The sequence below is a fragment of the Lepidochelys olivacea genome (assembly GCF_965140295.1).
Source record: "Lepidochelys olivacea isolate rLepOli2 genome assembly, chromosome: 21".
NCBI classification, from domain to species: Eukaryota; Metazoa; Chordata; order Testudines; family Cheloniidae; genus Lepidochelys; species Lepidochelys olivacea.
The window spans coordinates 460,894-584,858 of record NC_140431.1 but is presented as its reverse complement, the minus strand read 5'-3'; the positions used below and the strand labels follow the sequence as shown (position 1 = coordinate 584,858).

The 123,965-nt window shown below is 41.9% G+C and overlaps 2 protein-coding genes and 2 long non-coding RNA genes across 5 annotated transcripts; 2 read left to right on the top strand and 2 right to left on the bottom strand.

Annotated features, from left to right (window-relative positions):
- Window positions 1-21,237: 21,237 nt before the first annotated feature.
- On the top strand, window positions 21,238-42,336 carry LOC311510990 (bile acid receptor-like). Of its 2 annotated transcripts, XM_084611176.1 has the most exons (11): window positions 21,238-21,516; window positions 28,526-28,652; window positions 33,224-33,589; window positions 37,022-37,162; window positions 37,860-37,999; window positions 38,109-38,213; window positions 38,338-38,437; window positions 40,107-40,235; window positions 40,692-40,811; window positions 40,994-41,107; window positions 41,468-42,336. In XM_084611176.1, the coding sequence occupies exons 2-11, from the start codon at window positions 28,562-28,564 to the stop codon at window positions 41,704-41,706; spliced, it is 1,545 nt and encodes a 514-aa protein (XP_084467302.1). In that variant the 5' UTR covers window positions 21,238-21,516; window positions 28,526-28,561; the 3' UTR covers window positions 41,707-42,336. The 2 variants fall into 2 exon arrangements, with proteins under 2 accessions (XP_084467302.1, XP_084467303.1); XM_084611177.1 differs by lacking the exon at window positions 28,526-28,652.
- Window positions 42,337-42,462: 126 nt separating this feature from the next.
- On the bottom strand, window positions 42,463-45,619 carry LOC311510994. The gene is made up of 3 exons (XR_014709175.1): window positions 45,539-45,619; window positions 44,868-44,962; window positions 42,463-42,950 (listed from the first exon to the last, which is right to left on the bottom strand). It is a non-coding gene; the product is annotated as an uncharacterized lncRNA (long non-coding RNA).
- Window positions 45,620-45,924: 305 nt separating this feature from the next.
- On the top strand, window positions 45,925-120,299 carry SYCP1 (synaptonemal complex protein 1; the record flags this gene model as incomplete). The annotated part of the gene is made up of 30 exons (XM_084611183.1): window positions 45,925-46,032; window positions 48,095-48,179; window positions 48,374-48,420; window positions 49,683-49,847; window positions 50,417-50,484; window positions 50,715-50,788; window positions 52,922-52,980; window positions 55,383-55,452; window positions 63,054-63,127; window positions 64,129-64,237; window positions 66,146-66,240; window positions 67,493-67,677; window positions 68,658-68,725; window positions 69,913-69,974; window positions 75,338-75,442; window positions 80,331-80,434; window positions 84,077-84,194; window positions 84,471-84,541; window positions 86,476-86,557; window positions 88,568-88,630; window positions 89,335-89,397; window positions 91,032-91,094; window positions 93,182-93,298; window positions 100,147-100,257; window positions 101,164-101,256; window positions 102,297-102,371; window positions 103,942-104,001; window positions 116,710-116,853; window positions 119,654-119,740; window positions 119,829-120,299. The coding sequence occupies 30 exons, from the start codon at window positions 45,925-45,927 to the stop codon at window positions 119,970-119,972; spliced, it is 2,769 nt and encodes a 922-aa protein (XP_084467309.1). The 3' UTR covers window positions 119,973-120,299.
- LOC311510995 lies at window positions 111,466-112,704 on the bottom strand. Its single transcript, XR_014709176.1, has 3 exons — window positions 112,625-112,704; window positions 111,895-112,035; window positions 111,466-111,634 (listed from the first exon to the last, which is right to left on the bottom strand). It is a non-coding gene; the product is annotated as an uncharacterized lncRNA (long non-coding RNA).
- Window positions 120,300-123,965: the final 3,666 nt, after the last annotated feature.

Genomic DNA, 123,965 nt, shown 5'->3' with positions numbered 1-123,965 from the left:
CAGCCGGCATCCATCGGCAGCGCGCGGCGCCCTCCGGCTCCGCCCGGCGGGCTGTCTCCATGGCCCAGCGACACCGGAGACCGTGCCTGGCCTGCAACCTGTTCGCCAGGGACCCCTGGCGACGGGGCAGGTCCAAACCCGGCGGGCAGACTGTGGGGCTGGCGATGAGGGAATGGTTGGGGATGAAACGGGAGACCCGTTCCTCTCCCCAGACTCCCTGGGGGTTCTACCGGAGACCCGTTCCCCCCCCCCCCAGCGCGCCTGGGGATTCTACCGGAGACCCGTTCCTCCCCCCCCCCCCAGCGCGCCTGGGGATTCTACCGGAGACCCGTTCCTCCCCCCCCCCCCAGCGCGCCTGGGGATTCTACCGGAGACCCGTTCCTCCCCCCCCCCCCCAGCGCGCCTGGGGATTCTACCGGAGACCCGTTCCTCCTCCCCCCCCCCCCCAGCGCGCCTGGGGATTCTACCGGAGACCCGTTCCTCCTCCCCCCCCCCCCCAGCGCGCCTGGGGATTCTACCGGAGACCCGTTCCTCCCCCCCCCCCCCCAGCGCGCCTGGGGATTCTACCGGAGACCCGTTCCTCCCCCCCCCCCCCAGCGCGCCTGGGGATTCTACCGGAGACCCGTTCCTCCTCCCCCCCCCCCCCCCAGCGCGCCTGGGGATTCTACCGGAGACCCGTTCCTCCCCCCCCCCCCCAGCGCGCCTGGGGATTCTACCGGAGACCCGTTCCTCCCCCCCCCCCCCAGCGCGCCTGGGGATTCTACCGGAGACCCGTTCCTCCCCCCCCCCCCCAGCGCGCCTGGGGATTCTACCGGAGACCCGTTCCTCCCCCCCCCCCCAGCGCGCCTGGGGATTCTACCGGAGACCCGTTCCTCCCCCCCCCCCCCCCCAGCGCGCCTGGGGATTCTACCGGAGACCCGTTCCCCCCCCCCCCCCCCCAGCGCGCCTGGGGATTCTACCGGAGACCCGTTCCTCCCCCCCCCCCCCCAGCGCGCCTGGGGATTATACTGGAGATCCGTTCCTCTCCCCAGAGTGGGAGATTTATGCAGGAAATAGCCCAGCTTGATTGTCATGCACATTGTGTAAAGAGTTGTCACTTTGGATGGGCTATCACCAGCAGGAGAGTGAATTTGTGTGGGGGGGTGGAGGGTGAGAAAACCTGGATTTGTGCTGGAAATCACTTTAGATAAGCTATTACCAGCAGGACAGTGGGGTGGGAATAGGTATTGTTTCATATTCTCTGTGTATATATAAAGCCTGCTGCAGTTTCCACGATATGCATCTGAGGAAGTGAGCTGTAGCTCACGAAAGCTTATGCTCTAATAAATTGGTTAGTCTCTAAGGTGTCACAAGTACTCCTTTTCTTTTTGCGAATACAGACTAACACGGCTGTTACTCTGAAATCTCCCCAGAGTGCGTCTGCCCTAACGTCCTGACGTGGCAGATGAGACCATAATGGGCGATATGACCCCAAACATGCACTAGTGGCTTAAAGTGGTTATTGTGCAGTGGCAGGCTTGAGTTGGCATGTACTTTCTCCAGTAACTCGAACCTCTTGTCTGATATAAGGAGGAGCAATATTGCTCAGAACTGGAACCCACTGGAGTGGGGTCAGACGCAGGGTGCTGGAGATGATGTGCATGGCAGCATGTAACTGCGTATCCACCAGTTTGGTGTGTGACGATCAGCTCCGCGCTGGTGCGCAGGACTCCGCCACCAAATACGAGGTGGCAAGTGCTGATGTTTGCAAAGGTAGAGCACGAGCACCCCATGACGAACCTGCCAGTTTGCTAAGAAGATTGTTGTGCATCTTAGCTTTAGTTACTGTGTTCTTCAGGTGGGCATGGTAACTCAGTGTGCGGTCTAAGGTCACACCTAGCTAGACCGGTTCTACTTCATGCTTCACCTTCTGACCAGGTACTGAGCCTGGGCAGCTGGGAGCCGGCAGCTGCTGCTGCAGCAACCCATCGCAGGTGGCTCATTGTTACAGGCCAAAGTGAGCAACATGAACGAATTGTCATAGAACTGCTGAGCATGCTAGTGATCGCCAAGGCCAGGTGTCTGGCAGGACGCATCCAGGAGGCAGCCCTGCAATCTCCGTCTTTGCGGGGGTCGCTAGCCGGGTCAGCATGCAGACAGACTAAATGTTTTCCTGTGGTTTTGTTTTATTTCCTTCATTCAGCTTCCTTGCATGTAGCATTTCCCAAGTGTGATAAGGCTGTTAACCAGGTGCTGTGCCTTGATAGCCCATGAGATTTTGATAGTCCTTCTGGATGGGTGAGGGACCATTCCTGTGCCTGGGTTCACAAGTTCAGAAGAAACATTTTCAAAGTTATAAAGCCAAATGTATGTATTTTCTTAAAGCATGGAATACTGACATTACCAGTGAGATTAATGCATGCAGCAGCTTACAAGCATTTCACAGAGTCTAAACACTAGATACATTCTTATCAGACTAACAGCTGTTTTGAGGAAAACTTAACATACAGATGATCGGGTCTGGACTCCAGCTATGAGTTTCAGTTGTTAACGAACGCCTGTAGCCTGGGCAAGAGCTGGCATCTGGCCTGCCAGCATCACAATGTCATCATGCCTTTGTGTGATGCCATTCCATCTCTGGGTGTAGCTCAATCACTCCAGATGTGCCCTAATCAGATGAGTTGCTAACGACTATATGTGGTGCGCTCCTGACACCCCCTTTGGCACTGCGGCCAGCTAGAAGATGTAGGCCACATACTTGCAAACTGGGCCCATCAGCAAGGGCTGCCTGGTTCACTTGTGGACTGGCACAGTGCCCTTCCCTCAGCTGTTGACTTGTTAAGACACTGAGACTGAAACCTTGACTTGACCATCTATGTATAGTAGAACCTCAGAGTTATGAATACCTCGGGAATGGAGGTTGTTCATAACTCCAAAATGTTCGTAACCGAACAAAATGTTATGATTGATCTTTCAAAAGTTTACAACTGAACATTGACTTAATACAGCTTTGAAACTACTATGCAGAAATAAAATATTGCTTTTAACCATTTTAATTTAAATGAAACAAGCACAGAAACAGTTTCCTTACCTTGTCAAATCTTTTTTTAAACTTTCCCTTTACTTTTTTAGTAGTTCACGTGTAACACAGTACTGTACTGTATTTGCTTTTTTTTTTTTTGTCCCTGCTGCTGCCTGATTGTGTACTTCTGATTCCACATGAGGTGTGTGGTTGACCTGTCAGTTTGTAACTCTGGTCGTAACTCTGAGGTACTATTGTAAATACAATTGCAAAACATGAGTGACAATGTTGTATCACAATGATGTGCAGTAAATGTCATAACATGAAGAGTAGACAGCTCAAGTCCAGGAGCCTGGGTGGATCTGGTGTGCATCCTCTGAGACATACATCTCAATGTGAGGCAGCTGTACCCCCAGTTATATCCATGATGGTGCAGGCTTTCTGGAAATTTCATCATAATGAGTTTGGGAGAGTTTGTTACTCACAAGTGACCTGGTCACACATTTAGTTATGCAGCACACCCCAAACCAGTGCTGATAAACTCTATGTAAGATGCATATATTTTTATTGTATCAATATATAATTATATATGTGACCAATGTTTATCACAGTGCAGCTCTGAATCCTGATTGTGGCCTCTAGGTGCTTGTATATGAGCATGTTTGAAACGTAGGATCTTTTGCATGCTATGAAATTACACCCCATTAGAATTTGTACAGAACTGGTATCCTGCTCAGTGCTGTTCAAAACGGGGACACAGTCTCTTTCCCCAGGAGTTTACCATTTTGAGGCCCAGTTTTTAAAGTCTTTCATGATTTCAGTGGGAATTGCACATGCAGATGGCTTGGATGATCAGGCCTGCCATGTACTTCTGTACTGGATATGGGCCGGTCACAGCAGCTTTCTTATACATACCAGATGCATTCATCATAAGATCCTTTAATGCTCTTCCAGGCATGGTTGAGGTTAAATAAGGTATTTCACACACTTCCACCTAGTGGCTGAACAATATAATACCCCCCTTTAAGTTTCACATTCCTACCATTTATAATATTTACACTATCACATGGTACATATCAGTCTGTTAAGTCTGAATCATACTGGTTTTCTAATTACATGACATGAACATGTAGCATCTTGGTCATCTGGCTGTCAGTTAGTTGCAATGACGGGCTGTGGTCAATCTGGAATCCTTGAGTCGTCTTGTTCTCCCTCTACCATCCACAGAGTTTACTTTGCTGACTGTTCTTTTTGAGGAACAAACTGTAGATGTTGATGGTTTCTGTTGAACTCCATTGTTGGTCTCGATTACATATGATTTGGGGGCTGACTTTTTCATCACGACAGCTAGAGTTGTCCATCCTTTTTCTCCATCCAGTTTGACATGAATATGGCCACCAGGCTCTAGACCTCATAGTTCTCTGAGTGACATCAGTTGTAAAAGTGTTCATAAACTCTTTTAGCCTTTTTATCTGATTTGGCCACTCTCTTCATGTCTGGCCATGTTGGAGATAGATTCTTTTCCAAAGTTGGAACAGCGGTTCTGATTTGTCTTCCCATCAGGAACTGTGCTTGGCTATATCCAGTAGCTGCTATTGGGATTGATCTGTAACTCAGAAGAGCACAGAATGGATATTCCTGCTGTAGGGTTTTCTTAGCTATCTATACAGCTCTCTCAGCCTCTCCATTCACTTGGTGGTAAAGTGCTTCGCTGATAATATGATCAAAATCATTTTAGTTTGGAATGACTTAAATTCTGCTGCAGTGAATTGTGGTCCATTATCCATCACTAGTTGTTCTGGAAGACCAAAGTGAGAAAAAGTCCAGTTCAGTTTCTCAGTAACACTCCAACATCTTATGTCTTTAATGACATTATTTCTATATACCTGGGGAAATAGTCCAATACAACCCTATAATGATGTCCTCTGATTTTGCATAAATCTGCAGCTAGTCTCTCCCAAGGTGTGTTTGGTAGGGGTATTCGTATGGTTCAACATTGTCTCTTAAGTTGATTTATACTGGATCTCCTTTCAAAAGTCCAATGTCCTCAAATCCTCCAAGTTCTTCCACCTGTTTCAATAGGCCCATCAGGGCTCCACACTGCATCTGAGAAGGTTGGTGGTCTTTGATCCTTTAATCACATGCACTCTGAATGCAAAGCTTTTGTACTTGTATATTATTTCTGTGGTGAACTGAACCCTGCAGTTCAGAATACCTCCAGGACTAGTCAGAGCTCTTTCAGGTGACTTAAACTATGGGAGGGTTGAAAGGGATTGTAAATTCCTTCTGAGATAAGAACATAAGAACAGCCATACTGGGTCAGACCAAAGTCCATCTAGCCCAGTATCCTGTCTTCTGACAGTGGCCAATGCCAGGTGCCCCAGAGGGAATGAACAGAACAGATAACCATCAAGTGATCCATTCCCTGTCACCCATTCCCAGCTTCTGGCAAACAGAGGCTAGGGATACCATCCTGACGAATAGCCATTGATGGGCCTATCGTCCATGAATTTATCTAGTTCTTTTTTTTTTTAACCCTGTTTGAACCACTGATGACTCTGAAGTCAGCTCCGGAGTAAATTTTAAAGTCAATAGTCTTGCCCTGAATATTCAGTTTCCTTCTCCAGGCAGGCTGTATGCCATCACACATCATAGATCCCAGAAACAATGGCTGTTGATTGTCTGTAATATAAGTCAACTTCCTAACTGCTTTGGTGTGGCAAACTGATGCAAAATGTTCATATTTCATGCATATGTCATACTGTGTGCCTCTGGCTAGACATGCATCATCTCTTGCATGTAGGCTGGGATTTGTCCCTCTTACCCTGGGAGTTCTCTCTCTTTGCTTCAGACTGTTTATGATCCTGACTTTTAACACTCAAATGTCTGTATACAGTCTAAGATAGTTTCAGGTTTTTCAAATTTGTCAGGTTGCTCTAAGTTTTGCTGTCTCATCAGCTCAGAATATATTGCTCTCAATATAGCTGTGGATAGATTTAAATCCCTCTTGAACTGTAGCTACTGTGAAAGATTTTTATCTGGTAATCTAATAATCAACCTGTCTCTGATATTTTCATGTTTTGCATTCCCAAAATCAGTTTTCAGCCAATGTATGCATAGCTCTTATAAAACATTCAACGTTTTCCCCCTCATTCTTGAATTTATTGGGGAAAACATGCTCTTTCATAAACCACATTTCTCTGGGGTATAAAGTATGCAACAAACATAGCCAGAAACCTTTCATAGTCACCTTTCAAAAAGAAAAGGAGTACTTGTGGCACCTTAGAGACTAATAAATTTATTTGAGCATAAGCTTTCGTGAGCTACAGCTCACTTCATCGGATACATCGATGTATCCAGACTAACACGGCTGCTACTCTGAAACCTGTATATCTCCAGTTTCTTTGTGGAGTTTGTTTGCAATTCAAAATCTTGCAAAATACTGCTTCCAGTCTGTCCATTGTGAAGGTTTGTCAAAGCTAAAGTTCCCAGGGGCATTGATGAGTGGCATGTTGATGAGATCCTGCAACCTTTGTTGCTGTTCTGTTCTTCGTTTACTCCTGACGCCATGCCATGTTTTTCTGTGCCAGATATGGACTGGTCACAGAGCTTCCACCAGGTGTTTTCATCGTAAGGTCCTTTAATGCTCTGCCAGGTATCGCTGAGGTTCATTTAAATAAGGTAAAAAGAAAAGGAGTACTTGTGGCACCTTAGAGACTAACCAATTTATTAGAGCATAAGCTTTTGTGAGCTACAGCTCACTTCCTCAGATGCATATCGTGGAAACTGCATCAGATATGCATCTGAGGAAGTGAGCTGTAGCTCACGAAAGCTTATGCTCTAATAAATTGGTTAGTCTCTAAGGTGCCACAAGTACTCCTTTTCTTTTTGCGAATACAGACTAACACGGCTGTTACTCTGAAACCTGTTAAATAAGGTATTTTACACACAGCACCATCTAGTGGCTGAACAATATAATACAGTTTAGCATTCCATTACAATAGGGGTGGGCAAACTACGGCCTGCCGGCGCTTGTAATCCAGCCCTCGAGCTCCCGCTGTGGAGCAGGATCTGGGGCTTGCCCCGCTGTGGAGCAGGGTCTGGGGCTTGCCCCGTTCTGGCGCTCCAGCTGGGGAGCAGGGTCTGGGGCTTGCCCCGCGTGGCTCCTAGAAGCAGCGGCATGTCCCCCCCCTGGCTCCTATGTGTAGGGACAGCCTGTGGGCTCCACTCTGCCCTCACTGCCCCTTCCCGCACCCTGAACTCCTCATTTCTGTCCCCACCCTGAAGCCTGCACCTCCAGTCAGAGCCCTCACCCCCTCCCACACCCCAACCCCAATTTCATGAGCACTCGGCCCACCATACAATTTCTATACCCAGAGGTGGCCCTCGGGCCAAAAATTTTGCCCACCCCTGCATTACAAGGTCCAGGAAGCCATTATTGACAGAACAGAACTGAGAGCCCACGAAGTCAGCGCCACACAGGGCTGTAAAAACTCCACAAGGCTCAGTTGGGAAAGTTCAGTGATTGTATACGAAGTCCTGTAGTCCTGCCCTACCTCACCCCCAATTTGTGCTTTGTTCAGCATTTGGTCTGTTTTAAATTATAACAAAAGTCCTTGCAATAAACTGGAGGGTGGTGAAGCACTGGAATGTATCATGGTTCGGGCCAGGGATTGGGAATCTGAACTCCTGGATTCCATTCCTAGCTATGGGAGAGGAGTGTGATCTAGTGGTTTGGAGCCAGGAATCACAAATACTGTGTTCTGTTGAAGATATGCCAGTCACTTGCTATGTGATGTTTGGCAAGTCACTTCACCTCCTTCCGTCTATGATTATGCATCTGTGAAATGGAGATGATTAAACCTTATTTCACATCGTGTAGTGTGGGCTAATTAGTGAATTTTTGTCATGCTTTGAGCTCCTTGGTCAAGAAGAGGTAAGTAAGTGCAAAGTATTATTAAATGTATTTAATATGTTCACATAATGACAATGTTTTCATCTCTGTGATCTGCCCATGGAAAGAAAGAGCTCTCTGTGGTAGGGGATGATGCCTTTGAACCATTATCAAGACAGAAGTCTAGAATTTTGGTAAGTAAAAGCGATTGCTATACACACAGATTTACAAACTTATCCCACTCTCCAGGGTTGCATAGGTGTAACTCCCAGTAGCATTGTGAAAATTATGTGGTGACGTCCTTGCATAAAGATAACCCTAAAATTTCTCTGGTTTAGTTCACTTAATAGGTTGTGTATAAATACATATATGTTTGTGATTGAACTAGAAAATGTATTTTCTAAACAAACTCAGATTTCTCAGAAAACAGTTCCTTAGGGTTGTTTCCTTCCCCCGCCCCATCCCCACATAGGCACGCACTGCAGACATAGCCTTGTAAAGCAGAATAAAAACAAATTAGACCATTAAGTCTTTTTAACAAGTTTTTGTCTAGAAAAAATAAAGCTTAGTGAAAATGACCACAATACACATTTTCCCTAATTAAGAACCTTAGACTATAAGCATTTTTAAAAGACTGTGGGGTTTTTTAAACATAATAAATCAAATTAATTCCTAATGTAACACTCAATTAATGGAATTCTACTGGGATGATTTTGACTCAGTATTTACTACTTGTGTTGGTATATAATGAATGTCAGTGCTATGCAGCATTGTATATTTGCAGCAGGGCACACATCCTTGACCCAAAGGGGTTCTGGTTACCTGTTTAAATACACCCTTAAACACTGTTTGATAAATTCTGGTCTGAGTTCTGTTGATCTATCATCTTATCTAATATTCCTGTTTGTTCCTTTTCACAGTAAACATCCTCCACTCAAGTTAAAATAACAGAATTTCTGTTATGCTGATTTGGTTCTTTGTTACTTATTTGCTAAGTGAAGTGACTGTCAGTGACATTTATTGTCCTTAATGCTTAATGTACCTTTTACTATGGGGCTTTCAGCTTTCTATTATTATTACCAAAAATATTAAATTTTTCAAAGCATAAGGCAGGGTTTTAGCCACAAGATTCCCATTGACTGTAGTGAGCTAAATCCACAATACTTAAATCATTTACCCCTTAATGTTTCAAAACCTGTCAATAGAGACACAGAATAATAATTTCAGAGGCTTTTTACTGGATAAAAGCTTCTTTATTATCACAGAGACAAATATTCCAAAGGGCCTAGTCAAGAATTGCTGAATGAGACAATTTCAGATCAACAAGTGAATTTTAAGATTTTATTATGAGTCAATTAGGTATAGTTCAAGCAGCCATATTTGGAACACTTACACATCATTTAAATAATTAGTAACATATTAGAGTGACTCATTTGGCAATCCTGGAAAATGTAATGTTACTTTGACTATGGTAGGTCTTTTATGGAAGTAGAAACTGGCCTGAGTTTTGTAGCGTAGTTTTCTGTTACTTTCTGGGCACTTTTCTTAGTTGTCTTCTCATTGCTGAATGTTAAGCTTGGAATATTTTTAGTATCTGTTTTCCTTTTTCATATTGGGTGAATTAAGTACATTCATGAATGCTCACACATGTTACAGTGATACTATAGGTGCTTTATAATTACAGAAAGAGGGAAGGTAAAAGACTGATGGCACTGGTCTGAGATGGGCATAGTGCCCCTCAGTCCTACTTAAAACACACCCCTACTGTTCCAGGCCTACAGCTCTATCAGTGCATCTTAATCCTGACCTACTGTACACAGGGCTAGGCCAGTGCTAGGCTTCCAACTAATTCTCTCAATTAATTTCTGTCTTGCCCCACAGCACCTCCTGCTGTTCCAGTCCTAAAGCAATCTCAACTCTGCTGCTGCTGAGGCATCTCAGATCTGACCTGTAGCAGGCTCTGCTATATCAGTGGGTGTCCTACAGCTCTGTCAATGCATCTAATTACAAATTGGCAGAGCTCCTGAACTGTTATACAGAGAACATCTGATACGGTTCTGTGGGGGCAATGGTACATATGTACAAAAAACAGTACTCTGCCTATTTGCCCAGCATAAGGAAGAGTTCATCCTTGAACTCAAAGAATGTAGAATATATGGGGTTCATAGGAGTTCAGTCCCACCGTCAGGAGACAGTCTGCAATGAGCCATATCCTACTTATAGTGCATATAACTTTAAGAACCATTCGGAACTTCAGTGCCAAGAATTCTAGTTTAACTCTAGTCTGACTGAGTCTGCTAAAGGAACAGCTTCACTAGAGCAGCTAGCAGACCATCAGCAAGTTCATTATATTGCAGCAAAGGGCATAGCACCTCTGCTGCAATATAATTATATAGTTCTATGTAATAGTCTTTGTCTCTGGCCTGTCCCATCCCAGGCATCAACAATACCTGGCTTCAAGCCATTTGTCTTTCTGTTGGGCTTTAATGATTATTTATTATTAATTTTTCTGACTTTAAAGAAGATTCAAGGCCTGTCACTCCTGGAGAAGGAGAAAACCAAGAAGAGGGGTAAAATGGAGCGTATCACGGTTTTAGGGTTCCATTTCAGGAAGTAAGGTATCCCTGCTTAAGATTCTCACTGGCTGGGATAAAAGAGCCAAGTGAAGAGGAGGCAGAAGCAGCAAGTGCCTTACAGAGGCCAATCTGCATTCTCTCAGGCCCAACGATTGGGCCCTCCACTCCCGCAATGGAATAGTTTGACAAAAATAATTTGTTAAATTAAAAAAGAACAATTGAGTGATCTAGTGCAGCATAGGAGCAGGGATCCATGTCCTAGAAACACAGAACTCACTTGAACACTGGAAATTCTCATCAGTTGAGGTTTTAGTCTAACACCACAAATGGAGCAGTCCTCTTAAAACTGCAGCAGCAAAGCTTATACTACAAATCAAGAGATGAGCACTGTCTGTACTGTGGAGTCTTCTTTCTAATTCCTTTGGCTTCTTATCACATTGACTCTGTATAAACTGAAGAGAATGTATAAAGTTGGCCTCTCAAACTTTTCAGTGTTTAACTTCAGTTCGATTAAACACTTATGTATGTGTACAAAGTGAAAAATGAGGTTACAAGAGGTTAATGCTTTAATGCTTTTAATAACTCTTAGCCACATGGCTGTATTTTGTCAAATAGAACATGGGTTCTACCATGAAAAGTATGTGCTAGATAGGAAATGATGCTTCCAAAAGGAACAAAAGTGCTACAATGCAAAATGCTTCTAGGCCATCTTGAAAAGTCACACAGTAGTATTACTGCACTGGAAATTAATGTAAAGTGCTTTACAAGGGTTTAGCTCACAGCCTAAACCAGGAAGGAATGGATTTTTTTTTTTTTTTTGTTCAGACTTGCAGTTGAGCGAAAGAATTCCCAAAACAGCCTGCAGTGCAGACGAAGACAGAATTACTCAGCACTGGGCAGAACTGAGGGGTTTTATAGAGTTCTGAGTGCAAAACAATGTCTGTAAAACCAGGGGCAACTTCAAGAACTGGTCCTAGGGGCCTTAAAACAGTGCCACTATCTGTGCTACTCCTCATCCATGGTGCCCCACTGGCAGCCAAAATGCTGGAACTGGGAGAATAAATAATAAAGCAAATGTTCCTTCTTTGTATAGTGAGTGTCAGGAGAATGGCAACAAGAAGAAAGCCAAGGAAAGTGTGGGCCCCTTACTGAATGAGGGAGGCAACCTAGTGACAGAGGATGTGGAAAAAGCCAATGTACTCAATGCTTTTTTTGCCTCTGTCTTCACGAACAAGGTCAGCTCCCAGACTGCTGCGCTGGGCATCACAACATGGGGAATAGATGGCCAGCCCTCTGTGGAGAAAGAGGTGTTTAGGGACTGTTTAGAAAAGCTGGACGAGCACAAGTCCATGGGGCCGGACAAGTTGCATCCGAGAGTGCTAAAGGAATTGGCGGCTGTGATTGCAGAGCCATTGGCCATTATCTCTGAAAACTCGTGGCGAACGGGAGAAGTCCCGGAAGACTGGAAAAAGGCTAATGTAGTGCCAATCTTTAAAAAAGGGAAGAAGGAGGATCCTGGGAACTACAGGCCAGTCAGCCTCACCTCAGTCCCCGGAAAAATCATGGAGCAGGTCCTCAAAGAATCAATCCTGAAGCACTTACATGAGAGGAAAGTGATCAGGAACAGTCAGCATGGATTCACCAAGGGAAGGTCATGCCTGACTAATCTAATCGCCTTCTATGATGAGATTACTGGTTCTGTGGATGAAGGGAAAGCAGTGGATGTATTGTTTCTTGACTTTAGCAAAGCTTTTGACACGGTCTCCCACAGTATTCTTGTCAGCAAGTTAAAGAAGTACGGGCTGGATGAATGCACTATAAGGTGGGTAGAAAGTTGGCTAGATTGTCAGGCTCAATGGGTAGTGATCAATGGCTCCATGTCTAGTTGGCAGCCGGTGTCAAGTGGAGTGCCTCAGGGGTCGGTCCTGGGGCCGGTTTTGTTCAATATCTTCATAAATGATCTGGAGGATGGTGTGGATTGCACTCTCAGCAAATTTGCGGATGATACTAAACTAGTAATGGTCTCAAGTTGCAGTGGGGGAGGTTTAGGTTGGATATTAGGAAAAACTTTTTCACTAAGAGGGTGGTGAAACACTGGAATGCGTTATCTAGGGAGGTGGTAGAATCTCCTTCCTTAGAAGTTTTTAAGGTCAGGCTTGACAAAGTCCTGGCTGGGATGATTCAATTGGGGATTGGTCCTGCTTTGAGCAGGGGGTTGGACTAGATGACCTCCTGAGGTCCCTTCCATCCCTGATATTCTATGATTCTAAGGAAGAGACAATATCAGTGATGTGGATGGTAGCTGAGAATGACTGAAGAAACTGGCCTCCTCACCACAGGAGATTCTTGCATTTAGTCAAAAACAGCGTTAGACTGGCACCAATAATCACTATTAGTGGTGGGACCAGCATGGTACAAGAGACTATGGGCCAAATTCCCTGCTGGTTTAGCTCCCATAGAGTACTGCCAGCAGAAATGGGCTCTGTCCCTGGCTGGAAGTGTTTCTCCTCACTTCCGCGCTAGCTGAAAAATCCATTAGATTCAGTGGAGTTACTCTGCATTCACATCAATGGAAGTGAGAAAAGAATTAGGCCTGAAGAGACAATTCTTGCCTTGAGGTGCTTACAGGCTGGATATCTCTGCTTACAATTTAGACATTGTACTTAAAATATAATTATTATATAAATGCAATTTGCAATTTTTGGATAGCTCACTTAAAAAAGCTGTTTGATTATGGTATTAATGTGAAGGGCAGGTAATGTTGTGATTTAATTGCTACTCGCCTTGACAAAAACTGGAGCAATTAGCAGGATCCACAGAATCCCCACAACTCCCCACTTTATTGACTAAATCCTGTCTACCCATTTCTTATTCTTATATTCCAATGTGTAGCATTTCGGTGCAAAACAGAAATTTGGTGACAAAGGAGTGCATATTGCAGGAAATGGATTTAAACATTACTAAGAAATGCAGCCCCATTGTTAATCTTAATTACCCAGTTTTGACAAATCTGGAAGAATCACTAGTAACACTATGTAGTTTTAAGTTGATGAGTCTAATATTCTTTATACAATTAAAACAAACTTCCATAAGATGGAATCCAGGCTGGAAGAAAAGAAAAACATTATCATTGATAAATGGATGAAATATACATCCAGCTATTTTAGTCTCCCGGCAGCTACACTACATTCCTGACAAAATGCTGATGGATGCATTCCACAATAATTATTTTACAGTGCTTAATACAGGGTGTCAAGATACTCTGCCTTACGGAAAGCAAGTCTGAAGTCTGGGATCTCATTGATGTACTTACAAAAACATAGTTTGGTATTGTAAGGAGCTGAATATTTCAAATCTTACCCTATAAGTTCATTTAAATTTACCAGCATCACAAGAATTTGTGATCTAGCATCGATTAGCTATAAATTGGCCACTTGCTTTAATATGTAGGTGCTTTAATATTTCATATGTAAATCCCCAAATATCTGTGCACTGTACTATTACAGGAACAAACCTGGGTTTCTGTGCTAAGATCAAGTATATAAGTGTGGCACAGGGTGTTCCATGGCAGAATCATAGAATATCAGGGTTGGAAGGGACCTCAGGAGGTCATCTAGTCCAACCCCCTGCTCAAAAGCAGGACCAATCCCCAATTAAATCATCCCATCCAGGGCTTTGTCAAGCCTGACCTTAAAAACTTCTAAGGAAGGAGATTCCACCACTTCCCTAGGCAACGCATTCCAGTGTTTCACCACCCTCCTAGTGAAAAAGTTTTTCCTAATATCCAATCTAAACCTCCCCCACTGCAACTTGAGACCATTACTCCTTGTCCTGTCCTCTTCTACCATTGAGAATAGTCTAGAACCATCCTCTCTGGAACCACCTCTCAGGTAGTTGAAAGCAGCTATCAAATCCCCCCTCATTCTTCTCTTCTGCAGACTAAACAATCCCAGTTCCCTCAGCCTCTCCTCATAAGTCATGTGTTCCAGACCTCTAATCATTTTTGTTGCCCTTCGCTGGACTCTCTCCAATTTATCCACATCCTTCTTGTAGTGTGGGGCCCAAAACTGGACACAGTACTCCAGATGAGGCCTCACCAATGTCAAATAGAGGGGAACAATCACGTCCCTCGATCTGCTCGCTGTGCCCCTACTTATACATCCCAAAATGCCATTGGCCTTCTTGCCAACAAGGGCACACTGCTGACTCATATCCAGTTTTTCGTCCACTGTCACCCCTAGGTCCTTTTCCGCAGAACTGCTGCCTAGCCATTCGGTCCCTAGTCTGTAGCTGTGCATTGGGTTCTTCCGTCCTAAGTGCAGGACCCTGCACTTATCCTTATTGAACCTCATCAGATTCCTTTTGGCCCAATCCTCCAATTTGTCTAGGTCCCTCTGTATCCTATCCCTGCCCTCCAGCGTATCTACCACTCCTCCCAGTTTAGTATCATCCGCAAATTTGCTGAGAGTGCAATCCACACCATCCTCCAGATCATTTATGAAGATATTGAATAAAACCGGCCCCAGGACCGACCCCTGGGGCACTCCACTTGACACCGGCTGCCAACTAGACATGGAGCCATTGATCACTACCTGTTGAGCCCGACAATCTAGCCAACTTTCTACCCACCTTATAGTGCATTCATCCAGCCCGTACTACTTTAACTTGCTGACAAGAATACTGTGGGAGACCATGTCAAAAGCTTTGCTAAAGTCAAGAAACAATACATCCACTGCTTTCCCTTCATCCACAGAACCAGTAATCTCATCATAGAAGGCGATTAGATTAGTCAGGCATGACCTTCCCTTGGTGAATCCATGCTGGCTGTTCCTGATCACTTTCCTCTCATGTAAGTGCTTCAGGATTGATTCTTTGAGGACCTGCTCCATGATTTTTCCGGGGACTGAGGTGAGGCTGACTGGCCTGTAGTTCCCAGGATCTTCCTTCTTCCCTTTTTTAAAGATTGGCACTACACTAGCCTTTTTCCAGTCGTCCGGGACCTCCCCCGTTCGCCACGAGTTTTCAAAGAAGGGGAAGCAAGCCTGCCATTTTGTTAGCATTACCATCCACAGCTACTATTGGAGCCTCAATGCTGAAGTAGGCTCTGGGGCTGTTGTCCCACCAGCCAAGTGGGATAGTGGGGAGGTTTGGCCAAAGGATCTGTATTATCATGGAAGCCAGCTTCCCTATCCGATCCTATCATGGTGCTTTAAAATGACCCCCACAGAACAGCAACGTTCAGCATAGCTGAAGGCGTGCAGACACCCTATGCAACCTCCCTGTTTCCTACACTATCCATGCACATTGGGACTGCGCCAGTTCTGCTTCCTACCCAGTTTCTGAACACCCCCATCTTTGTAGATGGAATAATGCCATTTCCAAAGCTGATTGAGACCTAGGATAGGATTTTCAAAGGAGCCTAAAGCAGTTAGGCACTCAAATCACATCAAAATGTAGCAGGAGTTGGGTGCCTAACTATCTTGGGTATCTATGAAACACCCAGTCCTAATTCCTGACAGTATAATGAATTAATGAATAGTGAGAATAAGAACAAAACTTTGCTTTTCATGATTGCAAGAGAACATAATGCAGTGTTTTAAGAATAAATAATTCAAGCCCATCTTTCTCCCTGGACTGAGGTATTTTCCCACCACTTTATTCTAGGAAAGCATTCGAGAACTTAATGAGAATTTATATCTTCCATTGACATTATTTCTCTATTAATTTTACTAGGAAGATTTTTCTAATGTCTTTGACATTAAACAGAAGAGTCTTCATATTATCTAACACCAAGCCAACTGGAATAAGCTCCAGAGAAGAATGAACACCCTCTAATGCTAAACAGGAGCTGTTCACTGTATCTCAGAGCTTTTTCTCCCTAGGTCATAGCTGAGTAATGGAATTTATGAAATCTGTGTAAATCCTAGTTGAAAGGATTTACCTGTCGAAATTTCCATGGCTGAAGCTCAATCTTTGGTTTTCACCCCCTTGCTATAACATAGAATTCTGCCTTCTGAAGACTATTCTTCTTTTTGATTTAACTGCATTGTACAAAAAACTACATAAAGGGAAGGTTAAGACTGCACAAGTAAGTGCTCAAAAGTCAGGAAATGCCAAACAAATCTTGTTGCCAGAGCTACAGAAGTGAGCACAAGCCTGAAAGTTGCCAAAGAAGGAAACCACAGGATGAACTTGTATTGCAAACAAAACCATTCCCTCATCCCAGATCTCAGGGCTTTAGATTATTATTTTTTTTAAATGTATAAGAACAAGGTCTAGAAACACCAATCAGGTTAGGGCCCCATATTGCTAGGTGGCGTATTGTAGACATATAATAAAGATAGACCCTGGCCTACTGAGCAGGCATTGTTAGATTAAGACAAGATGCAACAGGTTAGTGAAATAAAAACAGGGTGATCAGGTGGCAGGGAGAAGGGATGGGGTAACAGTAACATTTCTCACAGATTTCAGAGTAATAGCCGTGTTAGTCTGTATTCGCAAAAAGAAAAGGAGTACTTGTGGCACCTTTTGGTTAGTCTCTAAGGTGCCACAAGTACTGCATTTCTCACAGACTGGCTGTATGCACCTAACCTTCCTAGATCCTTTAACAAGGAACAGGAACAAATGTGATAGACACAGGGCAGTTGGGTACAACAGTGTAGTCGAAGGCAGATATACTGGCCACTGGATTAGCAGTTTGCTGTTTCCTGACTGACCAGAGCAGGGGCTGCTCCAGGCTAATGAGAACACCTCACTCCAATTAACCTGCAAAGAGCCAAGTGGGGCCATTAAGTTAATGTAAACACCTGACTCTAATTAAGGCCCTTCTGATACTATAAAAGGGCTCACTCCAGTCAGGCTGAGGGGAGCCAGAGGAGAGGAAGTGTGGCTGAAGGGCTGAGTAATGAAGACACCCTCAAGCCATTAGGGAGCCCTAAGGTAAGGGTGAAGAAGAGAGAGCAGGAGAGCTGTGGGGAAGTGGCTCAAGGAAATGTAGCAACTCTGGCAGTGAAAGGTTGGCTGCCAGCAGCTGCTGCCATTAGGGTCCCTGGGCCAGAACCCAGAGTAGAGGATGAGCCTGGGTTCCCCGCAACCCGCCACTACAGAAACACTTCCTGGGAGGGGAAGATAGGCCCCTGTCCTCACAGGGGCCTAAACTATTATAGAATAAGCCTGTAGGAACAACAGAGACTGTAGGAGTTCTTTCACCAACCTCCTTGCTGGCTTATGATAAAAAGGGCTCAGTAGACTGTAACCTTGGCCGTAGAGAGAGAGGCTATGTGGAGGACTGCAGTGAGCCTCTGAGACTAGCATAAACTGCCTGGAAGCGTGGGACCCATGGGGGCAAGGTCAGAGCTCTGCCACACAAAGAATTAAGATCCCTTTGACTATTTCTCTCTCTTTTTCATAACAATAAAGCATGTGGTTAGAACCCTTTTTCTGGTTCTTTCCTCCCTAGCCTCTTCATAATCATTATCTTTATATGAGTAAGTGACATCACTACAAAAGCCACCCTCATCTATTCAACAATTCCTAGTGCATGAGCCTGCACCCGCTGACATCAGTGATGAAGGATTGGGCCTCTAGTCACCATCAATGATCGTACTGCATCATGAAAGGTGCCATAAAGTGAAGAGCAAGCAGTTGAGAGCTTGTATTTCTTCAGAGATCCTACTGTTCTGTTATCTCCCCATGTAGGCCATGAAACCCCTAATGTGTGGGGCAGGCAATTATTTTCCATTCATATGCACTGCCATTTACATTAGCAGCTGTAGAGAATTCCAGAACTTGCTGAAGGACAATTTCCATTTTGGCAGATATTGGCTCTGATATTTTTATCTTGGTACATGTGAACCAATCATTACAACCGCAATGCCAGTAAAAATGGATCCAATGAGGATGAAATTGACTGTCGTGCAGAGAGCCAGCAGAAGTGCTTGGCACCATTTGCAGCCAGAGATCTTAAGTGGAATGTAAATAGGGGATAGGCTTTTGGGCTGATCTGCACAGGGTGAATTTCACCCCTAGTTATTAGAATTTTGTACACTAGCTTCTGCATGACTGGAAAAATATACCCATACCAGAAACGCTACAAAGACATCTGTACCTTTATCACCTTAATATATTAATGGGGACAATTATTCATCTAAGAAACAGGTGAGCAGAAAACTTGCAGATTTCACAGTTTCCCCAAGAAATGGTGCATTTACATAATTCTCAGAACACAGTATATTTGGCATTTATTATTTTTTCATTATACCTTTATGCCTGTCTTTATTCCTGTAAAATTGAAAATGCATAAGCCGAAATTAGACTATTTTTGATGAACAAGTATTACATCCATTTTTAACTGCTCTCTTTCCCAGTTTTGAACATCTTGCTGCCATCAGTTAGGCTTCTTTTGCATGGCATATACGAAAAAAGCTTTAATAGTATAATCAATCATCTTAACATATTCTCTGTCCCACATACAACAACAGTTATTGTGGTGCAATTAACAATGAGTTTTCCAAGAATTCCTGATTGTTTTGGGTTTGACTATTCTTTTATCATGTAGTGATTTACAGTAAAGAGCTGAAACATCAGTATTTTACACTGAAATGGCCAACATTACTATCCAGGCACTGTTGCCCCTATATGACAGATCTCAGATGGACTCTCAGAGAGTTAGCCAAAAGCAATAGATGACTCCATAATTTCTATCTTATTTTTAATGAAAAACAACAAAAAGCAACCACAGTGATTTGCAATCAGTCTCAGTAGCTTTTAAAGGACTATTACTCCTCTGAGATTCTGCCCTTTGTTTAAATTTTGTTTGACAAGTGCTTTATAAATGAGCAGAAGAGGTGGTTTATGTTTCATTAATGAGGTTGATAGTGGTTAATTACTGACATGGCATAAACAATCCAATGCCAGATCAAGCAGGAAGGGTCAGTTATGCAGAAAAGATCCAGCTGGACCAGATATGATTTCCTTTAACTATCTGAATACCAAACCATTTATAGACAAGATCTCCTGAGAACTCAAACCCATAAGAGTTCTGAATTCTATGGTTCAGATTGATGCTGGGCTTGGAACATAAAACACGATTCAGGAACAGCAACTTTCTGTATAAGCTGTCTGCTGAGCTCAGACTCCAGAAGACGCTCATCACATTTTTTAGGCCATTGAATAGATGGAGACATCCTCACCCCATAGGATGGCCTGTAGAGGGGCCCACAATGATGCTAATGAATAAAATGAGGCCTCCAAAGTAGTGTGACATGACAAATATAAGAGGGTCTTTCAGGTCAGACCCACAGCATTATCACAGCTGATTATTCTTGAATATGAATTTATATGTGCCTTCCATACACTGTACCGTGGTATTTCCAGCCTCCAGTTCCTGACATAACACAACCTGTTCTATCAATCTCTGGAGCCTGAATGTATGAGTCAAATAAAGTAAACCTTCCCAGTCAAGCAAAGCATGCTCACTTAATTGGGTGATTTCCTTTGCCATCATGCTGTTGACCAGATAGGGTAAGTAGTGTTTTCAAACCTGAGCTATGCCTTATTGCTAAACAATTTGTAAATCAGTTTATACTGATTATTTGCCTCATGATTATTTTGACTTGTTTGTTTGAAGTAATTTGCTGTGTTGGGAATTAAGATATGCTATCAAGGTTGACTGGTTCTTGTGAACAATCTATAGCAAAAAATGAGAAGTCATGCCTTTTGTCATAGCAAAAAAAAGTATAATAATGAGCAGCTATTCCTGCAGTAACTGCAAAAACTGCTGTTGTAAATATGAAATGTCAGTAAAACCAGGGGCAAATATGAAATGTGACCTGAGTCCAAATTTAAACCATCTGATGCTTACTCAACATCATATCAGGCAGGGAGTAGGAGAATCATGGTGCTTAATGAGAGAAGGCCCTGACTCCAAAAATCTTAAATCGTACCCTAGGAAGTCCTGAAAGCCCATTGCTGGAATAGCTAAATCAATAAAAATCTTTCAAAATGGAGGAGCTTTGAGTTCTTTCACAAAAGTGAAATTGGTATAAAGAAATATAGCTGTTCTCTAAGACAGCTCAACTACAATGCAATATGCTAGAATACAATACAGAACAGCACCATACTACAAAAGTGTGCATAATACAATGTAGCACAAATTATTCTGGTTAACTTAGATGAAAAAGTAGCACTAACTACTTCATGGGCAGTTAAGAATGCCAATGGCCAGATTATGCAACCTTTTATAAATGAAAAGAAGCAACAGAAAATCACTCCAAAAGACCTACATACAGAGATTTCCTAAACTTCTCTAGAGTCCATTCTGGAGGTGTGCACATCAGAATTATGTGCAGTTGGGATCCTGAGTAATCCTGAGCTGTAGAATTCTAGATATGTTCAAATTATAAAATACACAGCTGTTTGTCAGCACTTAGGCAACTGTTACAAATGGCAAAACTATAGTCAATGTGTAATGGAGACATGGATTAATCTTCCTGTACAATACAGCAGCACGTATGTTAAAATTAAAACATGTAGAAAAAGTTCAATGTTTACATAGTTTAGAGATAGTGGCTTCACAAAGTTTCCAAATTCAATTTATTATGGCACATATACATGTTAAAATAATACTATTGCAATGTATGTTATCTATTAATGTGCAGAGATGCCAGTGTTAAGCAATCAAATTAGGAGAATGTCAAATTCTATCAAGAAAGCAAAATATTTAGTAAGCTGCCTAGACAGAACTCTGGGAAAGTATGACGTGAGAGTCCCAATGGCCTCTGTCCCTGATGATACAGTTATTATTTGATTTATGTGGACTTGCAGCTGCCCTTGCTTTGACCCTAGGAAGGGCTGTGTGGGAAGTTTGTGTCTCAGATAGGCTGAAGCGTTGGTCTGCAGAGTGTCTGGAGCCGAAGTGTATGCAAAGAAACTGATAAATAGGGAAAAGGCCCAGTTTGCTCCAGCTGGAAATCAGAAAGTTGAAGTAACTGCTGCATCCTCACAGACCCACTCTAGGAAGAGAGGGCATTCTCTCCAGAACTACTGTACGTAAGTATTTTATTTAGTTCTCTAAAAGCTTGGGGATTTTACAATATCAGTCTACACACAAATTAACTGTGCGCTATTAAGATATTTGCAGTTTAGAACACTTTCGTCATCTGATTTTTGAAATGCTGATCAAGGAACAATAGAAAAATGTATACCTTTAAAATAAGGTGTTCTTTACTGCCAATCGTTTTGTTTCAGGAGTATTATACATATGTAAACTGCTTTGGTGACCTACAATATACTGGCCATTCACGAGATGCATTTTCCCCTCCCAAGGAAGTGCAAAATTCAGTGCAATATAAATAGTAGTATTTTAGTCATGTAATTATGCAATGGCAGCTTCTGAGCCCCAAGGATTCTGTGCAACATTCAGGATTAGATTTGGTGGTAAATCTGGTGTCTGAGGCACAAATGTGTCTGTGAACTGTGTAAAAATAAATTAAATGTAATTCTTGATGTCCTTTTAAACTAACTTTTTTTTTTTTTAGTGGTGGATCCATTTCAATGTTACCCATTCTCCACAAACCAGACACGCAGACATCAAAGCTGTACGGTGATAAAGGACCTGCCTCCCTTTATTTTTCCAATTTATTTAAATTATTCCTTTTAAATAATTAGACACATAGCCATTATTTAAAAGATAATTAGCAGAGATTACAAAATTGTCACATACAAAACTATCCATCAATGGATAAAGCAATCCCAGTTACAGAAAGTCCCCAAAAATGCACCGTACAGACCGATAAACAGAGCAAATACTATTTATGGGGTGGGGGGGGGTGAAGCTTTCCTCAGAGAGCAGTTTAATTTGGGATTCTTCACATATTAAAAAAACAAAAATCCCCACAAGAGCTCATATTATTAAAAGGCATGATTTATGCAGCACTATGTTATCTGATTCTATTAGCTTTCTTTGCAAATGAATCCACTCTTAGTTTAATCACAGAGGTGGTTAGAGGATTGCCTTTTGAATGCAGCCAAATATACTACCTGGGATATCAGAATATAGTAGCCAGTGAGAGTGGCTGGTAACTTCCTGTCAATTCTTGGTTTAATTTTCATAACTGCAGAAAGTACAACTCCCTCTCTGGAGACCAAACAAAGCTGGGATTAAAACTGAGATTGAAATCCACTGCCTAATTCATGTGGTTGTTCATTCATGCTTTCTTTCCCAGGATATGGGGTGCACTAAATAAATCTAAAAGACCTTCAGCCCAAGTTCCTGAAATTCCTTTGGAACAAGAAATTTCCGTTTTGACACAACTGTCAAAATATTTACGATAGATGTTAATGTACTGTCAATTCAGACATTTTGAAGAGCTCCCTGGAGGGTCTCCTTAAAGAAATATGTTCCACATGGTAATAAAATTATGAAAAACAACATAGCATCTTCTGCCATTAATAACATGAAAACAGATGCACAGTATGTCTTTAGTTTGTATACGTGACTTCTGGTAAGTGACTCAGATGGTTTTGTGTCATGAGTTCATACTTTACTTTTTATACATTAAAACATCACTTTCCCTTAACTTTTGATAAACTGAAGATGAGTGATGAATCCTTTGATTTGGATTAATAGCTGAATATTCTTGAACCTTTGTACGACATGCAAGATTTACAGTGGATGGCTAACCTACTGTTTCAGTAGACGTTCCAGTTTACATTTTGTCACCTGCTGGAGATTTAATACTATCAAAAATAAGGTTAGAAAAGCAAAACAGTATGATTTTTCAGACGTGCCTACGTTACTTAGGCTCCTAAGTGCCATTGACTTTAATGTTTGTCAATCAATTAGGCACTTCTGAAAAATTTACCCTAAGTCATTGTGAAAAGGACATTTTATTTCTTTTATATGCTTCCTAAAAACTAGGAAAAAAGACTTTCCATACAAAAGGCTTAGCAGGAATAAGATCAGAAACAGTAAAAAATGAGCAGGGCGTAACGTGTATCCTTATCCAGGAAAAACTCATCTTAAGGCAGCCTAACTAAGGGCTAAAGTGTTGGGACCTAAGTGTGGCACTAATTGAGATCCTAGATAACTGATATGATAGTAATTGCTCTAATTAAGGGGTGCATCACAGTTCCCAGTCTATCACCCTGTTTTCAGTTGCAACTTTCAGAAACTTACTTTTTAGGTTAAGATTCCCCATCTTCATCTCTGTTCAAAGATTTTTTTTTTTGTCTTTTCTTTTTAAAGTGTAAGTAATGGTCAAATAAGAGAAGTGTGTGTGTGATCTTTTTCCATTATAAAAAAAAAGGTTCTAACTCTTCTGTTTGGGATAAAACATTAAAATTTGTCAGAGAAACAGCTGTCATTGGGGAGAAGAGGTTTTGAGTGTTCTGGTGAAATCTGGTTATGATTTGATCAATTTATGATACTTTGAAAATTGCATTTTTTTTTGCTAAGTTCAGCATAGGCAACGAAGGAAGGCTGTGTTCTGTATATATGGATGCCTAACTGAGAGTATGTGAAAGGAATACTGCATGTAAACATGTGGGCTGAGGAAATACTTCCAAAGAGTTCTTGGTTCAGTCCCTGAAGACCTCGTAAAGTCTAAGAGATTAGAGACAGCTACCTTGCAAGGAGCTAGGCGCCTATCTCTGCTGGGATTCTCTGCTGTGAATCTTCTTCTGGAGTTAGGCACCTAAGTTGTTGGTTTTTACATGAAATGTTGGGGGCAGGAGTCGGTAGCAGCAGTAGTCCTCTTATAATCTTTAGCCCAGTAGTTAGGACCCACAACGAGCTGGTGAGAAATCCAGGTTCAATTCCCCCATCTACCTGCTATGGAGAATTAATATGAACTTGGGTCTTTTCAGGAGAGTGCCTGAACCACTAGCTGAGTGTCCCTCTCTTGGTTTCCCCTGTTAAAGTTATACCACTTTGTATACATAATTAAATATGTACTGGGTCAGACAGCATGTCAGACTGACTCTATAGTCCAGTGATTGGGGCACTCAGCTAACTGGAGGAACACCCCAAGTTTAAATCCCTTCTCCACATCAGGCAGAGGAGGGAAATGAGTCTGGGTCTCCCACAGCCTGGGTGAGTTCCTTAATCACTTGGTTAAAGATTATAAGGGAGGCTACCATCTCCTCCCCCAGTCTGGCTGTTTTATGTGGGGTTAGGCATGCTGTGATTACGCATATTGCGTTGCATCCCGCAGGATAGATAGACAGGAAATGCCTAATTTGAGTATCCCACTGGGGCTTAAGTGTGAGATAGGCATGGTATGCTTAGACTGAAGCAACTGTAGGTATGCTCACTGGCAGAAAATTCAGTGACTAGGGAATTTAACAGTGGGAATATAGATATGTAGGCACTTAAGGTGCCTCCAGGGTTAGATGGTAGCAGCAGAGCAAGAATTTTGAGGATCTCCATGGTGCCTAAATGTTGGCACCTATCTCCTCTTGTGGAACTAGCCCCATACTGAAATGCACACAATGAAACACAAGATGATAGAAATAAAGTTGAATGTTCAATCATAACTTTGGCATTTCCTAATTTTGGAGAGCTTTGCTATGCAACCTTAATATTATGTTATTTTTTGAACGAAATATAGAGCATAATTTAACTTTTGTTTCTCCATGACCTTGAAAGACCATCACAAAGAGCCCAATCCTGAAATCATTTCTCAAACAACACTCATTTAAATCAGTGGAAGCTTCGCCTGAATAAAGACTGGTTCATTACATCAGGATCAATTTAGACACATTACAGATGTGAATGTGGGTTTTGTAAACTCAATTTACTTTTTTTATAGACTCAATCAGTGTAACTTTATTTTACTTTGGAATACTTTCACATAGAACCACCATCAAAAGGATGTTGGAAACACATACTTCCATCAGTTTAAAAAAAAGCATATTTACCAAAGGAAAAAATTTAGACTTTGTCCATGCCAAATTGATCTGATTGATAAGGGGCCCCACCATGATTCACTGAGTCACTTCTCTTTCAAACAAATATTTACTAGCAGAGATAACAAAATGGCAGCATTCCAGCCTCACTGCACCTTTTCTCCTTGTGCTGGTGACATGAGGGGAAAGTTTTCTATTCCATGGATATGTCTATGTTGGGGGAGGGTATTAATATGTATTTTGGGAGGGGAGGTGTATATACCTTAAGAATTGGCTTCAGTTCAGTTTCCCTGATGTCATAAAATCATCTTCTCAGGTACAGTAAACTATTCCATGTAGCCTGCTGTGACCATCTTTCAGGTGAGCCCTTAAGATCTAAGCTCTTATCTGCTCTGCAGGAGTCATTACAGATCCCATGACGCCATCATTTTCTTTGAGTATGGATATGTCTACACCGCAGAAGAAAGCGTGCCTACAAGTTTGGGTAGGCACATGCTAGCTTCACTCAAGCTAGAGCATTAAAAATAGCAGCATGGATGTTGCAGCATAGGCTACCCACCCGAGTACAAGTCTGCCCAATCCCGTGGATCCAAGCTTAGGTGGCTAGGCCATGCTGCTGCCCAGGCTGCAATGTCTACACTGATGGTTTTAATGTGCTAGTTACAGCAAAGTTAGTGTCTGTCTCCCTAGGCTGGGAGGAGTGCTCTAAGCTGCAATGTAGACATACCGTAAGAGTTTAACCTAGTATCCTCCCCAAACCACTGTGGAGCATACTATGTGCTTGGTGGCTGCATTTTGTGTATCAACTGTGAATTTCTTTGGGATAAAAGTTCTAGTGGAAATGTAAAATATTGGGTGCATCTCCCTTAGGGTTCATCTACATTTCAGCTTGGGGATGTGACTGAGGTAAAGCTAGTTTGAGTACCTCTATGCGAGCTGGGAATCACATCTCCCAGCTCAAATACAGATGTATCCACAGTGTGAGTATATACTATATTCTTTTTCTGTAGCACATTTCAGCATTTCATACAAGATTTCAATTACAGCATATGTTTTGTACACACTACATATTTTACATAGTCTATTTTAGAAATGTTTTAGACAATTTTAATTTTTTTTTTTTAACCAGGCATTCCTTTTATCCCTCCTCCTGTGAAGTAAGGTGCCTTACTTATCATAAGAACGGCTATCCTGGGTCAGACCAAAAGGTCCATCAAGCCCCGTATCCTGTCCTCTGCCAGTGGCCAATGGCAGGTGCCCCAAAGAGAATAAACAGACAGGTTATCATCAAGTGATCCATGCCCTGTCACCCAATCCCAGCTTCTGGCAAAGAGAGGCTAGGGACACCATTCCAGCCTATCTTGGCTAATACCTATTGATGGACCTATCTTCCATGACTCTACCTAACTCCCTTTTGAACCCCGTTATAGTATTGGCCTTCACAACACCCTCTGGCAAGGAGTTCCAGAGGTTAACAGTGCATTATGTGAAAAAACTTTCTTGTGTTTGTTTTAAACCTGCTACCTATTAATTTCATTTAGTGGCCTCTTGTTCTTGTATTATGAGAAGGAGTAAATAACACTTCCTCATTTACTTTCTCTATACCACTCATGATTTTATAGACCTCTATCATATCCCCCCTTAGTCGCCTCTTTTCCATAAGTCCAACTGTTCAGTACTTAGAGAGAAAATTATGATTATTAATCAACTTTAAAAACTTCTAAATATTACCTAAAATAGCTTTACTGTGATGATTTCAATAGTCAGAAATGCGGTATAATTACAGTATTTTCAGCCCAGTTCAGTAGGTGTTAATCTGAAGGTTCTCTAGCATACAACATTTTCATAGGCATTACAGCAACTTCACAGTTAACAGAATGAGCTTTCATTTGTGATATTCTGTGTTGTATAAAATGGCAAAATCAACATCACAATTAGTACTAATTTGACACCCTTGTCTGCCTCACCCCTCTACTGGTCACAAAGCTCAACAGAGGGGCCAAGAATCGAGTGAGCCATGGAGAGTTAATGTCCCTTCTCATCTCTACAGATGGTTCCTCCAGAGCTGAGTTGAAGCATATTGGTTGGGGATAGTGCTGGCCAGAAATTTGCTCTGTCACTGCCCATCCTGTACTTGCTCTGGGGATATGTACAGAACTTCTGAGTCCAAGGCTATCAGACTGGTACTTTTCATCTCTTTGACCCTCTGAACTCACTCCTATCATGCACTTTTTATTTTTCCCATATGCTTATTTGCCTCCTTCATCTTTGTCATCCCTCCTCTTTGCTAAAGGAGAGACCATTAATATTTTAGTGGTGAGGCCCCCTTTGGAGCCTGATCTCTTCTGGAGAAGTCAAATCGACTGGTACCTTTAATCAATGCAGTTCCCCTAATCCTTCACCACTGTGGAGGGAAGAGAAGGACACTAAGGATAGGTCTACACTATGAAATTAGGTCGAATTTATAGAAGTTGTTTTTTTAGAAATCGTTTTTATAGTCGATAGTGCGTGTCCCTACACAAAATGCTCTAAGTGCATTAACTCGGCGGAGTGCTTCCACAGTACCGAGGCTAGCATCGACTTCCGGAGCATTGCACTGTGGGTAGCTATCCCACAGTTCCCGCAGTCTCTGCCACCCATTGGAATTCTGGGTTGAGATCCCAATGCCTAATGGGGCAAAAACATTGTCGCGGGTGGTTCTGGGTATATGTAGCCAGGCCCTCCCTCCCTCCGTGAAAGCAACGTCAGACAATCATTTCGCGCCAGACTTTAGGCTGCAGTAGTGGCTTCAGAGCAATTCCACAGCTAACTATGAGATTAGTGTTGGGGAATATTAATCCTCGTCTAATTATTTGGGATGGAAACATAGTTTAGAGTAAAATCAACAACATGAGAAGACTTATAAATGAATCCTCAACCCTGTTCATTAGCACCAACACAGTCTGAAATGTAGACTCACAGTGACTTTCTACCTATCTGAATTTCTCTCATAATTCGCAAATGGCCTCATTTTCTGGAGAGGTTTCTTTTTGTTCAGGGCTGTTTAACCTGCCTCCCACAATTCTTTCTGAAGTAATGTTTGTCTTCTTTCTAATGAAAGGCTGAGTCTTGCCTTTTGAAGTAACAGGCAATGTTCTACTTCCTCAGATTTTCTTCTTAAAAGCCCATCATACACCAAAGTGAATGAAACAGTTGGAGCTGGAGCAGAGTATGGCAAATACCTTTGTAACTGTATCTGATGGGTACTGTCTTGCTGAACCCATTCAATATTATGGTGAGTAAAGCAAAATGAAAGTATTATGAAAACTCGGAAAGATTGTCTGCATCAGTTACTCTTTTCTTTTGGTTTATTATTACAAAAGGTGCCTACCTTGAAGATCTTGGCACTTATACATTCAAATGGGGAATGATCATCAAGCAAGTATGTTTCTAGTAAGCTCCCACAGGGATCAGTTCTTGGCCCTATGCTATTTAACGTTTTTATTAATGACTTCAAAGAAAAGGTAAAGTCATCACTGATACAGTATGAGATGATACAAAAATTGGTGGGAGTGGTAAATAACTAAGAGGACATGTCACAATCTAGGTTGCTTGGTAAACTGGGTGCAAGAAAACAATGTGGTGTAATACTGCTAAATGTAACATCTAGGAGCAAAGAATGTAGGCCATACTTACCGGATGTCATGTGAGACTCTATCCAGGGAATCAGTGACTGAAAAAGATTTGGGGGTCGTAGTGGATAATCGCTGAATATGAGCACCCAAAGTGATGCTCTGGCCAAAAGAGCTAATGTGATCTTTGAGTGCATAAAGAGGGGAATCTCAAATAGGAATAGAGAGCTTATTTTACTTTTGTGTTTGGCACTGGTGTGACCGCCTACTGGAATAGCGTGTCCAGTTCTGGTGCCCACAATTCAAGGAGGATGTTGATAAACTGGAGGGGGTTCAGAGAAGAGCCATGAGAATGATTAAAGGATTAGAAAACATGCCTTATAGTGATAGACTCAAGGAGCTTAATCTGCTGATCTTAACAAAGAGAAGGTTAAGGGATGTCTTGATTACAGTCTATAAGTACTTACCTTGGGAACAAATATTTGATAATGGACGAGTCAACCTAGCAGAGACAGGTATAACATGTTCCAATGGCTGGAAGTTGAACTTAGACAAATTCAGACTGGAAATAAGGTATAATTTTTAATAGTGAGGGTAATTAACCACTGGAACAATTTACCAAGGGTCACTGTGGATTTTCCATCACTGTACATTTTAAAAACAAGATTCAATGTTTTTCTAAAAGATATGGAATTTAGGAATTATTTTGGGGAAGCTCCAGGGCCTTTGTTGTACAGGTCAGACTAGATGACCACAGTGGTCCCTCCTGGCCTTGGAATCTGAAATATCCAGTGAGAGAGATTCAAAATTCATTAAAATAATTCAGATACAAAAATCTGTGCATTCAGTGTGATATGCTGGCCATCAGTTTTATCCCAGGGTTGCATGGAGCAGTTTTTGTCATCCTCTGGTACACAAAGGTTAAAAGTCTAGGTGTCATTAAACTATTCCAGACATACTGTAAAGGCCCTATGACTATTGCTCCCGCTCCAGTGTGACTATATAATTGAAGTTAGTATCTGGCTAAGGATGACTGAACACTAAAGTCCTGATCAAAAGCCTACTGAAGGCAAAAAGTCTTTCAAGATACTTCAGTGCTCTTTGGATCAGGCCTGAAAAGTAGACTGAAACATGATACATAATGTACTGAAATATGCACACATTCTTAACAAAAGGAAAGAACAGGTTAAAGAATATTTAGATAAACTAGATGCATTCAAGTCAGCAGGGCCTGATGGAATTCATCCTAGGGTAGTTAAGGAACCAGCTGAAGCAATCTCAGAACCATTAACAGGTTTCAGAGTAGCAGCCCTGTTAGTCTGTATTCACAAAAAGAAAAGGAGTACTTCTGGCACCTTAGAGACTAACCAATTTATTTGAGCATAAGCTTTCGTGAGCTACAGCTCACTTCATCGGATGCATTCAGTGGAAAATACAGTGGGGAGATTTATATACATAGAGAACATGAAAAAATGGTGTTGCCATACACACTGTAAGGAGAGTGATCACTTAAGGTGAGCTCTTACCAGCAGGAGAGCGGGGGGGGGGGGGAACCTTTTGTAGTGATAATCAAGGTGGGCCATTTCCAGCAGTTGACAAGAAGGTCTGAGGAACAGTGGGGGGTGGGGGTGGGGAATAAACAAGGGGAAATAGTTTTACTTTGTGTAATGACCCATCCACTCCCAGTCTCCATTCAAGCCTAAGTTAATTGTATCCAGTTTGCAAATTAATTCTAATTCAGCAGTCTCTCGTTGGAGTCTGTTTTTGAAGTTTTTTTGTTGAAGAATTGCAACTTTTAGGTCTGTAATCGAGTGACCAAAGAGATTGAAGTGTTCTCCGACTGGTTTTTGAATGTTATAATTCTTGATGTCTGATTTGTGTCCACTTATTCTTTTACGTAGAGACTGTCCAGTTTGACCAATGTACATGGCATCATAGGGCCTAATCACATCAGCCACACTATCAGAGGCTCGTTCACCTGCACATCTACCAATGTGATATATGCCATCATGTGCCAGCAATGCCCCTCTGCCATGTACATTGGGCAAACTGGACAGTCTCTACATAAAAGAATAAATGGACACAAATCAGACGTCAAGAATTAGAACATTCAAAAAACAGTGGGAGAACACTTCAATCTCTTTGGTCACTCGATTACAGACCTAAAAGTGGCAATTCTTCAACAAAAAAAACTTCAAAAACAGACTCCAATGAGAGACTGCTGAATTGGAATTAATTTGCAAACTGGATACAATTAACTTAGGCTTGAATAGAGACGGGGAGTGGATGGGTCATTACACAAAATAAAACTATTTCCCCTTGTTAATCCCCCCCCCCCCGCCAACTGTTCCTCAGACGTTCTTGTTAACTGCTGGAAATGGCCCACCTTGATTATCACTACAAAAGGTCCATTCTGTGTCGTCCCCCCCCTCCCCCCCGCTTCCCTGCTGGTAATAGCTCACCTTAAGTGATCACTCTCCTTACAGTGTGTATGGTAACACCCATTGTTTCATGTTCTCTATGTATATAAATCTCCCCACTGTATTTTCCACTGAATACATCCGATGAAGTGAGCTGTAGCTCACGAAAGCTTATGCTCAAATAGATTTGTTAGTCTCTAAGGTGCCACAAGTACTCCTTTTCTTTTTGAGAACCATTAACAATTATCTTTGAGAACTCCTGGAGGGCAGGTGAAGTCCCAGAAGACTGGAGAAAGGCAAATATAGTATCTCTCTTTAAAATGGGGAACAAGGAGGACGTGAGGAATTATAAACTAATCAGCCTAACTTTCATACCTGGAAAATATTGGAACAAATTATTAAACAATCAATTTGTAAGCATCTGGAAGATAATAGGATAAGGAATAGTCAGCATGGAGTTGTCGAGAACAAATCATGCCAAACCTTCTTTGATGGGGTTCCTAACCCAGTGGATAAGGGGGAAGCAATAGATGTGATATATCTTGATTTTAGTAAGACTTTTGACATGGTCCCATGTGACCATCATGAACAAATTAGGGAAATGTGGTCTACATGAAATTATTATAAGATGGGTGCAGAAATGTACACCAGGAGTAGTTATCAATGGTTCGCTGTCAGACTTGGGGGGGGCGTATCTAGTGGGGTCCTGCAGGGGCAGTAATAGCTTCAGTACTATTCAATATTTTTGTTAATGACTTGGATATTGGAGTGGAGGGTATGCTTATAAAATTTGCAGGGGACCATGCTGGGAAGGGTTAAAAAACTGGGAATGTTTAGTCTGGAGAAAAGAAGACAGAGTGGGCACCTGATAAGCCTTCATATATGTTAAGGGCTTTCTAATTATACAGGTAGTTAAACACTGGAATGAGCTTCCAAGGGAGGCTGTAGAATCCCCATCATTGGAGGTTTTAAAAACATGTTGGACAAACACGTGTCAGGGATGGTCCAGGTTTACTTTGACCTGCCACAGCACAGAGGGCTGGACTTCATAGCTTCTCAAGGTTCCTTCCAGCCTTACATTTCTGTGATTCTTGTACATTTTGTTTCATATTTAGATCAACTGCAAGCATGATAAATAACTAAAAACAACTCCTATCACAACACTGTACGAACATATTACTGAAAATGCAAGTATGACTATATGAAATCTGGGTTACACAGAGAAATATTAAATAAAACATGTTCTGGCATTTGTGGTCTATTGAATATCAGCTTTGAGATGTGTATGTGATGGTAAAATATGTCACCCTTTGGAATTTCTGAAATGTCCTTCTCTGCTTGTTAATCCTTTTTTCATTTTCATATAGTGTACCTGGAATGTGTTTTTAATACAAAACAAAAATGTTTCCCTACTTAAAATGTTTGTTTATTTAGGGGTAAATTTTCTGCTGGACTGACACCCGGTCTCTTTTCTGGAGCTCAACCTTAGTCATCATTAATGAACTGCAGGCATAAGTCTGAGTACACCAAACTCTCACTACCTGAATTGCCTGCAATTTAACTATCTATGGAAAATTAAATTACTAATCTACAGGATTCCAGTAGCCCACAATATGACACTGACCAAACACATGAAAAGAATTTACTAAGAAAAATTGCAGGCACCAATTTTTAGGTGCAAAAGTGAAGCTACCCTTCTGAAAATTTATCTTAATATTGACACATTATAAAAATAATTTAATATTTTCAGGTAAATGAAGTCACAAATTCTTCCACAACCTTTTTGTTTCATTCTCATTTTTTTCGTTATCTAGATGTTTTGCCAGAGCACATCAATTATCAGCTACAAGACTCAGACTTTCAGGCTACTCCTTACTGCCAGTATTCAACTGTTCAGTTTCCTCCAGTGTTACAGTCACAACCTTCCCAGTCACAATACAACACATACAGCCTGGATTCTCAGTACAGTGATGGGCAGTACATAATCAGTAATTGTGAATTAAACCAGCCTTCCTGCATGGTTGCCCATAATAATGATAATGATGGATATCATGGACTAAAAAGGCCAAGACTAAGTCATTCCTCCTTGCGAATGAAGGGTCAGGAAGAGCTCTGTGTTGTATGTGGGGACAAAGCCTCGGGATACCACTACAATGCGCTCACTTGTGAAGGCTGTAAAGGTAAGGGAGAAATACTTTTATTTTGTGACTTGAAAGAAAACTGCCCCATATTAATCAGTGCAGCATGCTGAAATTCCACATGTGCAATTTTAAATTAACATATTTATGTTAATTTTCAATTGACATTTTGGAGGACAGCTGAAGTCTAGTTGAAGAGTGGAATAACTTATGGGATCTTCCCCTTTGAATCCCACTACTGACTGCTCCTTCTCTGCTCATCAGACTCCTCTTCTTGTCCTTGCTTTCAAGTATCTACATAACTCAACTCCTCTGTACTTATCTACCCTTGTCTCTTTACATGTTGCCCCATCTCCTCTGTTCCACCAATGATGCCAGACTCATCCACTCATTTGTCAGGTATGTCAAAAAAAAAATCTCCACCCTTCTCCCTCCCTGCTGCTCCCACTGCATACAGAAGTCTTCGACCACTACCCTCACTACATTAAAATCTCTCCTTGAGATCTATTGCTGCTGTGAGAACTATAGGTTGGGAAAATTCTGGAACTCTATCATACAACACACACACAAAGCTAATATTATTCAAGCAATATGTTGCAATGGATAACTACCCCCTTGACCATTTCATCCATATTACTCCTCTTCCTCTATCTTTTATCTGCCTGCTTATCTTTTAGCTTCTAAGTTGTTCAGGGCAAGGACCGTGCACTCTTTTGCATTTGAAAAGTGCTTAGCACATTGTGGAAGCTATCAGAAACAGATAATACATTATAATACTGGTCCCAGTTTCACATTTTTGTGGAATTTAATTAATATCTATTTTCATAGTAAACATTATGTGAGGTGAAAACTGATTTCACACAGTGCTACACATCACTCTCGGGCCTAGCTGACTTCAGTAAAGTTGTGTCTGCTTATGCGGGTGGTGACTTTGGCTCATAATGCCTATGTATTACTGTGTTTTTTCTCTCTCTGCTGGGCTTGGATCCCTGAGGATCACTGCGATTTTGCATTTATCAAAGTTTGTTTTTCATGGAAACCAACTCATTTCTCAGGAACCAGATAATACAGCTCTGACAATGGCCAAAGCGATCCCTACAAAGTGGTGTGTGGCACTCATAAGAACATAAGAATGGTGATATTGGGTCAGACCAATGATCTGTCTAGCCTGGTATACTGTCCTTCGACAGTGGCCAGTGCCAGATGCTTCAGAGGGAATGGACAGAACAAGGCATCTATCGAGGGATCCCTCCCCCATCATCCAGTTGCAGCTTCTGGCAGTCAGAGATTTTGGGACACCCAGAGCATGGGGCTGCATCCCTGACCATCTTGGCTAATAGCCAGTGATGGACCTATCCTCCATGAACGTAGCTAATTCTTTTCTTAACCCAGTTATGCTTTTGGCTTTCGCAAAATTCCCTGGCAACAAGCTCTATAGGTTGACTGTGAATTGTGTTAAGAAATACTTCCTTATTTTTGTTTTAAACTTGCTACCTATTAATTTCATTGGGTGACCTCTTGTTCATGTGTTATGTGAAGGGATAAAAAACACGTCCTTATTCATTTTTCTCCACACCATTCATGATTTTATAGACCCCTATCATATCTCACCTTAGTCACCTCTTTTCTAAACTAAACAGTCCCCAGTCATTTTAATCTCTTCTCAGATGGCAGTTGTTCCATACCCCTAATCACTGCTGTTGCCCTTCTCTGTACTTTCTCCGATTCTAATGTATCTTTTTTGAGAGGGGGAAGTGTCACAGGGTGGTCTACTCATCACTGGGTGGCATCCCCTACTGGCAATTTTGGGAATCACCCCCTTTCTTCTTTTTCACTGTTGTGGCTCTTCTCCTGTTCACTGAGTCACAGTATGGCTGCTTTGTGACTAGGATACACTGTGATTTCCCCTTCTGGGAGTCTGTCAATGTCCCCCTTCACAAGCAGTGTCAGGCAGTCCTTATGCCCGCTTCCCTGACTATATCATTGCTGCAGTGACTCAGACAGTTTTCCATTCACTGCCCCCTAGCAATACCACTCTGCAGTAAATGGTAGGGGAACCCAGGCTTGCCTTCTAATCTGGGTTCCAGTTCAGTGCCCTATAGTGAGCAGTTAAGGTCTGGACTTCCCTGGACTACTTCCTACCATGCTTCTTTCAGTTTCTCTTTCATCAGCCTTCTCCTCTCTGTTAAACCTACTAGATAGAAACCCCTGAGAAAAGGTTTATCTCCCCTTCCTTCTCCTTTCTTCAGGGAGAGAGACTGCAGGCTTCCTCCCTGCTGCCTCCCACACTGTTGCTGGACTCCTGCCGGTTCCCTCACAGCTTCCTTCTCATTGGCAGCCTCCACACAGTTGCATCTTAACTGATTGGGCCTACCTGGCCTAATTCAACTCTTTCAAGGCTGGAGTGGGGAGTACACCCCATCACAGGCAATCAGAACTGCACATAGCATTCAAGATGTCGTGTACCATGGATTTATACAGTGCCATTATGATATTTTCTGTCTTATTATCTATACCTTTCCTAGTGGTTCCGACTACCATTCTATTAGCTTATTTGACTGCTGCTGCACACAGAGTGGATGTTTTCAGAGAATTATCCACAATGATTCCAAGATGTCTTTCTTGAGTGATAACAGCTAATTTAGACCCTATTTTGTATGTGTAGTTGGGATTATGATTTCCAATGTGCATTACTCTACACTTTTTAACACTGAACTTCATCTGCCATTTTGTTCCTCAATCATCCAGTTTTGTGAGATCCCTTTTTTAACTCTTTGAAGTCTGCTTTGGTGGTAAAGCACTGGAATGGGTTACCTAGGGAGGTGGCGGAATCTCCTTCCTTAGAGGTTTTTAAGGTCAGGCTTGACAAAGCCCTGGCTGGGATGATTTAGTTGGGGATTGGTCCTGCTTCGAGCAGGAGGTTGGACTAGATGACTACCTGAGGTCCCTTCCAATCCTGATATTCTATGATTCTAACAATCTTGAGTAATTTTGTATCATCTGCAAACTTTGCCACCTCAGTGTTCACCCCTTTTCCAAGTCGCTAAAAATGTCGCCTTTGCTGTGTTCTCAGCCTCTAACAGGCCTATATTATTTTGCTCATTTCAGTTTTCTTGGAACTACAGTGTCAAGTGTTAGTTATAGACCTCCTACTTGGAATATGGTTTGAGCCATTACTTAAAAATGGGGGGTTGGGGAGGTATGCTGATTTCCTGCCTCTCTTAATAGATCCTCTTTTTATTGGTAAGGTGCCTGTCACTAGAAAGGGAGTTACCTTGGTCAAGCACTGGTTAATATTAGGCATAAAACAGCAATGAACGTAATCAATGAGAATTAAAATGTCATCAGTCTAATATCTAACCATCTGATCCTTTCATTGTAGAAACATCATACAGTAACTCTTTAAATAATTGAGAGTGGAATTACAAAGATTTCTTAGATTCCTTCCCATCATCCAAAATATCTTGTTTCTAGGATTCTTTCGACGTAGTATTACCAAAAATGCAATATACAGATGCAAGAATGGTGGCCACTGTGAAATGGACATGTACATGCGGAGGAAGTGTCAGGAGTGTCGCCTGAAGAAGTGTAAGGCTGTGGGAATGTTGGCAGAATGTAAGTGCTCCACTGCTCCTTACAACTGCAACAAATTCTCTGGCATACTATTTTTCAAAGCCAGTTTCTTTATTTTGCTTTAGGAAGTTTTAACTTTGGAGGGTCCTCTCCTAGGTTCAGAGAATATGTGGTATTCCTCTTTCCACCCATACTGGCCATCAGTATTTGGGAAATATCCTCTCTAAAGTGATGCAGACTTACTTATGATCTAGAATTGCTGTGTCAGGCACCTTAACTGAATCACAGAAGGGTCTATGAAATTGCCAACAAGAGATAGCTAAAGGTGGTGAACTGTGACTGATCTCCAAAAGCGTGTTTAATATTCTTTCATGTTACAAAAAAGAGAAAAAAGAAATTTTGCCCATGCTCATTCTTCATGAGAAACCCTTATGTTCATATGGCACAGAGTCTAGGTTAAGCGAATGTGACATCAGACTGTTTGACCCCTGCCCACATCTAGGCTATTGATAGGAATTGACTGACAAAACTCATTATGTTGCCACCATCATAGGCAGAACCTGGAACTACCTGTTAGCTGAGAACATTCATAGGTAGGAAGCTGCTTTCCATATAGGTGATAAGCTACCGAGGTGCCAGACTTTTATAAAGTCTGCATAATAACACAAGGGCTTGTTTTGAACAGTACAGGTATTTGAACTTTAACAAGTACTTTGATCTAGAATTATATATCTTACAGGTTTGCTGACTGAAGTCCAGTGTAAATCAAAACGACTCCGAAAGAATTTCAAGCAGAAGAGCAGTTTCCTTTGTAGCATCAAGGTGGAAGATGAGGGAGTAAACAGCAAGCATGTTTCATCCACAACTAGATCTGGAAAAGTGGGAGATTTTACCTATTTAAAATGTATCTTTTCATTGTTACACATTATTTTTACTTTAACACACATGTATTGTCATTTATCTGATTTTTTTTTTTTTTTTTTAAAAGATCCAAGGGAGGATGGAACTTACTCCAGTGGAACATCAACTTATTGATCACATTGTTGCTGCCCATCAAAAATATACAATTCCCCTAGAGGAAGCAAAGAAGTTTGTACGTGTTCAGAATGCACAGGCCTCAATACAAAGATATTAATTGCTAGAATATTAAAAATTAATATAATATTAGTGTATTTTGGCAATACCAAATGTTTATAATCTTTCTTTCTTTTATTCAGCTGCAGGAAACTGCAAACCCTGAAGAGAGTTTTCTGAGGCTCTCAGAGACAGCAGTTGTTCATGTGCAAGTACTAGTGGATTTCACAAAGAGACTCCCAGGTAACTTTATAAAATAATTTAACAAACTCTTCACCACAAGCAGTATAATTTAGCCTTACTCTAGAAGAAGGACATTTATCTATGTGGCATGCATACTCTGAGAAAAGATATACAGTTCAGAAACTAGTCAACTGATTAATTTTACTTGCAAATGTTAATAATTAGGGACACTCTGGTTATCTTCCCTAGAACTGAGGAAGACCTCTGTGAAGCTCAAAAGTTTGTTCATTCCACCAACAGAAGTTAGTCCACTAAAAATTATTACCTCACCCATGTTGTGTCTCTCATATCCTGGGACCAACAAAGCTACAACAACCCTGCAAATGACAATTAGGAAGGCCATTAGTTCACTAGCATTTGAAAAACAAAGAAACAGTTCCCTGTTCTTTCTTTCAAGAAGCCAACTCAACATGTATGACACACATTTAGCTTCAATAACAGAACAATTCACAACCTTTTTTCCAAATCAAAAAATCCGATCATATACAATATGTGAGAATAGAGCCATATTTTCTCAAAAATGTACAATTAGAAATGCTATCTCAAGTGAACTGTTGTTCATCTTATTGTCTGAACTCTGTTTCACTTTGTCACAGCAAAAAGTGAAGTTACTTTGTGTCAAAAATAAGAGGTACACTATAGAGATAAAATAATGAATGGTGTGAGAAGACAAATCGGGCACTCCCATTCATCCTCTCGTATAATACAAAAACAAGGGAACATTTGATTTAGTTGAAAGGTGATGCATTTAAAACCGATAAAAGGAAATACTTTTTTTACACAGTGTACAATTAATTTGTAGAACTCATTGTCAAAAGATATTGGGTTTGTCTACAGCAGGAATTTTCACACTAATTATCTAGCACTGGTACAGCTTCACTGGTGGTAGCACTCGTGGAAAAACAGGAATGTTTACCACCACGTTAAGTAAACCTGTGCTGATCAGGATTAAGAAATCCTTGCAATTTAACTGAATGTCCCCTTGTTCTTGTAGGAGACCAAGAGGGGAGTACGTGTCTGTGGCTAAACAAACCATCCACAGTTACACCAGACAAGATAACAAATGTATAGGAACATAAGCTCTCAGGCTGCAGGGCAGGTTATTCCAAAATTCTCTACTGGTTTCTTGCACCTTCCTCTGAAATTTCTAGTATTGGCCACTGTCAGAGACAGAATGGTGGAGTAGATGGATCACTGGTCTGATCCATGATGTCAATTCCTATGTAAATGTAAAATATCTAGAAAGACCACAAGACACTGCTAGCTGTGATTGCTCCTTTACTGCTTGGTGTAAGTATCTTGCCTTTGATGCAACTACGGGTCCTACTGTCTCTTAAAGCCAGAGACGAATAATTTTTGCAAAAAGAAAAGGAGTACTTGTGGCACCTTAGAGACTAACCAATTTATTTGAGCATAAGCTTTAGCGAGCTACAGCTCACTTCATCGGATGCATACTGTGGAAAATACAGAAGATGTTTTTATACACACAGACCATGAAAAAATGGGTGTTTATCACTACAAAAGGTTTTTTCTCCCCCCACCCCGCTCTCCTGCTGGTAATAGCTTATCTAAAGTGATCATTCTCCCAATTTTTGGTAACTTATATTGGTAGCCTGAGGCCAAACAGTAACCCCTAATTTTGAGTCTTACTGAATATTCTTCCCTACAGGATTTGAAAGTTTAGCGAGTGATGACCAGATTGCATTGTTAAAAGGTTCAACAGTGGAAGCAATGTTTTTGCGTTCAGCCCAGATATATAATCAAAGAGTTAATGAATGCCAATCATCAGTGAGTGAAAGTAAGTAAGTTTTAATGCTAACAGTTGTGTGAATTCAAACAACAGTTTTGTATTTGTTGACTTATTTTTTTCAGCAAGCCTGGCTCCTCTGGACACTGCACCTAAATGGGTTGGTCATTCAAGCATAGAAGGGTGTTTTTTATAATAGCTTTGATGATGATGTCCACCTATCCTTCACTTTTTTAGAAGACCCCAACAAATAACAATAAAATGGATCCTTTCTTGCCTCTCATTAGCCCCAAAGAGGTAGCAGAGCTTCTGGAATGTTTATACAACAGAGTATTGGGTGGGTGGGGAGGTATGTGAACTTAACTGTACTGTGTATCCCCTGTATTGGATTTACAAATAGTGCACCCTTGTCTAGGACCCATTTGCAAAACATCTGCAACCCAATGTTTAAATAGGGTAAAGTTAAAAGCAGAAAGTGGACTTTTAATATTGTTTCCCTTGCTCTAGGTCATGTAAGATTTTCTGATCATGCTGTGTATTGTCATGTTCAAGACCTTGATAAAAGTACTATTTATTCCATGGAAATATCTCACAGTGAAGAGAGTCCAACTTCCACAACTACCACAGGTAGATGAGCTCTCAATACCTCAAGAATGATCATTCTTTTACTAAATTTGCGAATAATTTTGAGATTAAATAGTTTGAGTATTTTAAAATTACTCAGGTTTTTTTTGAGAAAATGAATTGACAATGGTAACACAAGTTTGCTCCTGGATTGATTTTTCAATAGCTTGATTTCATTTCTGAAGGTATCACCGAGGAGTTTATCACTGCGCTATTTTACTTCTACAGAAGCATGGGAGAACTTAACGTGACTGAGACAGAATATGCCCTACTTGTAGCAACTACTATATTTTTTTCAGGTAAACTTTCAGATTAATGAAGATTGATTATGTTACATGTGCAATTTTTTAAAAAACTTAAAAAAAAAAAAGTAACTGATCACTTTTAAATCAAACATGCTCAAGCCACTGTCCTAAGAAGCGAAAAGTGTGTAACTAATTGTGGTTGTTTTTTTGGTATAATTTTTCCTCAATGTGTAATATTTCTTGAGTTCAATTTTCCTAATCATTGTATTTCATTTTATGCCTTTCATTTATGTCAAATCCTGTTCTCATCATTCAAATGAGTAGTTTCACCAAAATTAATGGGAGTACTCATAGAAAATAAAGTGAGCAAGTTTGGTTCCCAAATTATATTAATATACTATTGTTGTTTTGCAGATCGCCCACTCCTAAAAAACAAACAACATGTGGAAAAACTCCAAGAACCCCTTTTAGGTATTTTGTACAAATATTCAAAAATTTATCATCCAGAAGATCCACAGCATTTTGCACGCCTCATAGGGAGGCTTACCGAACTCAGGACCCTCAATCATAACCATTCAGAAGTGCTAGTAATGTGGAGGACAAAAGACCCCAAACTGACCTCTTTACTCTGTGAAATTTGGGATTTGCACTGAACACCTTACCTATATTACTGTTATTACACACATGGCTGATTTTCTTTAAAGTTGCAGAAATGCACACTGTTCAGAAACATATTACTTTTATAAAAATATACTAAAATTTTCACTTACTTTATATGGCTGCAGCGTCTTCAACAAATATTGTATTTATCTATAGTAATCTATATTTTAAACAAAAATTGGATGCAGTAGTCGTGCTCTGTTGAAGTGATCCAATATAAAACATATAAAATTTATCTTAAACTTTATTACTACAAATGGGGGCGGGGGGAAGTAGGATTTAAATCAGTTTCACAGTTTGAACTGAGTCCCCAGAAAAAATACAGTAGCAGATCCTTCATTTAAAAACAAACAAAAAATCTAATCATCCATGCAAAGTTGTATTCTGCTCTTACTTAGGTACTATGATTCTAATATTGTCGTGCCATTAGACTAAAAAGTTAATTTCCTGGGATCTGTTCAACTTGTGCAACATCTTCCTTGCAAGAATTATGTAACCATGTTGGGAAATTTGACAGATGTATAATCCAGTGGGTCCAAAAGGCCCCAGAAAAAGTAGGAAAAAGGATACAGTGGCTCAAGTGGACACTGCAAGTATGTTATTAAAACTTTTAAAATCTTGAAGGCTGAGTGCATAAATTATTTGTCACCTGAATGTGACCCTGGCAGGATTATTTTTACACATGAATTACTCTGGAATGGTTTCTCCAAAGCAGATAAGCACAATATACTTTTTCAATTTCAGCAATATAGGTCTCCCCCCCCTCCCGCCTTCTTTCTTACCTACTATGCGTGAAATCCTGTCCACACTGAAGTCAATACCAAAATGCCAACTGACTCCAGTGGGACCAGGATTTAACTCTGTATTTTTGCCTACCAACCATATTGGAAGTTTTATGGAGAATGTCATAAGGACTCCCCATTAATGCTTGAATTCTCAGTTACATTTATCATGACTATAATGGGGTAGAAGATTCCTACATGCATTTGAGGATTCTTTTTCAAGACACCAGTCCCAACTACAGGCACTCAAATTCATTTGTTGTACATCATAAAATAAAATGGAAATACAGTAGAAATTAATGTTACTTTTCTCCAACAATGGTCACATTCTGGACGGGTTGAGATCAATGTTCTACTGCTGGCATATGCTGTTCCAGAGTATGCTCCATCTTCCAGCATAGGCTATATAATCTCATTTCCTTAATGGGTGCAAGGACTCCAGCAGCATGCTTTTCCTGCATCAGACATAGCATCATGATAGATTATGTTGGAGGCAGAATACTATGAAGAGTAAAATCATCCTTCTCTTACTCAGAATCAATAGAATTACTTATGTGAGGCTGTCATGGGGTGGATGTACCCCAAGCTAGGCTAGCAACCAAAGGGTTATTACAAGCATTGCTAGCCACTGCTGACTGGCAGTCTCACAGCAGCTGGGAGGATAAAAGTGCTGGGAAGCAGAAAGGTGAGGTGGCTGCCAGAGGAGTGAGCAGGCCAGAGAAAGGAGCTTCTGCCAGCAAGCTACTAAAGAGCTCTCCAAAGACAACAGCTCAGGAGGGGATGAACTGACCAACAGGTGAGAGCCTGCAGAGATCCAGGGAAAGATAGGAAGGAGCTCAGAGCACTGTCTGTTGAAGAATCCTGATCCTGCTTATCTAGCTTTAGGGATCAGAGCTGGAACCCTGTGGAGTGGGTTCCCATACTGAAAAACTTGCGAGTGAGGAAAGGTTTGAGGGGGAGGGATAGCTCAGTTGTTTGAGCATTGGCCTGCTAAACCCAGGGTTGTGAGCTCAATCTTTGAGGGGGCCATTTAGGGCTGTGGGGTGAAAATTGGGGATTGGTCCTGCTTTGAGCAGGGGGTTGGATTAGGTGATCTCATGAAGTCCCTTCCAACCCTGATATTCTCTGATTCTATGTTTTCAGACTCCTGGGCATCAGGACTGCTAGACTGTAAGCCCCAGTGCTGTGTCATGCTTGACCTGAGGGGGTGCTGTTGCACTGATGTACCACCTCACAGGTGAACAGAATCTAGCCTATAAGGGGGAATAACTTTTTGAGGTGGTTTTTTTTAATAGTTTTAGAAAATTACATGCACCCATTGGAAATGTACATCCAGTCACACAGTGGGCACTGCCCACAACTGTGTGGGTAGAATCCCATTCAGTCTGTTAGTGCTCCCTATCTTTCTAAAAAGATAGGAATAAAGATATGATGGGTATATAAAGAAGACTATAATAAAATCTTATTTATTTTAAACATTCTACACAGCCATTAAACATTTCTCACCATAGAATGAACTTTCAAATAGTTTTATCTCAGGATTATTATTTAAAAAAAAACACACCACTAAGAGGTAGGGTGGTTTTGTTTTGTTTTTTTAAACAATCAAAACATCATAAATGTGAAAGAGGATCCGGCAGCTGGTGTGCATCTCCTCCCACAATGAGTTTGTTATTGCACCTAATCATTTTCTTTACTCCAGACACTTGTCTAGCTTCATTTTGGAATGTCTTTTTCAGTAAAGTTTCATGATATTTAAGGGGCAGCTTACTCGCTTTGCTAATGTTTTCAAGATTATGCTAATACTTTGGCAATGTTAATGAGCACCTATTATATTTTGTCATTAAAATATTTTCATATGGCAGATTAAAAACCATGTATGAATACTTTCATATATTAGATATGGTTTGATTCAATCAGATCCACAGGTGTGAGACATTCATCACTTTTGAATTATAATGCAAATAGTGAACACAGACCAAAAGTATCTTATCTTTAATACAAAAGATAAGTTTAAGATATCCTGTTTTCTCAGAAATTATATGCTATTAGTGTTTTTTACTATAGAGTTTGAGACTTACATTTTGTATGGATTTAGGAAGAGTCAAATGAGTGCTTTAACCACATACAGTTGTAAGCTATGTGCATCAAGTATGACTGTACTGTGGCCTACACTCTGTTATACTTACTAAAAGGAGAGGAGAATATGTAAAGCTTTACAAGGCACCACAGCCTTAAACTAAAGGAATGAAGGGAACAGGTGAAACAGAACAGACCAAGTGGAGATTATTAGGACAAAAAAGGAAATGGAGATAAAAGAAAATGAGTGAAGGGAGCTGTTCCTTCTAATTTAATCTTCTTTTCCTCCTTACCCCAGTTTCCATTTCTTCTTCTCCCTCTCTTGTCTGATAAAGTGAGTACAAGATTTCCATGTTTATCACCTTCAGTGCTGTCCCACTCAAGTTTGCTGTTTAGATAAAAGTAAACAGGGGAGGTGTACATGTTAGATTTTTTTTGGTCATATCTCACCTTAAAAATCCACTGGGCTCTTTCCTCCTTATGCACTATCACAGTAATAGCACACTGATGAAATTACTCTCTCCATAGCACCTGTGCAAAGCCAGTAGTCTTTAAGACAGGTGCAACTCAGATAGTTAAGAAAATACAGACCAAGACACTATTTGGCATAGCATGGAAGGCATTAGGTTTACACAAGTACTACCAAGAGCAGAAGTTTGCCTGAAGAATTATTACTGATAATGACAAATGATATCTGAGCTGCACCAAGTAAGCCTGAGATCCCAGGGAGAAGGTTTGAGGCTGGCAGGTATTCAAAGCACCCTTTTCCCTGAGGGGAGCTGCTGTGAGACAGTGCATATTGGAGCAGAGGAGGCCGCTATATCTCAACACCTTTTGTCACAGGAGACTACACCCTTCTCGGGCCGGCCCCGGGGAAGCACCCTGATGCCCCCAGCCTCGGGGTCAGTCTGTTTCCAAACAAGGCTGAGCTGTGAAGGGGGCGTCCCTGTTTCTCCTACCCCACCTGTGTGTCCACCTGAGCCGTCCCCCGCCGGCTGACAGCCTGATGAGCCGGGGGCCAGACTCGCGTCACCCAGCACCTGGGCCAGGGCTCCCCACGCAGCTACCGCGGCCCGTCCCGGCCCTCTCCGCTGTCCCCGCGTAAACAGCAGGCGGCCTGATTTTTCTCCTTCCCCCTCCCGCAAGGCGGCTTTGGCCAGCTGCCCCTCGGCCTGGCCCTTCGAAGCGCCTCGCGGGCAGCGCGCGGCCCACAGGTTTCAGGGCTGGCTCGCGCTTCCCGCCTTTTTCGCCTCCCTCTGGCTCGCGCGGCCGTTGACCGCGGTGGGGTGGGGTGGGGCGCGGTCCCTGTGCCGTGGAGAGCCTGGTTCTCGTGCTGCTGGGCCTGGGGAAATGGAAAAAGAAAAGCCCTTTACACTGTTCGTGCCTCCCAGGCTGAGCAGCAGCCAAGTGTCTGCTGTTAAACCTCAGGCGAGCGCCAGGGGCGCTGGAGCCTGTCAGGTAAACATGGCACGAATGAAACGGCGGCTTTTCGGCGCAGCGATTGCGGCTGTGTGTCGGTGCGGAGAACATTCAGACGCGAACGAAAGGCGAGACCTTTGCACGCCCGCGTCCCTCTTCCTGCTGCGGACAGGGATTGCGGTTGTGGGGACCCCGGGGCGGCCGGGCGGGCGGCCGCGACTCGTGGGGCCGTCTCTCGCCAGCTGTATTCCGCACGCCGGGGCTGTGGGTTAACGTTAGTGCAGTACGGTAAAGGCGCTTCCAACCCGGCTCTGCCTTTTCGTAGCTCGATGTCAGAAGGGCCGCGCAGACCCGCCTGCTGTTCCGCGAAGTCCTGTTCTTGGAGACCAGTTCAAGGACCTTGTCGAGAAATATTGTCGCCTTATAGTGTAGTGTAACTTCTAAATTGAAGCTCTAGGCCTTCCTAATTGAAGTACTTTTATTACAGTGGTTCTCATCTAGGGTTGCCAATTCTGGTTGGACATGTTCCTGGAGGTTTCATCGCATGACATAAAATTTAATTGAATATTATCTTTAATTCCTGGAGACACCAGGACAATCCTGGAGGGTTGGCAACCCTGTCTTGACTAGGAGTCCAGGGCCTCCAATGGGGCCGTGAGCAGGTTTCAGGGTCTCTGCCAAAATAAACTAGAGAGCAGGGCCAGTGGAATTGAGGGCAGAAAGCTGAATCCTGAGCCCCGATGCTCCTGGCTGAAGCTGAAGCCAGAGCAACTTAGCTTCGCGGGGCCCCCTGTGGTGTGAGGTCCTGGGCAATTGCTCTGCTAGCTACCCCCCTAACACTGGCCCTGGCTTTTAATCTACTGAAAAACTGTTGCAGTGTCACAAGTGGGCCGTGGAACTTGTATAGCATGGGAGTGGGGAGAGGAGAGCCTCAGAAAGAAAAAGGTTGAAAACCCATGCATTATTTGGTGTATGTGTATCTGGAAGGTTACATCTGTTGCACTCTGAAAGCTGCAGGGAGAATTATGGTTGTAGCTAGCCCCGACAGAATTTGGTGTTTTGTTTTTTAATAATTTTGATGGATAATAATTAGTTTTAAGCATTTTTTTTGAATTTTTATAGATTTAAATTTTCAGTTGTGAGAAACTGAAGGGTTAGTAAATATTTAGTCACAGTAGATGTTGAAATTCAAGAAATTAAAGATTTATAGCCATTAAAACATTATTATCATGTAGAAATATACAAAATCCTTAAATCAAACAAACAAGGGGCATTTTTCTTACTTTGCCTATTTGTAAATGTTGATTATTATAGGTGGAAATATTTTTAGTTGGTTTGTGTATGTATGCTGAAATTGATGCTTACTGATAATATCCTTCCAAGCCTAACTATAGCTCCAAAACAACTAAAAATAATGTTACCAGAATTTCCAAAAATGGTAATATTTGGCCTAAGAACAAGAATGAAAAATTTCATCCCCCCCCCCAATATTCTGTTTTACAGAAAGCTACAATAATTTGAGAACAATGACCGAAAAAAAATATAGATATTCAGCCAGCGAGAAATTAAAATTGCAAAGCCTATTGTGGATAATTTAGAATACAGAAAATTATCCAGGGATTATAAAATTTTAGGATATATTCAGATAACCTTATTCACCCCGAATAGTACCTTACTTGACAAATAGTCCCACTGAAAACAATTGGATTATGAACTATTTCATGTTCTGTCAGTCAGTAGTACTAGTTGAGGCCTGCACACACTTAATTGTCTGTTGCATAAATATGCATAAATTCAACATATTCTTTTTTCTCATTGGGGTCTCTTATTCAAGTACTGATCAGTTCCAGATATGCTCAGTTTTTAAAAGCATATAAGATCAGGTATACTCATATCAGATTTCTATGGTATTTTCTAAAAATGAAAAATTGATTTCTAAGGTAAGATTTAGGTTGTGAAATTTCATCACGAATGTTTTCTGAGAATGTTACAGGGAATGGAAAATAAATTTTGAACAGAGCCTTAACTATAGTATTGTTCTGGGATTGGCACTCCCAGCCTTCAGATATACCTTAACAAACTAATTTTTAAAATTTTCTAGGTTTTTAACAAGTGCACAGAAGATTATTTTAGTTTGCCTTTTGTAATGACAAGTACACCAAGCCATGGTGAAGTCACAGATCCAGGTAAGGCCAAAAAGGGTATTACATCATCTTGTACAATGGTCTCTTTAAATTTAAGTTTCTAGTTATATGCACTTTTTAATGTCTTCTAAGAAGACACTTCTAAATATTGTAACATTTTGCCTAGTTTTAAGCTATTATACTATATGTTATACAAATTTATTTAGAAAAAATATTCATCAAAATATCTTTTTCAGATCCTGTTTCACAGAAAATAAATTTTTTGCCTGAGGTAGAAGAAGAGGTCAGTTAAGTGTACAGTCTGTGAATCTAGTATCTCAGCACCTCACAATCTTTAATGTATTTATCCTCTCAATGCTCCTATGAGGTAGGCAAGTAGTATTTTAACACATGAGGAAACAAAGGCACAGACACTGAATGACAGAGAAGGTCTGTGGCAGAGGAAGGAATTGAACTCTGGTCTCCAAAGTCCTTGGCTAGTACCCTAACCATTAGACAGCCTTCCACTTATACATAGTACAATCTATGGCAACACCAAATAATTTACTAGCGTGAACTACTGAAAAGCTGAATTACAGTACTGTACTTTCAGCCCATTTTCCTCAGTGCTGTTTTGCTGCGCTCTATTCCAACACTCAGCAAAGTTTACAGCAGTTAGCATTCCTGACATGAGAAGCACCCGGACAACAGCCACACCCTTCCAGATCGAACGGGCTTCCTCTTGTGGGTCTCATGGTTTCCATCTCCACTTGGACTGCACTTCTTTAACCTTAGCAGCTAATAAAGCACAATCATGCTGTAATGATCCCTGGTGAAGCCATAGAAGGAGGATAAAATTTGGTGACCCCTGAGGTTTTTTTAAAGAGTAGAAAAAATATGACCTTGTGTTTGAACCGATTCCCCTTTTCTATGAGCTGTTTAAGACCATTAATCTACAGTTTCTTGTGTGGTGCTCTACAGTTCTTTTTAGAACTCTTAATTGACTGATATCATTAACAGCACATAAAGTCCCTCTATTGCAGAAAAAACGTAGGAATTCTTGGATATGCTCTCTGGAGTCCTACTGGTTTCACTCCCAATGTCTGGACTTTTGGGCATTGGAACTTGGTATGGGAAACCTAGTGGGTGAAATCCTGGCCCTAATAAAATTAGTAACAAAACTCCCATTTACTTTAGTGGGACCTGGATTTGACCTGGAGTAGTCATCCATGACTGCCAGGATTTGCCTTCAGCTATGTTAGAAGATCTGAAGATGTTAGGAGAATTTTCCCTTATTTGTATTGTGTTGTAATTATGCATTTTTTGTTGTTTCTTATTCCATGAAACAAATTGGTACACAGTGGTTTTTAGTGGCTGCTGTAAGCATTCAGAATAGTGCATCAGTGGTGCTACCATATTTAATCAGTTTAAACTTTGATCCCTAGAGCAGCTTACTTTGCAATTTATTAAAGAAATACAAATTCTTATGATATTTCTAAGAGACGTGTGTAGAATATTTTTAATTAAACAGCATTTCAGATTAAGTTGTGAAACCTGTTTCAATAGAATATAGAGACAATGCATGAGCTTTATTCAAAACTGTACAAAGAGGCTGAAAAGATCAAGAGGTGGAAAGTGACGGTAGAATCTGAACTGAAGCAGAAGGAGAGAAAATTGCAGGAAAATAAAAAGATTATTGAAGCACAACGTAAAGCTATTCAAGAGTTACAGGCAAGTTTCTGTCTAGGATACTTCAAAATATATTTTTAAGAATAAAAACTTTCTGAGTAAACAAATATAATTTGGCTTTCTAATATAATTTAATCAATAATGATTCACAGCTCACAAAAATAATTTAAGCAATTCATCTTGTGAAAAATATTTGACCGTCTAATTGATCCAACAGCTTCACCTTTTTACAAGCAAAACTTCATTTTTTAATTTTAAAATGTAAAAACTTATCCTCTCAATAATGAATGTTTGTTTTGAAAGAAAAAAGCAACTTAATATACAAAAAAAATAAGAATGTAATTAACACGTGGAAATGAAGCTTCTCTGTAACTTGTAAAAAGAGTACAGTGAAACTTGATATGTTTATTCTCCCTTCATACAAATTATATCACAAAACATGGTTCAGAGTTAAATATTGCAGTCACAGTGAAATAACAGCACAGAGAGAAATTAAGAGGTATAATTAACAGCACATAAAATATATTATCAGGTGAGGTTTGAAAAGAAATGAAGCAAGATAATTGTATTTTGAATAACTAATTTTTTATGTGCATCTCTTATAAAATTAGTTTGAAAATGAAAAACTAAGTTTGAAATTGGAAGATGAGATATGTGAAAATAAAGATCTTCTACAAGAGTGAGTAATATGAACAAAATATTATAGAAATTTTTTTCATACTGAACACTTCACATTTTTATTTATAATTTTGAATAATTAACTGCACTCAAGAAAGACGGTAGATTGCAGAGCTTCTCAAGGCAAGGAGCTTCTCAAGGCAAGGACCTTGTCATTTTTATATCTGCAAAATACTATACACCCCTGTAATATTATGTAAATAATAATAAAATAGGTTTTTCTTCTTTCAGAAACAGTGCAACAAGACGTTTGTGTAATCTGCTCAAGGAAACCTGTGCTCGATCCACAGAGAAGTCCAACAAATGTAAATAGTATTTAGATATTGTTTTACATTTGTAAATGCACACTGCTGCATGGGAGAACAAGCTTTCTTTCTGCAGGCATGGATTCTAGTGTAGTTTGAATAAGTTGTGCGTGGCTCATCTCACCAAAATGAAGTTTTCTGGAGAAAATAAGCCATAGACCTAATAGCTATTCATTTTGTGTTCTTAATTTCAGAGTTTTTTTCCCCCAAAGGCAACAAGGTTGTTAAAGGGTTATACATTTGTCTCCCAACCTTTTCTTTGGCATATTCATCAGAAGCAACATTGATCTGTTTGGGGTAGCTTGATACCTAAACAATGCAGAACAAAATAAGTGCATCGCACTAGTATTTTTTACATTACATTGGCTACCCATTTAGACACTGATCCAGGAAGGTATTTAAGCATACGTGTAATAGTCCCATTAAATTCAATTTAAGTACTTAAAATTATGCATGTGCTTAAGTACTTTCCTGAATTGGGACTTTAGAACTATAATCTTGCTTTTATCTGAGTTAATCTTCAAAACCTTCAGAGTTGCTGGATCCATGCTGCTGAAGAGTTGCTCAGTTTCTCTGGCCTCAATCCTGTACATATTTACACATTTAGCTTTACTACTGTGAGTAGCCCCATTGTTGACCATTATCTTTCATGACCGCTGTGTTCCTGAGGAGCAATGGCATTGTCAGCTACAAGGATGAAAGTCTTAAGTGCAAGATGCAGATGTTTAACAGTTGTCTCATGGCTTTTCACAAGAGAAGAGAATGACCTGCATCTTGCCTTGTGTAGGACAAAATGCAAGACTAAACCTTGCATCATACCGTTCCCAGAATGGTAAAAATATTTTCTTCCTTCTACAGTAATGGAAGACAGGGCAGAACCAAAAATCAGTATTGATTACACTATATGGGGAACCCATGACATTTTTGTAAGGTGCTTAGCTATCACAGCAGTGTGGTTGGTCACACTGGCACATTAACTTAGACTCTCTTATCTCCCTTGTGCTCACATCTAGGTCACGTACAAATCCTCCTGTATTTTTCTTCATAACATTTCTAAAATAAGATATTTTCTTTCTGTTCACATAGCTGAAACATTGACATCATCCCTCTTTAGTCTGTACAAAACGAAGATGCTAAGATAATCTTCTTTGCCTGTTGCACTACCTATATCACACAAATCTCTTTGGATCTCTTTGCTGACCAAGTTTTCTGTTGCATCAAATTCAAATGTTTTGTTCTCACCTTCGAGGCCTTTCACAACTTTGCCTCATCTTAGTTATCTGTTCTCGTCATTTATCACATCAGCCTCATGGTTCCTTGTCTTTACCAATGATGTCAGACTTGATGGTCCATTTGACTGCTTTTCTCACAAGTGTCTTCACACTTTCTTCTATGCCATCTCTTACATATGGAACACCTTTCCTGAATTTATCTTTAAAATAACTACCCTCTCAAATCTCTCGAGTCATTTCTGCCATGATAGTTATTGGAAATTGGCCAACTAACAATGGTTAGGTTGAGGGGGCAATCCAGGAAGTAAATAAATATATATAAATGTTCGATTCCAAAACATCTAGTTGTTTGCGGCACTAATAGTATGTTTAATTATGTGACCATATCACTTGACCACCTTATTCCTCAAGTAGTCTCAATGAAACAGAGTGGATTTCAGTGGGGCTACTTAAGGAATTATCAACTCATCTTTGATACTCCTGCTGTCGCTGTGTTTTGATGTGTCCAAATCTGTTATAATAATAAAAACATGATAATATGCTTATACTTTTTGATCCTGGATTTACATCTAGCCTGCCATTCTGTCTGGAAGAAGTGGAATTCAGAATGAAACCATGTAAACTGATCTGGAATGCTACTTAGATGGAGAATACACTTTTTCTGCATTGCATAACATTTGCCAACAATATTTTTGCAGACATTTTGGAAAATGACGAGAAAAAGCAGGCTCACCATATCCGTGTTTTAATTCTTGATGCATGGTGTATTGAAATGCTTGGGCAAAACTTTTTTTAAAATCATATGTACAATCTAATATGCCCTTGTATATTACATTTATTGCTGTATTGTTATGCATATCTTAAAAGTAAAATTTTATTCAAAATATTTCTATATTGACAGATGAACATGAAAGAGAAGAAACCAGACATCTATATATGGCACTTAATAATAATATTGAGGTAAGTGATTGATTATAAGAGGTTTCAAAATACTATAAATTTAAACAGCTGAATTGAGTTGATGTAAATGCTGAGATTTTCTTAAATGCAAAACACATTTGTCATTGATCTACAGGAGGGTCAGTGCCTCTGCTAGGAGCTGGGATGTAGGTGGTCCGACCTAATAGGAGAGGCTAGGATACGTAATTGCACTCTGACCTGACCCCCAGAGCCGGAAAACAAGCTGGGGATCAGAGACAGGATTGATAGGGCTGTTAGTCAGAACAAGGTATTGGGGAAGGAACCAGAGATGAAGCAAGGATCAGGAACAAGGCAGGAACTGAGGAGCGAGGGAAGGAGCAAGATAGGGATCAGGAACAGGACAAGAGTGGAGTGGAACTAGGAACAAGGTTGGATGCAGATTGCAGAAGCCAGATAAGAGTGGAGTCTGTTGCGGCAACATCAAGGAGTCTGCGCAGCTGCTTGGACAGCCCTGCCTGGGACACTTCCTGGTGTAAGTAGTGGGTGTGAGACAATCAGATACTGCTTTGTCTGTCTTCACTGGTGGTGACAAGGGATTGTGACACACCCCTACCCCCAAAACCTGAGTTGTAGACCTGCCAAAACTGAGGACCGAAACCCCTGGATCCTCATAGCCCCAGTCTTTATACAGTCTCTTTGGAGTATTCCTATTTTTTGCCAAGCCCTTTGCTTTTTACAAGGGTGAGACCCACAGTTGTATAACTCCAAGGCTAGGCCTTTAGGCGCCAGCACTCTTGATTTTTCTCTGTGGCTCTACAGCAAGTCTGAACAAGTTCAGACTCCTTTTAGAAACTTCCACTATTAGGGAGCAATATAACCAGTATTTGCAGTGACAGAGTGTAGCCTTTTCAAAACAAGCCAGCATTTCTTAGTCAGTTGGAATACAGCATTTGAGGGTCCTTAGATCATCATGGAAAACTTAAGAGTCTATATTGGCAGAAAACAACTGCGCACTGTTCCATGTTATCCTTGAATCTATCCTAGTCTCACTCTCTCTGACCCTGTGTCTCTGCTCTGGGCAGCAGCTAGTCTTAAAAACCATTCCAGTTGCACCTTATAGACGCAGCATTCCTTATCTCCCAGACAGTTAAATGTTTATTTTCAGTCATTGGGTCTCCCATTGTCTCTCAAGGGTGACATCCACTTATGTCTTGCTTCTCTGTGCCCTGGGGAGAAGTTAACCTCTTTGTACCTAGTGGGTAACAATACAGAGTAAAACTGAGTCACATGGATTGTTCATAAAAATAAAACAAGAATTCCCACAGCATTCCCTGCCATTGTCACATGGGCAGCTGCTGGTGCTGAGTGCCCAAGTCTTTATGATAAGAATATAATGATAAGAGTTTGTTCTATTCAGTTGGTGGTGGTTTTTTTTAACATAAAGAACTTTATTTGAAAAATATATACATGTATTAATACAAAACATGCTTACAAACATAAGGTGCAATACAATTGTATCATGACATAAGAATTGAAAATATACACCAGTTTTAAGTATAGTACAGCATAGTAAGTAGAGTGAAAATTTAGTCTTAAGGCTGGTCTACACTACCGCACTATGCACTCCCCTGTCGTCATAATTACTCCACCTCAGCGAGAGGTAGAAGCTATGTTGGCAGAAGAGTGTCTCCCACCGACATAGTGCGGTGTAGATGCCACGTTAAGTCGATGTAATTTACGTCGCTCGGGGGGTTGCTTTTTCACATCCCTGAACAACTAAGTTACATCAACTTAAGTGGTATTGTAGACAAACCCTTAATATATTTTGTGGAGGAACAGATGAGTAAGTAGGGATAAGAGGGAGGTATTAAGTTCTTTTACACCATTTTTTGTCTGGACTTTTGGTATTTTAAACAAAATGTAAAACCATCAGTAGAGTCTTGCAAAGTACATTTGACCTTCAGTTTTTTTCTGAACTTCAGTGGGAATATAGTGAGAATTTTGAATATTTGTCAATGAGAAGGGAGAGGAATTTTTATCTGGGGTAGAGAATTTGATATTAAAATAGTTAAGTTAAATGTTTCTTTTTAACCTTTGACTTCTATTTATTATTTGTACTGTGATAGCACCTAGGCACCCCATGTTGTGCACCAGGGCTCCATTAAGTTAAGCACTGTACAAATAGCTAGCGAAAAGATGGTCCCTGCTCTAAAGAGCTTACCATCTAAGTATGGGATTACTTCAATTTCTAATTTTTTAAATAATTGTTCTAGTAACATTGATTTAAAATAATAGCTGTCTGTTTTAACAAAGTACTTTTTAATCTGGAAACGTTACCACTGGCTTATAATACTGCATATTTTTAAATGGTATGTACATTCCTTTTTCATTATAGGAAATCATTTGTTTTTGAACATTTATTGCTATGTTTTATTTTTTAGAGAATGATATTGGCTTTTGAGGAACTTCATGTGCAAGCAGAGAACTCCAGATTGGAAATGTGTTTTAAATGTAAGAATTCCACCTAATGTTTACAATACTCATAATATACAGAGTACATGTAACAATCTCTTTGATCTTTGGAGATCATAACATGCACTTTTGGCAGGAGTGATGGGATTTATTAGAACCAATGAATTATAGGCACACTGTTAAGAATGTCTATAGGACATGCTTATGTGGTAATAAGGGGAGCAGATGCTCTTATTACAGCATAACTTGGTTCTACAATATGGCAACAATTCCTGAGGAAGGTCAACTAGGTTCTAAAAAGGGGCATAAAAGAGATTCTCATCCATTCTTTGTACTCATTTGGCCTAATCTTACTCCCCTTAAAGTCCATGGCAAAACTGTTAATTTAGCCCTGGTCTACAGTAGGACTTTAGGTCGAATTTAGCAGCGTTAAATCGATGTAAACCTGCACCCGTCCACACAATGAAGCCCTTTATTTCGACTTAAAGGGCTCTTAAAATCGATTTCCTTACTCCACCCTTGACAAGTGGATTAGCGCTTAAATCGACCTTGCCGGCTCGAATTTGGGGTACTGTGGACACAATTCGACGGTATTGGCCTCCGGGAGCTATCCCAGAGTGCTCCATTGTGACCGCTCTGGACAGCACTCTCAACTCAGATGCACTGGCCAGGTAGACAGGAAAAGAACCGCGAACTTTTAAATCTCATTTCCTGTTTGGCCAGCGTGGCAAGCTGCAGGTGACCATGCAGAGCTCATCAGCAGAGGAGACCATGATGGAGTCCCAGAATCGCAAAAGAGCTCCAGCATGGACTGAACGGGAGGTACGGGATCTGATCGCTGTATGGGGAGAGGAATCCATGCTATCAGAACTCCGTTCCAGTTTTCGAAATGCCAAAACCTTTGTCAAAATCTCCCAGGGCAGGAAGGACAGAGGCCATAACAGGGACCCGAAGCAGTGCCGCGTGAAACTGAAGGAGCTGAGGCAAGCCTACCAGAAAACCAGAGAGGTGAACGGCTGCTCCGGGTCAGAGCCCCAAACATGCCGCTTCTATGATGAGCTGCATGCCATTTTAGGGGGTTCAGCCACCACTACCCCAGCCATGTTGTTTGACTCCTTCAATGGAGAGGGAGGCAATACGGAAGCAGGTTTTGGGGATGAAGAAGATAGCTCACAGCAAGCAAGTGGAGAAACCGGTTTTTCCGACAGCCAGGAACTGTTTCTCACCCTGGACAGGGAGCCAGTACCCCCCTGAACCCACCCAAGGCTGCCTCCTAAACCCAGCAGGCGGAGAAGGGACCTCTGGTGAGTGTACCTTTTAAAATACTATACATGGTTTAAAAGCAAGCATGTGAAAGGATTACTTTGCCCTGGCATTCGCGGTTCTCCTAGATGTACTCCTAAAGCCTTTGCAAAAGGTTTCTGGGGAGGGCAGCCTTATTGCGTCCTTCATGGTAGGACATTTTACCACTCCAGGCCAGTAACACGTACTCGGGAATCATTGTAGAACAAAGCATTGCAGTGTATGTTTGCTGGCATTCAAACAACATCTGTTCTTTATCTCTCTGTGTTATCCTCAGGAGAGTGAGATATCATTCATGGTCACCTGGTTGAAACAGGGTGCTTTTCTTCAGGGGACACTCAGAGGAGCCCGTTCCTGCTGGGCTGTTTGCCTGTGGCTAAACAGAAATGTTCCCCGCTGTTAGCTACAGGGAGGGGGGAAGGTTGAGGGGGTAGCCACGCGGTGGGGGGAGGCAAAATGCGACCTTGTAACGAAAGCACATGTGCTATGTATGTAATGTTAACAGCAAGGTTTACCCTGAAAGACTGTAGCCACTGTTTTATAAAGTGTCTTTTTAAATACCGCTGTCCCTTTTTTTTTTTTTTTTCTCCACCAGCTGCATGTGTTTCAATGATCACAGGATCTTCTCCTTCCCAGAGGCTAGTGAAGCTTAGAAAGAAAAAAAAAAAAACGCACTCGCGATGAAATGTTCTCCGAGCTCATGCTGTCCTCCCATGCTGACAGAGCACAGACGAATGCGTGGAGGCAAATAATGTCAGAGTGCAGGAAAGCACAAAATGACCGGGAGGAGAGGTGGCGGGCTGAAGAGAGGGCTGAAACTCAAATGTGGCGGCAGCGTGATGAGAGGAGGCAGGATTCAATGCTGAGGCTGCTGGAGGACCAAACCAGTATGCTCCAGTGTATGGTTGAGCTGCAGCAAAGGCAGCTGGAGCACAGACTGCCACTGCATCCCCTCTGTAATCAACCGCCCTCCTCCCCAAGTTCCATAGCCTCCACACCCAGACGCCCAAGAACGCGGTGGGGGGGCCTCCGGCCAACCAGCCACCCCACCACAGAGGATTGCCCAAAAAAAAGAACGCTGTCATTCAATAAATTTTCAAGTTGTAAACTTTTAAAGTGCTGTGCTTAAAGTGCTGTGTGGCATTTTCCTTCCCTCCTCCACCACCCCTCCTGGGCTACCTTGGTAGTCATCCCCCTATTTGTGTGATGAATGAATAAAGAATGCATGAATGTGAAGCAACAATGACTTTATTGCCTCTGGAAGTGGTGATTGAAGGGAGGAGGGGCGGGTGGTTAGCTTACAGGGAAGTAGAGTGAACCAAGGGGCGGGGGGTTTCATCAAGGAGAAACAAACAGAACTTTCACACTGTAGCCTGGCCAGTCATGAAACTGGTCTTCAAAGCTTCTCTGATGCGTACCGTGCCCTCCTGTGCTCTTCTAACCGCCCTGGTGTCTGGCTGCGCGTAACCAGCAGCCAGGCGATTTGCCTCAACCTCCCACCCTGCCATAAACGTCTCCCCCTTACTCTCACAGATATTGTGGAGCACACACCAAGTAGTAATAACAGTGGGAATATTGGTTTCGCTGCGGTCTAAGCGAGTCAGTAAACTGCGCCAGCGCGCCTTTAAACATCCAAATGCACATTCTACCACCATTCTGCACTTGCTCAGCCTGTAGTTGAACAGCTCCTGACTACTGTCCAGGCTGCCTGTGTACGGCTTCATGAGCCATGGCATTAAGGGGTAGGCTGGGTCCCCAAGGATACATATAGGCATTTCAACATCCCCAACAGTTATTTTCTGGTCTGGGAATAAAGTCCCTTCCTGCAGCTTTTGAAACAGACCAGAGTTCCTGAAGATTCGAGCATCATGTACCTTTCCCGGCCATCCCACGTTGATGTTGGTGAAACGTCCCTTGTGATCCACCAGAGCTTGCAGCACTATCGAAAAGTACCCCTTGCGGTTTATGTACTCGGCGGCTTGGTGCTCCGGTGCCAAGATAGGGATATGGGTTCCGTCTATGGCCCCACCACAGTTAGGGAATCCCATTGCAGCAAAGCCATCCACTATGACCTGCACATTTCCCAGGGTCACTACCCTTGATATCAGCAGATCTTTGATTGCGTGGGCTACTTGCATCACAGCAGCCCCCACAGTAGATTTGCCCACTCCAAATTGATTCCCGACTGACTGGTAGCTGTCTGGCGTTACAAGCTTCCACAGGGCTATCGCCACTCGCTTCTCAACTGTGAGGGCTGCTCTCATCTTGGTATTCATGCGCTTTAGGGCAGGGGAAAGCAAGTCATAAAGTTCCATGAAAGTGCCTTTACGCATGCGAAAGTTTTGCAGCCACTGGGAATCGTCCCAGACCCGCAACACTATGCGGCCCCACCAGTCTGTGCTTGTTTCCCGAGCCCAGAATCGGCGTTCCACAGCATGAACCTGCCCCATTAGCACCATGATGCATGCATTGGCAGGGCCCATGCTTTCAGAGAAATCTGTGTCCACGTCCTGATCACTCACGTGACCGCGCTGACGTCGCCTCCTCGCCCGGTATCGCTTTGCCAGGTTCCGGTGCTGCATATACTGCTGGATAATGCGTGTGGTGTTTAATGTGCTCCTAATTGCCAAAGTGAGCTGAGCGGCCTCCATGCTTGCCTTGGTATGGCGTCCGCACAGAAAAAAGGCACGGAACGATTGTCTGCCATTGCTCTGACGGAAGGAGGGGCGACTGACGACACGGCTTACAGGGTTGGCTTCAGGGAGCTAAAATCAACAAAGGGGGTGGCTTTACATCAAGGAGTATTTCAGGGAGGACTTCACGGAGGGTTCCAATAAGAAATGGTGCACCTAAGTTATTGTTCTTATTGGAACAAGGAGGTTAGCCTGGCCTCTGATTGATACATGGCTAGATTTACCTTGCTGCACCTTCTCTATGAGTGACTGCAGTGTGACCTAGAGGAATGAGTCCCCTAGACAGGGGAGGAGGCAAATGAGTACAAAACAAATCTGGTCTATTTCTTGTTTTGATCCACTCCACCTATCTTTTACATCTTTGGCTGGCAGCAGACGGTGCAGAAGGACTGCATGCCATCCACATCTCATGGCTGCTCGGCAGAAGATGGTACAGTATGACTGCTAGCCATCCTCATCTCTTGCCTGCCTGGCAGAAGATGGTACAGTACGACTGCTAGCAATCCATATCGCCTGCCTGCTCACCATAAGACGGTTCAATAGGTCTGACTGCAGGACTAAAGAGAATGACCTGGTCAAGTCACTCCAAATTTAGTCCCTTCGCCCATGTCTGCCCAGGCGCTCCCGGCCGACGTGGCCAGGAGCACCTCGGACACGACGAGGATGACTACCAGTCATACTGCACCGTCTGCTGCCAGAAGGCAATGGGTTGCTGCTAGTGTGTAGCAAAGCCGTACCACGTCTGCCAGCACCCAGGAGACATAGGGTGACGGTTACCTGAGCGGGCTCCATGCTTGCCGTGGTATGGCGTCTGCACAGGTAACTCAGGAAAAAAGGCGCGAAACGATTGTCTGCCCTTGCTTTCACGGAGGGAGGGAGGGAACGGGGGCCTGACGATATGTACCCAGAACCACCCGCAACAATGTTTTAGCCCCATCAGAGTGCTCCATTGTGACTGCTCTGGACAGCACTCTCAGATGCCCAATTGTTTGCCATTGCTCTGACGCAAGGAGAGGCGACTAAGGACACGGCTTACAGGGTTGGCTTCAGGGAGCTAAAATTAACAAAGGGGGTGTCTTTACATCAAGGAGTATTTCAGGCAGGACTTCACGGAGGGTTCCAATAAGAAATGGTGCACCTAAGTTATCGTTCTTATTGGAACAAGAAGGTTAGCCTGGCCTCTGATTGATACATGGCTAGATTTACCTCGTTGCACCTTCTCTGTGAGTGACTGCAGTGTGACCTAGAAGAATGAGTCCCCTAGACGGGGGAGGAGGCAAATGAGTACAAAACAAATCTGGTCTATTTCTTGTTTTGATCCACTCCACCTATCTTTTACATCTTTGGCTGGCAGCAGACGGTGCAGAAGGACTGCATGCCATCCACATCTCATGGCTGCTCGGCAGAAGATGGTACAGTATGACTGCTAGCAATCCGTATCGCCTGCCTGCTCACCATAAGACGGTTCAATAGGACTGACTGCAGGACTAAAGAGAATGACCTGGTCAAGTCACTCTAAATTAAGTCCCTGCGCCCATGTCTGTCCACGCGCTCCCAGCCGATGTGGCCAGGAGCACCTCGGACATGATGATGACGGCTACCAGTCGTACCGTACCATCTGCTGCCACAAGGCAACGGGTGGCTGCTACTGTGTAGCAAAGCCGTACCGCATCTGCCAGCACCCAGGAGACATAGGGTGACGGTTACCTGAGCGGGCTCCATGCTTGCCGTGGTATGGCGTCTGCATAGGTAACTCAGGAAAAAAGGCGCGAAACGATTGTCTGCTCTTGCTTTCACGGAGGGAGGGAGGGAACGGGGGCCTGACGATATGCACCCAGAACCACCCGTGACAATGTTTTAGCCCCATCAGGCATTGGGATCTCAACCCAGAATTCCAATGGTCAGCAGAGACTGCGGGAACTGTGGGATAGCTATCCACAGTGCAACGCTCCGGAAGTCGACTCTAGCCTCGGTACTGTGGAAGCACTCCGCCGAGTTAATGCACTTAATGCATTTAATGCTCAAATAAATTGGTTAGTCTCTAAGGTGCCACAAGTACTCCTTTTCTTAATGCACTTAGAGCATTTTCTGTGGGGACACACACACTCGAATATATAAAACCGATTTCTAAAAAACCAACTTCTATAAATTCAACCTTATTCCGTAGTGTAGACATACCCTTAGTGGGAGTAGGTTTGGAACCTGTATATCTGTAATACTCTAAAACAGTGGTTCTCAACCTATTTACCATTGTGGGCCGCATCCAGTAGTACCTCTGTGGCTCTGAGGATGTCGCGTGGACCATAGCTCTGTGCTGATTGGGCTGCAAGCAGGCCGCAGGTTGAGAAACACTGCTCTAAAAGCTTGAAAATAACATTTATTCACCTGAGAGATAGGGTACGTGAGGTAATAGCTTTTATTCTGTTGGTGAGAGAGACAAGCTTTCAAGCTGCACAGAGCTCCTCTTCATGTCTGAGTAGAGTACTCAGAGTCACAGGTTCATCTAATTACAAGCTGTGACAGATTGTTTAGCATAAGAAGTTAACATACATCTCAAGGGACCATTGAAGTTGAAGTGCCTGTTAACACCAACCCAGTTATTGGGTGGGTAAGTACTTTATAGATTGTTGTGATAAGCCATAAATCCAGTGTCTCTGTTCAGTCCATGATTTTTAGAATCTAGCAAAATTCTGAATTTAAGCTCTTAGGTTCGTTCTTTGAAGGTGTTAGGCATGTTTCCAATGAGGCTAAGGACTTAAAGGCCAGATATAAAGTAATCGCTTTGTGAAAAGTGTTCACACACAAGTGATAGGCAAACACCTGTCTGGGATGGTCTAGATAATACTTAGTCCTGCTATGAGTGCAGGGTACTGGACTAGATGACCTCTTGAGGTCCCTTCCAGTCCTATGATTCTATGATACTGTGTTTTTTGTCTTTTATCATTTTTCTGTGAGAGTTCATTTGAGAGTATAGTGATTGTCTTGTTTCACCCACTTAGTTGTTATTGGGGTATATAGTGCATTGTCCAAACCTGAAGAGTTCTGTGTAGCTCTAAAAATCTTCTCTCTCTCTCACCAACAGAAGTTGCTCCAATAAAAGATATTGCCTCACCCACCTTGTCTCTCTAATATCCTGGGACCAACATGGATACAACAACACTGCATACATTTATTTTCCAGTCAGCTTTGTTCTTGTTTTGCCTCTGTTTTAGGGTTTTGTATTAGTACCTATCACCATAGGAATTTTGCAGACACTGTTTTTCTTCTTATGGAGCCCAGCCCACAGTGGCACTGCTTGTTTTCTGTAGTTGCCTTCTTGATATATGATGAAGCTGCACTGGTTTATACCAGCAAAAACATTGGGCTCATTATTTGCTTATTTACACTCAAGTGATCAGCCTGGCATCATTTCTATACATGAAATTCTCATTGACTTCCCATTTTACATAATATTGGAATAAATATGTGAAGAGACATTGCAAAAAATATTTTCTCTGAATAGTTCATAGCTTCAAACATACCTCAGCAGTAAATCTATAATGACAAAGCTATATAAATATACATATATTCTAAAATGACAGTTATATTTGATTTCTTGAAGTATGTTTAGTTTAAGTACTAAGTATTTACATTTTATTTCTGAAGTAAAAGAAGCAGCAGAAAAAGTAGAACAGCTTGAAAAAGAATACAAAATGGAAACAGATGTCAAGGAAAAGCAGGTTTGTTTAATGTAAAGTCCATTTTGTACATTTTTATTTGGAAATATAATTTGCATTATATGGAGCAAAAATATCAACTGATTTTATTGTTGTTGACTAATTTAGTTGGAGTGCAGAAAAAAACAGAATAGTTCTTAAAAAGGTGCTTTGTTGTCTGTAAAAGATTTTGTACTTTTGAAGGATGAAAATTATTATTATAAGTGATATTTAAATTGAGTGCTTCTTGCTTTATGTTGTTTGAATTAAAATGTTAATGGGAGTTATATGCCATTATTTTTTTCCCCACAAAGCACCATAAAAGAAATACAGAGTTCTGACAGTCTTTGTATTTGAGCAAGGTTCATTCCACATCTGCTGGTGAAGAAGAGATGGGGGAAAGAGAATGATGTAGAAGCTGGGAGGAAGGATCAGGAAACAGATCAGACCAGCGACTGACTGGAGGAATACTGAGACTAGGAGAGGGAATAGGGTATTGTCATGGTATTAAGGGAGCCAAGAAAGGTGGGCAAGTTGTGGAACCGTGTGGTGGTGGTATTAGGAGTATAATCAATAGTGTGGAAAGAAGGTTTTATTTCTTTAATTTTTTTAATTTGAGAAGGGTCAGAAGATGGACCTGTTGGTTCATGGGGAGAATGAATCTGAGGAGGTGGCAATCAGTCTGACCAGGCACTGGTGTAAGTGTAGGAAATGACATCAAGAGACTACTTGAGTCTGAATGGATACTCCATTCTCCCTAAATATAAGTTTCTACACCTCCATCCTGTTGGAACTTACAGTCTAGTTTTGATGGCAGATCTGCTGTCTCCAGACTGCAGTGCCTTTTTTTATGGACATTTGGTTAATGCCGCCGTACTTTTTTCTTGAGCTGTATTCATTTTTCTGCAGTTATTCAATGAAATCCTAATCCTGCATATAATGTACAAATGTGAAAACAATATGAAGTTAGTAGTCTTTTCTAGACCTTGTTATTTATATATTGTAATTGCTCTTCACTTCATTAGCTATCGGTTCTGACTGTACAAAGTGGTGAAAAAGACAATAAAATGAGAGACCTCACAATTCAGTTGCAGGAGTCAAGGGATAAGATTATTGATTTAGAAGAAGCAACAAGTAAGAATTTTAATTGCTATAATCCAAATAGCATTATTTGTAATAGTGCAAGAGACAGAAAAGCTAGAGATTGATCATGGTGGTGTTATTCTTTTGCTGAGCACTGGTGGAATTTGGGGACTTGCAGATCACTTTCCTGTTTTGAAGCAGAAATTGGGTGAAATGGAATTGGGTATTTTGTTAGTGTGATTTGTTTATAAAATATACACAAGTGCAGTTAGGGGTTGAATGGAGTTGGTAACAAACTTCGGATAAGCAGATACCTTTTGTAGAAACCTCAGGTAAGGTGCCCCTGTCGCAGTCCTAAGAAGCAGTTGTCTTGCTCTCCAGGGAGGGTCTCAAATTGCTAACAAACCCAGCTTCTTTTAAACAATTCCTGTGTCCTTTTTTTCCACACCTGTGAAACCCTTAGTCCAAGGCTACTCACTGAGACCACATGGCCTGGAAAAGTGAGCCTTGGCATTGTTCACCTGCTTCTCAGTACAAAGGAGTCTCAAAGCTGTAACTGCCAGACAGACCAGTGCTTTAATCCACACAATCTCTTTAACCAGTATCTGGGTGCTTATAGATCAGTGACACCCTAATGGACAAACCGTTAGCACCTTATGCCATAACAGTATGTTCAAACTTTTATTTCTAGGGTCTGGTCTACAATTATTTATTATTATTATTATTGTATTGCCTAAGAGCCCCAGTCATGGACCAGGACCCTATTGTGCTAAGTGCTGTACAAACAAAAGAAAAGATAGTCTCTGCTCCCAAAAGTTCATAATCTAAGTATAAAATGAGACAACAGATGGATACAGACAGATTGATGAGAGAGAGAGAGAGAAAACAAGAACATTCAGACACAATGTTGGTCAGCATGGTAGACTGTTTTTGTCTCGATACGCCAGCAGTTTTTGTAGCGGTATAATGGACACGCAATTTTTGTACCAATGTAAGCATTTGTTTTGGGGGTGTGATTTTTTTTTTTAATGCTGCTGTGGACACTGTTATACCAATATAGCTTATTCCCTTGTAGGAATAAGTTATACTGGTATAACTATGTCCACACTGTGGGAGGAGTTCCATTTTAACTATCTCAATATAGCTAAAAGCGTACAATTTTTGTGTGTAGACCACCCTAGGTTACTGGTTATTGAAAGTTGTTAGTTTCCAGCAGTTGTTCAGCAGCCAATGAAATAAATGGTGTTTTCACTCTTTTCTCTATTGGACATGTTTCCACATCTCCAAAAAATACCTTTACAGATGGCATTAGAGTTGACATCCTTGTAGGCAGGCAAAAGGCAGAGGATTGAATGGAGTTGGACATTGAACTGCTTTTAGAAGGGGCCTTCCATTTCATGGTTGAGACATGTCAATGAGTGTTTTGAGTGAAACTTGCAAAGGGCAAAGAAAGGACTTAGTCTTCTTAACTGTTAATCAGCCACTTTTAATTAAATTAAATACTTCTTAAAAATAGTGGTATGTTTTCAGTGATTTTGACACATAAAATTATATCATTTTATCAGTAATTAAGTTATTTCTGTTTCCTTTGCTTTGTAAAATTGTGGAGAGAGTCCTAATTCATTGAGTAGATGAGGAATAATTATTTATTTTGGAAGGCTGTAAGTTTTTTATATTTTTTTTATATATACCATGTTGTGCCTAGGATGGGTACATTTAATTAAACTTTATAAATAATATCTATTTATTAAGTACTCCGTGTATTTTCTATTTACATAATGAAAAGTGATATGTATGCAGTGCTCTCTCATGTCTCTCTCTTAAACTATTGAGAGAGATAAATTATTTAAGTGGCATATATTGTACAAATTATTGTAGAGTACCGTCAAATTTGTTTGGTACATGACATAATGTTTAGAAACATTAGTGTATATCTTATCTGTAACAATTGTCATTTAGAACAACAAAAAGAAATGTTAAAAGAATCACAGAGCAAACAGGAACATTTGATGGGAGAACTGGAAGAAGCTAAAGTTTTGCTGCAAAAAACAGAGGTATGACTTGCTCTAACTTTTTTTTCAAATCAAAATGTAATATAAATAAGGTAGATGTGTAATTTGTAGAAACAACTGTCAGTACTTTTCATCTGAACCATGAATTGTAATTGCTTGCTACTATACATCGTGACGAGTTGGATCCCCCTTCTGGGATGTCGCCTAACGTACGGGGATTTCACTGAGCCTCTCCTTCTTCGCCAGCCTGGCTTCCCACTCCCTGTTTTGCTGAATTAGCTCCCCGGCCTCTTGCAGCACACACATACAGGTCGCGCCACACCCAGCTACAGCCAAACTGAAGTCAGCTCTGTGTGAGAGGACTCCCCCAGCACTCACGTCCACACCCCTTTTGGGAGATAAACCCAAAATAATACTGTCTTGCACTGTTTAGAAAAATCTGCACAGCGCAAGCTCATAAAAATCCGCCCTCTTCCTCAATGTGAAGAGAGATGTGCACAACTTCTTCCCCCCTGCTTAGAAATTACATAAACTGGGTTTAATAATAAACAAAATAAGTTTATTAAGTACAAAAGGTAGATTTTTAAGTAGTTAAAGGAATAGCAAATGGAACAAAGCAGATTACCTTAGCAAACTGAGCTTAACACACTAGATAGGTAGGATACAAATTAGCAAATTCTCACCCTGAGTGAAAAACAGGCTGGCAGATTCTTAAGGCACAAGTTGCCTTGGTTTTCGCAGGTTTTCTTACACAAGCTAAAAATCCTTACAGCCTGGGACCAGCACTTTCCACAGTTCAGTCTTTGTTCCTCAGGTGTTTTCAGGTGTGTTGTTGTAGGGAGAGTGAGGTCACTCATGTTGTCATTGTCCCTCTTTTATCTCCCCCCCCCCACTTGCTGGAAAGCTTTTTTGTTGTGACCTGGGTCAAACAGTTCCCATTGTGTAGAGCTATCTCTGAGAGGTTTCTGCTGCACACAGTTCCTGAGGTAACCTTTATGATTGTGTGCATTGTCTTCAGTAAGCCACTAACATTATTTGGCCTCATCCAATGTAGCACATTTGAAATACAGAGACATGGTCAATATTCCCAGCTTCAGATACAAAAATAATACATGCATACAAATTGGATAAACACATTCAATAAATCATAACCTTCCCGGTGACACCTTACATGAGCCATCTTGTATAAAGTACATTTCAGATATGTCATATCCATATTTCCATGAAGAATATGGCGGGTAATGTCTTACACATATTTACAACAAATTTTATTTTTTTACACTTTTCTATTTAGACTGCTCAGAAGAGTTTAGAAAACGAATTACGGACTGCAATGAAAACCTTAATTGAAGTCACTGTAGAAAAAGAAGCACAAATGGAAGAACTTAAAGAAACTAGGGCTTTGCATGCATCAGTGGCTGAAGAATTTGAAATTGCTGTTTCTAATTTGAAAGAGTTGCTGAAAAGAGAACAAAATAGGTTAAAAAAGTTTTTATATTTAGAGTGAAAGGATGATCTTGCGATTTAAGGCACTAAACAGTGTTCAGTTCCCAGATCTTTCTGTGTGACCTTGAGTAAACTACCTAATCTCTGTGCCTCAGTTTTCTACCTGTAAAGTATCATCCTTACTTTCCCACATCCTTTGGGTTTTTTTTTCTGAACTGTGAGCTTTTTAGGACCGTTTTTTTCCCCCTCTTACTGTGTGTGTGTTGTGTTTAGCACAGTGTGGCCCTAATCTCAGTTGGGACCTGTAGGCAGTACTGTAATAGAAGTGTTCAATAATAATAAATGTAGTGATATGGACATTCAGTGGGTATATAATAGTATTACTGTTTAGTGCTACTTAATGTTCTTTCATTTCATTTGTCATTAAAATGTTTGGGGTTTTTTGCAAGAAGTAATTGATGGTAATCAAAATTAATCTCAGCAAAACTAGAAATTGATCTATAAAGTGGGTATTTTATTCAGTTCTTGTAATGGAGTTTTTCAGGAGATAGACTGCATTGCACTGTAATGTCATGTCACTAGTAGAAGTTATGAGAAATTCAGGGGATATGAAGCTAAAACTGGCTCTCACATAAATTGGTGTAAATCTGGAGTAACTGCACTGACTTTTCTATGATTACTCCAGATTCATAGTGGTCTAAGGGTAAAATCTGGACATGATGTTTTTGAAAAAATGTAACATTTACTTTAAAAAAAATCTACATTTTGGGAATGTATCTTTTTATCAATTTATTTTTAACTAATTTTATTATGCCTGCTATTCAAGCAACATGTTGATAGAATGTTTGGTACTTAAATTTCTCATAGCTTACTTTCCTATATGTGTAATATATTTACCTACCTGCTTGTTAGCAGGCAGATAGACATATTGTATTTCCAACAGAAATATGACTTACTTTTCTAGTTTAAATCCTACACGGAAAAATATTGTTTTTTATTATGCTTTTAAATAGGTTGAAGAAACTTGAAGAAGAGTCAGAAATACTTGCCTCAAAGCTCCAAAATAAATCTGTTGAACTGGGTAAGATTTGCTGAAAAAGGAATGAATTTTTTTGCAAGAGCTGGTTACAGGTAAAAATATCAGTATTAGTTCTTTGAGAAGGTTGGTATTATCTGTATAATACCCACTCCAGTGTCTTGTATTTTGATTCATAGTGTAGTGTGTATATGATCAATGTGGAGAGATCCTCTGGACGTGTAATGTTGATGAGTGCCTGTCTTTTTTTAGACTGCTCTAAATTATACTGAGGATCAGTTCCAGGATTGAGGAAGTAGAAAGATGACAACATAAACTGCCTTTTCTCCCTTTTCCCAGATCCCTTGTGAAGCAGAGTTTGAACTGATCCGGAATGCTGGCCCTAAGATGTTCACTACTTTCATAGTCTTATAAATAATATATATAATTTTTTTTCATAATTGCCTTATGCAAAAATATTTCAGCCAAAAGGTATTTTGTGAACTGTTTGTCTTGAATATTAGCAATCATTATTTGTGGTATGTGATTGGTGTCTAAAAAACAGTACTATGGAATTTACTTCCTGATTGAATAGCTGCAACTTTTATTAAACAGGAGGAGGGAAATCAGTGAGATTTCAGGATAGCCATGTAAATACTTGCGGTCCAAATGTTTGTGCAAGCAGACATTTGCATATGTATTCTAAAACTAGCTTTCTCTGTACATTCTTGCAAACAACAATTCACTTATAGATGTGTTTGTGGAAAACCTAAGAAGGGTTGTGAATACCATTGAAGTGAATGATTTAATTTTTATTGCAATATATGTTCACGAATCCTTCTTTGAAATATTTGTCCAGCTCAGCTTTCAATTAGGTCATGTTACCAATATATAATTTAGAGCAGAATATAGCTTTGAGTCAAGATTTCTGGATTTGGGCCAATGTCTTTTTTAACTCCATAGAAAAATATGTTCAGTGGTAAAATATAAATTAATTTTCATTCATGACTTGAAACTAAAAATAAAAAGGCAATATGTTTGGCCCTGATTCAGCAAGATACTTCAGTATATTTTGTAATTTTGAGCACATGCAGTGCCAATGAAGTCAATAAAGCTACTAATTAGTACAAAATTAAGTACTTTATTGAATTAGGGCCTAAAAGGCTTTTGAGGGAGCAAACAATGTTGATAATATATTAATATAGAGAATTGTATCCATTTTGTATTATATCTTTACATTGTATTTGCTGTAGAAGAGATGTCCAAACTAAAAAGTGACAAAGAAATACAACTTGAAGATCTGACAGAAGCCTTGGTAAATATAAATTGTCCTAGATGTTAATAGTCTAAAGACATTTATTTTTCATTTGGGGTCCAGCGTCCCTTCTAGAGGCTTCCTGGGGACCCATATCAACCATCTCCAATCTATTCAAAAGCTGCCACTAAACTTAACTTTCTAACCGATCATTTAGTCCAGTGGTTCTTAAACTAGGGGTGCCGCTTGTTCAGGGAAAGCCCCTGGCGAGCCGGGCCAGTTTGTTTACCTGCCGCGTCCGCAAGTTTGGCCGATCACGGCTCCCACTGGCCGCGGTTCGCCGCTCCAGGCCAATGGGGGCTGCAGGAAGGGCGGCCAGCACATCCCTTGGCCCGCGCCATTTCCCGCAGCCCCCATTGGCCTGGAGCGGCGAACCGCAGCCAGTGGGAGCCGTGATCGGCCAAACCTGCGGACGCGGCAGGTAAACAAACCGGCCCGGCCCGCCAGGGGCTTTCCCTGAACAAGCGGCACCCCTAGTTTGAGAACCACTGATTTAGACTATTTCACTCATCTCTTTTGAAGTCTCTGAATACTACTTCTGGTTCTCCTTTGCCTGGGCCTTCCTCGACTCCACCACAGCCTACGTCTTGGACTTCATCTCTTATGTTTGTTTCCTGTGTATGGCTATGAAATGAGCCTTGATGCCTTATTCATTTTCTTCTGCACTTCCATCCTTTCGCATGCCATCTCCTATGGATGGGATGACCTTGCCTTGGTATGCCAAGCATTCACCCTGTCTTCATTCAGATACCTTTCTAAATACTAATTTCTTCCATGATGTCTGCAAACTCCTACCCCTGTTGAACTCCTCTGACATTACATTTGAGGCTGAAGTGTGAAATGAGTTCCAATAATAATTAAAAAAATATTTTTAATGCCACCTTCTGGGATTCCCAGTGTGGTCTGTTTTTTCTGTAACTTTTAGTTTGTAAAACTAGAATGTAAGCTCTTTTAGAGCGACTGTCTATTTTGGTGTTCAGTATGGATTGTTAAACTTCTAACTTCACACAAAGTGCTATAGATTTTTGAGAATGTTATGTTTAACAAAGAGCATGTCTACATTTTGAGCTGGAAAGTATAAATTTCAACTCGAGGTATACTCATGCTTTTTCTAATCAAGCTAATGTGATACAAATAGAGTGTAGCTGCAGTGGCATGAGCAGCAGGTGGCGCTAGCCACTCCAACTACTTACCTTTCCAAGAGGCCAGCTATATATTCAAGGCAACTAGCTGCTTGCACTGTCATGGCTGCCTTCTATTTTTAGCATGTTAGCATGATCATAGCTAAAGTGTATATGTCTCCTCAAGCTGGAATTTACACCTTCCAGCTTGAAGCATAGACAGTCTTTCATCAAAGTGCTCACACTAGGGTATCCTGTATACTTTTCCCATTTTTACAGACATGTTGTGGGGTTGCGGGAAGTGGCGTGAGCCTTTTGTGGGTGTTTACAGACACTTTTGAATTTCCCATTGGAAATACTTCAATGGAATTGCATTTTCTCCCTACGAGGCATTATTTTTTCCTGTATGTCAGGCATAACAAGGAATTGCAGTTCTATCAATCTTTTCCCCAGTGAATCATCATGGACGGGAATGACACATACCTTCAGGAATTAGTGCTGACCCTCTAACAGAGTGTGTCTGTTCGGCAGCACCCCTTGCCTGCCCGGGGTAGCTCTGTAGTACTTTGCCTCCGTTTCCCTCTTCTTCAGAGCCTCTTTAAACTCTACATACGCAAGTTGGTGCTGGAGATGTGGCTTGGCCCTCTGATCAAGTCACAAACAACACCTTCTGGGGTAGCACAAGTCCTACTAAAAGTCCATACAAACAAAAATGTTGTTTTCTGCCCTTCATGGGTTTCTCTTCAGCGTATTTTCTGAACACTCTTCTCTGCTGCTTTCTGGGCTACTTTTGCGTCTCTCTGGTACAGAGCACTGTTCCCCAGGTTGGTTCCCCTGGAGTACCTGGCCTCTTGCCTTGCCAGCCAGCCCTCAGCTCTTTTCTAAGGCCCATGTGTCCATTAAGTGTCAGCCAATTCTCTTATTATCATCCCCTCAGGCTGGGAAGGAGCTAATTAATTAGGGCATTGGTGGAGCTGGCCCCATCCCTTCTTACAAGGGGCCAGTCACCCTGTGACACTGCCAATATGAATTCCTTAAATCCAGTAGAGTCTTATACTGGTGCCTATGACTGTATTATCTGAGTACTCTTCACTTTTATTAGATTGGCATAGTATGGTTCATAGTGGATTTCATGGTCCCCTTTGCGTTCCGTCATCTGTGGGGTTTACCCAGGCATGGGATAGGAGGCACTTCTAGCATTGACATTGAGTGGGGCAGGATGGGGGAGAGGGAGTAGTATGTATTCTTTGTTGTATAAAAATATGACTGAAAATAACCCATATTTAATAAATCTTCTCAGCTTACTGTAAGATACATGTTAAAACATTTTCCTTTACTGTTTAGGAGAGGTCAGTAAAACTTCAAAAAGATTTGGAGCAGCAGTTAGTGTGTGAACAATCAGAAAAAACGATATTAATAAAAGAGAGAGAAATTAGGGACTCTGACCACTTAGAGTTTAAGGTTAGACCATGTGGTTTTTCTTGTTAATTGTACTTAAAATTTCATTTTATTTGTTACCTCTTGAACTAGCTATTTCAAAAGTTATAGATTTTTTTGTTTATAGATTTCCCCCACCACCACCCAAGGGAAGATGCTTTTCTTTGAGAATCGCCAGTACATAAGATTCCCATTTATAGTGATGCACACGCCCAGCTTGCAGAGGTTGGCAAACTATAGATAGCAGTGCCTGTTGGGGCAGTGCAAGTGCCCCTTTATAGACAAAACCTTCAAGGGTCTGAAGCTATACAAAGGATTCAGGGCCCTAGTTGCCACAGTTCCCTCACTGGAGTTGTATCCCACATCATTCGATCAGGTGGGGAGCGTTCTTCCCCTTAGAACAGGCCGAGGGGCCAACTAGGGTGACGAGGCTTCCCAATACTATCAGGACCGTCCCAATATTAGGAGTTTTGTCTTTTATATGCACACACACACACCAAGCCCTCCCAAAGTGCCCTGACTTGTCACACTTGCTACCTGGTCACCCTAGGGCCAACTCCAGGCCCTGTGAATCCTAGATTCGGGCAGCACTGACTCCCTGTTACAGATCTGGTTAAGCTTCCCGTGCTAGGCACTTGACACACTGCAGTGAGGGGATGTAAATGCTGAACCCCACGTGCCCTTAGCTTGCTGGGGCTGGGTGGTGGTTAGCATTGTCCCTGGCTTTGGGCCTTTAGGCATACACTCCAAGTGCAGATCTTGTGTCTGACAACTCTTGGCAGTGGGGATGCTATGGTCCAAATGCATATCTCCTGAAACTAGGATAGTTTCAACGGGTAGTGATCAATGGCTCCATGTCTAGTTGGCAGCCGGTATCAAGTGGAGTGCCCCAAGGGTCGGTCCTGGGGCCGGTTTTGTTCAATATCTTCATAAATGATCTGGAGGATGGTGTGGATTGCACTCTCAGCAAATTTGCGGATGATACTAAACTGGGAGGAGTGGTAGATACGCTGGAAAGGAGGGATAGGATACAGAAGGACCTAGACAAATTGGAGGATTGGGCCAAAAGAAATCTGATGAGGTTCAATAAGGATAAGTGTAGGGTCCTGCACTTAGGACGGAAGAACCCAATGCACCGCTACAGACTAGGGACCGAATGGCTAGGCAGCAGTTCTGCGGAAAAGGACCTAGGGGTGACAGTGGACGAGAAGCTGGATATGAGTCAGCAGTGTGCCCTTGTTGGCAAGAAGGCCAATGGCATTTTGGGATGTATAAGTAGGGGCATAGCGAGCAGATCGAGGGACGTGATCGTTCCCCTTTATTCAACATTGGTGAGGCCTCATCTGGAGTACTGTGTCCAGTTTTGGGCCCCACACTACAAGAAGGATGTGGATAAATTGGAGAGAGTCCAGCGAAGAGCAACAAAAATGATTAGGGGTCTAGAACACATGACTTATGAGGAGAGGCTGAGGGAGCTGGGATTGTTTAGCCTGCAGCAGAGAAGAATGAGGGGGGATTTGATAGCTGCTTTCAACTACCTGAAAGGGGGTTCCAAAGAGGATGGCTCTAGACTGTTCTCAATGGTAGCAGATGACAGAAGGAGGAGTAATGGTCTCAAGTTGCAGTGGGGGAGGTTTAGATTGGATATTAGGAAAAACTTTTTCACTAAGAGGGTGGTGAAACACTGGAATGCGTTACCTAGGGAGGTGGTAGAATCTCCTTCCTTAGAGGTTTTTAAGGTCAGGCTTGACAAAGCCCTGGCTGGGATGATTTAACTGGGAATTGGTCCTGCTTTGAGCAGGGGGTTGGACTAGATGACCTTCAGGGGTCCCTTCCAACCCTGATATTCTATGATTCTAGTGCCATCTCCTGCAAGCCTCCCGAGCAGCTCTTGTTTGTTTCCTAGAATCCTATTGAATGTGTTAGCCTTCTGTGTTTAACCCTTCAGGGACATGTGATAGTGAAAGCCATCAAACAGATTTTTTACAGGATTCTACAACATTTACTCTTTACGTAACAGCATATGAGAGAGAGGCAGATTTAGATGAAATAATAAACACACGAATTTGTGTTTTCCTTGCCTCAATTTTGTTACCACTTTGAAGATTTTTTTGGGCTTGGGCAGATTCCTCTGGGGTGTCTGGGATCCTTCTGTCACTACAGAGCCTTTCTAGGTCAGCTAACTTGCTCTGATCTTGGCTGGTTCCACAGTTAAACTGGACCCTCCCAGCTCCTCCCTCCCCTCCCCCGGTGAAGGCAAGTCGATTTCTTCCTCATTGCTGTCAAAGTTTCCTGTTTGTCTCAGTGAGCCTGTCACTCATGTTATACGGGCCACCAACAATCCTTTGCTACTGGGGATTTTCCACTCCCCCTCTCTTGAGAGGAGATGTAGGGACTAGCTTTTCCCAGCCTCTGCCAACGTGTTGGCCCAAGGTGTTTCCACCTTAATAGGCAACAGTTTTAGGTTTAATGAATGACTATTGCTCCTGGTCTGGCAGAAAATGGTGGATGCCACATCCACAATCCGTGATACAACAGTTTCATAAGAACAACTTTATAATATCAACTAGAATTAATAAATCTACATCGACAAATTCCCCAAATCATTAATGCAGTCTAACTTGGTTGCAATGTATATGTATTTATTATACAATGTTACTTATGGTCCTACACTTGGTTGTGTAATTAGAAATTATATTTAAAAATATGCCCATGTATGCCAGGGCTGAATTTAGCCAATTAAGCTTATTCTTTATATGTGCAAGCCCTATTTTTGTAAATTTTGAGCTCAATGTTCTTAAACAGGAACAAGTTCAAGGACTTTTATCTGAAAAGAAACATCTTGAGATCACTATTGTGAAACTACAAGAGAGAGAAAAAGAGATGAAGGATAGTCTTCAAATCAGAGAGGTCTGTAGAAAGGGTGACTTTTTTCTCAGAAATATCTTATTGATATAATGCGCTCGAATATCCTTATTAGTGACTTGCAGAAATTATTGTGCATGCAATGAAATTAATAACAGGTTTAAAATAAAAATAAGGAAGTACTTCTTCACACAATGCACAGTCAACCTCTGGAACTCATTGCTAGTGGATTTTGTGAAGGTCAAAAGTATAATCAGGTTAAAAAAAGAATTAGATAAGTTCGTGGAGGATAGGTCCATCAGTGGCTATCAGCCAAAATGGTCAGAGATGCAATGCCATGTTCCAGGTGTTGCTAAATCTTTCTCTGACTGCTAGAAGCTGGGACTGGATGACGGAATGGATTATTCCATAATTACCCTGCTTTGTTAATTTCTTCTGAAGCATCTGGCACTGGCCAATGTCGGAAGACAGGATACTGGGCTAGATAGACCATTGGTCTGACCCAGTATCACCATTTAAATGTTTTTATGAGTTTTTACATTACATATATTACATTTAAAAATCCAGGAGAAGATATGTCCTGTTAGGCACTAAGGAGGCTCTCCTCTGCAAGTGCCCTGGCAACCCGGCACACTTCTGATTCCAGCAGGGAGAAGAGTTGGAAGAAAGTTGACACTGGCACCGATGGGTACTCCAGTACTGCAAAAGAACAGTTACTCACCTTCTCATAACTGTTGTTCTTTGAGATGTGTTGTTCATGTCAGGGTCTTAATTAGCGGTAAGGCGATATGGGAAGGGCCTGAAGGGGGCAGGATGTCTGCCATAGAGTCTGCATCTTCTGTAACTTCTTCCGCCTTAATGCCCAGACCCTGTGCGACCTGGCAGAGCAGTTGCTGCAACACCCTGGAGTCTTCCAGGGCTGAGGCGATGGTAGCGCCTGCGAGTGCTTCTTCTGGGGAAGATGAGGAGGAGGTCACTAAGGGAGGTGGTTGTTCCCTTCCATCCCTGCATGAGGGATCTTGTGAGCCAGTGGGGATTGATAGTCTGGTCTTGGTGCCGAGAAGAGCACCAGCGTTGACATCGCCCTCCCACCCCCACCCCGGTCAGTGCAGGAGGCACTGTCAAGTAGTGTGTCTGCACCATGGTGGTTGTCAACATCGGTGCAGGCAGTGTCGATGACGGCGTTGGTGCCTTAGTACGGGCTGGTGCTGTAGCCAGTGCCGCAGTCAGTGCCAAGGCCGCTGTTGGCGTCGTGACCTGAGCGCTGGCACCTCTGGAGCCCAGGGCACTGCCGAAGGGGCTGCCAATGTTGGTGCCGACGTCGGCAATGTTGATTCAGATGCTGGCATAGATGCCAGAGGTAGTTGCTCAGACACTGGACGTGGTGGGATAAAGGTAGCAGACATGACTGAAGTGGCACCTGAGCGAGAGCCTTGGCTCCAACCCTGAGCTTGTAGGAAAGCCCATGGAGTCCAGAAGGGCAACCAACCTGGGTTTTGCCATTGAGAGGCCCACTGTCGGGACCTCCTATGGTGCCTGGAGGATGACTTTCTGCTCCCACTATAGTCGGAGCGGTACGAGTCCCACTCCAACTTGGAAGCATCGGAATACGAGGACCGAGGCAGCGCTGCACCTCGAAGTGTCGGGAGTCTGGGGACTGACTTTGCTCCCTGGCATGCATTTTGCTCAGTCCTTGCAGGTCTTGAAACCCGGGAATCACGGCATGTCCCGGTGTGGCAAGAAATGGGGGGAAGCCTGGGGGAAAAAACCCTGTAACGGAACTTACAACTAATTAACTAGGTAACAAACTAAACTGATTAAACAAGAAGAATACAACGAGAGTCAAGCTGCTAAGCCATTTGCCGGAGCAAGAGCCAGGGAAGTTCCAGCTACCATCACTGGTGGTGAGAAGGAGGGGGTGGCAGGTCAACAGCACTCTATATTGGGCGCCATGAAGGTGTAACTCCTGGGGCGCCCAGGCTGACCCTACGGCAGCTGCTAAGGGAAAAATCTTCTGGCTACTGTGCACGTGCACACGCACACACCTGTTTGGAATCGACATGAACAAGCACTCGAAGAAGAACATCAGTGCTGACCTCCTTGGCACTGACACTGGAAGAGAGAGACCCAGGACACTTTGAATCCAGCACAGAGCGCTTGAAGCTGCATTTGCCTCAGTGAACATCATGGGTTCCCTGGAAGGAGGACTCTAAGTTCAAAGACCTACTACTGAGGCATTCCAGTTCTAGAGACAGTGGCAGGGCACCAATATCAAAGAAAGCCAGAGAGACTTTGGCCCCTATATCTATTTTGGCACCAAGATACCTTCAAGCCCCGACCATGACACTGACTAAGAAATCATTTCAGGCACCAAGGTTTGATGGTTTCACTTTCACTGTGCCTCCCAACATTGACTCAAGCACCAATCTTGGTACCAGCACCATCCTTGCTGGACCTACACCTGATGGCACCACCATTCCTGAAGAAGGTTTTCTCCTTTTTCTCTCCTGGCTTCTACAGCAACTCCTCGTCAGAGAATGTGGAATGATACCCTAGGAGATACCCAAAGGACAATCAGTGTCTGGCCCTCTGCAAGATGGTAATGAATGGACCACCCACAACCTAGACAGTATCAATATGAGATGCCACCATGGCTGTATTGCCCATATTGGGGCCTGCCATCCCATCAGCCCTGGAGTCACTCCCTGTGGTAAAAGCCGCCATGAGGAGGAGATCTTGCTATCTGTTTGTCAATGATAGCGAGGGCTTCCTCACTGGAATTGAAAGAGCAGGAGGGAGAGCCAACAGGGCAGGCTAGGGAGACGCTGCAGTTTCCCTCAATGCCCAGGGAATTCTCTTCCTCACCTGATGAGGCTATCAATCTGGCCCTGGTGCCAACAGTGGATGCCTTTTGGGTATTCCAGGAACTCTTGTCTGAAGTTGCAGATGTTTGGGCTGTCAAAACAAATGTAATCCAAAAGCATAACTTATCCCTCCAAAACAGAAATACAACTCTTGTGGTAGAGGAGGCCATTTTGTAGTCAGAACTCTGAGTCAGGTTGGGTACCCACATCGTTCAGGCTCTGTTGGATCTGGATTGTGAACATGTCATTGGAGAACATCAGACTGTTGTCAGTAATCTTGTTGACAAAGCTGGACATCTTGAGCCTGGTGGCAGAGAACTCATCGCCTGCTTTGAGATATTTGTCTTTGTGGGAGAGGGCATCTGTCTTTCCATTTCTTCTCACAAGGTGATAACTTACAACAGAGGCAAAGTAAGAAAAGAAGAGAGACCAGTGGATCTGGCAATGGTTAAAAAGTCTAGCAATCCATAGGTATTCCAAGTTCTTGTAGTCTGTCAGGACTTTGAGCAGGAACTGGGCTACTTCTAGAGGTGTCATCATTCCTTGAAAGCTGACTTAATAACCAATAGCCCCTTATCCCAAATATCATTTTTTTCCCACCAGGGTTAGCTTCTGAGAATAAAAGGTACAGGGGTGGAGTTGGTTGCAGCTGCCCACGTATTGAGATAGTATTGCATCTGTGGCAAAATTTGAGGCATCAGCCTCAATCATAAATGGTTTGTAGGATCTGCATGAATCAGTGCTGAGGTGAATGCCGATTTCAGTTGATCAAAAGCCAACTGAGCTTCTATGGACGAGGCAAACCAGGCCACTGTTCGTAGGATCACCGTTATGGGTGCAACCAATGTTAGAGAATCCTTTTAATAAATTGCCTGAAGAGATTGGTGAACCCCAGGAGTCATTGCATACATCCTTGGAAGTGGCCCACTCAGATATTGTTGCCACCTTATGGGGGTCCAGGGTGAGTCCCTCGCGTGAGACAATAAATCCCAACAATTCCATTATATCCTTATCAAACTCACGTTGCTCTTGATTAGCATAGAGGTCTGGCAGAGTCTCTCCAAGACAATGCACACGGGATGAAAATGAAGATACTGACTTTCAGAGAAAATGAGGATGTCATCTAGAAAAATGATGACAAATTGTCCAGCTTGTCCCTGAAGATGTCATTAAAGAAATGCTGGAAGGTTGCTGGGAGTGTTGCACAATGCAAAACGGCATGATCAGATGCTTGACATGGCCAGCCCTGGTATGGAACGTAGTCTCCTTCCCAGATCCTTAACAGCTTGTAAGCTCTGCAGAAGTCCAACTTTGCAAAGACCTTGGCAGAACAGTCTTTCAAACAGCTCATTTATGAAAGGAGTACCAGTTTTCAGTATGATGTTGTTCAGAGCTTGTTAGTCCACACAGTTGGAAGATTCCTGACGTTATCTAAGTAGGACTCCCACTAGCATCAACCAAGCAAATGGGTAGCTGTTTGAGTGTCACCAAGAGGAGAATCCATGTGGCCAGTCTGTCAGAGAAGAAAGAATGGTTAGTTACCCTACAGTAACTGTTTCTTTGACATGTATTGTCCACAAGGATTCCATGACCTGCCCTTTCCAACTATTATGGATTCCTGTTTCTCTGGGATTCTGTATTGGTGATGGAATGGAGGGATGTGCGGGTGTGCTCTGCCCTCCTCTTTGTAGCACATCCCTTGCATATACATCCTAATAACATCTTATGTATTCCTCACTGAAGGCTCTATCCTGAATTCCTTGTATTCCCAAACTTCCATTGGGTTTGTGAGGAGTGCATGTGCCCATCTATGCACTCAAACAAAACACTTACAACCTGGTTACTCAGGCTATGCACTAGGGAGAGGATTTGTCTTGTGTAGCTATATGAAATATTTTAACGCAAACATTTAATATCATAGTAGTCCATACAATGCTATATAAATGTAATCTGACTAACAGCTGTCCATAGATTGGTTTATGAAGTTTTGGGTTGTCTGTTTCTTTGCAGCAGTATTCAGAAACTATATATTATAAATGCATAAGCACTTGTGACATTTTTTTCTGCAGAAAGAAGTACGTGATTTGGAAGTACGGTTAACTGGTGCAGTTGAAAATGAACAAAATTGTTTAAAACAGATTACAGTACTGAATGCAGAGCTTGAAAAAGAGATGTATGACTTTATTTTTAATTACATTACCTTTAAAGTTGTTGCTCCTTTTAATGCATATTTAAATTCTGTGATTTGTTTTCTAATGAAAAATGTAAGGTTTATTTTGTTACATTGTACCCCTTTGCAATTACTGTGCATCTCTCACTTCACACTTGTCTCTGCTGTCTCTCCCTCTTATTGGTACCAGAGCACAAAGGGGGGAAGCGTTACGTATGAAAAGGGGTTGTCTTTAGGAAGAACCCTGGAAAACTGCTTAAGCTGTAACAAATGTCAAAAGTTTGTAAAAGAGAAATCAAGGTGCAATTGTTGCTGATACCTCAATTCCCTTCCCTTCTGCTCAGAGTATTTTTCAGTAATGTAAAAGTTGAATGGACTACCACCTTCCTCTTCTCTCCCCCCCCCCAACACTGTTACTGTATTTATCTGTGCATTTTAAAATTAGACTAATACTAGTATTAGTATTTACAGCTGGAGACCCACTTTAGATAACCTGAGAGATTATTAGTATAATCACTAAACTGGGAGGAGAGGTAGATACGCTGGAGGGTAGGGATAGGATACAGAGGGACCTAGACAAATTAGAGGATTGGGCCAAAAGAAATCTGATGAGGTTCAACAAGGACAAGTGCAGAGTCCTGCACTTAGGACGCAAGAATCCCATACACCGCTACAGACTAGGGATCAAATGGCTAGACAGCAGTTCTGCAGAAAAGGACCTAGGGGTTACAGTGGATGAGACGCTGGATATGAGTCAACAGTGTGCCCTTGTTGCCAAGAAGGCCAATGGCATTTTGGGATGTATAAATAGGGGCATTGCCAGCAGATTGAGGGACGTGATCTTTCCTCTCTATTCGACATTGGTGAGGCCTCATCTGGAGTATTGTGTCCAGTTTTGGGCCCCACACTACAAGAAGGATGTGAAAAAAATTGGAAAGGGTCCAGCGGAGGGCAACAAAAATGATTAGGGGACTGGAACACATGACTTATGAGGAGAGGCTGAGGGAACTGGGATTGTTTAGTCAGCGGAAGAGAAGAGTGAGGGGGGATTTGATAGCTGCTTTCAACTACCTGAAAGGGGGTTCCAAAGAGGATGGATCCAGACTGTTCTCAGTGGTAGCAGATGACAGAAGGAGGAGTAATGGTCTCAAGTTGCAGTGGGGGAGGTTTAGGTTGGATATTAGGAAAACCTTTTTCACTAGGAGGGTGGTGAAACACGGGAATGCGTTACCTAGGGAGGTGTTGGAATCTCCTTCCTTTGAGGTTTTTAAGATCAGGCTTGACAAAGCCCTGGCTGGGATGATTTAGTTGGGGATTGGTCCTGCTTTGAGCAGGGGGTTGGACTAGATGACCTCCTGAGGTCCCTTCCAACCCTGTTATTCTATTATTTGTATTATGGTTGAGGCCCCAGTCAGGATCAGAGCTCCACAAGCTGTGCAGTGTAGAAATATCTAGAAGAATCCATTGCCTGTCACAATGATTTTATAGCCTTATTTCGAATCATAGAAATGGAGGACTGGAAGGGACCTTCATAGGTCATCTAGTCCAGTCCACTACATTGAGGCAGGACTAAGTATTTTCTAGACCATCCCTGACAGGTGTTTGTCTAACCTGTTCTTAAAAAACCACCAATGACTGAGATTCCACAACATCCCTATATAATTTGTTCCAATGCTTAACTACCCTTACTATCAGGAAATTTTTCCTAATGTCTAACCTATCAAACAACCATTTATTTAAATATTTTTGGATGTTTTCTACATTTTCAAATATATTGATTTCACTTACAACACAGAATACAAAGTGTATAGTGCTCACTTTATATTTTTGATTACAAATATTTGCACTGTAAAAATAATAAATAGTATTTTTCAGTTCACCTCACACAAGCACTATAGTACAATCTCTTTATTATGAAAGTGAAACTTATAAATGTACATTTTTTTTGTTACATAACTGTACTCAAAAACAAAAACAATGTAAAACTTTAGAGCCTACAAGTCCACTCTGTCCTACTTCTTGTTTAGCCAATCGCTAAGACAAACAAGTTTGTTTACATTTATAGGAGATAATGGTGCTCCCTTCTTATTTACAATGTCACCAGAAAGTGAGAATGGGCGTTCACATGGCATTTTTGTAGTTGGCATTGCAAGGAATTTACGTGCCAGATATGCTAAGCATTTGTGTAATATTCCATGCTTTGGCCACCATTCCAGAGGACATGCTGCTGATGCTCATTAAAAAATAATGCATTAATTAAATTTGAGACTGAACTCCTTGTGGGAGTATTGTATGTCTTCTGCTCTGTTTAACCCACATTCTGCCATATATTTCATGTTATAACAGTCTGGTATGATGACTCAGCACATGTTCGTTTTAAGAAAACTTTCACTGCCGATTTGACAAAATGCAAAGGAGGTACCAATGTGAGATTTCTAAAGAAGGAGATAGCTACAGCATTCGACCCAAGGTTTATGAATCTGAAGTACTTCCAAAATCTGAGAGGATGAGGTGTGGAGCATGCTTTCAGAAGTCATAGAAGAGCAACGCTCCAATGCGGAAACTACAGAACCTGAACCACCAAAAAAGAAAATCACCCTTCTGCTGGTGGTATCTGACTCAGATGATGTAAAGTGAACATGCAGCGGTCTGCACTGCTTTGGATCATTATTGAGCAGAGCCTATTATCAGCATGGATGCATGTTCTCTGGAATGGTGGTTGAAGCGTGATGGGACATACAAATCTTTAGCACATCTGGCACATAAATATCTTGCAGTGGTGGCTACAACAGTGCCATGCGAACATCTGTTCTCACTTTCAGGTGATATTTTAAACAAGAAGCGGGCAGGATTATCTCCTGTAAATGTAAACAAACTTGTTTGTCTGAGCAATTGGCTGAACAAGAAGTTGGGCTGAGTGGAAGTGTGGGCTCTAAAGTTTTACTGTTTTATTTTCGAATGCAGGTTTTTTTTGTACATAATTCTGCATTTGTAAGTTCAACTTTCATGATAGAGATTTCACTACAGTACTTGTATCAGGTGAATTGAAAATACTATTTTTTTACAATGTAAATATTTGCAATAAAAAATGTAAAGTGAGCACTGTACACTCTGTATTGTGTGTTACAATTGAAATCAGCATATTTGAAAATGTAGAAAACATTCAAATATATTTAAATAAATGGTTGCTTGATATCCCTACTGCAAATACATCCCCGAATGATGTTCGCTTTTTAAGACAAGATATATTAAGTGTATGTAACACATGGTGGGAGGAGGACAAAGATAACAGCAATAAAAACATATGGTTACATATTCTAGCTGTGTACATAATTTGGTAGTTCAAAGTCATTTTAAATGTACAGCTATGTCAGCATGCTAAGCAGTTAGTAGAATCAGGGCCTGAGGGCACACAGATTTGCATTCTGTACAGTCACTGAAAAATAATTGTACTCTTAGGCAAATCTGCCACCTCTTAATCCAGCCAGCGTGCAGGGATTTACATAACCAAAAACTAACTGTACAGTGGTGAGTCAGCAATGTTTCAGTTACCCTGTGTTCAAGAAGCTTCGTCATGATCTGATTTGAAAGGGAATTTGAGAATACAAGTAAATTATTCCTCTTATCTCCCAATTATTTTAATAGGATACAGAATGAGGAACTAAATATGAATTGCAGTAAACTTTTATTAGAAAAAGAACAAATATCTCAAAAGAAAAGCGATACTGTCACTGAGCTCAAGAAACTACAAGAAGTTCATAAGGCAAGTTGAGAAGTAAACTTACCTTCTTTTGGAAGACACTTCTTACTCAAAATAAAATGTGATTAAAGCATATGGTATATCAAAATATGACACAGGACCATTTTCATGATGTTAGTTAATTTTGAAACACAATTTTTGCACTTTAAAATACAAATGGTGAAATTCACCCTTTGCAGAGGACTAGATAAAAGCATATGTACTTCTTTGTGCTATCTGTCACTGCACAGATTGAATTTCACTCAAAATAAATAATTGATTATATGCATCTTTGTTTAGGATAACAGAAAGAAAGAAGAAAAGACTAAGAAGCTAATAGAAAACCTTGAAGAAACAAACGGCCAGCTAAGGGAAGGAAAAACAAAAATATAAGTAGCATATTCTTAGAAAGTCTTGATTCATTTATTTACCATTAGATTTTGGAGTTATCCTTTTTTAGATATATATGTTTACGCATTGGCTTCTATGACTTCAGATTAATATATTTGTTTTCAGGCTGTATGTTAATGTAATGGGTCTTACTCTCTCTCTGGTGATTTTTGGGGCACCCAGGACTGAGAGTCACCTTGTTACCCTCCTTCCTGATGAGGAGGAGGTAACAAAGGAGAGTCTTGCCTGTGATGACTGGGTGGCCTGTCAGCCATGCAAGCACCCTTCCTGCAGGCTCTGCCAGGTCCTTTTGGTTGTGTATGAATTCCTCTGGAGCATTTCGCTGTGATATCCAGTCCCTGACTCTGGTTACTCACAGAAATTCCAGATCCTCTGTCCCCAAAGGCAGAGCATACTCCAGTTTACCAGTTTTACCTTAAACCCTCCTCCTCCAGAAGATACAGCTTTGTAATAAAATTAAATAAGGTCTATTTAAGAAAGGATAGCAATTCTACTAGAAATAAGAGTATTGGAAACAGATGGTCACAACTAAATCATAAAACACTAACCTAGGTCTACACTTGTTAATATTTACTTTTCCAATCTAATAAAGTAGGTTTTCCCTGCCAAAGTTCAGTGCATTGCAGAGCTGGCTGGCTTCAAAGGAACACCGCTCCAATTTTTTTGTGAGATCAAGCACCCTCCTCAAGATGTCTCCTCAGTGAAAGAATACCAAGTGCCTTTCCCCTTCTGTGTTATACTGAAACAGTCTTTTGTCTTCATTCATTCATTCAGGGTGATTTCTGTCTTTTGTACCGTTCCTTTTTTTACCTCCAAGTGGTTTTGATTGTTTGTGATTGTGTCTGATGGTTTTCCATTGAAAGTCTTGGGATGAAGCAAGACTAGACTATTGAGCCTTGCATTACGTCACTGGCTAACCAAGACATGTTCACAATTCCGACCTCCTCAAATGAGCCATTGTGGAGACTTATCCTCTGGTGATGAACTTCTGCTTCAAGTCCAAAAAGCAGACTTTCTATATAGTTCCTTAAATATTACCCACACATTCATCTTGCAATGCTTATGAGTCTTGAGAAGTCATGAGCTTTCTGTAGATACCTTATGTGTTACTTTTTGATAAATATTCTGCAAGATGTGTGTTTAGTGTAGTGAGCTTGTCAGGTTTGAGGTGAGAATTGTTTGCAAAGAACAGGGGCCCCTTTGCCTCTGTGTCACATTCTCATTTACATTAAGACTGTTCTGCACTATTCTGGCAGTATACAGAGCCATAAAATTACTATGACAATAATTTACTCCCACTTTATATTTGTTAGTTATGTTCTTTTTTTGTAATTGTTGCACAGTTTATACCAAGAGCTATACTGCATCATTCATTTTCATCTAAGATGTTAGAAGTTTGGGTTTTCAGTTTTCTCAGAAAAACCCTTTAATTATAGAGGAAATTTAAAGAAAATAGCATATACAAAGTTATTAGTTAAATGTGGAAAAAATGAGATTATTATGGAGAAGAGGATTCTTATTAAATTTTACCATCTGAAGTGTTGTATATTTTGACAAGTCTCATTGTTAATCTGCCTTCCATAATATGGATTCAGATATTATGGAGATAGATGCATTAAAATAATGTAGATAGATAAACTTATTGTATGCATAGGACTTTCTAGGTCTGTGAAAAATACATACAGCTCAGAAGTGAAAGTCTGCGCCACTGCCCTGTACCTTTTAGGGACATCTTCAAAGACTGGCATAAAGCACCCTTAATATTAGCTATAAAGGAAGCTGCCTTTCTAGCTTCGAGCTAAGCTGTGATTTTTTAAAAATTTTTTAGCAGAAGTGAAAGAAATCTTCATTTTAAAATTAATTATTTACTAATACTTATTAATTTGGCATTTAGAAATGACTTGGAGTCTCTGAAGGAGAAGATGAAAAAGAAAGATGAAGAAGCTAAAACTAAACTGGATGAAAGTGAAGAAAATGTATGGGATATATACAGTGCTATATCTTATTATGAAAAAGCTATAGCAGTAAATGTCTGAGCCAAAAAAAGGTATCCTTAGGAAACAGATGATGGCGAGTAGGAAATAATAATTGTGTAGGAACAGGCTGGTTGTGATGCTTTCTATGGGTACCCAGGGTTGTGAGGCACCTACCTACCCCTTAGAGTGAGAAAGTACCTGCTGTGGATCAGCTCACTGACTGCACTGGCCTCTGACAATGCAAACACTACCTTCCAGGACTCCTCGGGCCTTGCACACCCTGTGCAGGTTAGTGATAGGAACACACCAATCCCCAAGTCCTCGGAATGTCCCTCTGGACTGCCCAGCCCCTGTTCCATGTTCACAGAACTCAGCTTTGCTACTCAAAAAGGAATAATACACACCAAATTACAGTTTTAATTCAGGATCACCAGACCACTTAATATACAGCACTTAGATATATTTATAGTGAAAACAAGAATAAGTTTATTATCAAACAGAGATTTAAATGATACAAAATCAGAATATTGGAAACCTATGTTTGCAGATAAAACAAAATCATAAAATGCATTCTAGAGCTTACACTTTGTCAGATGTTTGGCTGCATGCGTGTGTTCCTGCATGTTGCACTAGCTTTGTCCAGATAGCCAATACAGCAGGCTCTGATCGAACTGACCAATAAACACAAGACTTAGTTTAGTAGTGAAGGCACCCAGCCAGGTTTATTGCCAACAAAGCACAGTGCTAATGCCCTGGCTCAATGGTTACAGGTACACTAACACGTATGCCTGTGACAATGGATTTTCCAGTACCCCTTAGGCCAGACGAAGGGTAAAAACGAGGTATCCCAACGTTTATAGACTGAGACAAACAGCCTGGGGTAGACAACTTATCTATCACCTTACGTGTTTCATGACATGTTTGTTATCACCCTTGTACTTTTTCCTGATGGTTCAGACAGAACATCACTATTCATTACTTTTGTCAAACCATTTTATCATGTGCTTGGTTGGAGTGTTCTTGTACTGGCCTGCTGGAATGTGTTTACATATTCATTGTGTTTTAGCAATGGTAGCAATATTGGTGCCGAGATCGTGTACTGGACACTGACTTGCAGGCAAGCATATGCTTTTGACAGGGCCTAACTGTTGCTCATAGCATAACTTTTGCTGACGTTGGTTGAGACCTCAGGCCTTGCACTAGGCCCGTGCTTCAGGTTCTCTCTTTCTTAACTCACAGGACATTCCTCTGTCTCCTATAGGATAACTTACCCAAAGTCTTTCCCTAGCATTTTCAACCGGGACCTTTCAGAAGATCAAGCCTGCTGGTGCCTTGTCTTCACAGATTGAAGAATGCCGGAATTTCTCTGCATCACTAGCTGTACCGGACTATCCCTTTGATCTTCACCTCAAAACAGGGGTGTCCCCTAGCTGTTTGTCTTACTGTTCATTTCATTCTGAAGTCTCCACAAGCTCTTTGTTAGCATTTTACTAAGTATATCAAGAGACTTATATTGTAAGATCTGCAATACACAGTGATCCATCAGGGAAAAATGTCTCCCACTTCCTGTCTGTAGAAGTTTGTCTCAACGCCCTATACCTTTGAATGACCTGCCTTTAACTACAAGATCTAGATCTTGTAATTTTCATCATGCATAACACCTCCCATGTTTTCCATATGTATGTTTCTGAATGATTATAATGACCAATGTGACCCATGGGTGTCTGTGGGTTAGATGAGATTTTAATACTAGTATGTCTGGTGTGGAGGATTTTTATTTTCTTATGTTTTCTGGTGCATAGAAATATATCTTGGAGCATGCTAAACAGTGTCTTATGAAGTTTTACTGTGAAATTAAATTAGATAAAGACACCCAGAACAAGGGATATTTGCTTGCTTGTTCTGTAAGTATAAATAAATAGCAGAAGAAAACTAGCTGCATATTTTGGGGCAATTTGTGGTAAAATTTCTAATAATAGTTTAGCCAGATTTTAAAATAATGTATTTCAGACTAGAAACATTGAAAGTGAAATTTCAAGAAAGGAAAAGCAACTGAAGATGCTAGAAAATAAGGTATGAGAGTGTACTATTATACTATGAATTAGAGAGAACTTCAAAAATTCTTTTCCGTTATAAGCATTAGCTGCAGTATTTTATATACAATTTGTGAACAGAAAAGAGGTGATTATGGTTCCATATTACAAATTTTTGCTCTGCTCTAATTACAGCTTTTGATGTAGGACGACCAGACAACAAATGTGAAAAATCGGGATGGGGTGGGGGGTAATAGGAGCCTATATAAGAAAAAAACTCAAAAATCGGGACTTTCCCTATAAAATTAGGACATTTGGTCACCCTGTTTTGTTGGGCTGTCCTACTACAGTTTTACTAGCTAGCAGTAGACTATCAAAACCATTACAGCTTTAGTGCTCTAAATCCTGATTCAGCAAAACACGTAAGCTTGTAATTTACGTCCCACTGAAATCGGTGGGTTTTATGCATGTGATTATAGTTAAACACATGCTTAAAAGTTGTACTAAATAGATACTTGAGCATGTGCTTAAGTGTTTTTACTGAGTTGGGGCCAAGAATAGTTCCAATGAGCATCAGTGAGGTTAATCACATTATTGAAGTTGAGTATGCTTAAGTGCCTTACTGAATTGGGACCTATGCAAAGACAATTGCAATTGTTCTTAAAATATCAATCAAATAAATTAACAAATTCTAAAAATAATAATTTTGCAATGATTCATTGTTTGAAATCTCTCTGTTTTTAGTTTAACAATTTAAAGAAACAGATTGAAAATAAAACCAAATACAACGAAGAACTGCAGCAAGAGGTATGTAGAATTTTTTAAAGTTACAGGAACATGAAACACAAGAAATCCAACTGCATTTGTGTAGAGCAATACTGTTGTTCAGTCTCTGGTAGGATTTTAAATAGATGTGGAGTCTTTGCAAATGTCTATGAGATTACATAACTGGTTCCCTTTTCTATGATAGTCTTAATTCAGGTCAAATCTAAAGAAAGTTTGGTCTTTAAAATGGTTCTTTTTAATTGTAAAACTTGGTCTACTTTTGTGAAAAGTAATTGTAGAAAGAATATATTTATAATGAATTCTGATTATTTTGTATTTGATACACAGTGTTATCAGTATACTTCTAAATAAACACTTGAGTTATGTTAATTATCCATCAGGAAAAGCAGAAAAATAAAAATCTGAGCTCAGATTGTCCTCTCTTGTTAAAAGCCATGGGAGTGGATTTTTTGTGAGAAAATCTCATTGAAGGTTTTTTCACAGAGTTTTCCCCTATCTCACCCTACAAGGGGGCAGAGTTGTCTCCTTGTAGAAAAGCCATCCAGAAACTTGGGCCGTCTGCATGGAGCCTCTGTATCACTGCATCAGGTCTGGCCCTCTGGAGATTCCTTTGCAGTGCAGCCTGGGCCTGTATTAATTTTTTCATGGAAGTTCAACAAGCAGGAGGCAGAGATGTTCTGCATCCTGCTTTTTGCTCCTTTCTTCCACCCATGTTGCTCACATGAACCTTGAACCATGTGGAGAGTTTTCCACAGTGTCCACAAAGAGTAAAAAAAAGAGTTTTATTGAGGTACGTGAAAAGAAAAGGAGTACTTGTGGCACCTTGGAGACTAACAAATTTATTTGAGCATAAGCTTTCGTGAGCTACAGCTCACTTCATCGGATGCATTCAGTGGAAAATACAGTGGGGAGATTTATATACACCGAGAACATGAAACAATGGGTGTTACCATACACACTGTAAAGAGAGTGATCACTTAAGGTGAGCTATTACCAGCTGGAGAGCGGGGCGGGGGTGGGGGAGGAAGCTTTTTGTAGTGATAATCAAGGTGGGCCATTTCCAGCAGTTTACAAGAACGTCTGAGGAACAATGGGGGGTGGGGGATAAACATGGGGAAATAGTTTTACTTTGTGTAATGACCATCCACTCCCAGTCTCTATTCAAGCCTAAGTTAATTGTATTCAGTTTGCAAATTCATTCCAATTCAGCAGTCTCTCGTTGGAGTCTGTTTTTGAAGTTTTTTTTGTTGAAGTATTGCCACTTTTAGGTCTGTAATCGAGTGACCAGAGAGATTTAAGTGTTCTCCAACTGGTTTTTGGTACTTGAGCTTTCCTTCCACAGGAAGGATTTTTCAATGCACAAATCTTAGGGGCCCTGATATGGGACATGGATTGTGGGGGAAAAAAAAAAAGTTTAAAGGAGAGGGTACCGGGATCAATCTTTAGTCCCAGTTCTGACTGTTGTGTGCTGGTGAGGCAGTACACAGTATGCAGAAAACTGCTGTAAATGGACAGCTGAAGATACCCCGCCTCAATTTGCCCTGTGTTTTATACTAATTTTAGCTACCGAAGCAGCAAAGCAATACTCCAGTGTGTTAATAAAATAATGTAAATGTTTAAATGCATACCTTTAGTCTTCATTTTGGTTTTAACAGAATAAAGTGTTGAAAAAAAATATTGCAGCAGAAAGCAAGCAATCCAGTATTTATGAAGAGAAGGTAGGTGTATACTAAATATTTCTTGTAAAAGTGAAAGACAAGTAGTTGAAGAGCATGAGTCTGTCCTTCAGTCCCATTGAAGTCAATGAGATTACTTCTGTGCTTAAAAATTAAGCAAGTTTAATTGTTTTGCTGGATTGGGGCCAAAATGTTCAGCATCTTGTTGTATCAAGCTATGATATATTGGAGACTGTCGGCTCCCCAGTGAAATCAGTAAGGATTGAAGTTTCTCAGAATCTTACAGGAGATGCTCTGTACCTCACTGAATCAAACCTTTAATAAGAAATTTGTGAAATTGTATCCACTGTTTCTAGGACAAGATTTCAAGGGTAGTCAGACTTTCAGTGCTGCCAAGCACCCAAGCATGTATTATCTTTTTTGGATTAGTTAATACTTTTAATTAGAAGTTGGCCCACGTTGCGATATTCAGATGTAGCATTCCAATACTACAATGTCTGTGACCACATAAGGACCTTTACAGATAGATAAGCACATTTTTATTTAGATTTTAGTTTGGCTCATTGCAGAGATACAGGTCAGCAACAAAATTCAAATCCAAATAGGAGTTTGGGAGTTCAGAATCTCTCTTTACTTTTAATTCTGTCAGGTTCAGTTTTCCTGGAAAATATAAAGTTATTCGGGGCTTGCTTCTGTATAATTCAGATCAAGGAAGTTGTCCCATTGACTTGACTCGAGCAGGGTTAAACCACAAATGATTTGTTCATAAATGAGCATTTTATGTGCGCATTGTAGCTGGTCAGGTCAGCCAGACCTGTGGAGGAGCTCTGTGTAGCTCAAAGCTTGTCTCTTTCACCAGCAGAAGTTGGTCCAATAAAAGATGTTAACTCACCCACCTTACCTCTCTAATATCTGGGACCAACATGGCTACAACAACAATTTTAAAAATACAGTTACGTACTTTGACAGCAATATAACATTATTTAAATTACTAATATCCTTGTGCTTTACTAAAATGAACAAAATAATATAAATGGTTTTTCTCCTTCTGAACTTCTTTTCTCTAGCATCTACTGAAAGTAGCACAAGAAATTTCTCTAGCCTAATTATTCAAATGCATATTAACTGGTTATATGTAATTTTTGTGATAAGTTGTTTCTGCCATAATATGAGCTGTTGTTTAAATATTCTAAGTACTTAATTTTGAATAAACTAATTTTACTAGGGTGCACCCTTTTAATTCCTGTCCTGGTTTCACTGAAGTCAGTTCTCAGTCAAACATGCAAATTGTTGGCCTCTTCCAGGCATTTTGCCAGCAAAATCAGCAGTTTAAAAGAACGTTTGAACAAACACAGTTCCTTTCATAGAGATTACTATTAATAATAATAAAAACCTACTAAGACTAATGGGCCAGGAAAATTCCCTGTTCTTCAATCAATGGTATTCTAAATGGAAATTATAAAAAACCACAGGACTAGATCATTGACTGTGGCTGAAGAGTACACAGTACTGCTCAGGATGGGGATTGCAAAGGTGGCATGGGAGTCAATGGAGACTCCTTGCAGAGCCCTGCTTTCCATAGCAAATCTTCCCCCCCAAGAACAGGAAGAGTACAGGAATGGAAGACTATTCTGTGGCTGCACAGCTCTGGGAGGAAGTCATAATGCCAGTGGATGAATTTCCAGGGAATAGCAAGCATGGTCTTATTTTCTTGTGAATTTTAGGACATCATGTACACTTGGGGGGGGGGCCCTCTCCTCTCAAGTAATCAGAAACTTCCCCCTCTTTAGGTGATGATGTCTTGGAGACAGTATTGGTTGAAACTCATTACGTTTCACTTTTCCTTTTTCATATGTTTTTCCATTGGAGGGGGTGATTTAATTGAAATTATTGTTGCTATTTTCCCACTAATTAGGAAAAAATGTGAAAGGCCATAGCTCAGATCCTTGTTTTAAAAAAAAAATTGACTTGAAGGTAAACTGTCCCAGTACAGAAGTTGGTCCAATAAAAGATATTACCTCACTCATCTTGATCCCCAGTATAGGTTAGGTAATAACCGCTTAAATGAATCAACATATATTAAAATTTAATCCTGAATGGTTAATTGAAATGATTTTATCCTTTAAAAGATGAATAAATTACAACTAGAGCTCGAAAATGTAAGTAGGCAACATAAAGAAACAGTTGACAGCTACCAAAAAGAAATCGAGGCAAAAAACGTAACCGAAGAAAAACTTATTGAAAAGGTAAGAATTACTAAAATGTACTGTTTCTTTGGATTCATTTGAGTAATTTGATATTTACCCAATGTTTAATGTGCTTTGTAAAATTATTTAGAGCTGATCCTGAACTCCATTCACATGTTATAGTCCTGTGGACACCCATGGCCATATGGGGAAGCTGACTATATACAATTTATTACTTCTATGTGAAATCATGGATTGTATGTGTAACTCCAACACTCAATTTGAAGTCAGTCAGTCAAGGGCTGGGAGAAGTTACAGATCAAACAAATTAAGTCATTAATGTGAATGGATCCCATTCAAATGGGACCATTTTTTGGACAATGTGGTGGCTGAAGCCTTGGAGAAACGGTTTTCTCTAACTTCTCTGCAAGTGGGTTTGAAAAGTGGAAAATCCCCAAAGAGCAAAACAAAGTACCAAGATGTTAGTGCTAGTTTTTAAAAACACAAAATCTGGGAGGGGAGGGTCAGACAGATGAAGAAGGCATGGTGCAGAGAGAGGAACAAAGACACATGGTTTTGGAAGGAGAGAGGACTTTTTTGACTTTGGGGGACCAGTCAAGGTCAAAGGAAACCGGCATGAGGAAAGAGAGAGAGACTCCATGATTTGGAGGAGAAACTATGGGCAGCGGGGGGGGGGGGGGTGTCCCGGACACCCTAGAGGACTCTAACCAAATCCCAGAAAACACTGAGGAGGAAACTGAAACAGGTGAGGAAATTGAGACAGGGAATAGCATATAGATGTTTTATTTTGCACGATCTGAATTTCTTTTGCGCTAATATAAAAAGTAATTACTTTAGCAATACCTGTTGCAAAGCCTGTGTATGTTTGCTTCAACTATCATGAGTCCCTGAAGAGAAATTAAACCAGAGTGCCCACAAGGTTGGAGCTCTGAGAAGGTGTGAGAGTCAGATACTGGGGAGCCTAGGGAAGCCAGTGCCAGTTTTCAGGGCCTAGGAAGTTGGACCATGGAGTCTAAGCTTGCAGATGGGTTGTTTGCAGAGTATTTGTAGCCTGAAAGTGTGCCTAGAGATCCAGAGTAAGAGACAGGGAATGCATGGGCTTTGTTCAGATTCAGGAAGCATAAGAGCACATGGATGCAGTGTGGTGATCGAAACGCAGCACCTGGTGAATGTCTAGTTGGGGGAGTTTGACCAGTGCCATGAAAAAGTCAGTGGAACTGGTTGTGTGTGAACTATGAATACTGGTGATTTATAGGCTTTCAGCATTGAGTCCTTAAGTGAAAACATTCATATTTGGGTCTCTAAAGCAAGGCACCTAAATAAAAGCTAGGATTTAGTGCGTCAGTTTAGGAATCCAGGTTTGAAAATGTAGGCCTTAGTTTGTAAAATTGCCTTTCAAGTAATGTGCATTTTAGTACAGGAATTTTTAAAATGAAAAATGTTATTTTTAAAACTAATTGCACAGGATTTTTTTGTTCTAGAAAGTACCAGACTGAAATACAATGAGAGTGAAAAAACTAAGATTTTAAAATATCTGTGTTACAGATTTTTGCAGGGCAACCAGGCATTTTTTAGTCTTCAATACTGTAGATTATAATATCACAAAGAAGAAAAGACTCCAAATCAAGTGGTTCATTCCATCCATATTACTGTAATTGTTAGAATAACTTCAAAATGTATCTTGTGTATTTCATTAAATGAATAGCTGTGGTTTCATATTTGAGAAAAATACAAAAATGGTCAGACAAGTCCACTGTGAAAAAAGCATTTCTTCTCATGTGTGTGTATATATAGTATTTTAACTTTTTAAATATATTTTTAGCTTAGTTTATTTTATTTTTTTAACTTGATGCCACAAAATTTTGCCTGTCTTACAGTTAAAGATAAACTGTGCAACAATGCAGGCACTGCAAGTGAACCATATAAAGAACAAAGTGGCTTTTGAGCTAATGGAAACCCAACTAATGTATGTCTACACTACGAAATTAGGTCGAATTTATAGAAGTCGGTTTTTTAGAAATCGGTTTTATATATTCGAGTGTGTGTGTCCCCACAGAAAATACTCTAAGTACATTAAGTGAATTAACTCGGTGGAGCACTTCCACAGTACCGAGGCTAGAGTCGACTTCCGGAGTGTTGCACTGTGGGTAGCTATCTCACAGTTCCCACAGTCTCCGCTACCCATTGGAATTCTGGGTTGAGATCCCAATGCCTGATGGGGCTAAAACATTGTCGCGGGTGGTTCTGGGTACATATCGTCAGGCCCCCGTTCCCTCCCTCCCTCCGTGAAAGCAAGGGCAGACAATCGTTTCGCGCCTTTTTTCCTGAGTTACCTGTGCAGACGCCATACTACGGCAAGCATGGAGCCCGCTCAGGTAACCGTCACCGTATGTCTTCTGGGTGCTGGCAGACGCGGTACTGCATTGCTGCACAGTAGCAGCAACCCATTGCCTTGTGGCAGCAGACAGTGCAATAGGACTGGTAGCCGTCATCGTTATGTCCGAGGTGCTCCTGGCCACGTCGACCAGGAGCGCCTGGGCAGACATGGGCGCAGGGACTAAATTTGGAGTGACTTGATCAAGCCATTCTCTTTAGTCCTGCAGTCAGTCCTATTGAACCATCTTATGGTGAGCAGGCAGGTGATATGGATTGCTTAGCAGTCGTATTGTACCATCTTCTGCTGGGCAGGCAAGAGATGAGGATGGCTAGCAGTCGTATTGTACCATCTTCTGCCGAGCAGCCCTGAGATGTGGATGGCATGCAGTCCTTCTGCACCGTCTGCTGCCAGCCAAAGATGTAAAAGATAGATGGAGTGTATCAAAACAAGAAATAGACCAGATTTGTTTTGTACTCATTTGCTGCCCCCCCCCCCCGTCTAGGGGACTCATTCCTCTAGGTCACACTGCAGTCACTCACAGAGAAGGTGCAGCAAGGTAAATCTACCATGTATCAATCAGAGGCCAGACTAACCTCCTTGTTCCAATAAGAACAATAACTTAGGTGCACCATTTCTTACTGGAACCCTCTGTGAAGTCCTGCCTGAAATACTCCTTGATGTAAAGCCACCCCCTTTGTTGATTTTAGCTCCCTGAAGCCAACCCTGTAAGCCGTGTCGTCAGTCGCCCCTCCCTCCGTCAGAGCAACGGCAGACAATCGTTCCACGATTTTTTTCTGTGTGGACGCCATACCAAGGCAAGCATGGAGGCCGCTCAGCTCACTTTGGCAATTAGGAGCACATTAAACACCACACGCATTATCCAGCAGTATATGCAGCACCAGAACCTGGCAGAGCGATACCGGGCGAGTAGGCGACGTCAGCGCGGTCACGTGAGTGATCAGGACATGGACACAGATTTCTCTGAAAGCATGGGCCCTGCCAATGTATGCATCATGGTGCTAATGGGGCAGGTTCATGCTGTGGAATGCCGATTCTGGGCTCGGGAAACAAGCACAGACTGGTGGGACCGCATAGTGTTGCAGGTCTGGGACGATTCCCAGTGGCTGCAAAACTTTCGCATGCGTAAAGGCACTTTCATGGAACTTTATGACTTGCTTTCCCCTGCCCTAAAGCGCATGAATACCAAGATGAGAGCAGCCCTCACAGTTGAGAAGCGAGTGGCGATAGCCCTGTGGAAGCTTGTAACGCCAGACAGCTACCAGTCAGTCGGGAATCAATTTGGAGTGGGCAAATCTACTGTGGGGGCTGCTGTGATGCAAGTAGCCCACGCAATCAAAGATCTGCTGATATCAAGGGTAGTGACCCTGGGAAATGTGCAGGTCATAGTGGATGGCTTTGCTGCAGTGGGATTCCCTAACTGTGGTGGGGCCATAGACGGAACCCATATCCCTGTCTTGGCACCGGAGCACCAAGCCGGCGAGTACATAAACTGCAAGGGGTACTTTTCAATAGTGCTGCAAGCTCTGCTGGATCACAAGGGACGTTTCACCAACGTCAGCATGGGATGGCCGGGAAAGGTACATGACGCTTGCATCTTCAGGAACTCTGGTCTGTTTCAAAAGCTGCAGGAAGGGACTTTATTCCCAGACCAGAAAATAACCGTTGGGGATGTTGAAATGCCTATATGTATCTAGCCTACCCCTTAATGCCATGGCTCATGAAGCCGTACACAGGCAGCCTGGACACTAGTCAGGAGCTGTTCAACTACAGGCTGAGCAAGTGCAGAATGGTGGTAGAATGTGCATTTGGACGTTTAAAGGCGCGCTGGCGCAGTTTACTGACTCGGTTAGACCTCAGCGAAACCAATATTCCCACTGTTATTACTGCTTGCTGTGTGCTCCACAATATCTGTGAGAGTAAGCGGGAGACGTTTATGGCGGGGTGGGGGGTTGAGGCAAATCGCCTGGCTGCTGGTTACGCGCAGCCAGACACCAGGGCGGTTAGAAGAGCACAGGAGGGCGCGGTACGCATCAGAGAAGCTTTGAAAACCAGTTTCATGATTGGCCAGGCTACGGTGTGAAAGTTCTCTTTGTATCTCCTTGATGAAACCCCCCGCCCCTTGGTTCACTCTACTTCCCTGTAAGCTAACCACCCTCCCCTCCTCCCTTCGATCACCGCTTGCAGAGGCAATAAAGTCATTGTTGCTTCACATTCATGCATTCTTTATTCATTCATCACACAAATAGGGAGATGACTACCAAGGTAGCCCAGGAGGGGTGGTGGAGGAGGGAAGGAAAATGCCACACAGCACTTTAAGCACAGCACTTTAAAAGTTTACAACTTGAAAATTTATTGAATGACAGCCTTCTTTTTTGGGGGCAATCCTCTGTGGTGGAGTGGCTGGTTGGCTGGTGGCCCCTCCACCGCGTTCTTGGGCGTCTGGGTGTGGAGGCTATGGAACTTGGGGAGGAGGGCAGTTGGTTATACAGGGGCTGTAGTGGCAGTCTGTGCTCCAGCTGCCTTTGCTGCAGCTCAGCCATACACTGGAGCATACTGGTTTGATCCTCCAGCAGCCTCAGCACTGAATCCTGCCTCTTCTCATCACACTGCCGCCACATTTGAGCTTCAGACCTGGCTTCAGCCCACCACTTACTCTCTTCAGCCCGCCACCTCTCCTCCCGGTCATTTTGTGCTTTCCTGCACTCTGACATTATTTGCCTCCACGCATTCATCTGTGCTCTGTCAGTGTGGGAGGACAGCATGAGCTCAGAGAACATTTCATCACGAGTGCATTTTTTTTTCTTTCTAATCTTCACTAGCCTCTGGGAAGGAGAAGATCCTGTGATCATTGAAACACATGCAGCTGGTAGAGGAAAAAAAAAGGGACAGCGGTATTTAAAAAGACACATTTTATAAAACAGTGGCTACAGTCTTTCAGGGTAAACCTTGCTGTTAACATTACATACATAGCACATGTGCTTTCGTTCCAAGGTCGCATTTTGCCTCCCCTCACCGCGTGGCTACCCCCGCAACTCTCCCCCCTCCCCATGGCTAACAGAGGGGGAACATTTCTGTTCAGCCGCAGGCAAACAGCCCAGGGGCTCCTCTGAGTGTCCCCTGAAGAAAAGCACCCTATTTCAACCAGGTGACCATGAATGATATCTCACTCTCCTGAGGATAACACAGAAAGATAAAGAACGGATGTTGTTTGAACGCCAGCAAACGTACACTGCAATGCTTTGTTGTACAATGATTCCCGAGTACGTGTTACTGGCCTGGAGTGGTAAAGTGTCCTACCATGAAGGACGCAATAAGGCTGCCCTCCCCAGAAACCTTTTGCAAAGGCTTTGGGAGTACATCCAGGAGAGCCGCGAATGCCAGGGCAAAGTAATCCTTTCACATGCTTGCTTTTAAACCATTTATAGTATTTTAAAAGGTACACTCACCAGAGGTCCCTTCTCCGCCTGCCGGGTCCAGGAGGCAGCCTTGGGTGGGTTCGGGGGGGTACTGGCTCCAGGTCCAGGGTGAAAAACAGTTCCTGGCTGTCGGGAAAACCGGTTTCTCCGCTTGCTTGCTGTGAGCTATCTACAACTTCATCATCTTCTTCTTCTGCTTCATCCCTAAAACCTGCTTCCCTGTTGCCTCCATCTCCATTGAAGGAGTCAAATAACATGGCTGGGGTAGTGGTGGCTGAACCCCCTAAAATGGCATGCAGCTCATCACAGAAGCAGCATGTTTGGGGCTCTGAGCCGGAGCGTCCGTTCGCCCCTCTGGTTTTCTGGTAGGCTTGCCTCAGCTCCTTAAATTTCACGCGGCTCTGCTTTGGGTCCCTGTTATGGCGTCTGACCTTCATGCTCTGGGAGATTTTGACAAAGGTTTTGGCATTTCGAAAGCTGGAACGGAGTTCTGATAGCACGGATTCCTCTCCCCATACAGTGATCAGATCCCGTACCTCCCGTTCAGTCCATGCTGAAGCTCTTTTGCGATTCTGGGACTCCATCATGGTCTCCTCTGCTGATGAGCTCTGCATGGTCACCTGCAGCTTGCCACGCTGGCCAAACAGGAAATGAGATTCAAAAGTTCGCAGTTCTTTTCCTGTCTACCTGGCCAGTGCATCTGAGTTGAGAATGCTGTCCAGAGCGGTCACAATGGAGCACTCTGGGATAGCTCCCGGAGGCCAATACTGTCAAATGGTGTCCACAGTACCCCAAATTCGAGCCGGCAAGGTCGATTTAAGCGCTAATCCACTTGTCAGGGGTGGAGTACGGAAATCGATTTTAAGAGCCCTTTAAGTTGAAATAAAGGGCTTCATCGTGTGGACGGGTGCAGGTTTACATCAATTTAACGCTGCTAAATTCGACCTAAAGTCCTAGTGTAGACCAGGGACTGTCATAACAAAAACTAAACTATATGTAGTTTTGGGGGTTTCGTGAAAATATTGTATTCAATGTTGCTCACAAATTAGAAGAAAATACTGTGTTGTTAACAGGTAGAAAACATGAGGTTAATAGCTGATGAAGCAGTAATACTGCAGAAAGAAATTGATATTCGATGTCAGCACAAGATAGCTGAAATGGTAGCACTTATGGAAAAACACAAGGTACAATGATTTTGCTAGTTTTATATGTACAATACATGACATTATGTCTGGAATCAGTAAAATTGCACAAACCACAAGTATTAGGAACTAGGAAATGGAGCTTTATTATAAGGACACTGATCTAGGAAAATTAAGCTGGAGATATGCTCAGTTTCTTCACATCTAACAAGAAATACATCAATGACAGGAAGCATTTCTTCACTATCTTAACTCCTAAATATGTAGATAAGCAGAAATGATAATACTACTTGTAACTGAAGCATTTGGCCATCCCTAATACTGTAATACTAGTTGTGGCAGAGATGCAGCTCTCCTAGAGCTGCTTTGGGGATTGCAAATACTGAGGTATTACATTTGCATAGATTTTTATGGAAGAAGGGAAATACGGACGTTAATGATCATTTAGAATTCTGAATCTTCCCATGCCTGTTCTGTGGGAAGGATTTTCTGGCATTTCAGATTCCTTGTGGTCCCATTCTCCCACCCCAGGTTTTCTTTTGGTGTTAATTTTCGGACCCATTCTTGTAAGGCCTCTAACCTTTCAGTGGTCTTGCGTAGTTCAGTTTAACATACTTTAGTGAAGCACTCTGTACCACTCTTTTTTAAGTGGATATGTTCATAAATGTTACTTGCTTCAGTATAACCAGCCTTTCCACACAGGTACATTTGATTCCCCACTGAGGACATAAAATGCTTTTAAATGGCCCCACAGAGTATTATTGTATAGAGAGAAAGTGTGAGTAGCATCTGTAGAAAGAGTTAAGATATGTATCATTGAAACTTCAAACTAGTTTTGTGTCCAACAAAGTTAGTAATCTTTTGTAACTTCTGAATAAAGAATGAATACTAGCTGTTTTTAAGTGATGTTTATTTATCACACTTATCCACATGACTCTTTTTATGCAGCATCAATATGATAAAATGGCTGAAGAAAAAGATACAGAATTAGAACTCTGTAAGACGAAAGAACAAGAACAAATGTCAGTAAAGCAATCCTTGGTAAGAGCTAAACCTTAATAGTGAATAAGTACAAGAAAATTAAAAGAAACAGCTGCAGATGAGTGACATAACTAGATAACAATTTTTCCTTTTTTACTGTTTGTTTTTTCTCTATTTTAGATGTGTAGTTTATATTCTGGAACTGTACAATGAAGGCTAGCCCCCTCAATTTCTGTGCGCCATACTTAATTATTATTATTTTTGTATGTGTTACAGTATAAAGTGTTTTAAATGAAATGTAAGCAAGTGTACTTCCCTGTCAACTTTCCTCCTGATGGCCTCTGAATGTTTTCACCACTCTATCTGATTAAGGAACTTTTGTATCAAACAGTGTGCCATTTTTTTCCTGGTAATAATATGCCACAAATAACGAGAGAAAAACTGCTTGACTTGAATAGTCCTGTCCAAATATTAATAGATAACATTTCTCAATAGTACTTGATCTGTTGAAAAAAATAATAACCTCCTAGCCTATGACTGCATTAACTTTTCTGTGCCCCTCCTTTACCTGGCAAAACCTCATTTTGGGAAAGGTCCTGAGAGTAGTCACCAAGTCATTGAGTAGTCTCTGACAGTGTAGCCTCAGATCCTCATCCCCCTCAAACCCAGTGAGGGGTTTCTCATGGAGATTTATTGGGGATTGGTCCTGCTTTGAGCAGGGGGTTGGACTAGATGACCTCCTGAGGTCCCTTCCAACCCTGATACTCTATGATTTCCTTCTTACAGGACTTTTTCACATGTATTTCCATGGGAAGGGGTTGATCCAAGTCTACAAATTAACTCATTCATGCTGAACATACCTGTTGCTCAGATAGGAAACTCCATTATTTCAAAACATCCAACTTAACCATAGGCCTGAAAATGGCTAAGTGTTTGAAGGTACCCACAGTTAACTTTTAGAATTATTTCTGTCATTAAAATAATGTAAAGTTGAACAGTATAGTAGTATATGACAGATACATTTATGTGAGTTTTTAAAAACTATTTTCTTTTTCAATGTAACAGAAAATTATTAACTCTTATCTGATTGTAATTTTTAGGAAACTGAGCTATCTCATGTAAAAAGTGAACTGTTATCCCTTAAGGAGCAGGTTAAAATAGAGATTAAAGAGAAGGTATGTCTTGTGGCATTACATTTAACATTTTTTGGCTTAGCCCTGTGGCTATATCGTTTAGTGCTATGAAGGAAATTTGGGTTGATTCTTCTCTCTCAGGACTTGTGTACATTTAAGAGGCCTTGGGGGTATAGATATTCTGGCAGAGGTATGCCAGCAAAGCCCCCTGTTGGAGGCAGGATATGCTGGCAAAAGGAGTCCTGCTGGCATAGCGACACCACCTCCCCCAAATAGCATTAACTATGCTGACAAAACCAACGAGGCGTCCAGTGGCACCTTAACGACTAACAAATTTATTTGGACATAAGCTTTCGTGGGTAAAAAATCACTTCTTCAGTTCTTCTTTTACTCACAAAAGCTTATTCCCAAATAAATGTGTTAGTCTCTAAGATGCCACCAGACTCCTCATTGGTTTTGTGGATACAGACTAACATGGCTACCCTTCTGATACTATGCTGACAAAGCACTCTTCTGTTAGTATAGTTGTGTCTACACTGGGGGTTTTGCCAGCATATGTCAGGTAGAGGGGTTCACTTTTTCACACTTCTAGCCCACATAGCAATGCTGGCAAAACTTTGTAGTGAGCCTCACTCTGCTCTCAAGAGCTTGATGTGCTCTGAAGTCAGCATGCCTCGCTGAATTTAAGTCAAATTCCCATTGACCTATATGGGTCCAGGATTTCACCTTTGGCCTCTGAAGTAATCCAGTTGCAACTCTACAGAAGTTTTCTACACAAGCGTACAGGCATATAAAAAATGAAATTATGTTTTGGACACAGACATTTTAGCCTTTCCTTATCCAGATACAAACTGTCGGAGGAATGTTTGATGGTCTGAATCTTAGCATACAGATTGCTGAGCTTGTACACTACCTTTTATTACAACCTCAAACACTCTCATGGAATTTGTTGCTAAATGACTCATACTAGCACAAGACCAGAACTGGCCAAACAATATGCAACAAATAATCTCCTGAATTTAGCCTCTTTTTTTAGTTCATGAATTATCTACAAACAGATTGCGATTTTTATTTATTTGCAGTTCAGTAGATTACTTGTGCAAATAAATTCTGTATTCATGTTGTGTAATTGTGAATGGATTGTTTAATGGGTCTGTTCATGAGCCTAAGTGCTTGCAGATTCAAGCCCTTAGTGAATAAAAGGGATCACAAATATTTGACAGAATATGTACCTGACTCTGTAGAGGACAAAACTCTGTATGTGGCAGAACTCCATAAAAGTAAATGAATGAAAGATAGTCTGAAATAAAAAAAGTCTTACTGCATAAATAAAAAACAAACACTAATGAAAACTGGGTATGTAGGGACAGTAAGAGATGTATCCTTTCCCATATATAATTAAGATAAGTGTGTTAATTCTTGTTTCCACTTGTTTAATATCTACTGAAGTCTGAAATTTAATTAAATGCTGCTCGTATATTGTTGTGTGTGTTTATAACTGAATGCTGAACATGTGTACTACTGCATTATTGTACAGAAGATATATTCAGCTAAAATATATTTGCAAATAGAGCATTTACTACATATTACACTCCTCTTTTTTTTTAAACAGGAAAAGCTTACAAGAGAAGCAAAAGAAAATGCAGTTTCTGAAAAAGAAAAAAAGCATAAGGTGGCTTTTTACTTTGATTTTTATAAAATGTTATGATTTGTGTTAGCAGGCACGTATAATGAAACTAAGGTTTCATACTAACTGAAAATGTTGGCGAGTTGGCATTTATTAATATGATGTTGATTTTTAATATATTTTAATTTATTACTGTTATTTTTAGACAATACAAACATCCTTTATGGAGACTCCTAAAACCTGATGCTTGCCTCTGCATCAGTTAATTAAAAAAAAAATTATCCCAGAATTTCACATCTTTTAGAGAGAACAAGTTGGAAAACAAAGAAATGTCTTCTTGGACACCTACTAAAAGTGTCTTGGTCACTCCATCATTAAAGGTCTGTTGCTTATGGGGTAGTATATTATTTCCATGTTTTTATTTTTTTTTATTTTTGAAAATACACCTTTCACTTTGTTTTAAGGGCCCATGCTGATCTAATTGTCTCCAGAGACACTTTTTCACTTTTGATTAAAGAAAGCATAGGTTAAAAAAATTTAGAGTATTTTTCATGTGCATATATTGGGGGATATTTAGGGAAAATAAGTTTTTGAAAAAGGAACAGGGCTCCAAGATTCTATTCCTGACTCTTGCTAGTTGTGTGATCGTGGACAGGTCAGTTCACTCATCTCTGCCTCAGTCTACCCATCCGTAAAATGGGGCTAGCAAAACCCATTTTACAGGGCTGTTGTGAGGCTTTATTTAATTATTGTCACAAGAGTTTTTTTGACAATCTTGGTGGAAAAGTGCTGTGTGTCCTGCACAGCAGAAATGTTTCTAGTAAGCAGCGCCAAAAAAATAAAAATAAAGTTAGATTGTAATGCTATTATAGCCATGCAGTGTTCATGGCTGTTATATCATAGCCATAAAATAGGCTCTTTTTAAAATGTGAGAAACCCACATGCATTTTTTACAGCATTTGAACTAATAGAATTCAAATATGTAAATAACTAAGGTCAACTTTTTATGCTGAATACATCTATAAGAATTTAAAATCAACAGTAAAATCTACTATTTAGAAAAGAAATCTAAAACCCTTTTCTCCTCTTCTTAGAATATATTTAATTTTACCATAATAATAATTAATAAATAATAAACATGAAGGAGAACAAAGTGGTTAAGTGTTAGCGTACTGTCTTCTGAATAATTATTTAAATGTTAACTATGTATTCATATTGTATACTCTGAGGTAAATCCAGACCCTTCTTCTGTGGTCATGGTATAGTTCTGCAGTACAAAGTGGGGAGCCCGGAGCCCAGAGCCCCTCTCCTGCCCACCCGTGGTCTCCCCATCTCAGCCCCAGGTCGCCTGAGCACCCCCAACCCAGGAGCATCAGGCAGGTGGGAACTGTGGCATCTCCAGTGCCAGATGGCTGGTGGCACAACCCGGAGCACCGGGCAGGTGGCACGGCTCCCAGCTCTCCCACCCCCAGACTGCTGGGGGCAAGTGGGCGGCACAGCCCCCAGCCCCAGAGCACCAGTCGAGCAGGCAGGCAGCGCGGCCCCCAGCCCCGGAATGCCAGGCAGCCGGTCGCGCAGCCCGCAGCCCTGGAATATACGGGTGGGTGAGGGCTGACAAGGGTAGGACTGTGAGGGCGAAGGTGGGTTGTATGGCACCATAGTAAAAACTGAAAAATGTTTCACGACCATTTTATTTGATTTAACTCATGTTTTAAAATCACCACAGAAATTAAAGTTGGCTACTCAAGCCTACTATGAAGCACTACATCTACATCCTTCTTGGTTTCTTGTTGTAATTTTGCACAACTCTTTGGTGTCGTCTTGTGTGTCCATTACTTCCATGATATGCTCATGATCAGGCAGAAGGCGACTTCTTTCAGAATACAAAATTCTATTCAACGAGGAAAAAGAACTCTCAACTGTAGCTGTTGTGACTGGGAGTAGCAAGAGATGAATTCCTACTTCTTTCAACCCAGGAAACAAAGCACAAAGATTGGGTCGAACCACTAGTGATGATAAAGAAGAAGAAGCTGAAGTTAAATCTTCCTTCGTTCGTCGTATGATATTCCACTCTTTGTTCAAAATTCTCTATTCTGTCTTGATCACGTAGCAGCCCCATTGCTCATAGCGCCTCACTCTACGCAACTGTAGGTGTTTTATAAGACAAGCATCTGTAATAGCTATGTAGAAGTTAGTAGAATCCAGAAATCACTATTGTAGATTTGTAAGAATCAAGTCTGTGTACTTTTTCAGCTGTCTTAATAAACACTTCTTGTCCTCTTCACTTAAGGAGTAAATATAAGTGCCTTCATTAGTCAACTTCTGGACTAAAGTCTTTGCTTCTTCCAGTACGTTTTCAATGGATATCTCCCTGGTTGATCCAAGGTTAGCTTCTATTGCTGGACAGAGATCTACTGCTGTTGTAGCAGATGCCTGGATGGCATTGTTTAATGACCCAAGTGGTTTTAACAGTAGACTTACAAGAAAGAGAATGGTGATAGTCTTCTCTGAACTTAGTAACAAAAGTAGTCCACCAGTCTCACTACTTAGATCTGTCCTATCTGGGTAGATATTTTCCAAAGCCAGTAATAACGGTTTCAGTCATTTTTAAGACAACAGCCAAAGATCGCTCATGAGAAAGCTAGCAGGTTTTCCCAGGTTGGAATAATTTGAACTTCAGTCCCAGTGTATCTTCTGTTTGTTTCCAAGATGTTCAGTCCTTTTGGACTCTTGCTGAAAAAAGAGTATAACAAAGCCATTAAATGTATGGCTTTTTAATGTCTTTTGAAGATTCTGCAGCTTGTACTAGCACTAGCTGGACGAGATGGCCTCTTCAATGTGTATAGGAGAGATTAGGGTTACACTTTTCTCTTGTACTCCACTGTGTCTTGCAGAGAAGTTTGTAGCGCCATCAAATGCACAAGCAGCCATCTGTTTGGGGTTCAGTTTACAAGCGTTTAACTTTTCTAAGATGTCACAGATGCAGCTGGTGTATATTCTATAACTTGAACATCTAGAATGCATCTACTGGCCTACCACGGACATCAAGATAACATACGCAATAATTTAATACTTAATGCCTATTTGCACTGGTGCATTATCAGCCACGTATGCACATTTATTGAATATGGTGAGAGAGTTCTTCACTTGTTCAATTGCCGAGTCTTTCACTGTTGCAACCCATGTTTCTAGACAGTCAGCTGAGTTTTTTTACAGAAAGATAGTGAGCATTTGCCAGTCTTGTTCAGAACCAGTGTCCAATTTCAGGATTAACAAGTGACAATGCACTTAACATTGACCTCCACTTTGCAGTGTGTGGTATCTCTTGCTTAAATAGAAAGTATGATGCAACAGCCGTGATAGTTCACATAAACGGAGTTGTATCTCCAACATTCTTAAGAGCCTTATTAAGTACTTCTAAAATTGGCTTTGACAGTGACCGGCTTATAAGGCTTTCTGCATGTTGATGCAGTCCAGAGGCATGCTGTTTTGCAGCCTTTTCATGTAGGTTGTCAGTATTGGCTCTGCTGATCAGTTTGGCAAACCAAGCTCCTCCACTTTTACTGTATAAATCCATGATATGCCCACATCTTGAATACCGTGTGCAGTTCTGGTCACCCCATTTCAAAAAAGATGTATTGGAATTGGAAAAGGTACAGAGAAGGGCAACAAAAATGATTAGGGGTATGGAAAAGATTCCATATGAGGAGAGATTAAAAAGACTGGGATTTTTCAGCTTGGAAAAGGGATGACTAAGAGAGGATATGATAGAGGTCTATAAAATCTTGACTGGTGTGGAGAAAAAGAATAGGGAAGTGTTATTTATCCCTTCACTTAACACAAAAACCAGGGGTCACCCAATTAAATTAATAGGCAGCAAGTTTAAAATAAACAAAAGGAAGTACTTCTTCACATGATGCACAGTCACCTGTGGAACTTTTTGCCAAGGATGTTGTGAAGGCCAAAATGATAACAGGATTAAAAAAAGAACTAGATAAGTTCATGGAGGTTAGGTCCATCAATAACTATTAGCCAGGATGGGCAGGGATGCAACACCGTGCTCTGAGTGTCCCTACCCTCTGGTTGCCAGAAGGTGGGAGTGGATTACAGGGGACGGATCACTCGATGATTCCCTGTTCTGTTCTTTCCATCTGAAGCACCTGGCATTGGACACTGTCAGAAGACAGGTTCTTCTTTGAGGAGTGTCCCTATGGGTGCTCCATTTTAGGTGTTTGTGCACCGCTGCGCTTCTAGTTGGAGATTTGCAGTAGCAGTGCCCCAGTTGGCCATGCACGCGCAGCAGCCGTCTCTCACCGCTCCGAGCAGCTACCCATCGTGTGCAGCTAACCACCGCCCAGTTCCTTCTCTACTGCCGTTGGCTTCGCTCGGAACAACAAAAGCACCTTCAAAAACCTTGCTATTCCTTTACTTCAACCCTTGTAGTTTTATCCTTTATTTATTTATTACTTCATTTTTTCTCTATTGAACCCCCTCACTTTTCCTTCCCCCCCTCCTCTGGCGGAAATCCGCCTCACAGCCCAGAGGCACTTGGAAGGGACTATTCCCATTCCTTCTTTGTGAACAGCCTCTTTGACATGCCTGGTTCTCCAGGCTTTAAACGCTGTTTGACCTGTAGTCTGTCAATACCAGTCTCAGATGGTCACTTGCAGTGTGTCTGTTGTCTGGGAGAGAGACATGTCGCACAGAAGTGCCACCACTGCAAAAAGCTGACAGTGAAGACTAGAAAAGCTAGGGATCTCAAGTTAAAACTTAGGATGATGGAGAAATCCCTTCGACCTGCTTCTGATCCTGAGCACAGGACCCCTCCCTGCCAGCACTCTCTCGCGGTGGCATCAGACATGGGATCCTCTTCAAAAAACAGCTGCAAAGGACCCAGTCCCAGAGGTCCCACTCCTCATCTCAGCGAGAATCACCTCAGTAAAGGCGATCTCCGACCGCCAAATCTGCTCCGGTACTGTCAGCACTCAGAGCTCTGGACCGAGAGGCACTGGGACGGCCCAAGGAGCACAAGATCCTACACAGTCTAGCTCTAAGGCAGGCACATTTAACAAAGCTAAGCCTGCTACCTCAGCACCAAGCAGCGCAATAGCACCACCTGCTGCACTAATAGATTGCAGCAAGTCTACAGCACCAGCAGCAATCACAGTGATTTTGAACGAAAGCACGCCTCCTTTGTCGGCACAGAGCCTACCCGTGCCACAGCAGTTAGTTAGCCAGGCAGACCTCTTCATCATGTCTACTCCGGGAATGCCTCTCTTCGATACTGATGGTACCCCAGCCAGACCAGGGCCAAGCCTGACTAATACCCCTGCTGGCTCAGCCCCTCCTCCCTCCAGTGATGAGGAGGAGGAAGTGGGGACAGGAATGTACACCCCTCACCATTCCTCAGCCGAACCTGGAACCTCACGACAGCAGTCCATAGCATGGCAACCTCCGCAATGGGTGCACCCCTCATGGTCCTCCTACCAAACTGGCCATATTGGGACCCCTGGGCCTTATACACAACCCAGAACATACAGCCCTACAACCCATCCAGGTCCAGAACACCAGGATCACAGAGATCACCTTCACCTTCTGCCCCAGCTTCCCCAGAAGCTCTCGAGGAGGAAGCAGAAGCAATTAAAGAGCCACCAGATGGTGACACCATCCCACCCACCCACATCTCCTCTTCGTCTCCTGACGAAACAGTAATGCCGCCTTCTCCCACATCAGGCGATGACTTTAAATCCTTCCAGGAATTATTTAAATAAGTGGCTGACTCCCTCGACATTTCTTTGGCAGAGCTGCTGGAGATACAGCATAAGCTGACAGATATTCTCCATACATCTCCTACTGCCAAGATTGTACTACTCATCAATGCTGCCATCATGGATCCAGCAAAAACTGTCTGGCAGACATCAGCTACAGCTCCACCTTCTTGTAAAAAATCAGACAAGAAGTACTACGTCCCAGCCTAGATGTTGTTCACCCACCCGAACCCTAATTCATCGGTAGTGGAGGCAGTTATTCAAAGCGGAAAGCAACATCTGGCTAGGACCACCCCTTATGATAAAGCTTGGAAATGCCTAGCCCTCTTTGGCAGGAAGGCCTGTTCCTCAGCGACCCTTCAGTTTCGCATAGCAAGCTATTCTGCCTTACTAGCCAAGTACACATGCAACATTTTTGCACAAATGACAACTTTTTTATTGAACATCTTCCAACAGATTAAAAAATAACAATATAAAGCTAACATAACAGAAGGCTCCCTCATTGCCAGAACAGCCTTACAAGCTTCCTTGGACTCCACTGACATAACGGCCCACTCCATCGTCCATAGTCATGTGGAGGATGTCCTGGCTCCACCTTTCAGGCTTCCCCAAGGAAGTTCAGACAACAGTAGAGGACTTATCTTTTGAAGGTCAAAAACTATTCGTGGAAGGCACAGATGCAACCTTACAAACTCTCAAGGATTCCCGTGCTACATAAAGAAACCCTAGGAATATATGCCCCTGGGAACAAAAAGAAACAGGGCAGATTTTATACCCAACGCTTCCACACTGTCCCATATGCCCAACCTCACAGAGATTATGACCAGCACCTCGCAAACAATATCAGATGAGACACTGACAAGCCCCAGAGCAATCATCGATGTCTCAACCATCCACTTCCAGACAAGCATTTAGAAGTGTTAGTCGAGGACACAAGAGCCCCACATACTCCACTGCTGAAGTTACTCATAACCTCCAGCCCATTTGGGGACCACCTAACACTTTTCTACCTGGTCTAGTCAGCCATTACATCAGACAAGTGCATTCTGGAAATTATACACAAGGGCTATTATATCCCTTTTGCCTCTATCCTGCCTACCCACCCCCCTTTCCCATCCCTCTTCAGGGACCCATCTCATGAGGACCTGTTACAGCAGGAAGTAAACCACCTCCTGCAACTAGGTGCTGTAGAACCTGTATCTGCCAAGCACAGGGGGAGCAGATTTTATTCGCACTACTTTCTCACCCAGAAGAAAACAGGCAGATAGAGGCCCATCTTGGACTTGTACAAGCTAAACAAGTTTGTCGGAACACAGAGCTTCAAGATGATAACTCTAGCAACCATAATTCCGGCATTGGAGAAAGGAGGTTGGCTCTCGGTCCTCGACCTACAAGATGTACTCCATCCACAGATGACTGACAATGCCCAGCATGGTAAAAGACTCACTCACCTGGTGGACAAAACAAACGAATGTTTGCACAGGTGTTCCATTTCAATGACACACCCCATTGGTAACAATCACCACGGACCCTTGTGGGATGGGGAGCACACTTGTCCAGGAATACCATCCAGGGCTGGTAATCCCTTGCAGAATCCACCCTCCTCATAAATCTATTAGAACTCAGGGTGGTTCGAAATGCATGCCACCACTTTCTGCCCCTGGTGTGCAACAAGACTGTCCAGATCCTCACGGACAACTTGGCCACTAATTTTACATAAATCACCAAGGGAGGGGCCTGATCTTACCTGCTCTGTGCAGAAGCAGTTCACCTCTGGGAATGGTGCATCTTCAGCAACATAGATCTCATCGCAGCCTACTTTCCGAGAAGCCAGAATGTCACAGCAGACCACCTAAGCAGAAACTTCTCGCAAATGCACGAATGGGAGCTGGACCCAGGAATCCTGAAAACTGTATTCCAACAATGGGGTTTTCTCTCAATAGACCTTTTTGCAACATCCCACAATATCAAATGCCCACAATACTGCTCCTGGGCAGGACTTGGACAAAATTCCCTGGGGGATGCCTTCTTCATGAAATGGGAAGCCCTCTTGAAGTATGCCTTCCCCCCAACTCCACTATTGAGCCCCATACTTCTTAAGATCAAGAAGGACAAATCCAGAGTAATCCTAATTGCACCAACATGGCCCAGACAAATGTGGTTCCCATACCTGAATCGGATGGCCACAAGACCACCACAGATCCTTCCCATTGTGCATCACCTATTGACATGGGACGCTTCCACCACCTCAACATTCCAATTCTCCATCTCAAGGCGTGGCTAATCCATGGATGACGAACCTAGAGGCATGCTGTTCCAGGGAGGGTACAGGATATCTTACTGAATAGCCGACGACTCACTAAGCAAAAATCATATGCACACAAGTGGAAACGCTTTTCCATATGTGTACAGAGACATACAAGTTACCCCACAATCGGCACCACTACCCACAATACTCAAATACATGCTGATGCTCAAAAAATTGGGCCTTTCCATTAGTTCACTCAGAGTGTACTTATCTGCCATTACAACTTAGCACTCTAAAGTAGATAGACTCACTGTCTTGGCCCCCCCTTTCCCCCCGAACTAAACGCTTTCTCAAAGGCATACAGAATTCTTATCCCACATTGAGGGACCCAACCCCTATGTGGGACCTCAACCTTGTTCCCCATACTCTCATGGGCAAACCCTTCGAGCCACCTGCTCACTGTTAAACTTATCTATGAAAGTCACCTTCCTAGTGGTGATCATGTTGGCAAGGAGGATGGGAGAGCTGGGTGCCCTAATGGTAAACCCACTTTGTACCATATTCCTCAAGGACAAGATAATCCTACATCCACATCCCAGATTTATAGCCAAGGTTGCCGCCTTCTTCCGGTTCAACCAATGCATCTACTTACCTGTATTCTTCCCTAAGCTGCATGCTGACAGCAGGGAAGCGTCCCTTCACATGCTGGATGTTCGTAGAGCACTTGCGTTCTATATAGAAAGAACAAAGACATTGAGAAAATCATCCCAATTATTCGTATCCACAACAGAATGTTCCCAAGGCCAAACCATTTCCAAACAGCGACTCTCAAAATGGATCTCTAACTGTATCAGATTATCCTATCAAAACCACGATCTGGAACCTCCTTCCAGACTTCACATGCACTCTACCAGAGCTATGTCCACATCAATAGCTTTTCTCAAAGACGTACCTATCTCTGAAATTTGTAAAGCAGCTACCTCGGCATCAGTCCATGCCTTTACCGAACATTATACCTTACAGCAACATTCAGCTGCTGATGCTCACTTCGGATGATCGGTGCTATCTACTGTGCTTTAACTAACTCCGAAGCCCCTCCACTCCAAAGAGGGGCACTGCTCTACACCCCTGTGGAGCACTCACAGGGACACTCCTCGAAGAAGAAGAAGAAGAGAAGATTACTCACCTTGAGGTTCTTTGAGATGGCTGTCCCTGTGGATGCTCCACTACCCTCCATCCTCCTCTCTGTTTCGGAGTTTGTCTTTGATCCTCTGGTGTAGAGAAGGAACTGGGGGGAGTTGGCTGCGTGCGCTGGGTAGCCGCTCAGAGTGGCCAGCCAGGCACTGCTACTGCAAATCTCTGACTCAGAGCGCTGGAGTGCACAAACACCTAAAATGGAGCACCCACAGGGACAACCATCTCGAAGAACCTCAGTTACTGCACAAGCTGAGTAACCTCATACTGGGATAGATGGACCATTGGTCTGACCCAATATGGCCATTCTTACATAAAAATTAATTATAATGATAAAGTTTAGTACAGAAACTCCCCAGGATGATGACCTCTTGAGATAGTGATAATATGAGATAAAGACCTTGGTAAAAAATGCGTTTTAAAAATCTTGGCCTATGAAACTTATATTTATATAAGTTTCCCAGTCACAAATCTAGCATTCGTGAGCGAAGTCACTAAAACATAGTCCAACAAACAAATGCTCTGGCCACTGTTGTTTGTCATGCCACTGTTTACTCCGCCACTCCGTCCCCAATGTCCCTGCGCCATCACCTTCTGCTGCCCACCTGCCACTGTGACCTCTGCGAGTCGGACTTTCGAGGTTCCACCCACTCTCAGTGATTTCAGCTCTCAGTGGGGGAACCTCGCTGCTAATGCAGGCTGGGCCGTCTCTTCCACAGAAACACTGTCCCACTGCAGGTCTCAGCACTTAGACCTGATTATCAGTGATTTCAGCTCTAGTGGTCACTTAACAAACCAAAAGATTCTCTGTAGAGCTGTAACAGGGTTGACCCCGCTTTTCTTTGGCCAATAGTGCCTGAAAACACAGTTGTTTTCATGAAGGGGCACCCATCTCTCCTGGATGGCCCTCTTTCTCTTGGTTAGGTGTGAGCCTGCTTTTCTTTTTTGGTCTTACATCAGGCTGGTGCCTGCCCTCACAAGCACCCCCTGGCCGCTTGTTCTCTCAGATGGTCTTTGGCACCTCAGCCCTCCAGCCGAACCACACGCGCTGTCCCCCCTTCCGGGGTATACAGTCCAAGTTCTTTCTCAGCCCTGGTATGAGACCGTAGCTCAAAGGCTTCTTCCCTTTTTCATCCACCCAGTTGGGGCCCATCCTATTGGTAACCTCAGCTGGTGTCCTTTTCACAGGCCTCCCTGGGCTCAGTCTGAAACCAGTCTGGTACTCTCTCCTGGTCTGGCCAGGTCCTGAGCTCAGTCCCCCTGGGCTTAGCCTACCCGCACTGGCCTTTTCATGGTCCTGCTGCTACTCTATCTAGCCAGCCAGGCACCTGGTCTTTGGCAGCCTTTGCTGGGCTGAGTTCTGTCTGGTGAGCTCTCTGCAGTGAGCTGCCTGCGGCCTGCTGCTTGTCTAGCCAGCCAGGCACCTGGCCCTCCCTAGTCAAGCTCCATACAGCAACTGGAGGCTCTGCTCTGCTGCACTTGTGTTTTATGTGGCCCTTCTGGCCCTTTATTGATCGCTCCAGCTGCCTCTGATTGGCTGCTTTTCTGCAGCCACTTTAGGCTGCCAGGAGGACTTCTCGCTGCTATATACTGGTGCAGAATGATTCAGGGCCACAAGGCCTCCAGCAGGGGGCCTCCAGACCTAGTTCACCATGCCACAGGAGCCTAATCTGCTCTATCTCTAAACAGGAGAGGGGGCAGGTCAAATAGTGGCTCTTAGGCAGAGTCCACACCACCAAGCAAAACACCTGTGCCTCACCATCATGCTCTCTCTTCACTAGGATATGACATCCAAACCTCCTGCTTAGGGAGTGCAGTTCAGTTGAGGGTGACCAGTGTTTAATTTGTAATGGAAGAGGTGCCGGGGCTCAAGCAATTTGTTATTTTCATAAGTGGTGTGGCAAGCCCAGAGGTCCCAGGGCTATGAACTGCGAAGCCTAGAGTGCTGGGGCTCAGCCCTGTCAAGCCGTAGCACAAAGTAAGCACTGAGGGAGACCCCCTCATCAGGCAGGCTAAGTACAGTTCTGCTGCCCTTTACTCATACAATAAGGATAACAACATTTCATGACCCCCACATTCAATACTAATGTGATTTGTAACCCAGCACCAGCCAAAATTGATCAGTTGGGCAGCACAGCTCTGTTTGCTGGATACTTAGGCAGAATAGGTGTGTTCATGTAAATACAGTCTGGTCCTGAAGCCTTTCCACACACCCCTGGTTCATTACTAGCTGTCAGGGGAGAGTTCATTGAGACCTGGCTTACAAATCATAATTTGAAATTATTAGGTAGGCCAATATAGCCGAAACAAATGCGCCGACATTGTTCATACTTTTCAAACCCATTATGCTTTCTCAGGTACAAGTATTTTCTCATATACTGTATATTATTTTATCTATTAATATATTTCAATTTCAATTCAAATTTCCAACCAATGACTAAATTGGCAACACTGCATGTAACTGTGGGGGTAAATTTAGGGGGCTTGTAGGGAAATCCTTGAGCCCTAGAGTGCTGGGCAGCCGGTGGCATGGCCCCCAGCCCCAGAGTGCCAAGTGGGCAGGCAGCGTGGCCCCCAGCACTGGAGTGCTGGGGGTGGGTGGGCAGTGCGGCCTCAGAGTCCCGGGCCGCAGCCTGCTCCCCCTCTTCACCCCAGCCCAGCCATGGGGAAAGAGTGCCAGCAGGAGGGAGACTGGGGGCAGAGCATGGGTGGGACCACCATGCAGGGCTGTTTCGGGAGGCTCAGCCTCCCTTGGCCTACAATAGCTGCCACCCATGATGCAGGTTAAGTTGAACAAGTGGAACTTTATTAAACCCTAAGCACTGGTTTGTCCATGTGACCTCATTGCTTCCAGCCCAACTCCTCTCATTCCCTGTTTTCCTGGTATCCCCTCCATAAGAATCCCTGCAGGGAACATGGGCCCTCTGACTCCAGTTCCATTTATTATGATTAATTTTTAATATAATCATTAAAAAACAAATAATTGATACCCAGACCCCTATCCTGTATCCCCGGACCAGAGGTTGCTAGCACATAGTTGAGTTGAAGTCTTGTCTTTACCACAGAATCTTCTGGTTGCATAGTCTTTGAGATAGTTTGGCCTCCTCAAGGGGCAACCACACCAGAAGTGACCTGTCTCTGTCTCCCTGCTATCAAGTCTAGCAAACTCGCTCTCTCTTTCGAGTCTCTGCCCTTTTGGTGTGGCCTCCGGATGGTACTCTGTCATTATGTGATAATTTGTGTATTTCTGTATGCTCGCTCTGGGTGTTGTCTCCTGGTTCATAGATGGCTCTTGTTCTTCAGATCACTTTGTGCCACTGTGGCTCTCACGACTCCTTGAGTCCACTCTGTCTCACTAATGTCTTTGTCCTTACAGGAGTACCTGTTATGGAGGAGAGACCATGAAAACATGGGCCCTCTGACTCCAATTCCACAGATCACGATACAACTCAGACTCTGTACTCTGCTCTGGATTTGGTCCTCTATTTATGAAATTAGTGTAACAACATAATCTTAAATATTTTGGGGTTTTTTCCCCCCCAGACATATACTGTGAAGACTCCTCCAAAATATAAATTGCAAAGAGAAAGCATGAATCCACTTTCAGAAGAAGACATGAAGAAAAAAAGAAAAGTACTTTTAGAGCTGGATACTCACTCAGATAGCTCAGAACACAATGACCTCCTGGTAAAAATTTCAAAATGAATAGCGCCTATTACTGTTTATTCTGTGTACATTCTTTGCCGTATCTCAGAATGTGTGTCTACCTTTCAGAGATATCATATACTGTACAAAATAAAAATATGTATGTGGGGTATGTGTATATTTAAGAAGTAGCTCAGATTGTTCGTTTATGTGTACATAATTCTAGAACATGATCAGGGCATGTCTACAGAAACATTATTATATATTCAGTTAATCGTTTCAATTGCACTAAATTCTAATATCTCTGGAATTTGACTGAATGTTGTTGAATTCATCAGGATCTGTATCAGAGTAATAGCCGTGTTAGTCTGTATTCGCAAAAAGAAAAGGAGTACTTGTGGCACCTTAGAGACTAACCAATTTATTTGAGCATGAGCTTTCGTGAGCTACAGCTCACTTCATTGGATGCATACCATGGAAACTGCAGAAGACATTATATACACACACAGACCATGAAACATGTCTCTGTCATGTACATTGGTCAAACTGGACAATCTCTACGTAAAAGAATAAATGGACACAAATCAGATGTCAAGAATTATAACATTCATAAACCAGTCGGAGAACACTTCAATCTCTCTGGTCACGCAATCACAGACATGAAGGTCGCTGTCTTAAAACAAAAAAACTTCAAATCCAGACTCCAGTGAGAAACTGCTGAATTGGAATTCATTTGCAAATTGGATACTATTAATTTAGGCTTAAATAGAGACAGGGAGTGGCTAAGTCATTATTCAAGGTAGCCTATTTCCCCTTGTTTTTTTCTACCCCCCCTCCCCGACATTCTGGTTAAACTTGGATTTAAACTTGGAGAGTGGTCAGTTTGGATGAGCTATTGCCAGCAGGAGAGTGAGTTTGTGTGTGTGTGTGTTTCTGGGGGGAGGGGGGTGAGAGAGCCTGGATTTGTGCTGGAAATGGCCCATCTTGATTACCATGCACATTGTAGGGAGAGTGGTCACTTTGGATGAGCTGTTACCAGCAGGAGAGTGAGTTTGTGTGTGTATGGGGGTGGGGGGGTGAGAAAACCTAGATTTGTGCTGGAAATGGCCCACCTTGATTATCATGCACATTGTAGGGAGAGTGGTCACTTTGGATGAGTTATTACCAGCAGGAGAGTGAGTTTGTGTGTATATGGGGGTGGGGGGGTGAGAAAACCTGGATTTGTGCTGAAAATGGCCCACCTTGATTATCATGCACATTGTAGGGAGAGTGGTCACTTTGGATAAGCTATTACCAGCAGGAGAGTGAGTTCGTGTGTGTGGTTTTTGGAGGGGGGTGAGGGGGTGAGAGAACCTGGATTTGTGCAGGAAATGGCCCACCTTGATTATCATACACATTGTGAAGAGAGTGGTCACTTTGGATGGGCTATTACCAGCAGGAGAGTGAGTTTGGGGGGGGGGGGGTGGGCAGAGGGTGAGAAAACCTGGATTTGTGCTGGAAATGGCCCAACTTGATGATCACTTTAGATAAGCTATTACCAGCAGGAGAGTGAGTTTGTGTGTGTATGGGGGTGGGGGGGTGAGAAAACCTGGATTTGTGCTGGACATGGCCCACCTTGATTATCATGCACATTGTAGGGAGAGTGGTCACTTTGGATAAGCTATTACCAGCAGGAGAGTGAGTTTGTGTGTGTGGTTTTTGGAGGGGGGTGAGGGAGTGAGAAAACCTGATTTTGTGCAGGAAATGGCCCACCTTGATTATCATACACATTGTGAAGAGAGTGGTCACTTTGGATGGGCTATTACCAGCAGGAGAGTGAGTTTGTGGGGGAGGGGGCGCGCGGAGGGTGAGAAAACCTGGATTTGTGCTGGAAATGGCCCACCTTGATTATCATGCACATTGTAGGGAGAGTGGTCACTTTGGATAAGCTATTACCAGCAGGAGAGTGAGTTCGTGTGTGTGGTTTTTGGAGGGGGGTGAGGGGGTGAGAGAACCTGGATTTGTGCAGGAAATGGCCCACCTTGATTATCATACACATTGTGAAGAGAGTGGTCACTTTGGATGGGCTATTACCAGCAGGAGAGTGAGTTTGGGGGGGGGGGGGTGGGCAGAGGGTGAGAAAACCTGGATTTGTGCTGGAAATGGCCCAACTTGATGATCACTTTAGATAAGCTATTACCAGCAGGAGAGTGAGTTTGTGTGTGTATGGGGGTGGGGGGGTGAGAAAACCTGGATTTGTGCTGGACATGGCCCACCTTGATTATCATGCACATTGTAGGGAGAGTGGTCACTTTGGATAAGCTATTACCAGCAGGAGAGTGAGTTTGTGTGTGTGGTTTTTGGAGGGGGGTGAGGGAGTGAGAAAACCTGATTTTGTGCAGGAAATGGCCCACCTTGATTATCATACACATTGTGAAGAGAGTGGTCACTTTGGATGGGCTATTACCAGCAGGAGAGTGAGTTTGTGGGGGAGGGGGCGCGCGGAGGGTGAGAAAACCTGGATTTGTGCTGGAAATGGCCCAACTTGATGATCACTTTAGATAAGCTATTACCAGCAGGACAGTGGGGTGGGAGGAGGTATTGTTTCATGGTCTCTGTGTGTATATAATGTCTTCTGCAGTTTCCACGGTTTGCATCCGATGAAGTGAGCTGTAGCTCACGAAAGCTCATGCTCAAATAAATTGGTTAGTCTCTAAGGTGCCACAAGTACTCCTTTTCTTTCAGGATCTGTAGTAATTTTTTAACATTCTTTTTTCATGATGGAATGTTAATAAATATGGTAGCATAGAAAACATATAGTTTATGATGTCTTTTGACTATGTAACATTCTTTTTCATTTAAGAGCATAGTCTCAGAGGAAGAAATGTTTAAAAAGCTGTACAAAAATTGTCCTCAAGCTTCTCGCTTATGTGTTATGACACCAAAAAAGGTATCTTCTTAACTTTACTTCAGATCAAACTACATACTTGAAAGATTTTGTTACAAAAGTAAATGGATAGTTTTACTTTTGTTCTTAGATACCAACTCTGTCAACCATAAAGTCTCCTGGTGCTGCACTGAAACTTACAGCTATGAGAAAGATGCGAGAGACTGGATGGACTGCAGTTTCTAAAATGGACAGGAAAAAAAAAATGAAAGAAGCTGAAAAACTCTTTGCCTAAAATTAAACCTGAGCAATCAGTTATGAATTTTCTGTTCATGTAAAATCTTTTACAGTAGAATGTATTAATCCTACACAGTTAACACTTGCAGCATATTACTGGTTTAGGGCTAAATCCTGGAAGTGCTATGTTTGTGGAACTCCTGTTGATTTCATTGTGGTTCCTTTGTTCCACCACAGCCTCCTCCTCTGGAGGACTTTTCACATTGAGTTTACACCATCATAAAACATAAACCTGGGAATAAATTTGGCACATTTAGGTTTTGAAAATTGATAGGAAAAAATAATGTATGGTGTGTTAAAATGGAAAAATATGTTGCAAAATTGTTTGAAGTCATTTAAATAACTTCAGTTTTTGTTCTTTTAAAGTTTACTTTCACTTTTGCAGTATCTTATCCATAAGAGTATTGTTTTATTATTATTGAGATGGTTGAACTACATTCACTTAATTGAGTACTTATATTTGAATTTACTTCTTTTTTGTTCTTTTGATGTGTTCTTTACAAATATTCTTTTAAAGTAGTTGGTTGAGGCAGTAGCCTGTTTTTCAGTTTCTAACAGTATTGAAACATTTAAGTGTTGAACTTCTAACAATATTGATTTAAATCTTATTTCTTTTGCTTTTCAGGAATCTAGTTTTATAATAAATGCTATATGTAGACTTGTTCTTTCAGATTACTGTGAACACACTTTCCAAATGTCATTAAACGGTTAATCTGAAAAAAGTTCAAGAAAGTGTTACACTAAATGCCCATCCATAAAATGAAGAGCTCATCAGTAGACAAGTTTCAGAGTAACAGCCGTGTTAGTCTGTATTCGCAAAAAGAAAATGAGTACTTGTGGCACCTTAGAGACTAACCAATTTATTTGAGCATGAGCTTTCGTGAGCTACAGCTCACTTCATTGGATGCATACCGTGGAAACTGCAGCAGACTTTATATACACACAGAGAACATGAAACAATACCTCCTCCCACCCCACTGTCCTGCTGGTAATAGCTTATCTAAAGTGATCATCAAGTTGGGCCATTTCCAGCACAAATCCAGGTTTTCTCACCCTCCACCCCCCCCCCCACACAAACTCACTCTCCTGCTGGTAATAGCCCATCCAAAGTGACAACTCTCTACACAATGTGCATGATAAACAAGTTGGGCCATTTCCTGCACAAATCCAGGTTCTCTCACCCCCCCACCCCCATACACACACAAACTCACTCTCCTGCTGGTAATAGCTTATCCAAAGTGACCACTCTCCCTACAATGTGCATGGTAATCAAGGTGGGCCATGTCCAGCACAAATCCAGGCTTTCTCACCCTCCCACCCCCATACACACACAAACTCACTCTCCTGCTGGTAATAGCTCATCCAAAGTGACCACTCTCCCTACAATGTGCATGGTAATCAAGGTGGGCCATGTCCAGCACAAATCCAGGCTTTCTCACCCCCCCCTTTTTTTCCCGGGGACACACACACACACACAAACTCACTCTCCTGTTGGCAATAGCTCATCCAAACTGACCACTCTCCAAGTTCAAATCAAGTTAGCACCAAACAGGTCTTAAAGCAAAAATGTTACTCATATTCAGATAGCAGAGAATTATCCAAATTATTCTTGTCAGGACTAACATCTTCTTCATTTAATGAGAATTTCCTTTTTTACAAAAATTGCACAGAGTAACTTAATATATGTTTTTTGGTATTTGATTAATCTCAGTTGCTCCAAAAATAGTACAGAGGCTTCGAAGCTTAAAAATAAAACTTCAGAGGAAAAAAAGGCAAATAATTTGATCTCTGAACATAAATAGATCCACAAATATCAAGGAAAATTAAAAATCTTTGGATGAAACCTTGGCCCCATAGAAGTTAATTGCAAAACTCCAATTGACTTCACTGGGACCAGGATTTAACTCGTATCTAGAAATTCTTACTATTAGTTTTCGTTTGTTTGTATCATATCACCTAGGATCATTAGTCATGAACTAGGACTCCATTATGCCAGGCAGTGTGCAAACACAGAACAAAAAGATGATCCCTACCTGCAAATAGTTTATACTCTAAGTATAAGACAAGAAATAGATGGAGAAAAGCAAACAAACGGGTGAGTACATGGGGGGGGGGGGTTGTATTGCCTAAAAGAGGAGTTTAAGGAAGGCTTGAAAAGATAATTCAGTAGTTTTGTGGATGTTTATGGGGAGCTCCCCCCCCCCAACTGAGGAGCAGAATGGGAGAAAGCATAGAGGTGCTTGTTTGAAAATTTAACAAGTGTGGTATGGAGGCTGGTATCATAGGCTGATCAGAGGCAGGAACCAATATCTCAACAGTGAATGAGAGATAAGTACTTAAAAATCGTCATACTGGGTCACACCAATGGTCCATTTTAGCTCAGTATTCTGTCTTCTGACAGTGGCCAGTGCCAGATGCTTCAGAGAGTGTGAACAAGGCAGAGCAGTTGACTGAGTGATCCATCCCCTGTTGTCCAATCTTAGCTTCTAGCATTTAAAAGTTTAGGGACACCCAGAGCATGGGGCTGAGTTCCTGAACATCTTGGTAAATAACCATTGATGAACCTATCCTCCATGAATTTATCTAATTCTTTTTTGAACCCAGCTGTACTTTTGGCCTTCACAGCATCCCTTGGTAACAAGTTCCACACACTGACTGTGCAGTGTGTGAAGAAGTACTTCTTTATGTTTTTTTAAAACCTGTTGCCTGGTTCTTGTGTTGACCCTTGATTCTTGTGTTATGTGAAGGAGTAAATAACACTTCCTTATTCACTTTCTGCACACCATTCATGATTTTATAGACTTCTATCATATCCTCCTTTAGTCATCTCTTTTACAAGCTGAACAGTCCCAGTCTTTTGAATCTCTTCTCAGATGGCAGATCCATACCCCTAATAATTTTTGTTGCCCTTCTTTGTACTTTTCCCAATTCTAATATATCTTTTTTGAGATGGGATGACCAGAACTGCATGCAGTATTTAAGGTATGGGTGGCGTTATGATATTGTGGCATTGATATTTTCTGTCTTGCTATCTATCCCTTTCCTAATGATTCCTAACAGTGTTAGCTTTTTTGACTGCTGCACATCAAACAAATGGCTTCAGGAAACTATCCACAATGACTCCAAGATGTCTTTCTTAAGTGGTAACAGCTAGTTTAGAACCCATCATTTTGTATGTATATTTGGGATTATGAAAAGGAGCACTTGTGGCACCTTAGAGACTAACAAATTTATTTGAGCATAAGCTTTTGTGAGGATTATGTTTTCCAATGTGCATTTATTTGCATTTATCAACACTGAATTTCATCTGCCATTTTGTTGTCCAGGCACCCAGGCGTATGAGATCCCTTTGTAATTCTTTGCAGTCAGCTTTGGACTTCACTATCTTGAGTAATTTTGTATCATCTGTAGACTTTGCCACTTCCCTTGTAGGGTGATGATAGTCTGTGAAGTGTAGACAAGTAGCCTTTCTTTGATGCTGTAGAGGAGGAGGAGCCAATGGAGGGATGCAAAGAGAGAGTTGACATGGTGAAAGTGAAGGGCTAGGAAAATGATATTGGTAGAAGCATTCTGAATGCATATGAGCAGGGCAAGGCCAGAGAGAAGGCTCTTGCAGTAATTGTGATGGAAGATGATGAGAGCCGAGACCAGAGTTTTAGCCTTGAAGGTGGATAGGAAAGTCTGTGTCTTATGGCTTTTCTACACTGGCAATTTACAGCATTGCAACTTTCTCGCTCAGGTCTCGTGGAGGTGATTTTTTAGAGCACTGCGGGAGAGCTCTCTCCCAGCGCTGTGCTGTGCCCATACAAGCCACGTTAAAGCACTGCTGCGGAAGCACTTCAGCGTTGCCAGTGTAGACTTGCTCTTAGAGATGTTATGCAGAAAGAATCTGCAAGTTTTAGACATAGCCTGGTTGTGAGGACCTAGAGACAGGTTTGAATCAAATACAACACATGGGTCATGGGCCTGAGTGGCAAGGAAGATGCTGCTG

What these genes read in the sequence shown, in the direction of transcription:
- LOC311510990 (XM_084611176.1), top strand. Translation starts at nt 28,562, where the DNA reads ATGAAACAGTTGGAGCTGGAGCAGAGTATGGCAAATACCTTTGTAACT. An exon ending in TGAACCCATTCAATATTATG is followed by an intron (nt 28,653 to 33,223) that starts GTGAGTAAAGCA and finishes TTCGTTATCTAG; the next exon opens with ATGTTTTGCCAGAGCACATC. An exon ending in AACTACTATATTTTTTTCAG is followed by an intron (nt 41,108 to 41,467) that starts GTAAACTTTCAG and finishes GTTGTTTTGCAG; the next exon opens with ATCGCCCACTCCTAAAAAAC.